This window comes from Grampus griseus (genome assembly GCF_964374135.1).
Source record: "Grampus griseus genome assembly, chromosome: 13".
Classification (NCBI taxonomy): Eukaryota; Metazoa; Chordata; class Mammalia; order Artiodactyla; family Delphinidae; genus Grampus; species Grampus griseus.
In genome coordinates, this window is record NC_139007.1 from 29,195,271 (window position 1) to 29,339,449 (window position 144,179).

General features: G+C 35.9%; 1 pseudogene across 1 annotated transcript; it reads left to right on the top strand.

Annotated features, from left to right (window-relative positions):
* The first annotated feature begins 71,673 nt into the window (after positions 1 to 71,673).
* Positions 71,674 to 72,567, top strand: LOC309831944 (peptidyl-prolyl cis-trans isomerase E-like; annotated as a pseudogene). Its single transcript has one exon. The product of its transcript is annotated as a peptidyl-prolyl cis-trans isomerase E-like (transcript).
* Positions 72,568 to 144,179: the final 71,612 nt, after the last annotated feature.

The window sequence follows — 144,179 nt, forward strand, 5'->3', positions numbered from 1 at the left end:
CCTGGGATAAATCCTACTTGATCATGGTGTATGATCCTTTTAATGTGTTGTTGGATTCTGTTTGCTAGTATTTTACTGAGGATTTTTGCATCTATATTCATCAGTGATATTGGTCTGTAATTTTCTTTTTTTGTAGCATCTCTGTCTGGTTTTGGTATCAGGGTGATAGTGGCCTTTTAGAATGAGTTTCGGAGTGTTCCTTCCTCTGCAATTTTTGGAAGAGTTTGAGAAGGATGGGTGTTAGCTGTTCTCTAAATGTTTGATAGAATTCACCTGTGAAGCCATCTGGTCCTGGACTTTTGTTTGTTGGAAGATTTTAAATCACAGTTTCAATTTCATTACTTGTGATTGGTCTGTTCATATTTTCTGTATCTTCCTGGTTCAGTATTGGAAGGTTATACCTTTCTAAGAATTTGTCCATTTCTTCCAGATTGTCCACTTTATTGGCATAGAGTTGCTTGTAGTAGTCTCTTACAATGCTTTGTATTTCTGCAGTGTATATTGTAACTTCTCCTTTTCCATTTCTAATTTTATTAATTTGTGTCTTTTCCCTATTTTTTTGATGAATCTCGCTAAAGGTTTATCAATCTTGTTTACCTTCTTAAAGGACCAGCTTTTAGTTTTATTGATCTTTGCTATTGTTTTGTTTCTATTTCATTTATTTCTGCTCTGATCTTTATGTTTTCTTTCCTTTTACTAACTTTGGGCTTTTTTTGTTCCTTTTTCTCTAGTTCCTTTAGGTGTAGGGTTAAATTGTTTATTTGAGATTTTTCTTGTTTCTTAAGGTAGGATTGTATTGCTATAAACTTCCCTCTTAGAACTGCTTTTGCTGCATCCCATAGGTTTTGGGTCATCGTGTTTTCGTTGTCATTTGTCTCTAGGTATTTTTTGATTTCCTCTTTGATTTCTTTAGTGATCTCTTGGTTATTTAGTAGCCTATTGTTTAGCCTCCATATGTTTGGTTTTTTTTCCCTGTAATTTATTTCTAATCTCATAGCGTTATGGTCGGAAAAGATGCTTGATATGATTTCAATTTTCTTAAATTTACCAAGGTTTGATTTGTGACCCAGGATGTGATTTATGCTGGAGAATATTGTGTGTGCACTTGAGAAGAAAGTTTAATCTGCTTTTTTCTGATGGAATGTCCTATAAATATCTACTAAATCTATCTGGCCTGTTGTGTCATTTAAAGCTTGTATTTCTTTCTGAATTTTCTGTCCACATGATCTGTCCATTGGTGTAAGTGAGGTGATAAAGTCCCCTACTCTTATTGTATTACTGTCAATTTCCCCTTTTATGGCTGTTAGCATTTGCCTTATGCATTGAGGTGCTCCTGTGTTGAGTGCATATATATTTATAATTGTTATATCTTCTTCTTGGATTGTTCCCTTGATCATTATGTAATGTCTTTCCTTGTCTCTTGTAACATTCTTTATTTTAAACTCTATTTTATCTGATATGAGTATTGCTACTCCAGTTTTCTTTTGATTTTCGTTTGCATGGAATATCTTTTTCCATCCCCTCACTTTCAGTTTGTATGTGTACCTAGGTCTTAGTGGGTGTCTTGTAGGCAGCATATATACAGGTGTTGTTTTTGTATCCATTCAGCCAGTATATGTCTTTTGGTTGGAGCATTTAATGCATTCACATTTAAGGTAGTTATCAATATGTATGTTCCTATTACCATTTTATTAATTGTTTGGGGTTTGTTTTTTAGGTCCTTTTCTTCTCTTGTGTTTCCCACTTAGAGAAGTTCCTTTAGAATTTGCTGTAGAGCTGGTTTGGTGATGCTGAATTCTCTTAGCTTTTGCTTGTCTGCCAAGCTTTTGATTTCTCCATCGAATCTGAATGAGATCCTTGCTGGGTAGAGTATTCTTGGTTGTAGCTTCTTCCCTTTCATCACTTTAGATATATTGTACCACTCCCTTCTGGCTTGCAGAGTTTAAGGGAGTACCCTTGTGTATTATTTGTCATTTTTCTCTTGTTGCTTTTAATAATTTTTCTTTGTCTTTAATTTTGCCAATTTGATTACTATCTGTCTCAGCATGTTTCTCCTTGGGTTTATCCTGCCTGGAACTTTCTGCACTTCCTGGACTTGGGTGACTATTTCCTTTCCCTTGTTAGGGAAATTTTTGACTATAATCTCTTCAGATATTTTCTCGGGTCCTTTCTCTCTCTCTTCTCCTTCTGGGACCCCTATAATGCGAACATTGGGGCATTTAATGTTGTCCCAGAGGTCTCTTAGGCTGTCTTCATTTCTTTTCATTCTTTTTTCTTTATTCGGTTCCATGGCAGTGATTTCCACCATTCTGTCTTCCAGGTCACTTACCCATTCTTCTGCCTAAGTTATTCTGCTATTGGTTCCTTCTAGTGTATATTTCATTTCAGTTATTGTATTGTTCATCTCTGTTTGTTTGTTCTTTAATTCTTCTAGGCCATTGTTAAACATTTCTTGCAGCTTCTCAATCCTTGCCTCCATTCTTTTTTCGAGGTCCTGGATTATCTTCACTATGATTATTCTGAATTCTTTTTCTGGAAGTTTGCCTGTCCCACTTCATTTAGTTGTTTTTCTGGGGTTTTATCTTGTTCCTTCATCTGGGACATAGTCCTCTGCCTTTTCATTTTGTCTATCTGTCTGTGATTGTGGCTTTCGTTCTGCAGGTTGCAGGATTGTTGTTCTTGCTTCTGCTTTCTGCCCTTGGGTGGATGAGGCTATCTAAGAGGCTTGTGCAAGCTTCCTGATGGGAGGGACTGGTGGTGGGTAGAGCTCCTGTTGCTCTGGTGGGCAGAGCTCAGTAAAAGTTTAATATGCTTGTCTGCCGATGGGTGGGGCTGTGTTCCCTCCCTGTTGGTTCTTTGGCCTGAGGCAACCCAGCACTGCAGCCTACAGGCTCTTTGGCGGGGCTAATGATGGACTCTGGGAGGCCTCATACCAATGAGTACTTCCCAGAACTTCTGCTGCCAGTGTCCTTTTCCCCTCCGCAGTGAGCCACAGCCGCCCCTCCGCCTCTGCAGGAGACCCTCTGACACTAGCAGGTAGGTCTGATTCAGTCTCCTATGGGGTCACTGCTCCTTCCCCCTGGGTCCTGGTGTGCACACTATTTTGTGTGTGCCCTCCAAGCGTGGAGTTTCTGTGTCCCCCCAGTCCTGTTGAAGTCCTGCAGTCAAGTCTCACTGGCCTTCAAAGTCCAGTTCTCTGGGGATTCCTCATCCTGTTGCCAGACCCCCAGCTTGGGAAGCCTCCCGTGGGGCTCAGAACCTTCACTCCAGTGGGTGGACTTCTGCGGTAGAATTGTTCTCCTGTTTGTGTTTCGCCCACCCAGCAGTTATGGGATTTGATTTCATCATTTGATTTTATCGTCTCATTGCAGCTTCTCCTTTGTCTTTGGATGTGGGGTATCTTTTTTGGTGACTTCCAGTGTCTTCCTGTCGATGATTGTTCAGCAGTTAGTTATGATTCCAGTGCTCTTGCAAGAGGGAGTTAGCGCACGTCCTTCTACTCCACCATCTTGAACCAATCACACTTTGTGTTTTCTATCTATTAGATTATAGCTGTTCTAATAGGTGAATAGTGGTATCTAACTGAGGTTTTAACTTGAGTTTCCCTGATGAAAGTCAATATTGATGAGCATATTTTTACACATTTATTAACCATTCACTTATCTTCATTGAAATGTCTTTTTAAATAGTTTGCTCATTTTTGAATTGAGTTGTTTGTTATTATTGAATTCTAAGCATTTTATATATTCTAGATAAAAATCCTTTACAGAAATATGATCTGAGAGTACTTTCTTCAAGTTTGTGACTTGTCTTTTTTATTGTATTAATGGTGTGTTTTGAATGTGAAAAAGTTTTAATTTTAAGGTAGTCCAGTTTATCAACTTTTTCTTTTATGGATTGTGCTTTTATTGTCATGCCTAAGAACTCTTTGCCTGATTTAATGCACAAAGATTTTATTATATGCTTTCTTCTAAAGAGTTTATAGCATTAGATCTTATTGTTTAGGGTTATAATCCATTTTGAGATCATTTACGTATATTATGAGGTAAGAGTCTAAGTTGATTTTTGACATATGAATATTCCATTACCATATGTTGAAAAAACTTTTGCTATTGTAATGTCTTGGCATTTTTATTGAGAATCATTTGATCACGAATATATAATTACTTATGGATTCTCAATTCTATTCCGCTGACCTAAATGTCTGTTTTTATACCGATATCATATTGTCTTAATGATTGTAGCTTTGTGGTGTGTTTTGAAATCAGATAATGTAAGTCTGATTTTGTAAAAAAAAAACTTTTTTGTCTATTCCTGGTCCTTCTCATTTCTGCATAAATTTAGGGATTAGCTTGTAAATCTACAAAATAGATTACTTGAATTTCAATAGCAGTTGGGTTGAATCTATAGATCATTTTGAGGAGAATTGTCATTTTAACAATATTGCTTTCTAATTTATGAATGTGGAATATCTCCCTATTTATTTATTCTTCAATTTCTCCAAGCAGTGTTTTGTAGTTTGTTTGTTTCATATAATAGACTTTTTAAAAAGAGCAGTTTTAGGTTCATGGCAAAATTGAGAAGAAGGTAGACATACCTCCCTGTCCCCACACATGAATAGCATCTTATGCTCTAAACAACTCCCCGCAGAGTGGTGCATTTGTTGTAATTGATGAACCTACATCGATACATCATTATCACCCACAGTTCATGGTTTACATTTAGGGCTTACTCTTGGTGTTATATATTCTATGCTTTGAACAAATATACAATGACATGTATCCACCATTACAGTATCATATGGAATATTTTCACTGTCCTAAAAATCCTCTATGCTCTGCCTGTTCATCCCTCCCTTTCCTCTAATCCCTGGCAACCACTGATCTTTCTACTGTCTCCATATTTTTTTCAGAATGTCAGGTAGTTGGAGTCATATAGTATGTAGCCATTTTATATTGGTTTCTTTCATTAGCAATATGCATTGAAAGTTCTTCCTTGTCTTTTCAGGGCTTCATAGTTCATTTATTTTCAGCACTGAATAAAATTCCATTGTCTGGATGTACTACAGTTTATTTATCCATTCACCTACTGAAGGACCTCTTGGTCACTTCTAAGGTTAGGCACTTAGAAATAAAACTTCTGTAAACATCTGTGTGCAAGTTTTTTAGTGGACATACATTTTCAGATCCTTCAGGTAAATACCAGGGAGTGCGATTGCTGGATTGTATGGTAAGAGTATATTTAGTTTTTTAAAAAACCACCAAATTGTCTTCCAAAGTGGCTGAACCATTTTCCCTTCCCACCAGCAATGAATGAGGGTTCCTGTTGCTCTACAATCCCACCAGCACTTGGTGTTGTTAGTGTTCTGCATTTTGGCTATTCTAAAGGTGTGTAGTTATAGCTCGTTGTTGTTTTAATTTGCATTTCCCTGATGATGTATAATGTAGAGCATCTTTTTGTATGCTTATTTGCCATCTGTATGTCTTCTTTGGTGAGGTATCTGTTAAAAAGTCTTTGGCCCAGTTTTTGAGTTTTTTGCTTTCTTATTGTTGAGCTTTAAGAATTCTTTGTATATTTGGATAATAATCTTTTATCAAATATACCTTTTGCAAATATTTTCTCTCAGTCACAGAGCAGACACTTTTAATTTGAACGAAGTCCAGCTTATGAATTCTTTCTTTTGTGGATTGTGCATTTGGTGTTGTATCTAAAAAGTCCCCAACCTAAGGTCTTCTAGATTTTCTCCTATGTTATCTTTTAGGCATTTAATAGTTTCGTGTTTTACATTTAGTCTATGATCTATTTTGGTTTAATTTTTGTGTATTTTGAAGGTTTTATTGTCTGTCTAGACTTTTTTTCCCCTATGGATGTCCAAGTGTTCCAGCCACATTTGTTGAAAAGACTGCCTTTGCTCTGTTGAACTGCCTTTACTCTCTTGTCAAAGATCAGTTGACTATATTTATATGTGAAGGATTGGTATTGTTTCTTCATTAAATATGTTAGAATTAATCAGTGAAGCTGTTTTTTACTTTTTTAAATAAATAAGATTTTATTAAACTCTTGTTTACCTCCCAGTAATGGCTTCACATTAAATTTAGAATAAATTAGAAATAAATAGAAAGGAATTTCCAATTCCTTACCATGGTCTATAAGGACCAATGTATAGGGACACTGTCTACATCTGACTTCACCATATAACACTTTCTTACTTGCATACTATGCTATATACAACATAGGTCTTTTTATGAATCTTAAGCACTCTAGTATTAGGGGCTTTTCACTTGAAGTTCCTTCTATTGCTATTTCTTTCTCATCAGTTATATCTTAGCTCAAATGTAATTGTCTCATAGCATTCTCAGTCCAATCACCTTCATTGCTACTCCAGTGACTCTCTACCCTCTTATTTTTTCCCAGAACTGTTTACTATTTGAAATTCTTATTTATTTATTTGTATGTCTAGATTTATTTTTTGTCTCTTCTCCCTTAAACATATGCTCTGTAAAGACAGCTACCTGGCCGTTCTCATTCATTTCTATCTCCCTTGACTTAGCACAGTGTCTGCCACTTAGTCAAACCTCAATCATTATTTGTGAAATAAATGAATAAAATGATTATCTCAGGGTCTTGCTTGAATTTTAGAAAGAATTAGATAGTATGCTCTTTTTTGATTACCCTTAATTAAAACCTTTAAAAATAGATAAAAACAATTTGATAAGCAGAAATCATTAGAGATCCATTTTCTTTGGTAAATAGCATTAACAAAAATGCAGTTTCAGTGTTTTCAACATTCTATTGCTCATATGAGGAATAAGAAATCATAGAATTGGTTGGGATCTTCAGATTCAATCCCTTCTTCCCCAAAATGAAACTAATTGAACATATATTTCCCTGTGTTCATTTTAAAGATCTCAAGAGATAAATATTCCATAAAACAATCTTGTGGTGTTAGTAACCGTAAGCACCTTGAAGCTAACGTTTTCTTTCTTATATTTTTCACTTGTTTAAATATATCAGCCTCTAATGGAAGATACAAGGCAATTCTCATCTTTCTAATGAAAAGATTCCCCTGAAGTTTCGGCTGACTTAAAATTTTAAACTTCTAGGAATATAGATGAAATTGTGTTATATACTTATAAAATTTTATTTAGAAATTTAATTTCTATTTTTCCATGAAAATAATAGTTAATAAATGTTGCTTTTTTTCCATTCTCACATGTCATGGAATTATTGTACTCAGATTTATTTATCTTGGTGAACTCAGTAATCTACCACTTCAGTGTCTTTATCAAAACTTCAACCTATTTTTTGAGTCATCTAATGCCACTTTCCATCTAATAGATTTCCAAAGTACATAATCTTACTTTAAAAGTAGTTTGAGATACAGCAGTTTTGCAATCAGCATATGGTAGTCTCTAAAATTCTATTCAAGCTACTAGTAATTATTTATATGACATTATAAAAGTTCTTATTTCTACTCACTTTATTTACTATATGTTTGTTAATACACTCCCCTTTGTATATGTGAGTGTTGCTTTTGTTTTGATAACGTAATCTTTAAAAAGCTTGTTTCCATAGCCATACATCTGTTAAAATTAGGAGATCCCACTCCAGGTATAATTACTGAATCTGTATTTAATGTTTTGTATCTTTTTATTGTTTTTATTTGTTTAATCAGTCCCATGAATCGACATATTTAAGCATCCCAAATTAGCATAGATTATAAGCTAATGCATCTTTTTCAAATAACACTTGGTTGTTTAAATAAACAATAAGAGTGCCCTTTTATGTCAAATATTCTGAAAGCCCTCAACTATAGTGTAACTTTCTTTTTCTTTTAAGGGATCATTTAGGTGAGAAATCATGTTTTGAATTTTGCCAGATAAGGATTATAAAGAATTTTTTCTTGTCCTCTATTTTTCAAACTTGCAGCAATAGAAGTTTTTTCTCCCCTCAGTTTAGTGCAAATTTTTCTCTCCTATCTACTTTTGAAATTTGTACATAAATAATCATTTTATTTTACCTGATTGCTTATTTTTCTGTTAACCATCACCATAAAGAAAGATTCCTAATTGGTTGTACGTTTTTGGAGTGAATTTGAACACTATGTGCTTTGCGAGAATGTAAGGTCTGTGAGTGTTGATTTATTTTTTAAAAATGAATAAGAGCAGGTCAGTGACTCATTGTTTTAACAATAAAGTATGTATTTGACCTATTATGATTAGTTTTGCATTTTTAGATGTGTAACTCAAATTTTAGTTAAACAGAAAATTTTAATAACTTTATAATTATAAAATATTATTGTTAACAAATCTTTAAGATACATAGGTCATATGTAATGCCCGTATCAAAAGTTATAGTATAGTGGTTAAAATATGACTTTGGAGCAAGATTGCCTGGGTTTAAATCCTGATTCTTCTCTTACAAGCCACGCAATTTTTGAGAAAGTCTTGTGTGTCCCAATATCCTCACATATAAAATGAGGGTGATGAAATAGTACTTACTTTATAGAATTATTGTAAGGATTAGATAAGTAATTTGACAGACACTTAGAAAATGTCTGCTGCATAGCAAGCATTATGTGTTTGCTATTGTTATTATAATCAATAATAGCAGTAAAATGTCCAGCAGCAGAACTTAGTCTTAACACCAACCTATCAAATTGTGGTTCATTTTTACCTATCAAACTGCTTTAATTCAAAATATATTTAACTACTATTTGTTAACTATCTTTAGGTGAGAAATGCTTTCCTGCCAATTAGATGTTTATCATTCATTGACAGCTCTGTTTGACAGAAATCAAATTAACTACAAATAAGACTAAATGTGATAGGAAGGAAGCCAGTGTTTATTGATCATGTGCTTAGCATTGTGATAAGAATTCCTTAATCTCTTTTTATTTAATTCCATACTCTTCTGAATAGGCATTACAATTCTAACTAAGTTATCCAACTAAGCTTTAGCTAGTTTAGAGTGGTGCTTCTCAGACCTGAATGTGCTGATGAGTTACCTGGGGACCTTGCTCAAGTGCAGATTCTGAATCAGTAGGTTTGTGGTTGGCCTGAGGGTCTGCATTTCTAACAAACTCTTAGGTTTTGCCAGTACTGCTTATCTCAGACTACACTCTGAGCAGCAGCGGCTTAGATCATAAAGAAACATCCCATGCAATGTTTAATAATATGCATCTGAAGGTTAAGCTAGTTTAGAGCATGATGTGACCATTGCTTGGAATCTGTACTGATTATTCATTGCTGCCTCCTGCATTTAACTTTGTGTGCTGAGTTTAATTCATGGTGGACTGATTATCTTTACTGCCTTATAGGAGATTTGTGGCCATATTGATGGTAGCTAGATTTGAACCTGTGTATACTCATGTATGTTCTTTAGAAAGCCTTGTTCCTGGTGTCTCAAGGAATCCATTTTCAGGGGTTGTTGTGAAATCTTTCTTTTGACCTAGTGTACACACAGTTTCAACGTTCTAAGTGGTGAATTAAATATTTGATATTTGAAAAAAATCATCTTTGACGTTAAATTTTAGGAGCTCCCTTCCTCCCCCCAAACCAATCAAGTAGAACAATTAGAATACAGTGGTAGATTTAGATGTAATTGAAGATAGTCTAGTGCTCTGGCAATTTCAAAGATATTTTTAAATGCCTATTCCAGGATGTTTATTTTCTGCCATTCTCCTTCCCTCCCCCTCCATCCTCAGCTACACTTCTGTGGTGGTCTTCTATAGTAGAGGAAGGGAAAACAAACTGGAGTGAGGAAGGATATAAAGGACCAGTACTTAAAAGAACATTTTTAAATTCTAGGCATATTTTTAATGGAAAATTTTATTGAGATAATTGTAGGTTCACATGCAGTTGTAAGAAATAACACATCGAGATCCATTTACATTGGGGAAATAAATGAAGATCACCCAAATGGGAACAGATAGAGGCTATTCAATCCAAGCTTGCTATAGCAAGGAGCCAGCCACCATCACTTGCATTCAGTAGAGATTCAAAGGCAGGCAGGGGAGTAGGGAAGCTTTATAGTGGAAAAAAGGGAAGGCCTCAGATGTGTTCTGACTAGAGGTTGTTGGCATGAGGAAACTGGATGTTGGCTAACTAGAAATGAGCCATCTTGGATGATTGGTTTGGAGAGCATATCTGACTTTCTCTAGTTGATCCTGAGTTGAAAGGGTGGCAGGAAATAGGGGAACTGGCAGTTACTGAATGAATCCTGACTGTTCTGGGCCAATTGCTGCAGAGGTTTGGCTTCCCAAGACAGTTGCTCCAGAGTTTATGAATCAGAGTACTATCATCTTGTATGGTCTTGCCATTATCTCCTTGTATATGCAGACCCTCAACAGTGTTAACATTTTTGCCAAACTATAGTATAATAGCACAACCAGGATATTGACACTGTTGCAATCTACTGATCTTATTCAGATTTCTCCAGTTTTATTTGTGTGTGTGTGTGTGTGTGTGTGTGTGTGTGTGTACATTTAGTTCTACACAATATTATCATGTGTGTAAGTTAATGTATCTACCACCACAGAAAAGATACCGAACAGGACAGTTTCATTACCACAAGGATCTCTTGTGTTGCCCTTTTATAATGACACCAGCTTCTTTCTCATCTCTAATCCCTTGCAACCACTTATCGGTTCTTTGTTTGTAAAATTCTGTCATTTCAGAAATGTTATATAATATAAATGGAATTATACAGTATGTGACCTTTTGGGATTGCTTTTTTTCAGTCAGCTTAATCCTCTGGAGATTCCTTGTTTTCTTTTAAAACCATTTTAGTTACTCATATAATACATGAATAAATTCTTATGAAACATTAAAATAGTAAAAATAAGTTTAAATATTTCTTTAACTAAAAACACTCTCAAGTCTAGGCTCCCCCTTGAGATAATTATTTATTTAGTCATTCTCTTATTGAGGTCATATATGTATATATATCCCTTTCCCCCCCCCCCCAAAATTTCTGGTACTATAAAAAAGCTACAGTGGACATCCTTGTACATGCCGCCTTGTTTTCATCTGCCAATTTTTCTCTGTGTTTGACACCTAAAAGTGGGATTGTTGGGTAATAGCAAATGTACCCAAGTTTGAGTAGATATAGCCAAATTTTCCTTTAAATTTGATGTACCCATTTATATGCCTACTAGTGGTACCCCAAAATGACTATTCCCTCAGATTATCCAATGTCTAATAGATTTAGAACTTCAATTTTTTTTTTGGACAATCTTATGAGTGAAGAATGTATCTCATTTTTGTTTTAATTTATATTTCCCTGGTTACCAATGAGGATAAGTATCTTTTAAAAAACATTTATTGTAGTTATTTGCACTATTTTTAATTCCTGTTTTGTGGTGTTCTCTTCATGTTCTTGTTTCATTTTTATATTAGGTTAGTTTTGTTTTTCTTCTTGATTTAGAAGAGTGTTTAAAAACAATTTATTCTGGATATAATCCACTGTTTGTTGTTTACACACACAGTTGCATTCTATAGCTAATTTCTTAACATTGCATATGTTAACTGTTTGACATTTTAAATTTGGTGTTCACTTTATCACTTTATCTCTTTTTGTGTCTTTTTAAGGAAGGTTTTCCTACCTCTCATTTATAAACCTTCTGTTTTCTCAAAGTTTTGTGTTTCATAAGCTTTGGGGTAGGTTTTCCCATATTCATGTTCTAGTTCAAGCATACTCTGGTTAGGGTGTCTTCTTAGCTATGGTGTCTTCTTGATCTTTTCAGCTGAAGTATCTGTCTTGGTTTTGACCACTTCTAAGAGGTTACATATATTCATTGTCAAGATGAGCAAGTTACCTTATATTCCATGCCAGTCTCATTTCTGATTCACGTGGACAGCTCTGCCTTCAGAAAAGCCTGGTAACATTGAAAGTACATACAATTCCAAATACAGAATTTTAAACATATAGGATATGTGAATAGTAAATTTTTGAGTAAGGTAAACTCCCAAACATCCATATAAATTTTAATTCCTCTCAAGACAGATCAACAAATCCAAATATGATGATTCTACATATAGATGATTTTGAGCTATCCCCTTAAAACCAACTTGCTATCTATTTTCTGTAGAAATGAAAGATTTCATGACTTTTACAGTAAATGTTACATAAAGAAAAATTTACCCCATGGTTCTTGGCCAAATATGTGGGGTCAGATGGAAAATTTTTAGCAGATCCCCAGAGTTTAGTAGTATGAAAGTTTTAGTTTACTAATAAGAGTTTAAATTTATTTAAATTTCAAATAGATTGTGTTACTTGAAGAGATAGGATAATGGCAAAAAGGAATATAATAATCTTGAGATTTTTAAATATTGGTTTTGGAAACACTTCACACTGAAATCATTCAATATAATAATTAGTTGATCCAGTTTTTCTTCCTAATGTATTTATTATTCTTTTTTAAATTTAATTTTATTTATTTTTTATACAGCAGGTCCTTATTAGTTATCCATTTTATACATATTAGTGTATATATGTCAATCCCAGTCTCCCAATTCATCCCACCCCCACCCCCACCCTCTTACCACTTTCCCCCCTTGGTGTTTGTTCTCTACATCTGTGTCTCTATTTATGCCCTGCAAACCGGTTCATCTGTACCATTTTTCTAGGTTCCACATATATGCGTTAATGTACGATACTTGTTTTTCTCTTTCTGACTTACTTCACTCTGTATGGCAGTCTCTAGATCCATCCATGTCTCTACAAATGACCCAATTTCATTCCTTTTTATGGCTGAGTAATATTCCATTGTATATATGTACCACATCTTCCTCATCTATTTGTCTGTCGATGGGCATTTAGGTCACTTCCGTGGCCAGACTATTGTAAACAGTGCTGCATTGAACATTGGGGTGCATGTGTCTTTTTGAATTATGGTTTTCTCTGGGTATATGCCCAGTAGTGGGATTGCTGGGTCATATGGTAATTCTATTTTTAGTTTTTTAAGGAACCTCCATACTGTTCTCCATAGTGGCTGTATCAATTTACATCCCCCCAACAGTGCAAGAGGGTTCCCTTTTCTCCACAGCCTCTCCAGCATTTGTTGTTTGGAGATTTTCTGATGATGCCCATTCTAACTGGTGTGAGGTGATAACTCACTGTAGTTTTGATTTGCATTTCTCTAATAATTAGTGATGTTGAGCAGCTTTTCATGTGCTTCTTGGCCATCTGTATGTCTTCTTTGGAGAAATGTCTATTTAGGTCTTCTGTCCATTCTTTGATTGGGTTGTTTCTTTTTTTAATGTTGAGCTGCATGAGCTGTTTATATATTTTGGAGATGAATCCTTTTTCCGTTGATTCGTTTGCAAATATTTTCTCCCATGATGAGTGTTGTCTTTTCGTCTTGTTTATGGTTTCCTTTGCTGTGCAAAAGCTTTTAAGTTTCATTAGGTCCCGTTTGTTTATTTTTGTTTTTATTTCCATTACTCTAGGAGGTGGATCAGAAAAGATCTTGCTGTGATTTATGTCAAAGAGTGTTCTTCCTATGTTTTCCTCTAAGAGTTTTATAGCGCCCAGTCTTTAAGGAACGGGGGGAGCAGCTGAGAAGAGTGAAACAAAGAAGAAAGGAATGACAAGCTAGGGGTGTGTTATTAAGCTGACTTTCACTGTGAGTATTTAGGGCTCCATTCTGCTAGAGAATCTGGAGGAGCCCTGTAGAACATACATCAGAATTATACATCTAAAGGATAAAAAAGGGGAGCATTTATCCCTTTTTTTCCATCTCCCATTGCTCAAGAGTTGCTTGAGCAATGCAGGTGTTAATTCCTGCATTTCCAAGTTTAGTTGAATAGATGCCAACATGGGGTCACAGCAGAGAAGTTTGATTGCAGAAAGCAAGAGAACAGGCTGGCTTCATGTGTATTGATCTGTCAGTGTTCTGTGCAGCCACTGGGGCCAATACCTTGAAGGTCCTAATGCTTTGTTTAATGCTGTGCTCTCACTGTTTTGAAATTCGTAATTACTTCTGAACAAGAGACCTCATGTTTTCATTTTCTGCTGGGCTTTGCGGATTATCTAGCCAGTCTTGCTAGAGCACACAGTAGCCCTGAAGTGAGGGGCTGCAGGGTCATACCTGAAGGCAGCTGGCTGCCACAGCAAAAGTTGGAGAAAAAAGTTAGCTAGGAGGATGTGAAGTGAGGCCTAAGAGGTATCCAATACATATTTTATGTAGTGTATCTATATCTAAGTGTCTGTATTGCTACTCATGGTGTATTAAGCAGTGATGATCCAGCAAAGACTGCAGAGGGAAGTACAAAGCTTGTTCTTCCAAATCTATCCAGGGTATGTAAGCTTGGGGCCTCTCTGCTTAGAGCAGTCCCTGAGGGCAACTCTGCAGGCTAGATTCAGTCCTGATGACCACAGTGTGCTGCTCATTCCAATTAAATACAAAAATGAGGTCACAAGGTTTTTGAATAAGCTGTCATTCCCCTGTACCTCCCAGTTTTGACTTGCAGGGCTTATCTCAACATCTGCTTGAGAGAGTCCACCAATGTGGGGAAGCCTGTTCAGACTGGTAGGCTGGAAAGAACACTTTTCTTTGCCTGTTTTCTCTCCTCCAATGTGGTGATTGCTGCTTCAGCCCTGGGCTTTGAGGAAAGAAGGGAAGTGCATCAACAGGAAGTGATTTAAGCTGTTTCCCAGTAAATATGTCCTTCCTATAACATATTCCTCCTACCTCATGCACATTATAAGGGACCTAAAGGAAAAGGTGAAAAGGGGTCTCTGTGTGGGCGTATAATCTGAAGGGCTCTGTCTTCTATCCTATAATATTTTTACTGGGCAAACAATTTTGTGAGCTTTTAAATATCCAGGAACTGGAAGTGTTTTGATTGGTTCTAAGGTAAATTTTTAGTTTCTTAGAATCCATGGAAGAAAAGACTAGAAGGAACGAAGCAAAAGGAAAATATTTTCTTTTCTTTTTAAGTGAGAATTGCCCCACAAGTTAGAGATATGTCAAATATTATTTCTGTTTTATGGTCAGGAAAACTAATGTAATGCAGAGAGGGGTACTAACTTCTTCTATTAGAACCATCTAGCAAGCTAAATATGAGCATGAACCCTGCTTGGTATTTTGCTCAATGAGTTGGCAACATTATTTTTAGAATCTCAATTTATACTGGAAATCTAAAGACAGTCATTATCACTTCCTTTTCTCCTCCATTTTTTTAAAGTGTGCAGTTATGAAGAAATGGGAATGACAAATGATAATTGTTTAGGCCTAAAGAACAATGGATACCAAAAATTTCTTTTTCAGTCAAAAGAGTGAAACATTTGGTCAGATTATGGAAATAGTTGTCATTGAAATGTTTGTTTTGTAAATGTCTCCAGTTGTTTACATGTATTCAGGTTAAAAGTAAATCACTGTGAAGAGAAAGGTCAAAGGATTTAATAAGATTTTGTTCATGTTAATAGGTACAAACCATGTGTTTAGATACATACAGAGGGTGCAAATACAAATGTTTCTATGTGTGCAGACATATAAATAAAAATTGGAATGATTCAAGTTTATGGATATGAGAGGTTATTATTTTTTTGTTTTTGTTGTTTCTTCTCCAAAGAGGCTACACTCAGCTGAACACTGGATTTTTCTTTGTGTCACCACTGTAAATTAACTTATTGTGATGATTTCCAAGAAAACTGATGACAAATTATTTTTGAAAAATGTGGATACATTCATCATCATCAGCTGTGATCAGCTGCAGTGAAGATGTCCTTTGAAAATGAAGTGTTCTAAATTAAGATGCTTAAAAAGTACAAATAACAAAACCCAAGTGAGCAAAACACCCAGCCTTTCAAAGTTGGTATGTGAATGTGTCCATTTTTAATGAGGAAAATGAGGTCAGCATCAGTTGGGGACTTTCAGAAGAACACAGTGTACTGTACCAATTAGTGACTTCTCAGGAGGCCACAGTGACACAGTTCTTCATCCTGCTGCCAGGTGGCGCTGTGCGGCAGTAGGTGCAGTAGGTGCAAGGCATGAAACGTTTGCTCCTGACCTGACTATTTAATTGTGCTGCTGACCCTGGTAACTGATTCTATTAGAAGTGTGAAAATAAACTTATTTTACAAATGTCTAAATTATCTCTATATAAGTATCCTTAAACAAGTCTTATTCTTCACTTTTGGTGAGAAGCTTCTGTGCTTAGAGAATGCATCTTAAGACTGGATAAAAGTCTCATGGTTTCCAGAACGCACTAACCTCTTTCATTATAACTGGTGCCTCATGCTTTGAATATAAATAAAGCAGTATTAAAAATAAAACTCGGGCTTCCCTGGTGGCGCAGTGGTTGAGAGTCCGCCTGCCGATGCAGGGGACGAGGGTTCGTGCCACGGCCCGGGAGGATCCCACATGCCGTGGAGCGGCTGGGCCCGTGAGCCATGGCCGCCGGGCTTGCGCGTCCGGAGCCTGTGCTCTGAGGCGGGAGGGGCCACAGCGATGAGAGGCCCGCGTACCGCAAATAAATAAATAAATAAATAAAAAGTAAAACTCTTTTGTTGCCAGTAGAGTGCTTTTTACTTTGGAATAGTCAGAATAGAAGGAATTTGAAGGTGATGAATAGAGGAAGTATCATAGCATTAGTTTAACATATGGTAAGCACATACTTAAAATCATTTTTTGAAAAGAAGAACTTCCTATAGCACTTTTTTTTTTCTTTAGAGTGAGTATACTTTTTGCCCATTTCCCCCCCTCAAGGACAATTATCATCATTCTTAAAATGGTCAAATTTCTGGTTACTTTTTTTTTAAATTTTGAGTTTTTTATTTTTTTTCACTTTCAGCATGATGTAATTTGGTGCTTTTTTCTTTGTTATTATAATGACCTGACTTCAAAATCACTCTTAGATTAATTTTCAGACAGGAAGTCTCCAAAACTAGTGCAGGTGGCATACGTCAGGTCCAAAATCATTTTAAATGTTGGACTTTTACAATTGCGAATTTAAATCTCCAAATTGTGTAAATGTATAAGGTAAATGTGTTCTTCAAATATGAAACACCTATCAGAAATATGAGTCAGTGTTAGTGTTTAGATTTTTCAAGAGATAGCATCTAAAACATGTGATCATTTTGCAATCTCTGGATAAAGGACAGTTGTTTTGGTTGTCAGCCTTTTCGTCTCTTCATGTTGGGCATCTAGGTACTACAGAGATTAACAAAACAGTTTAATTTTTGGATGTATCTTGATTGTACTGATATTTATGAAGCTCTATAGTTTATGAAGGAAATTCCAAAGGGGGGCATATTTAGTGGTAATTATTAAATTTTCCATGTAAAACTTATTATGACAGTATAAAGAAATCAGAGAAGTGTAAATCCCAAATTGTGAATTAGTTTTGTAGTGTTTGCAAAGGGAAATGTTTTTGTTGAATGTTAATTGAAAGGATCATATTTCTTAGGGTAGTTCTTACTGAAAATTCACACTATACCAGCAGTAAAATCAAATAGAGGTTGGACAAGAGCCGTGGCTTCAAGGAGATTTTAGTTCAGTGAATGACAGAAAATTCTAATTCAAGAGGAATGCACAGAAATAAAGGATGCTTATTGCAGTTATTGAAAACAGTATAAATATATTAGAATAGAAGAGGAGTTCAATAAAGTACTGACAAATCCCTATGATATACCAGTTAAAATATATGTTTTCAAGAATATATAATGTTATGGACATATGTTCACCATTTATAATTGGGAATAAGTGTAGAATATAACCTAATTTTATATGAAATAATTGTAAAATATGTATTTAAAATATTTTAAAGAATTTCTACCAAATATTAAAAACAATGATTTCTGGATAGTGGGATTATGAATAATTTTTTTCTCTTTCTGTACTCTGAAAAGTTTCTTCAATACTTGTACTATTTTTATAACATGAAAAAATGCATTTTACTTTAAAACAGAAACTTACATATAGATCATATAATAGTATTAATTTAGGTTAAAAAGTATTTACATAAACAGTTTATTATCAGTATATTTTACGAAATGAATGAAAAATCAGGTTCTTTCCAATATTACTGATTATTATCTCCCCATTGCTCCCAAACCCAGGGCTAAATTTTTCATGGTGCAATATCTAACTCATTCTATTTCTTTTTTTTTTTAAATTAATTAATTAATTTTTGGCTACATTGGGCCTTCGTTGTGGTGCGCGGGCTTCTCATTGCGGTGGCTTCTCTTGTTGTGGAGCATAGGCTCTAGGCACACGGGCTTCAGTAGTTGTGGTACGTGGGCTCAGTAGTTGTGGCTTGTGGGCTTTAGAGCGCAGGCTTAGTAGTTGTGGCGCATGGGCTTAGTTGCTCCACAGCATGTGGGACCTTCCTGGACCAGGGCTGGAACCCATGTCCCCCACGTTGGTAGGCGGGTTCTTAACCACTGCGCCACCAGGGAAGCCCTAACTCATTCTAGTTTCTATAATCAGACTTTTAAAAAACTCTTTAGTTGTAATAAACTTGATTGTTTTGAAAAATAAATACCTTGTACCTAGTCTTAGATGAAAGCTTAATTTTGTCTTCATCATAAGCACTGCTTTATAATATATAGGTGAAGAAGAGAAGATAGGCATGAATAAATGTGGCTAAAGAAATCCCATTACACAGTGGCTTCTAGGCTTGGTTTTGTGACTGATTGATGTCATTTACTGAGCTCTTATTGTGTGTCAGGCATTGTGATAATAGCATTTTAAATACTTTATCTTGATTCATATAAAACACTCATGTGCTCAGTATTATTATTTCCATTTTACAGACAAGTAACTGAGGCTCAGAAAGCTAATGGTTTATCCAAAGTCACACAACTAGTTAACTGCAAAGGTGGATCTGAAATTATCTCTTTTAAATTTAAAATCTATTCTCTCCTGTCTAAATGTAAATCAATTCGTTATTTGACCATACAGACAAATTACTTTCTGGGATTCAGTTATTTTCTCATCTTTAAATTGCAGGACTTCTGCAAGATTGGAGGGGGCTCAAAGTTTTCCTGATAAAGAGCTACTTTTAATATTTCCAAAATCTTATTTTGTATTTGGGACCAAACAAGAAAGGGTCCAAGATGCTTAGGGTGGAAACAGCTTGGAAATTGAAGAGATGTACCTTGTAAATTGCTGGTAGATGGGAATTGACTGTGTCTGGGACTTCTCGGTTCTCCAAGGGACTATATAACAATAATAGTTTGTGATTCTAAATGTAAATTTTTCTGGCCAAATTATATGCTAATTAGCCTTATAATTAAAAGATATGTGTAAGGTCAGTTTTTTTTTTTAATATTTATTTATTTATTTATGGCTCCCTTGGGTCTTTGTTGCTGTGTGAGGGCTTTCTCTAGTTGCCATGAGCGGGGGCTACTCTTCGTTGTGGTGCGCAGGCTTCTCATTGTGGTGGCTTCTCTTGTTGCGGAGCATGGGCTCTAGGCACACAGGCTTCAGTAGTTGTGGCACGTGGGCTCAGTATTTGTGGCTCGCGGGCTCTAGAGCGCAGGCTCAGTAGTTGTGGCTCGCGGGCTTAGGTGCTCCGCGGCATGTGGGATCTTACCGGACCAGGGCTCGAACCGGTGTCCCCTGCCAGGCAGATTCTTAACTACTGTGCCACCAGGGAAGCCCCTGTAAGGTCAGTTTTAAAGGAAGTCTATAAATAGGATATAGCAGTAGTGTGAAAGATTTTGTTGCAGCTGGGTAAGGGCAGAATGGCTTATTTGTTACAAAAAGACCAATAACAATGAAAGGAAACAGTTGTCAGGTTAGAAAACAATTCATCGCAGTGAAATACAGAAATGCAATGAAAGGAGAAATAGTAGAATCTCATGATGAGAGCATGGACTTTATATTTGAAAATATTTTGCTGAGAGCACTCTGTTACCAGATACGGATGAAGTGAGTGACCTCACAGGGCTTTTCTAATTTCTGTGATTCCATAACAGAGCCCTCTGAAGACACCTTGCTTATGACACTTCTGGATTTACATTTTACCACCTAATGAACTGCTGAATGATTTTGGTTGGAACAGTTTCCCTGTTATTGCACGAGTCATCTCATTATTGAATGGAACAACCCCTGTGTGCTCCACAAAGCTCAAAACTGGAACTTGACTGTAATGATTTTCTAAGTTCATTCCATAATCAGTGGTGCTTCATATTCATATCCATAAATATTAAAGTTCTTGGTGATTCCACATGTGACCAATATTATATGCCATTGAAATTATGCAATTTATTTTTGTAATATACAAAAAATGACAAGAATGATATAGAAACCATAGAGTGCAGATTTCCTTTTTATTAGTACTTTCCCTCCCCCCACCTCAATCTCAATACAGCACCCAGTTTAGGACAAAGACAAAATGAAAGTGTATCTTGAATATGCATCACAGGTTCCAAAAATGAAAAGAAATTGGATTTGGATAGCACTTACTCAATAGACAGATATGATACATGGTAAGAAGGTGCACTGTCTGCCCTGTGATAGATTAAACTACTTTGTAGGAAAATTACTGTGAGCCAGTCACCACCACCACCGTGGCTAAATCTTTAATAAAATTCTCTTCCATATTCAGGAGTGAGGTATAAAGTACACAATAAGCAGAGTGAAGTAGAGTGCCATTTATCAAACAGCGTCCAGGTCTGTAATCTTCTGTTTTATCCTTTCTTTGTACTTTATTTGTCTTTATTGTTGCAAGGAGGGATATTTACCCAGAGCAGTGGGAATGAAGCCCTGATAAACTTCCTCTTTTCCCTCTTTCCCTCTCTCTTATTCCTTCTTGTCAGTCTTGTCAGTATAATTTGTTTATTTCCTTCTTGGTGGTCTTTTGCTTGTTTGGCATTCTTTTCTCTCTTCCCTTTTTCTGCCTTTCTCTGCAGTGTGCATTCAGGCTATGGGAAAGGACACCAAAACTACAGAGAAATGCAATGGAAATGCTAACAGCTACCATGAAGGATCATCCAGGATGTATTCGGTAATGACTTTGAATGACTTTTGGCAAGATACCAGTCTTAGAATGTTGTAGCCTGCCCCTGGGTGGCAGTGCACAGCCAGTCCTGATGCCAACAAAAGAATTTTCAGAGTAAAGATTTTATATGTGTGTGTTTATGTATGATATATATAGGATATATGTGTTCATGTGTGTGTATGTTACACATGATATTTATGTGTATGATTTATGTGTGTATGACATATGTGTGTATATACTAAATAGGTATATGTGTCTACATGTGATGTGTATATGTGTGTATATGATACATATGTGTGTGTATATGTATGTACATTAGTGTATATATATATGCTACGTGTTTATCCATCTTCCCTCAAAGTAACAAATTTAAAAGTGACTTTCTCTTTGAAAGACACAAACTCTCAATCTAATTTATCCCATGTTTCTTAGGTACAGTAATGATAATATTGCTAAAAATAACTTGTGTCTTTTAAAAAATCTTATGCTAATATGGTTCTGGATATCCTAACCATGTGATGATATCTGAATTGTCTTTAAAATCATGCAGCTGTGAGTACAGATGCAGTGGAAGAGTTCAAAGGATAGTGTGAGTGTGGATGGAGGTGCTTTGTGGCCCTTAGTCTGCACAATGCCAGTCTATGTGGTAGTCTTGGGGGTAAATTATTTTTAGTACTATTATAACCTTTTTTATTGTTTGAATAGCAGTTTTATGACAAAACATTTATATTCAGACTGCCTTTGTTCTTGACTGAAAGAAAGCAATCATGGAGAGTGATAAGGCAACAATGGTAATGATAACTGCATTTATAAAGACGTACAGAATTTAAATCAGTGTAAAATAGACTGACAGTACTTCTCTGCCTGAACCTGGAGCAGAGATGGGCATGGCAGAGATGTCTTTGCTATTTAGGGACAGATGACTGTGTGTGTGTGTGTGTGTGTGTGTGTGTGTGTTCCTTTGTCATTGTTTCTTCCTTTTAGTTAAATGTACTTGGTAAATAGATATAGGGGTAGCAATAGCAAACACAGAAATAGTCTATGTTCAGATTGACTATTATCATAATTTTGTCAGAGCATGATACAATGCAACTGCACTTCTGAATAAACTTTTCAACTCAAGTATTAGTTCTTAGAAAAATTGTGATTATTTGCTTCTATCTAACATTCATCTATTTCTCTGTCTCATGAGAATCTACCTCTCATGAAATATTGATAATTCACTCTGTAAAAGAGAGGAGTATGGGGAGGGACCCCATATCTCAAAACAAAATTCAGCAGCAAGAGGTCATTCTGTCTACTCGATACCAGTGTTTTCCATACGTGTTTACAGTTTCTTCAATTTTCCTTGTTCCTAATGTTCCAACCATAAGCAAAAGCTAAGCTTCTTCTGGCCCAGTTACATTCCTTTTTTATTTTTAAATATTTTGTAGCATTAAAATAATGGATGTAACAATAAAAAGGGTTGACATTGTGCAATTGCCTTGTGCTGTACATAAAACTAAAACTATACAATGTGGGATAGAAATAGTATCTTCTCTTCACAGGGTATCCCTAAGGTCTCTTAAAATCAGCCGTACATTGCCGAAGTCTATTATTCTGTCTTCCTTTGCCCCTTCTCTTCTTCAGCAAAGTTAATAACTTCTACATGAAAGGAAAAATCAATTTATTTATGTCCCACCTTGATTCAGAAAGAAATTAACGTGGCTTACAAAGATACATAACATAAATTTAAAACTAAGTGAGGGAAATGAAGCCAAGGAAAAACCAGAGAAGGGAAGGACAGTACATGGAGTGTAACTGTGGCACTGAATGCACACTGTGAAGCCCTATGAACTGGCTAGATATGGGCCGCACATTTAGTCCTCAGCTTTCTAACAACCAACACAAAGATGGAAACAATTAATTCCAAGATGCCCAGAGCCAGAATCAAGAGAATAAACTGAGTCTTTAGGAGATTATTCCAGTTGCATAGTGTACCTGCAACTATTCCAGGTACCCAGGCTCAAGGGGAGTTTATCTCCTGGATCTTCACAGACAGAACATTGTATAATTCAGGGAAATATGTCCCTTAACCATAGCCTATGGTCAACACACACATTAGTGTGATGAAAACTAGTTATATGCTGTGTAGCATTTTGGTAAAGCAAGTCAGTGGAAGCAATTCCAAGGTTGTTTGTTCATTCAGTAGTCATCCTGTGTCATTTGGCACTGTAGCAAATGGAAAATGGTTGTGAGCAAGACATATATCCCTTGTCCTCATCAAACTTAGAATCTTTCCCCGACAATTGTCACTGAAAAATTAGTTATATATGTGTGATGAGAAGCCCTGCATGTGGTCAGTAGAAGGTTCAGGTTATGTCTGGTGGTCTAACCTAATCCAGGGATAGATTGTTACAAAGACTAAAGAAATACTGGGACTCCAAAAAATTTGGGCAGCTCTGTAAAAATGACATTTCTATGAATCCAGCTTTTAATTTGTGACAAGTAGTTGTGGGTTCAAGATTGTACTTCCTGATAAGAGTCTGAAAAGTGCTTTTATTCTGTGTTGCCAGTTTAGAGCAAAGCCATGTCTCAGGGATCGTTTGACCTCTGACTAGAAAGACAGTACAAATTGAATTTCATATTTAGCCATATTCTATTTGCTCATAAGGAGGAAAAGAGACAGAAATGTTTATATATGCATTTTGGCTGCTTAATTCTTCCATTTTGAGTCCCTTTTCTTTTGCAATGTGCGTAGCATTTTCTCCAAGCTTTATTTTTTGAGTATGACTCACCTGCTAACCTGTGTCTTCAGAATTTTTAAACACAGTTTCTATCAACAGTCACTTTTAACAGCATGTTTCATAAAATAAATTGCTTAGAAGGCATAGCTATATACCAGGAAAATGCATGCATCTATTTGGAAAATAGCATTTTATGACATAGAGGAAATAGTTTATTTTTTCATTAATAATATAATTGGACTGTAAATGCTCCTGTTGTGTTCTGTTTAGCTTGTTATTAATAGTATTCAGCATAGTTTCAATTTAAAACTGGGAGATACAACATTTCAGGCAATCTATCTTTTCGATTCTGTGTGTCTCTAAGAATGGCCTTGTTTTTCCAGATCCATAACTAGTTCCCTTCAGATGATTTGTTTGTTCCCCTTTTGGAACTGTTTGTGAAAACAGTGGGGAGGGAGGAGAAAGATGTCTAGTAAAAGGATTATGAATCCAAATTGTGATAAAATGATGGGGGAAAAAAATACCTAGCAGATTCTGGCTTCTTGGTAAGGTAGAAAGAATATCTAGACATTGGTAACCATTTTTGGATAATCAGGTACACAACTTATCAGGAAGACAATCGTCATTTAGTATGAGTCCCTTTACCAGCATGGAAGGGATCTGGCAACTTCACCCAGAAAAGCAGCCCCCAAGTCTATTTTGATTAGCAGCCTTCTTTTCCTGCCTTACCTAAACACACAGGCCCTGCAGCCACATTAAGCGTCCCCCTTCTTTTTGCTATTTTCTCCTATCTTCTTTGCTCTAAAGTAATGGAATAAAGAAGTTATGTATTATATATGTGTATATAATATATATTGATTTGAGTTTAGAGAGATTTAGAGGAGTGATGTGTGGGATAACAGCACTTATCTCCTATACACTGCCATATTAGAGGAACCAGGATTTTCTTCTTTAAAGTGGATATGTCTATAAGAAATGGGGATAGGAGATAGGAAACAGTTCCATATCTTTTCTGGATAATCCAGGAATCTCATGACCTTTAGAATATTCCTAGAAAAAGTTCTTCATGCTGCTCTCCATCTCCACCTCACCAAGTCCAACCAACCACAGCTTAAACTGTATGAGAAACACAGGGAATATGTCCGCCTTTCCTCCCTCTCAAAGAAATATAAGCCACAGAAATATTAACATTCTTTTTTCCACCTTACAGACTGATTCTGGGAGAGCCAACTAATTTGGCTCTGCTTGCCCCTTGAAAAAAAAGATACTTTTGCCTTGGGCCATTCTAGTTAATGTTTATTGTTAAATTTATGTCTTTCTTGGGGCTTAAAAACAGTGGAATAAAAGTGCATCCAAGTTTTTTTGAAAGGCATTTAGACTAGAGATGGGCATGAAGAATATTAAGCAAAAATATAAAGCTCACACTGTTGTTTTTCAACATCTATTGGATGTAGCTGCTATCAATTTTCCATGGTCCTTTGGTTTCTTAGCTTTCATAAAACTATTGTGTACAATGGGCAAATGGACTCCACAGCTACCTGAAGCTTATATCAACTCTTAAAAATGAAAAATGGCCCTACTCTATGGCATAATGTAGTTTCTTTGAACATTAGGGATTCTTGTCTAAACATGTACAATTAGTTATACTGCAGAACTAAATAGATTTTCTTCTAGTGGCAGGTTCCTTTCAGGTACATAATGACAGAAAAATAGATTTGTTCCTTCAGATCCTTTTGTTTCCTCTATAGCTCTCTTGGCAAAAGCTCTTTTGCACAATGGAATGCGTTCCTACTAGACTCCATTGAGGAAGACTTAAGTGTTAACCATATTAGGACACTGAGAAATGATAAACTTAAGTTAGGCATAAAAAAAGAAAAATCAAATGAGAAATAAAAAGAAAGGAAAAGGAACTAAGAAAGTAGTAAGGAGAGAAGGAAGAAAAAGAAGAAATTGCTCCCAATCTATTGTATGTCCAAAAAGATAAATTTCTCCAAGGACATAACATTTCAGTTTTTGAGAAGGGAGATGATCTTAGAAATATTGAAAGATTTGTCTTTCAGGTAAGAAATGCTGCCTTACCATGTGGGATTTAGTAATTTTTTATTCAAAATAAGACGTTCACAGAATAAGAAATGATTATGAACAACATTGCTCTAAGGAAGAAAAGCTGTCTATTTTTTTGAGAAGTAGCAGTAGTTGTTACTTTTTAGACATCCTTTTCTTCCTTAAAGAATATAGTTGTGCAGATGTGGTAGATAAGTTGCATGGATAAGTGTTGAGTGCAAGAATTTCTTCTTACCGCTTTTTTTTTTTTTTTAAAGATGATAGAAGTTTCATTTGGTAGCCAGAAAATGCTACATTGAAAAGTTTAATCCCAATAGTTTTGCAAGATTAATTTGTCCACTGCCTGTAATTCACTGGCAACGCTAATTCTGGGTTGCTGTGTGGTAGGGATTGATAATGACAGTACTCTGCTGTGGCTCTCAAAAAAGTCACACTACTCAGCAAAGATTTTACACAGTAAACTGTTCACCTTTTTCCTAAGTAAGATGTTTAGGGAGAGGTACTAATGGTTATGAGATGATAGGTAAAATTTTGGTAATATACACTCACTGATATTTAACTCAAACAGAATTCTAATCATAGAATCTTAGAACTGGCAATATTCTTAAAGGTCATTGACTCTCACCCCTATATTGTAGGGATGAGCAAATGAGGCTTAAAGTGGAATTTCCAAGACTCCAAGTTATTGGAAGACCAAATAGTAGAAATCATGTCTTAAATATTAAACTTTGCTCCCTTTTCTTTCTGGGTTTTGGGCTCTTTAGTGATATGTTCCCCCTCTCGCCCCACTTATATATTACTTTATTGGGTTTAGGTTGAGTAAATACATAAAGGTCATAATTCCCTTATACACGAAATTATTCTCTGACCACTTCTATGATTAACTTTTTGAGTATTTGTCTAATGTATAATGTTTTCTCAGGAGGCAATTCCTAAAAATGAACTTTTGTTTATTTTTGCATATTTAAGGTTACAGAATTGTAGAGATGAAAATGAATCTCTAATATATCACTCAGTTCAACTCTCTTATTTTATAAATGAGGAATCTGAGGCCCAGAGAGATTTCATCTCTTGAACCAGGTTCACAGCCAGCTAATGACCGAGTAGAGACTAAAATGCCAGGTCTCAGAACTCAGTCCATTGCCCCTTCTGCATTACATTCATTCCACTACTTACATTTTATAAAAAAATAATTATGAAATATTTCAAACATGAAGAAAGATATGAAGAAGAGAGAAAAGAGAATAATATAACTAATACCCATTAATCCTACATTATGGGTCTTTAAAATCATAATGTTTTGCTTTATTTGCTTCAGACTATTTTGTCTCTTCACTTTAAAGAGTAAAGCAGGGCTTCCCTGGTGGCGCAGTGGTTGGGAGTCCGCCTGCTGATGCGGGGGACACAGGTTCGTGCCCCGGTCCGGGAGGATCCCGCATGCCGCGGAGCGGCTGGGCCCGTGAGCCATGGCCGCTGAGCCTGCACGTCTGGAGCCTGTGCTCCGCAACGGGAGAGGCCACAGCAGTGAGAGGCCCGCGTGCCGCAATTAAAAAAAAAAAAAAAAAAAAAGAGTAAAGCAGATACTATTTAGTCCTCTGTATATCCCTCCCCCTCTCTCCTCCTTCTAATTTTCTTTTTACCTGCAATTTTACAACTTTTGTTCAGAAAAATTTCAAACATGGAAAAGTTGAAAGAATCTTATGGTGATCACCATATAACTGCCATCTAGATGCGACTATTGACATTTTACTATCACTTTATCCGACATATATCCATCTAGCTATTCCTACATTCTTCATTTATTTTGATCCTTTCAAATGAAGGTACAGACATCAGTACATTTTCCCCTAAACACCTACCATGCATATCATTAACTAGTGTACAATACTTGTTTACATTTTTTCTTTTGGTGTAAAGTTTACATAGAATGAAAAGCGCAATTCTTAAGTGTACTTTCATTGTGTTTTGACAATTGCATCTATCTGTGTAACCAACCATCCCCATGGTTATGCTTTAGAACACTATCATCACCCTGGAAAATTCCCTCATGTCCTTTCTTAGTCAGTCTCTGCCCCAAGCAACTTTGAAAAAGATACCATTCTGATATTTTCCACCACAGATTAGTTTTACCTGTTCTAGAATGGAATATAAATGGAGTCACACAGTATGTCCTGTTTTGTGTAAAACTTTTTACTCAGCATAATGCTTTTGGGATGTATCGATACTGTTGGGTATATCAATAGTAGTCCCTGTTTATTGCCAAGTAGTATTCCATTGTATGGATGAATCTTGGTTTGTTTATACACTCCCCTTTTTACAGAATATAGGCTTTCTATTTTGTGTCTATTATAAATAAAGCTGCTATGGTGGCCACTCCAGCCTTGTTGTACTTACTGTTTCAATGATATATCTTTTGTTATCCGTTTAATTTTAAGCTATCAGTGTCTTAATATCTAAAATACATCTCATATAGAAAGCATAGACTTGTGTCTTGCTTTTAAACAAATCCATCCTGACAATCTCTGCTGTCTAATTGGAATTATTAATCTGCTTACCTTTAATATAATTCATCATGTCTTTGGATTTAGGTTGTTAAAAAATTTGTTTTCTGTTTCTCCTCTGATTTTCATTCCTCTGTTCCTCTCTTGCTGTCTTATTTTGGACTCTAGAAATGTTTTTAGAATTCCATTTATATATGTGTGTATATACGCACACACATATATTTTTAATGGTACTATAGGGATTACAATATACATCATTAATTTTTCACAGTTTAATTAGGGTTAATACTGTATTACTTTAAGTAAAATGTAGAAATTTTGCAACTGTGTAAACTCATTTACTACTTTCCATTTTATATGTATACGTAAAATGTGTGTAATTGTTTTGCCTTATACTATTCAATTTCTAAAGCAGGAAAAATTTGATGCAAATCATTTTTGAAAACTCAATTTTGTTTAAAGAAAGTGGAGACTAAGAAGACATGGGCGAAATGATATAAATAAAATAAAAAGTAAAACTATGAAGTAGCATAAAATTTTTAAACCTATAATAATAAAAAGATAAGAAAATATTTAGTCAAAAATTGTGGAAAAATTATGAATGAAATCAGAGACAAAAACATTTTTAAGTTTATAAGCTTAATTCTAATATGTTTTAAAAATGCAAAAAATACATGACAATCTTTTTTGACTAACTGATTTGTTGAAAAGATAATCAGATAGCAAAAGAATGTTTTCAGAATCTGCATCAAGCTTCTTGTTTTCTAGCAAGGACTGAAACCAGGAGGAAAATCAAGCTAGCTATGCAGTTATTTGGCCAATGGTTTTGTAGCTTTGTAGTCAGACAGGAGCACAGAAAGGTCTTTGTCCTTTGGGAACTCTGAGACTGATGATGGCTATTCTATGACCAGCTCAGTTAGTAAAACTAAAATTAACTGGGCAGTAGTACTTTAGTTATGTTGGTAGGGAAACAGCAGTGGGTTCAGCCACTTTATTCAACTCTTCTTGTGAAGTCAGAAGTTGACTGGCCTTGTGTGGAAAAATCAATAAGGCATTTATAAACCTTCATGAAAGAAAAGATTTTTGAAAGGGGAATATGTTGGTTACATGGAGAGATGACCCTGTGTGAAGGTGGGAAGGGTTGGAGTAAGCGGATTAAGCAGCAGTGACTACAGGGAACACACGCCAGTATTTTTGATTTATGTTAGCGTTCATGTAGTGAGCACTATCTTGAGAATAGCAGTGCTTTAAAAACCCTATTGACGAAGCCCTGCACACACATGGTGGCGTCGGGAAGTTGCTGGATTGTACTGTGCTGAAGGATTCTGTTTGGGGGTAGCTGGTGATCCTTTTTTCTTAAGGGATGCCTGGTCTAGTCTTTATAGTTTGGGTGGATTGTATTTTGGTTCAAACTTTCTGCTCACACATAAGGTGATCAGTGACTTTTTCTGTTTAAAATTACTGCTCAGCCAAATTCATTGATGTCTAAGTTCTAGATTTTGAGTGTTTAGCCCTCTTCCTCTCTCCTTCCTCACTGCTCTCACTTCCACATGATTATTTAGGGTGAGTATATTTGTCATGGACATATTAGGTTATCAAAAATATGACAAGCCTCATTTTATCTTTGTTTAAAATTTGGTTAATATTTTAACTAATCTGCATTTGTACAACACTTTTATACCCTGAAAATTTGATTTTCTTAATCCCAATGAAATAAATTATTATTGGCTTCAGAAATATGATACAGTATAAAGGAACATAGGTGTACAGCTGTTTCATGAACGCATGCCGTTCTACTGAAGAATGTTTAGAATTATAGGAATTGAGTATATTTTCTCAAAGTACAAACATGTTGGTATGAGACACTGTGCAAGTGGATGGGCCTTTAGGCTAAATCTGCCCCTCAAAGCTTTCTTGTTGTATCTTAAATGATTTTCACTACCAAAGCTGCTTTTTAATTTGTAAATGTGAAATGGGCTGGATCAAAGTCTTAGAAGATTCAAGGAATCTAATCCAATTTGATGTAGAACAAAACACAATTTAAAATCTAAATAATTCCCAAACTTAAGAAGCTGCTTTCTGATGTACTTTCTTTTCTAATCATCACAAAGTGAGACTCCTGCTGTAATTCTCTGTTCCCAAGATAGGCATCTCTTCTATGCATCTCTTTGGCAACCTTAAAAAAATTACCCTTACACTGGTTCATTTGATTTAGTGGTCTGGAAATTTGAAAATGAGGTTGTCTGTTAAAAGTGATCCCATGCAGTGTCTTTGGCAGCATGGGGTGTTCTGGAGCAGGGAGCAACAATGGCAGGAAGCCCCCTCAAAGAGCAGTGGTGCTGACATGATTGGGCAGAGCAGCAAAGGCTGATTTCCTTTCACTGAAGCTCTCCTGCCCCAGGCGTCTCCCTCTGACTGTCACCCCATTAATGCACAGCAATTGCTAGGCAGTCTTCAAGTCATCACCTTCTGAAAAACAACAGATGGGTTAACTGGATTGAGGTCACTCAGTGAGTCAGGAGCAGAGCTGGGGTTAAGTCCTCAGTCTCTTCATACCCAACCTGGTACACTACCAAATATATAGGCTGTGGCTCCATCAGCATTTCTAATGTTTGGGGAACAAGCTCATTAAAACAGCTCTAAACTGATTAAATAAGGTTTATAACCTGTTTCTTTCCCTTTCCTCCTTCCTTTCCTTCTTTCCTCCCTCCTTCCCTTTCTCCTTTCCTCTCTCCCTTTTTAAATTTCTTTTTAAAAAGAGCCTGAATTTATCATGTACCACTTACTGTTCAAATGTGCAAGGATCCGCCTTAATTATACTGCGTACCTTTCTGTGTAGCCTCCTTATTATGATAATCTTCCCACATCTCATCACATTTTATGTAAAATCTGAAATTAAAATGTTACAAGGTTTACCCTGAGTTTTAGGCAAGGAGAAAAAAATTTTTTTTCTTAAATGACTATTCTGATTCCATATGAGTTGCCACATATAAATGGCAGCTACTTGTTGATTATTTGTGGAGGAGAAGGGAAATCACATTTAATTGATATTTGCACACAAGAAACGAAGTTACCGTATGTGACAAGTTCAAGCTATAGAATTTACAACCAAGGTTTTACCCAAAGGCTCTTGAAAGATAGCAGAGTTAGCCACAGCGTTTAAATACCTCCTTCTGACCAATTGCCAAAATGAATCAAGGGCATGGGGGGGCGGGGTCAGACAGAGAGAGAGAGAGAGAGAGAGAGAGAGAAAGACATTAAAAAAATGGAATTAATTTTATAAACAATTTGGAAAGATGGATAATGGACTTGATTGTGAATGACAGCCTTTCAAAACAGCGGTTTTAGTCTTTTTTTAAAAAAATTGTTTGTTTCTGGATCTGGACTTGATAACGTTTAGCAATGTTACAAGCATTCTCCCCAGAAACATGCATATGTGCTCATTATATACAATTTTTAATACAATTTTAGGTAGTTCTTGAACTCCCTTAAAGCTCATTCAAAACCATAGGTTAAGAACTCTTATACTTAATAAGAATACTTAGAAAAAAATCTAGAATAAAAATTTAAAAATGAAATATTTTTAAATAATATTGAACTTAAACCAAGGATTTTTAGCTAGACCATAGACCTCTGACTCACTTTCTCATATATCACCTTACTAGTCATTAAAGCTACCAACTCTCACTTTTGAATCCCCAATCCTCTTATGCTGTTGCTTTGTACAACAGTGCTCTTAATTAATTAGTATCATCATAGAATTAAGCAGTGAAAGGAATTGTGAGAAATCATTTTGAGTTTATAATGTAACCCTTGGCCGTTAGATTAGGACAAATTTAAATCATTCTAAAAAATGAAATTACTATTAAAAATTTCCAAAGAAAATTCTACACCTATACTCAATAATGTCAATAGTTGGGCTTCCCTCGTGGCACAGTGGTTGAGAGTCCGCCTGCCGATGCAGGGGACACGGGTTCGTGCCGCGGTCCGGGAAGATCCCACATGCCGCGGAGCAGCTGAGTCCGTGAGCCAAGGCCGCTGAGCCTGCGCGTCTGGAGCCTGTGCTCCGCAACGGGAGAGGCCACAACAGTGAGAGGCCCACATACCGCAAAAAAAAAAAAAAAAAAAGTCAATACTTAATACTTTCCTGTAAGATAAAGAAATTTTTCTTTATATCTGACCTAAATTCTTCATACTTCAGATTAGTTATTTTCTTATCATCACTGGGAATTGAACACAGGTGGTCAACAACTTCTGTGTAATACTGCTCAGAGAGGCACCTTATTTTTTTAATCAGCTAAAATATGTAGATAATAGATTGTTTTGATTGTATATTTAGTCTTGATCAGTTCCTGAAAGATTTTGCTGTGATTTAAACTCTTTGAATTTCAGCTTATGAACCAGAGTTTCTTTGGAACAAGCAAAACATGTTAAAATAGCAATTACTCTCGTAATTGCAAATAGCTGAAAGCTCCTGGATTTTTGATGCTTTTATTCTAGGTTTGATTTTCAATGTTTTTGATTGCTTCCCTCAAATTTCTTTGCATTTTCTTGTAGTTTTGTTTTTTTAAACCATGTTGATAGTTTTAAGCTCATCAGGAAAAAAAATGGAAAAGTCAGTTGGTGGATGAAATAGGAAGGAAGCAAAAGAGATTTTCCAATCTCTTAAGATGCCGTATCCTTTTGAAAGAACTCCGTTCAGATAAGAGTATTTTCCTGATCACTTTATATTTATTTTCAATTAATATGTTAATTAAACTTGCTTGTGGATTCTTCCAGACTCAACCTCAGTTATAGTTAAAGGAGCTGAGCTTTCACCAATGAAAGGAATCAATTTGGTTTTTGCTCCCCACCCTACCTCTTTCCTCTCTAAAAATGGCTGAAAGAAGTTTTTCATATTTGATATTCTTGTTACTAAGCCACTGATCCTATCAAGTGTTCAAATACAAAATATTCCTCAGTGGAAACTGTGTTCTCAGTGTGTCCGAAGGTTATTCAGGGTGGCATATGCTCTGTTCAAAGGGTTTCTCTCCATCCTTTTCTGTTTCCTAATCATGACCTTATATATTTGAATTCATGTCCTTAAGTACAACTCCTTTTCCTTGAGACAGTGTGGTTGTTTTTTTGTTTGTTTGTTTTGTTTTGTTTTTTTGCGTTACGCGGGCCTCTCACTGTTGTGGCCTCTCCCGTTGCGGAGCACAGGCTCCGGACGCGCAGGCTCAGCGGCCATGGCTCACGGGCCCAGCCGCTCCGCGGCATGCGGGATCCTCCCGGACCGGGGCACGAACCCGCGTCCCCTGCATCGGCAGGCGGACTCTCAACCACTGCGCCTCCAGGGAAGCCCGACAGTGTGTTTTTAATTCAAGAAGATTTTAAAATTGCTTTAGCAAGATCTTAATTAAAAAGGGAATTCTCTAAATCATTTCTGTGAATTTCTCTTCTCATAATTTATTTTAACATTTATTTTTTGTTGTTGTTTGTTTTTTTTTATTTTAACACTTCATAGGCAGTGATGACACAAGACCACAGTCTCACAAACACACATGATACACATAATGCAACAGTATTAGAAATCAATAGTGTGTGTTTTATTGTATACTCTACCTGAAATATACAATAGGGTGACTTACATAAATCATTTATTCCCAGTCATGATTGATGACCTCATAACTCACGAGTGATGGGGCAAAGCAGAGCCCCAAATGAGTTATGAAATGCCATCAATAACAAGTGGAAACAAATGATTTATCCAGTGTCATAGCCCATTGTATGTTCAGTTTATGCAACAGCATTTAATGATAGAAACACCCAAAATGGGTGCATCTTGTATTTTACCTGTCATGTATGCATATACCCTTCCTATACTATTTTACACTAGGTTAGTGCTTATTGGCCATTAAGAAAATGATCAAGGTTGAAATTGGAATGTGGATTGATAGAGAAGATATGATATTTATATATATAAATCTTTTCGGAATCTCTTTCCTCTTGACTAGGTTTTCCCCCTTATTTTCTTTTTAAAAATATATATCCCTTTTCTAGCAAGGAAAACATTGAAAACAATCTGCAGCTATGAATTCAACTTATTTCTTTTTCAGTTGACATTCTCGGAGAGAAAAAAAGCATGATTTTTAAAAGTTAAAGGATGTTATATGATTTTAACACTAATTTTTTTCCCATGTGATTTTTTTCTGAGTATACAGTTTAGAAGTTTCATATTCCCATATTCAAATGTAGTAAGAATCTGTCTGTTAAACTATTTTTATTTTGTAAACTTATCCTACGCATTCTATGTATATTTGGAAATCCTGCATGTTTCATATAGAAATCTATTGCAACGTTAAAGAGCATTTATATTTTCATTGCAAATTTAGAGATTTGTTTCACTGAGGTTAGAGATATTAGTGGTTGCCAGAAGACTATATTTAAGGCTAATTTTATGAGGTTCCCATTCCAGACTCAAAAATGACATTAACTTTTAGGAAAAAGTGACATTTAAAGAGAGTGTTAGGTTTGTTCTTTTGAACTGAATTAAAAATCTGTGTCTTATGGCACTCTCCTTCAATACTTATTATTCTGATTCACTAAGAACTCCCAAATCTTGTTAGATAGCAGATTATCAAGTGAATTGAATGAACCATAATATGGGTAGTGTGCTGTGCTGTTTACTGTGCAAAGTTCAGCAAATCTAGCTTCTACTTGAAATGAACAATTAGACAAAAGGTAAAGAGGCAATTAGGCATAAAGATATCTTCGTGGGTCTTAGCAGTTACAGAAAATGCATACAGTTTGAGGCCATTTTATGAAAGCAAATGTGTGTCAAACTCTATAACTCCCTTTCGATTCCTTTGGAATATATATCTAAAATATAATATTACAAATCTGCCTACTTTTTCAAATATCCACTGTCATCATTTAGTCTAAGCAAATATCTTTTCTCCCCTGAACCATCTACAATGGACACTTCCAAATTTGATTCTGCATTTCTTCTTGTCTCCTATCAACATATTTTGCATATATGTAGTAGCCCTGAGTGAGCTTCTGAAAAGTGAGCATTCCCTGCTATAGCTCTTCAGTGTCTATGAAGTACATTTAGAATAAATCTAAAGCCCTCTATCTGGATTTCTAGCTAGTTCCTGTATAACCTGGTCCCTGTATAACTCTCCAGCCTCATCCTGATCCACTTTCCCTTTCACTTTAGTCACATATCCTTTTTTTCATTTCCACAAAGAGTCTGGCTGTGCTTCTGCTTTGGGGTCTTTTCCTGTTCTATTTCTTCTGATTGGAATTTGTCCCTCTGCCTAGCTATTGCCTGTTCATTATTCAGGTGTCTCCTAAAGTGTCTTTCTCAGAGAAGTCTTCCCTGAATCTTCATCTAAATTAGGCCCCCATTATAGTCTCTCATTCTGCTTTTCCTTCACAATGACTATCACAATTTTAATTATATATTTATCTCTGTGATTATTTGTTCAATACATGTCCCCCTATGTAGGCTTTCAGCTCTGTAAAGGAGGGCATGTATGTCTTATTCATTGCTTCTTCACAGTGTCTAGCACAGTGCCTGGCACCTAATAAACCCTTAATAAACATTTTTTAAAAGAAGTTAAGGTTGAAACTGACACAGTAGAAAAAGTTACTAACTTCTTTTGAGTAATTTCTCATTCATTGATCACCTACCACATGAAGTCTGTAAAACCTAGTAGTGTAGAGATTTACTAAAGGATTTTTACCCTTGGAAAACGGATACAACATATGACCACCCAAAACCAGTTCAAGTATTTATTGAATATATATGAGTAGAGGAGAGGCAGAGCTAATCCTGGAAGCTTACTTGATATTGGTGAGTTTGAGCCTTAATTTAAAAATGTGAGGAAAAGAGTAGTGAGAGGGAACAGAATGAACATTGTTATTTCCTGTGTTGGACCATGCATACAATTATGAAGGCACAAATTATGAGAAAGTTTATACTTTGCTATGGACTGAATTGTGTGTTTTTAAAATTCATATGTTGGAGTCTTAAGCCCCAATGTGGTGATATTTGGAGATGGGGGCCTTTGAGAGATGATTAGGTTTAGACGAAGTCATCGGAGTGGTGTCCTCATGATGGGATTGCTATTAAAAGAAGGGACTACAGAGAGCTTGCTCTCTCTCTCTCTCCACACTCATACAGCGAGAAAGGGCCATGTGAACACACACCAAGAAAGTAGCTGTCTACAAGTCAGGAAGAGAACACTCATTAGAGCGCAACCATGCTGGCACCCTGATCTCACACTTCCAGCCTTTAGAACTGTGAGAAAATACATTTCTGTTGCTTAAGGAATACCCAGTCTAGGTATTTTGTTATGAAGCCAAACTGGCTAAGACACATGTCTTACCTGAGGATCTGCTTTTCTGGAACATTTATTGAACTGAAAAATCTAAAACTAAAATGCAGCTGAGAGGCTATAAAAATGAGAGTGATTACTTATCAGCAGTGTACCTTAGTAGAACTCTTCAATGGCATGAGCATAAGACGATGGTATAGATACCTCCTAGAGATTTTACTTGCTATATACTGAAAGTGGTTGATACTAATAATTATGATGCAATCTTAGACTCTATCAATAGGAGTATACTACTTGAAATCAAGGAGATAAAATGCCTTTATTTGAACCAGGTAGCCTTCAACTAGAGTTATGACTTTGTTCAGGGAAACATATTAATAATCCAGAGCATTGATTTGTATCAGAATTTAGTGGGAGAAAATTAAAAATTTTAATTGCCAAGTCTACCCCAGAATTATTGGATCATGATATATGTGGGTGGGACCTAGAATTCGTGTCTAAGAAAACAAACTCTGAGACTTAGGGAAACATTGAACCATAGCGTATTCAAGAACACTTGGGATGGTAAGAAGGCACAAAATTCTATCTTAGCAGTAAGGTTTAAAGGTTTTGGAGATGTTTAGTCTGGAAAGGATAAAACATTATAGTTGTTCAATATTTGAAATCTCCAAGGATAGAAGAATAATATGACTTGATGTCTGTCATTCAGAGGGCAAAACTTGGATCAATGTGTAGAAAATTCAGGTAGTGTGATTTAGCCTCAACATGAAGCTTTAGTGATTTCTAGTGTTGTTCAAAGAATGAGTTACACTGGTAATTGCTGAGATCTCTCTTACTGGAGATATTTAAGTAAAAGCTGGGTAACCTCTAAGGGAAGGGCATGTGTAAAACTTCCCAATACATTCTTCCTTCCCAAAGGTAGAAGTAGTAGAGTAGATATCAGAGTTTGCAGTCATGTGAATGACAGAATATATTTTTAAAAAACATCTCCTCTGTATCTAGCATATATGACATAATTAAATACATGCATGTTCTACCTCTCTTGGTCCTAAAAATTTCTACAATTTATTACTCCTTTGTTTCAAGGGTTTGAAGGTCTCTGATCAAATGAAGATGTCTTGTGGGAAGGTAACAGTGTAAGCGATTTTTATTTGCCATCTTCAGTGGAGATTGCTGAGGGAATATTATACAGAAAAATTAATTTGTGAAGGTAGTGAATGGAAATGGATGAATAAAGAACATGAGCTCTGTCCAACCAGTGAAGGTCTGCGAAAATGGGGTTCCAACTTTCTAGAGGGTGGGGAGTTGGATTAGGGCACTGAACACCTCAGAGAAGTATCTTGTGGGAAAGGGATGAAAAAAACACTCAAAGCTAAATTCATAGGCCTCATTATCTTGCTTAGAGCAATTTCTGATCCTTGCTTTATTCATACTCAGTTATTAGGGAACCCTTTTTCTTTTGCATGTCTCTTGCCCAAACCTCTGATTGGAATTTTTCTAATTCTGTTACATTTCATAATACAATCCTGTTGGTGATGGAATTAGGTGATTCCCTTTTAGATTAGATCGGGAATTACTGGTGTCCCCACCTGCAACAGGATGTTTGTGGAACAGCATCCAAATCTGGGTTTCCCAGGTACCACCCATTGAGCCTGTCATATATTATAGGAGTTTGAGATTGGGTAGCTGTCCCTGGGATGCAGCAATTTGTGGTAACTGTCTCTTTCTTGTGGTTGGGCAACTTTTCATGATGACAGCATGTCAGAGAGAAGAGTATTCTTTCTTTCCAGGTGCAGAGAGACACCTGAATCCCAAGCCTATGTACAAAGTTGCTAGTCAAAGCAAAGAACTGCCATTCTTTGTTTTCATCTCTATACTGGCCATCCGGGCTGCCCAGGTGTAATCTTTGTCCTTTAAAGTCATACCTTAGCTTTAATTTTGCTCTGATTTCACCCAAATATGGATGTTTGGAGGATGAGAGGAAAAAGAAAAAGAAAATACAACTAAATGCTCCATGTTATCTTGTATGTGGCTCTGGGGACTTCTTTTTGTACATTAAAATGAAGTAGTGATTTATTTATTTATGATTGATTTCTTGCCTGATTCTAACTTGTAATTAAGATAAATTACAAAAATAATACAACAAAAACTAAAAATTGGGACCAGGTGAAATATAAATCATATGGAATAATGATTCAAAATCCTGGTCATAAACCAGAATCATCTTTTGTTTTCTTTTTATTAAAGAAAGGTATGGCTAAACCCTACCCCAGATCTTTTACTAGAATCTTTGGAATCTGAGCCAGGGTCATGTGTAGTTTTAGAAAGTAGATTTGATGCATAGCCAGAATTGAGAACAGATTTCTTAGGTCAGGTATTCAGCTAGGTGGTTCTATCTCAGGGTCTCTCATGCAGCCGGGAAATCAGCAGTCTGCTTCCATGATGGCTCACTCACATGGCTGTTGGCAGGAGGCCTTGGTTCCTTGTCACTTGAGCCTCACCATAGGCTGTTTGAGTTTTCTTGTAACATGGGGGCTGGCTCCCTCAGAACACATGATACAAGAGAAGGAAGAAGGCAGGAGCCACAATGTCTTTTGTAACCTAGTCTTGGAAGTGACGTTCTACTGGTCAAACAGACTAACCCTGATACAATATGGGAGGATGCTGTACAAGGCTGTGAATATAAGGAGGCAGAGGTAATTGGGGACCGCCTTGAAGGGTGGTTACCACACCTACCATGACTCAGCTGTCACTCCATGAATCAGGGAACAATTATTGGGATTTTGCCAACTGTCAAGAATGTCTATTCCTACTGTCTACTCAGGAACTGGAAAATAACTACAGAGTGAGTTTGCAGACATACTGAACTGAATGACAGGTGGACTTGAGCGAAAACTTCATTTATCACATGACTACCATGAGCCTCTACTCTGATTAGTGGATCACAGTGAGTCCCCCAAGAATTAATTTTAGCTCAGAGCCCATGTTGAAAATCTTCAAAAGGTCTGAGTATTTCTCTTTGCTCAATGTATGGTCACTGTAGTAAATGGCTGCTGTTACTTTGGGGAAAACTGGGAGGTGATACATTGTAGGTTCTTCCACATCAGTACCTGGCCTTCTAAGTGAGAGTTTGTGGTTTTCTATTAGGGTGACTCAAGTCAGGCCTTTGTTCACCATACCTAGAGGTTTTCATTTTACAGATCAAGTAACTGTTCATTTATTTTAGTTATAAGGACCCTGTGGTTAATTAGTTATTGTCAAAGTTCATTCTGATGGTCCCTCTAGCTCTCCTACCTATTATGGTAACTGTATTCTCTTTGCCTCTTGTAGTTAATTCTCTGCCACCCTCGGATCTTATTATATCCACTGAAACTAAAGGACTCAATGGCAACATGTTCCACCTCCTCTCTGCCTTCAGAGGACAGTTATGACAGTTTTTTCTGAGGATATTGGTGTTTCTTTGACAATTCATTTGTAAATATCTTTGTGAAGGTAGTGTGCTTTGGCCTGGGAGAAACTGGAAGTAGTCACATGTGATACATTCCTTCCAACTTAAAAAATAAAATTCTTGCATTCCCCCTTCCATCTACCAAGACTTTTCCAGCATCTCCATCAAATTATTTTAGGTCACGAATGAGTTTAGATTTCAGATAAGTAACTGATGGCAGTTTGGCATTTGACTTAGGTCTGGAAGAAAATAGGGTGTGGCATGGGCAATACTGCCATCCCTTTACAAGTTAGCAGGCTCAAGTGAGGTCAGTACCAGTTCTTCATGCAAGGTGGAACCCTATTGACTCAATAGGTTAGTAGTATTTGGGGATTGCTGTGTAATCAATGGTACTCGAAAGATCCTAATTGTCACCTTTCTCAATTTTTACCAAATTCTCAAGGTTCTACTCTTTTCTAAGCAAGTTTCTGATTGTCACATAAGAAATATAAGACTTTGTTGTAATTTAGCAACTAAAGAATCTTCTTTTGATTTTTAGCTAGTCAATCCTGTGACAGTAGAAATAAGAGATTTTTTTAAGGTAGACAGGGAACTCCCTGTTTTCTGCTTATGGCTTAAACAAAGACTTTATGTTAGAGTCTGCTATTTTTCTTGTTATAAGTCTTCCATGCAGTTATAAGCAACTGATCTACCTGACCATCCTTGCATTCTTATGCTCATCATACTCTGTTTCAGAAACTGCTACTTATTTTATTACAGTTGTACCTTTGATAGGTACTTCATTCCAAGTGATCATAGGTGGTAACTGAAGTATCTGTTTTACTACTGGATACCATGATTTACTAATATTCAATCCTTTTTTGGCAGGCAGGTTCTTACTTCTTTTAAGCAACTCAGATGTTTATCTTTGAGTGTTTTATCTACAATTACTTCTGATAGCTATCTGTATTAGTCAAGGATCAGTTGCTAATATCAGAAACCACTTTAGCTATTTTAAGCAAAAAGAAATTAAATATAAGGTATTAGGTGCTTAAAAATGTTGGAATTCTGGGAGGATTTAAACTAGGCCGGGCCTCTAGGGAGACTCCCAGAATGATGTTGCAGAACAGTTCTGCCAAAGAAATTGCAAACTCAGCTAACTCAGCCTTTCCTCAGGAGGTTGGGAAATCAAGTATTTATCACCAGAACTGTAAACTCCAGAGCCACATTACAGCTACTAGATCTGACCCAGAAATATTTGTTGCCTTGTGCATTAAGCCTATGTTCCACTTAAATAAGTACTGAATTCAAGAGTCATACATCTAATTGGTAAAACCTAAACTGCATCTGGAATTCTAGATTTGAGGGAATGCAGAAAATGAGAGCTCTCTAGCCTTTATAATACAAAATTGATTTAAAGTATTTATCATAGTTCTTGGAAATTCATGGTAAAATATCGAAGAATGTTAGTTATTTTTTTATTACCGAGAAAGTATATCATATGTTATCTGAGTGCACTGTACTGTTTAGGGTAGACTTTCATTTTGTGTTCTCCTTATTCATGGTCCTCTTGGCAGAGAATGATTGTTATGCACATGGACTTTATTACCAATTGCCCTGTTAGTAGGTGTCTTGAGATTTTTGCACGTAGTGTACTCACCATACTGAAACTCTCATGTAGCTTCCAATGGTGAATAGTTGAACAAGAATTTGAGTGCTTATTTCATGGGTTCTTATAACAAATTGAACAATTCTTGTGCCTCATCCATTTGTTAAACCTATATTAGTATTCTGAAGATAATTTGAAGACTGGAAAAATATAGTGAATAAGAAAAATGCATTGTGCTTTGAAGTCTCCAGAAGAGGATGCTTATAATATATTCAGAGTATCCTTAGTTTGATATTTGTCTCTGGTCAGTCACAACTTTGTAATTCTTGCTTGGTCTCATAAAGATTGCCTTGTTTATTATTAACGTATATGAAAGAATAAACAGTGACAGGATTCAGAGATACTTAGGTAAGTAATAATGAAAGTTCATATATTGATTGTAAACGCTAAATCCAAACCATAATTCTTATATAGTGGACTACATATTGACAAAGCTGTACAGATGTGAAAGACAAAGTAGTTCTAAAAATGTTGACATTTCATAGACAGTTAGGGCTGGAAGGGATCTTAAAGATCATCTAGTTTAACCTTCTCATTTTATACCTGGGGAGACTGAGAAACAGAGCTGTAGATAATAGTACAGAGTCATAAAGTTTGTTAATTTTCAGGCCCCAAATACAAATCAGTCTGCTTTGAAGTTCAGTCCAGTCCAGGGCTCTAGCTACTATAAAATACCTTTTCCTTTTAATATTCTTAGTATTCATTACCTAGCTACTCTTGATCCGTGTTTCTTTCAAAGTACAAAGGAAATCAAAATGTTTAAATTAGTTTCAGTGTTAAAATCCATTCATGTAGTAAAACATTTCTGATCTTTTTTTCTGCTTTTTAAATGAAGATTTTGAAGACGGCTTGCAAATGTTGTTTGCAGAACAGTTTGCTCTCCAATAGTGATATATCATCACTTTCTTTTCTAGAGAAGTTTTCTTTATTGCCCAACAACTGGTTTTCATATTCAGTGGAGTGGAGCAGCGGTAGCATCCGGTGATTAATTAGTTCGAAAAGTGTTAGTTCCCCAAGGGTAGCCTGTTAGATACTTTCCAGGTCATTTTAAAAAGAAATCTATTGCTCAAGTTTACAGGTGGTGGCACACTGAATTTAGATTCGCTATAAGGCACACAATGAATTTGCCACTTCTGCAAGTCTCATTGCTAACCCTCTGTTACAGTAATCCTGAGCAACAATCCAAGTTTACGTTTGACAACAGAGATATGAGCACTTGCCTCTTTGATTCTATATTACATGAAATATTCTTGGCACTTTCTTTTTAGATTCTTGTTATAGCCTGCACCATTTGGTCTTAAAATGGTTTAGCTTAACGTCCCTGGGGAATTAATTTCTTCTGAATCCTGAATAATTTTGTTAAATTAATTGGGTGAAATCTGTAAATGGTTGGCTTTAGTCCTGTGTAGGACTGTGGACATCAGTAGATCAAGTCACCTTTCAATTTAATCCCTGAAGTTGTTCTCAACAGTGTTGGTATTGGATTATATAATAAAGTATACATTGTCCTTTAAAATATTATTATGCTGTTTTTCATCTTTGAAAGTTACTACTTGATCTTGGTACTGAAATGGTAGCTTAAACACATCCAGTGAAGCTAAGAGATTCTTGGCAGAAACGCTGATAGGGAACGTTTTATGTGAATGTAGTCAGAGCCTAGGTGAAGGTATTATCTGATACAATTCATAACATATTTGGCCTTTTCTAGGTTTTAGAGCCATTAAAACCTGAGGGCAAAATTTTGCTTGCCTCGATATAGGAGGAGCAAATCTTGGGCCTCATTTTTTTTTTTTTAATTTTTTTAAACATCTTTATTGGGGTATAATTGCTTTACAATGGTGTGTTAGTTTCTGCTTTATAACAAAGTGAATCAGTTATACATATACATATGTTCCCATATGTCTTCCCTCTTGCGTGTCCCTCCCTCCCACCCCTCCAGGCTGTCACAAAGCACCGAGCCAATATCCCTGTGCCATGCGGCTGCTTCCCACTAGCTATCTACCTTACTAAGTTTGTTAGTGTGTATATGTCCATGACTCTCTCTCGCCCTGTCACAGCTCACCCTTCCCCCTCCCCATATCCTCAAGTCCATTCTCCAGTAGGTCTGCGTCTTTATTCCTGTCTTACCCCTAGATTCTTCATGACTTTTTTTTTTCTTAAATTCCATATATATGTGTTAGCATACGGTATTTGTCTTTTTCTTTCTGACTTACTTCACTCTGTATGACAGACTCTAGGTCTATCCACCTCATTACAAAGAGCTCAATTTCGTTTCTTTTTATGGCTGAGTAATATTCCATTGTATATATGTGCCACATCTTCTTTATCCATTCATCCGATGATGGGCACTTAGGTTGTTTCCATCTCCGGGCTATTGTAAAAGGAGCTGCAATGAACATTTCGGTACATGACTCTTTTTGAATTTTGGTTTTCTCAGGGTATATGCCCAGTAGTGGGATTGCTGGGTAATATGGTAGTTCTATTTGTAGTTTTTTAAGGAACCTCCATACTGTTCTCCATAGTGGCTGAACCAATTCACATTCCCACCAGCAGTGCAAGAGTGTTCCCTTTTCTCCACACCCTCTCCAGCATTCATTGTTTCTAGATTTTTTGATGATGGCCATTCTGACTGGTGTGAGATGATATCTCATTGTAGTTTTGATTTGCATTTCTCTAATGATTAATGATGTTGAGCATTCTTTCATGTGTTTGTTGGCAGTCTCTATATCTTCTTTGGAGAAATGTCTGTTTAGGTCTTCTGCCCATTTTTGGATTGGGTTGTTTGTTTTTTTGTTATTGAGCTGCATGAGCTGCTTGTAAATTTTGGAGATTAATCCTTTGTCAGTTGCTTCATTTGCAAATATTTTCTCCCATTCTGAGGGTTGTCTTTTGGTCTTGTTGATGGTTTCCTTTGCTGTGCAAAATCTTTGAAGATTCATTAGGTCCCATTTGTTTATTTTTGTTTTTATTTCCAGTACTCTAGGAGGTGGGTCAGAAAGGATCTTGCTGTGATTTATGTCATAGAGTGTTTTGCCTATGTTTTCCTCTAAGAGTTTGATAGTTTCTGGCCTTACATTTAGGTCTTTAATCCATTTTGAGCTTATTTTTGTGTATGGTGTTAGGGAGTGATCTAATCTCATACTTTTACATGTACCTGTCCAGTTTTCCCAGCACCACTTATTGAAGAGGCTGTCCTTTCTCCACTGTACATTCCTGCCACCTTTATCAAAGATAAGGTGTCCATATGTGCGTGGGTTTATCTCTGGGCTTTCTATCCTGTTCCATTGATCTATCTTTCTGTTTTTGTGCCAATACCATATTGTCTTGATTACTGTAGCTTTGTAGTATAGTCTGAAGTCAGGGAGCCTGATTCCTCCAGCTCCTTTTTTCGTTCTCAAGATTGCTTTGGCTATTCGGGGTCTTTTGTGTTTCCATACAAATTGCGAAAATTTTTGTTCTAGTTCTGTGAAAGATGCCAAGGGTAGTTTGATAGGGATTGCATTGAATCTGTAGATTGGTTTGGGTAGTATAGTCATTTTCACAATGTTGATTTTTCCAATCCAAGAACATGGTATATCTCTGAATCTATTTGTGTCACCTTTAATTTCTTTCATCAGTGTCTTATAATTTTCTGCATACAGGTCTTTTGTCTCCTTAGGTAGGTTTATTCCTAGATATTTTATTCTTTTTGTTGCAATGGTAAATGGGAGTGTTTTCTTGATTTCACTTTCAGATTTTTCATCATTAGTATATAGGAATACCAGAGTTTTCTGTGCATTAATTTTGTATCCTGCTACTTTACCAAATTCATTGATTAGCTCTAGTAGTTTTCTGGTAGCATCTTTAGGATTCTCTATGTATAGGATCATGTCATCTGCAAATAGTGACAGCTTTACTTCTTCTTTTCCGATTTGGATTCCTTTTATTTCCTTTTCTTCTCTGACTGCTGTGGCTAAAACTTCCAAAACTATGTTGAATAAGAGTGGTGAGAGTGGGCAACCTTGTCTTGTTCCTGATCTTAGTGGAAATGCTTTCAGTTTTTCACCATTGAGGATGATGTTTGCTGTGGGCTTGTCATATATAGCCTTTATTATGTTGAGGAAAGTTCCCTCTATGCCTACTTTCTGCAGGGTTTTTATCATAAATGGGTGTTGAATTTTGTCAAAAGCTTTCTCTGCAACTATTGAGATGATCATATGGTTTTTCTCCTTCAATTTGTTAATATGGTTTATCACATTGATAGATTTGCGTATATTGAAGAATCCTTGCATTCCTGGAATAAACCCCACTTGATCATGGTGTATGATCCTTTTAATGTGCTGTTGGATTCTGTTTGCTAGTATTTTGTTGAGGATTTTTGCATCTATGTTCATCAGTGATATTGGCCTATAGTTTTCTTTCTTTGTGACATTCTTGTCTGGTTTTGGTATCAAGGTGATGGTGACCTCGTAGAAGGAATTTGGGAGTGTTCCTCCCTCTGCTATATTTTGGAAGAGTTTGAGAAGGATAGGTGTTAGCTCTTCTCTAAATGTTTGATAGAATTCTCCTGTGAAGCCATCTGGTCCTGGGCTTTTGTTTGTTGGAAGATTTTTAATCACAGTTTCAATTTCAGTGCTTGTGATTGGTCTGTTCATATTTTCTATTTCTTCCTGATTCAGTCTTGGCAGGTTGTGCATTTCTAAGAATTTGTCCATTTCTTCCAGGTTGTCCATTTTATTGGCATAGAGTTGCTTGTAGTAATCTCTCATGATCTTTTTTATTTCTGTAGTGTCAGTTGTTACTTCTCCTTTTTCATTTCTAATTCTATTGATTTGAGTCTTCTCCCTTTTTTTCTTGATGAGTCTGGCTAGTGGTTTATCTATTTTGTTTATCTTCTCAAAGAACCAGCTTTTAGTTTTATTGATCTTTGCTATTGTTTCCTTCATTTCTTTTTCATTTATTTCTGATCTGATTTTTATGATTTCTTTCCTTCTGCTAGCTTTGGGGTTTTTTTGTTCTTCTTTCTCTAATTGCTTGAGGTGCAAGGTTAGGTTATTTATTCGAGATGTTTCCTGCTTCTTAAGGTGGGCTTGTATTGCTATAAACTTCCCCCTTAGAACTGCTTTTGCTGCATCCCATAGGTTTTGGGTCGTTGTGTCTCCATTGTCATTTGTTTCTAGGTATTTTTTTATTTCTTCTGATTTCTTCAGTGATCACTTCATTATTAAGTAGTGTATTATTTAGCCTCCATGTGTTTGTATTTTTTACAGATCTTTTCCTGTAATTGATATCTAGTCTCATGGCGTTGTGGTCAGAAAAGATAATTGATACAATTTCAATTTTCTTAAATTTACCAAGGCTTGATTTGTGACCCAAGATATGATCTATCCTGGAGAATGTTCCATGAGCACTTGAGAAAAATGTGTATTCTGTTGTTTTTGGATGGAGTGTCCTATAAACATCAATTAAGTCCATCTTGTTTAATGTATCATTTAAAGCTTGTGTTTCCTTATTGATTTTCATTTTGGATGATCTGTCCATGGGTAAAAGTGGGATGTTAAAGTCCCCTACTATGAATGTGTTACTGTAGATTTCCCCTTTTATGGCTGTTAGTATTTGCCTTATGTATTGAGGTGCTCCTATGTTGGGTGCATAAATATTTACAATTGTTATATCTTCTTCTTGGATTGATCCCTTGATCATTATGTAGTGTTGGGCCTCATTTTTAAGGTATACTATTATAGGTACTGAGAACCCTACTTTCCAGGGTACAGTAGTTGAAACAACACATTTTCCTTAACCATCTGCCATATGCCTAATGTGCAGGGTGCTCCAGGGAACAAGAGAAGCAGAAATGGGCAAGGCCATAGTGGCCTGCCAGGGAAAAGCAAATACTGGACCTTCTTAATTTAACCTCTTATTAACCATTTTTCCTTAGCTATAGGAAGAGTGACTTTGAAGTGCTGAACTGTAAGATACACTTCAAACAAATATGATTGCTAATATTCTGGTTCTCAAAGGGCTCAGAAAGTGGCTATCAGCGAACGCAAAGTGAGACCTTTATCATTTTTTCCTTTTTGTTACTATCTAAAAGAGATATCATGGGCAGAATGTCACTTTTTTTTTTTTTTTTGTGGTACGCGGGCCTCTCACTGTTGTGGCCTCTCCCATTGCAGAGCACAGGCTCCGGACGCGCAGGCTCAGCGGCCATGACTCATGGGCCTAGCCGCTGTGCGGCATGTGGGATCTTCCCAGACCGGGGCACGAACCCGTGTCTCCTGCATTGGCAGGGGGACTCTCAACCACTGTGCCACCAGGGAAGCCCCAGAATGTCACTTTTAATCCTTTCCTGTGTCTCTTATGCATTTAGTGAGCTTCTTTAATTACAATCTTGAAAGTGTCAAGAAAAGATTGGCAATATTAATTTTTAAATGTATTACTGTTTCTAAATGTTTGAGAACTTTTTTTTCCCCTCCTCCTTGGAAAACAAAGGCAATGGCTCAGTGCTTTAATTTGGGTTTATTTTTCCATTTTAACTCTGGTTAATTGTTGTAAATATAGTGCAAATTAATAAAAATCCACTTTTGTACTAAAAAATGAACAGAAAGTCTGTTGAAAAGATTCTTATTTTCAAGTCTAGACATCAGTGATCTTGATAATTAATGCCTGAATTTCCAGGTTGAGAAAGTTTACAAAACTTATCCAAAAAATACGATTTTTTCCCCTCATTACTCACAGTCATAATTATCACCATAGGTTATTTGAAAAATCATCAAGCTGTACTCAGCTCTGTGCTGTGAACTTAAACTGCTTATTTACTGACTTGTATATTAATTCTGCCTTTTTCGCCCAGAAGAAAACTGTCTTATGCCATAGAATTAACTACCCTATAACCCACAATGAAGTGGAATATTTTATTAGTTAACTTCTCCATCGTTTCTCTTCCCTGTCTTTCGGTGGGCAGTTTTCACCAGAAGGTGGAGCAAACTCTTCCAATATTTGACAGGTATTCAGTTCTCAGGTGAAGGCTGTTGCTGTCCCTTCCTCCCATTCCTCACAGCCTCGCTCAGAGGATTTCAGTTAGAACCTCTAATTCACTAAGACCATTAAAATATGCAGGAGAACGATGTTTTTTGTTTGTTTATTTGTTTGTTTCTTTTTGGTGGTGTTGTTTTGTCCTCAGAGTAGCCAAAAAAACTAGCTCTAGAAACTTCAAGGTTTATCCTGGCTCCTAAGTGGCCAGGGCACCATGACAGATACTTAACTGCACGTGGCTAAGGTTTGTTCTCTTAAAGTGGTACCTATTGCCAGGTTAAATGGCAAAGAAGTTGCTTCTGAGTCCAAGAGGGTGCTCTTGTGGTGGCTGGTGGATGATATTATCTTTTCAACCATTGTGAAGGGGGTCAAGGAATTTCTCTTGCGACTCCACATCTAGTTCTTTGAAAAGGTATTACATTCTCTGAGAAGTTAATTGATAAACATGGTAAATTTGGTGAATTGGCTGCTTGCAAGTGGATCTTCAGGTGAATTGCCACAGAAAATTTGTTTCAGATGAGTTAGTTTTTGGCATATTAATATAGAGCCAGGCTAAGCCATGATGTTTGCTAACTTCTTGCCCGAATACCACAATAAACTTGTCTTTTGGCTTCCATTTGTCACGCTCTCCTACCATTTCACTCTCTCTCTTATAGCCAGAGTGACATTTCTAAAAACACCAATCAGCAGTGCTGTTCTTCTCCTCTTAAACCCTGTAGTCACCCCTCATTGATTTCAGGATGGTTCCACCTGTTCCAGCACCACCTCCAGCCCCACCCCACCCCGACCCTCTCAGATCCCTAGGCACCTGCCCCTACACCACGCCCCATTCCCATGCTCCAGCACTTCATTCCTTCCAAATCCCGCCTTTCTTAGGGCTTACACGTGTTGCCCTATGTTGCAGCCATTTGCTCAGAAATCTCCCCACCTTTTCCCCTAACTCCTTTTAACCGTCTTGATCTCAGGTGAAATGTCACTTTTCCTGGGAGGTCTTCTAACTCCTATTCTAGTTTAAGCCTCCTGATGAGATGTCTTTTTTGTACTTTTAGCTTTTTTCATCACTTGCATCAGTACTATAATAAAATTATTCAAATAATTGGTCTCTGTCTTCCCCACTAAAATGCAAGCTTCAGGAGGATGGGGATCAACAGCTGTCTTGTTCAGTGCTATCCAGTAGCATTTCTTCAATAATGGAAACATTCTATTTTGCATTGTTCAGTATGGTAGCCATGAACCACATGTGGCTATTGAGCACTTGTAATATGGTTAATATGACTGAGGACATGAAGTTTTAGTTTTATTTGATTCTAATTAATTAAAATTTAAATTTAAATAGCTATGTATGGTTAGTGGCTTTGAACAGCATAGGTCCCACTCACCAGTGTATCTCAAGCTCTTAGCATAGCACCTAACATAGTAGGTGTTCAATTAATATTTGTTAAATTAACAATTTACTGGGGTTTGTATTATTAATCTTATTTTTGGATAATAAAATTGAAGGACAGAGAGAATGTGACTATCACTCACAAGCAGGTACATACATACATTCATTCATGCTTTATCTAATGCCTACTTCCAAATGAGATTTGATTCTGTGGTTAGGTTAACTCTATCATTCACCAAGATTCTGTTTAATTATAAATTCCTGTGTGCAATGATCTGTTATTTGATTTACATTTTTAAACCTCAAATTTCTAAGTCTCAATTTCCTCATCTGTCAAATGGGGAACATGATAATAACTATCCTTTCATATTAAAAATCTAAATGAGGTAATGTATATAAAACTTTTTCCCCATGGTTCTGGATACAAAGGGATTGTTCAATAAATGTTACTTGCAATTATTCTTAATTATTATTTCTTAAAGCCACTTCCACCTCCCCATGAGAGAGAGAGTTGCTTCCTCTGTTTTGGGCTAATATCACTTTTTAGACTCCCATATGAAAGCATGCATATATTTTATAACTATTTTGCTTTCCTCCTTCTTTAACTAAACTATCACCTTGTTGATAACAGGGATTTTATATTCCTGTTTCCATTCCTACTCCCTTGTATAGCACCTGGCTCAAAGCAAACACTGAGAAAATGTTTATCAAGTGAATGAAGTATAGAAAATTAGGGCCAAAGCTCCAGACTTCCTGACCCTTGAGCATGCGCTCATTTTACTTAACAATATTATCTCTTACTTCTCCGGGGGGGGGGGGGAGGGGGCAGAAGATTCTTTTGATGTACTAAAGACACAGACTTATAATGTGTGAATTTACGAGTGTTTTACAAAATATATAGAATGTTTATAATGTTGAGTGTGCATGTACTAGCTTTATAATAAGAAAATAATTTAAATTACACAAAATTTGTATGACAACCAAATGGCATTCTCATGGCTTTTAACCTGTGAGTGTGCCCACTTCTTTGTCTGACTTTGATATCAGGATAGAAATGCTCCTAAGGATTAATTCTTTGTGATTAAAAACCTGTCCTTAGTGTCAAGGAAAGTTCCCTTGTTGAAATATATGTCCTACTAATACAATGAGGTGAAACAAGAATAGGCAAAAAACTATTTCTCAAATCTTGGGAAGTTTTCTGTAGGGCATGACAACATGAATCGTGCATAATACCTAGTATGTATAATTCAGTGTTTATGTATTTTGCATTTTGCCTATGAACTCTAAGTACTTCACGTATATTAAAACAGTTCCAGTTTCTTTATAATTCTAGAAACCAAAGATTAGAGACAACTTTGTTTTGAATAGACAGAAACTCTGTTGTTCTGGGAGAATGACAAATGTCAGGTCATGTAGATTTTGAGTGAAACTTGAACTAGAATTCAAGTTTCTTCTTACTCTTGGTCTGGTACCAGATTATATTTTTCAGCATATAAACAGTAATATCTGGTATAATTATGTAAAAGCTATTTGTATTTGAAAACTCAAATCTATAGTTGTCAAATAGCAGGGGATATATTTATAGCTAAGGAAGTTAGTATGATGGCTGCGGTGTTAGTACATGTATGATTTCATAGTTTTATTTATTTATTGTTACAAAAGGGATATAAATTAATTTCATGCTCTATTTCTCAAATAGTTTTGAACTCTGTGAGCAAATGCCATCATGCCAGCCAAGTAGTAGTCCTCCAAATTTAACACTGGTAAACATGAAATGTTCATAACTTAGATATTCAAGTCATATAACAATAGATTTTTTTTTCTGAGAAGTTCCCTGGATTTAAGTTTCTCTTCAGTATTTAATAGGTTGCTCACAAGCTATGTTGTATAGCCAAAGCTAATGTAATATTGTAAGTTAACTATACTTCAATAAAAAAAAAACCTATTTTTTATAGGTTTATAGGCTCATGAAGACTTGCCCAAGAAAACTAGTATATTTCTCTTCTGTTACTTGGCATCCAAAATGTGAAAAAGAGAACTAAGGGTACGTGCTAAAGCCCATGTGCGGAAATGTTCTTAGACTATGCTGTACTTAGGTGAATTTGAAACAGTGCACTCCAAGTTTCCTAAGTGAGAGTATTAAAAATATGCACTATTATTTAGTTAAAACATTGTAAAAACTAAACTATTATTTTTTTAAGTAGAGAAAACTTTATTATAATTTAATGAGTTTGAACTCATTTAAAACACAGAAATTAGAAAATTTAATTTCTGCCAATTTACAGATGGGCAAGTCTATTTGTAAATGATCTCATCCCTAACAAACAATTAGCTTAATGGATATTAATGTGTGTGTGACTTTCAAAATAAAATCTGAAAACCAACCACAGTGATTTCACATTTGAGCGCTTTTAGCAGTACAGTGCATTTCCTAATTGTTTATTTCAATGTTGTATTCAGAGGGAACATAACTTCTTCCTTTGTGTATGATACATTTTTCAAGTGTCCATGCATTTGTATAGCAAGAATTAGAAAGGTGCTTTGAAGCTATAGGTTTATTTACAAACTAACATTGTATAACAGTAATGAAAATACTATGTTTAAATCACATGTTATAATGTCTTGTTATGAAGGCAGTGCCTAAAGCTACAATAAAGGCCAGGTAACTGACAGATATCCTTAAAACTTGGACATAAATAAATTAGAAAACAGTTTCTTATAAGTATACTCAAAGTTTGGCAGTTGTAGAGACAATTTGAGTTGTAAGACAGGAGATCGAGCATGGCATCAGAAAGAAATATCTATAGAGAGCCAAGATATGCAGGTTCCTGTCCTAGTCAATAAACTAGGTGACCTAGGGGAAATCATTGCCCTCTTTGGGGCTTTACTTTCTCATTTGTCAGATAAAAGATTCTGACTACTTGAATACTCAGTTTTTTGGGTTTTTTTTTAATCCTAAGTATTAAAACCCTAAGAGTAGAAAAGAAAGAACACAATTCTAAGTGTAAGAGTCATAGGAACTAGAGTGCATATGACATTTCCTTATTATTTTTATTCATAAAGAAGTTTAATCCTTTTTACTTATAGGCAAATTGGGCTTTAGTGTCAAATCTAAAGCTATCCTATTTCTCTTTCATAAAATTCTCTCCTTCTTTGGAGCCATGTATTGGGCTATACTGAGCACGGTATTGAAGTAGAAGGTGTAACCCTTCTCTATCCTCACCTAATATAGGTTAATAACAGCTAGACTGATGTATTGGGGTTACCTTCCTGGACATGATGCCATACTTGACTAGGGTGAACATACAATTTATCATCCAAATTGGCACACTTTTGAGATTGAAAAGGACAACTATTAACAATTATATTTTGACAGCCACTCTTAACCAGAATTATGAGGGAAGCATATAAGGGCTGCAAAGGGGATGATTTTAATGTGTTCTATATAGCTTTGCATGCTCTTCTTTACTTATTCTCCACCCTTCTTGAGGCAGAGAGAGAAAAGATTTAGGTTTGAATGAAGGTAACATTTTGATTCAAATAGGTAAATTGCAGGGTTTGCTTTTCATATGTAAAACAGCATGAATTACCAAATAAGAGGGCTCAAATTTAGCCAGAAATTCTGAAAAAGACAATTATACAAAATCCAACAAACCCACTGAAATATGCAGTTCAGTACCTCATCTTGCTTACTTCTCCATGAAGGTCAAAAGTACCTCCTACTGTGATATGTCGGCAATCTCTGAAAGATTGATTAAATTTCTATATAATATGGAATTGCTGAATCCAGTGAACCATAACTTATGTAATTTGTATTATACTTTATCAGTCACCTTTTAAAACTGTTTATGAAACTTTCCCTTGTAGACAGTGGAAACCTGAGAAATACTTTCTTTATAGTAACTTTAGCAGTTTGTTTGACTTAATTATTAAGTCAAACAATGTTAGAGGGTGGATTTCTTAAAGGGATTTGAATGTAAAAATTTACTTAATTTTTGTATTTAAATTTTAGAATGGAAAAATCTGAGGATAAAGATGATGGGTTTTATATTGCATGGGAAAGAATGGGAAAAATAATCTTCATGTATGGTGAAAGAGTGGCTAAAGAGATATTTGAGAACTTCCCTTGCTAACTCTTAATTCAAAAGGTAAGGTATGGGTGTAAGTTATAGAAGCGTGTCTAATCTTGGAAAGTTCTATAGTATGCTGAGTTCTGCTTAAATAGGCCCTATTCTTTCAACAGGGAAGTTGATAAAACCAGAGATTAGGAGTTCAGAGGCAAAATAATATATTCCATTCCCAGGTATATGGAGAATTTCCTCTTTCTCCTTCTCTGTTCCCCACCCCTATCACCCCCCTCTCACTTTCTAATTCTTGACTCATTTAAAAACTTGACACGTGGAAGTGCTCATGAACGATATGCTCTCCAAGTAAGTCTAGAAGATAGACCATCCTGCATGTCCAGTGAAAGATCCTGGAAAGATTAGGATGATCTCTGTGTCCTTGAATAAGAGTTCATGTCAGAGCTCCTTGAAAGCTATAGAGCTGCTACTGGAGACCGCTGGGACAGAAATCTGCAGTAAAGGAGATACCCCCTGAGAACATCAGGGGGGTATACAAACAACACTCTGATCACTGGAAATAAAATCTGTACTCCTTAACATGGTCTGCAAAGTCCTGTTTCATCTATACCATTCTCCTTTCCAGCCCCATTTCTATCATATTTCCCCCTTATTTATTACCCTAAATGTCTTTATATCTCTATATGTTTGCCATGCTCCCTTTAGCCCCAAGCCTTTTAAAGACTCTAAATCAAAATCCTCTACATCTGATGCCTCCCATCTCCAGCTGTCTTCTCCTGGTTAAATTCTACTTATTTCTAAGATCTTAGTTCAAACATTCGTTCCCCAGGAACTCCTTCTCTGACTTGGTCAACTCCATGTGCTATATTGTATTAGTGTTCTACTGCTACAAAACAAATCACCACAAATTTAGTTATTTAAAGTAACACAAGTTTATTTTCTCACAGTTTTCTTATGTTAGGAGTGTGCACATGATTTAGTTGGATCTTTTGCTCCTGTGCGACAAGACTGCAATCAAGAGATTGGCTGGGCTGCTGTTCTTATTTGAGACCCAGGATCCTCTTCTAGGCTCACTGGTTGTTGGTAGAATTCATTCCCTTGAATGTATGACTGAGGTTCCTTTTTTGTTAGCTCTTGGCCAGGGACTGCTCTAAGATCCCAGAAGATGTCTGCAGTTCTCTGGCACATGACTCTCATAGGGAGTTTGTAACATGCCTTTCTTTCTTCCAGGCCAACAGGAATACATCTTTCTGATGCTTCACCTTCATTTAAAGACTCCTCTGATTAGGTCAGGCCCACTCAGAAACACCTAGATAATCTTTTTGGTGAACTCAAAGTTGATTAGTAACCTTAACATAGGAGTGGTATCCCTTTATATTTACACATTCTGCCCATAATCTGCTCAAAGGAAGGGGATTATATAGAGCATATGCTCGAGGGGATGAGAGTCTTGGGAACCATTTTAGAATCCTGCCTACCTCAATAGTCCCTCATGCCATATGTCTCCTCTGTTTTATCACAAAACACTTTCAATTGTACATTTATTTCTGTGATTCTTTGATTAACATCAGTCCTTTCCACCAGCATGTAAGCTTCATTAGAACAGGGAATACTGTTTTCGGGGAGGTTCTCTTTCCTCATATTGTATTCTTGGATGTTAGCACATTGTTCAACATAGTGTAGATGCTCAATGAATGTTTAAATAATTGAGTGACTTCTATTAATTGAATAAATGAAGGACTGAATGAAAGTTCTACTGTGATTATCTGGCACTAGGTGGTCATTCTTAGATCTACTCATTACCTAATGCCTATGCACTGAAAGATGGCATCTATTTAATAAGATATTAGGTCTCTAATCTGAGGTTACTAGATGGACTGACTTTAAAGAAGAAATAGCTCCTTATGTCCCAGGCCTGAGAGAAGTCTATTTATCTTGCAGGCTTTCCTGGCATTATGTATAGAGATTTCCTTTCAGAATAACTTTCAGAACCTGAGCTTTTATCAGCCCTCTTACCAAGGAACTAAAGTAAACTTACACCTTCCAGCCAGGCTACGTCAATTGGAAGGGTAGGTTGAGCCCTTGGTAGACTCAGGTTTTTATAAAACCAGGAGGATTCCAGTGAGAGAAGTATAAAAGCACACAGGGAATATGTGTGGTGTGTGTGTGTGTGTGTGTGTGTGTGTGTGTGTGTGTGTGTGAATTTTGTGTTTATGAAACTACGTGTTGCTGGCTATAGGGGGAGTGTAAGAGGTCTCCAGTGATAGAGGCCTGCTTCCTCTTGCCCTTAATTCCCTGTAAATGCAGTAGCTCAGTCAACGTGTCCCAGGTATCTTATGAGACTGTAGAATTATAGCCATAAATTCTGAGAAGTCACAACAAAACTCTGATATTCCTCACACGTAGAGGTGGGGGAAGGTTATGTCTCTTTAAAGGGAGGTAGCAGATCATGTGTTTAGTCTTGAGTGATAAATTTTTTCCTTGGTGTCTGTATTTGTCAGGGTTCTCTAGAGAAACAGGATCTATAGAATGAAAAAAATATACATATATACATACATATATCTATTTCTTTCACACAACTATATATTTTATATATAATATATGAAAATATATATAAAGAGATTTATTTTAAAGAATTGGCTCATGTAATTAAGGAGGTTTGATGAGTCCAAACTCTGATGAGGGAGGCCGGCAGGCTGGACACTTAGGAAAAAGTTGCTGTTTGAGTCCATAGGCAATCTGCTGTACAACCAGGAGGAGCTAAAGTTCCAGATGAAGTCTGAAAACAGTTTGCTGAAGAATTCCCTCTTGATCTGGAGAGATTAGCTTTTTGTTCTATTTAGGCCTTAACTGATTGGATGAGGTCCGCTCACCATGGAAGGCAATTGGCTTTATTTAAAGTCTATGGATTTAATTGTAAATCTCATACAAAAACACTCTCACAGAAACATCAAGAATAATGTTTGACAAAACAGCCAACTTGACATACAAAATTAACCATCACAGTGTTCCTATAATTCAGTCTTATATTTACCATTGATATTTCATATTTGTGAGACTCATATATTATTTATTCAGTCTAGAAATTCTGTTCCTCAAAGGACTTGGGGACAAAGTTAGAGATTAAAAAAAAAAATCCTTCATCTCTTAGAACATTTTTTTCTTGACAAATAATACACTGGAAAAACTAGTTCTATAATATACCCTAATATGGAGAAGATAACATAAGACTGACAAAAGATTAATCTATTCATAATCCCATGTTTGGCTAATGGGGGTCACAGAGCCCTAGGCTTTCAACTTTGACATAATATACTTTTTTTAGACCACTACTCACATAAAATTCTGAAATTTTTGTGGTCTTGAAAAGATGTATACCTCTTGATAGCCACAAATAAACCAGGGCCTGAATAATGAAATAGCATGTAATCTCAGGTAACCTGCTAATGTTAATCTTTATTTTAAACCTTACGTTACTTGATATACCTTGTCAATAGCTCATGACTATTATTGTCATACACCTGCCTATGAATATGACACTTTTAATACCATATCAAGGGACCCACATTGTCTCTTGGGATGTCTGTACAAAATGATCTGTCATATAAGAATTCCCTGGATTGGGGCTGAGTTTATATTATGGTCCTGACAATCTTTTCTTCTGACTCAAGAAGGCAAGATTCACAAAGTATCCACACATCATCGTTGGAATGCCAGAAAACTAAAACTCTTCTCAGTGCCTATGTCTTGTACAGAATTAGGCACATAGTACCTACTAAATATATTCATATATAAATGAACGAATGAATTATATTTGTACTTTTAGCTATCTTGGAATCTGGTTCAGTTGGCAATTGGATAGGCTAGATTAGGTGATATAAGAAGAAAATAGAATCACTGGTATAGGACAAGCCATGTGGGATGGTCCCAGAAATAGGCAATGAGAGGCAGTGGGACATAAGAATATCTTGCAGTCAGCAAGTTGCAGCAGGCAGGGGCTATAGGAGGCTACCTGTTCCTATGATTGAGAATTATTAGCATTAGGAGCAGTCAGATGACAGTTGGGGAAGCAACAGTAGTTGGTAGCTAGCCTGGAAAAAGAAAGTGAGAATTTAACTATGGCAGTGGGAGTTCAAGAGTAAGTGTCCAGCTCCTGGAAAAGTAAAGAGATAACATTAGGACCTAGTCCTAGAGGAGTTTACTAGTCATAGATAGTAATAGATACTCAGGCATGGGGTGAGGAAGAAGTGGATGGGTGGAGTTGGGGTAGTGAGACACAACCCTAGGCATTAGAATTGGACCTTGGGTCACAAAATAATTCTGGAGGTGAATTACTAGAAATGGGGCCTGAAACACAGCAAAACCAATGGTAAACTGACTTAGTGCTGAGTTGCTAGCCCAACTTTCTACAACTTCTAATTTGGAAGAGCCTGAGACCTAAATGCTGAATTGGAGTTACCTCTACCAGTGGCATTAGAGAGACTTCAACTGTGGCAGTGGATTTTAGCTGTGGCCAGGCACACTCTATTCAGCTAGTCAGAAGACACTATCCCGCCATCTTGGAAGCATTCTGAGGTGCCCAGGGAAAATGGGCTATTTTCCTCCTGTAAGAAGGATAAAGTGCACAGCAGAAAGGCCAGGGCCCAAGGGCTGCACAGACTGGGTGAGACATGCCGTTACAGAGATGAAAATCTAAGGTTGACAAGAGACTTCAGTCACCCTGGTTCAGAGCCACAGAGGAAATGCTTCCATGGAACTTTTCAGGTTCCTTTTTGACCTCTTAGCCCTTGGACCTGCCAGGATTTCTTGCCCACCCACCTAGTTTGACTTAACTTTCTCATGCTTCTGTAGTATGCCTTGTGCTCCGACCACCTAGTTAGAAGCTCTGTCTTTTTGCCAGTAAATGATAAATGGCTTCTGTAATTTGGAGAAGATAATTATGGTGAGGAAGGTGAATTTTTCAGAGCTTTAAATTTGAATAAATTCAAGCCTGTGAAAAAGTTGGAAGAAGAAAACAACAAACAGACTTACACCCTTCATCTAGACTCACTAATTATTAATATTTTGCCATACTTACTATTTATGTTTACTTATATGTGTGCATATGTATATATACATGAACAATTTGCAAGCTATTAGATTTTCCACCCCTAAATGCTACAGCCTTTGTCTTGTGAACATACATTCTCCTACCTGACTATGGTACTATTATTATGTCCAAGGAATTTTATATTGATGCAATAAAATTATCTAATATATATATTCAAGTTTCCCAGTTGCCTCAATAATGTCCTTTATAGATGATTTTTATTGTGACTTTTTAAATATCCAATTTTGTGAGGCAACTCCCAATTTTAGAAATAAAATTAGGAACATAAGATTTCTAGGGTACCTTGGGAAAAACGTGTAGGGTGGATATGTTTGTTCAGTCTTCTCAAAAAAGTAATTGTTTCATCTTTCCACTGATGGGAAATCACAAGTATCAATCAAGAATGTGTCAGCAGGTTCGGATACATAGTAATGGCTTTTACTTAATGGAGTTAGAGTGAATTTTCACCTTTAGTTAAAAGTAAGTCTTTGTGTATTGGATGCTAGCTTTCATATTTAAATTGCATTCATACTTGATCTTCTGGCCAAAGCAGCAGGAGACCAGTTAAAAAAAATCTGTTGCTCTTAATTTAAAGGCAGCGATTAAAGGAGAGTCAGAGCTTTGAAACTGTTGTGAGTATTCTACTCGAGAAAATAAACACTAATTGAAAGGACTAATCAAAAGCTCATCATCCTGAAGGGCACTTGGATGATTCACAAGTGGGCAGCTTAGGTAGACAAGGTGGTCTTATGAGGACCTCGTCATTCTAAGTACTGGGGGACCTTAAGCTATGCATTAGATGAGTCCCCATGATGAGTGACTGCATATGATGAGAAAATATATCTGCCATTAACTTCCTTCATAATTTTGCAGATAGTTTATAGAAATAATTCATCTTTAATCAGTAATAGAAAACTTATATATTGTAACATTTCCTTCAAGAAAATCTTTCTTTTGCCAATCTGCAGTATATGTGCATTTAATTCTATCACACAATTTCTACAAATATTTGGGCAAATAAGTAATGGTTTCCAATAAAGTGGTGCTCTTTGAAAACAGATAAGTAATTAAACACTGTCCTCTTTATTGCACTCACATAGGAGTTTTTCCTTCTCTAGTAGAGATGCCTTCATGGCTTAAACCATTACCCCAGGGGCCTAACAAAAATTCAGAGATGAAAAAGCCATTTGAAGATTTTTTTTTTCAGATAATTCTAGATGATTCAGACAATTTCCTAAGCAGCAAAACTTTCTGTAAATGGAATTTTCCCCTTACCAGACTATAAATCAATACTTGTTGGCTCTAATGATGAATTGGTGATAAAGGAATTCTAACAACTGTTATCTGATGAGAAGATCGCTGTTGGGTTGATAGTGGGGAATGGGGGTTTACTGATTATCTGGGAAGCTTGTTTCTGAGATTGCTGCCATCAATGGAATTTTGTTGGTCATTACCAATGCACGTGTGCAAAACCAGGTAAATTGAGCAAGACTGGAATGCATTTGAGCTATATAGTCCAAACAGTATGATATGGATGTTTTAAAAGTATGAAAAAATTCATAATCAGTGTGCATATAAATGTTGCAAAATTTGGTGGCAGGAAGAATTCAGTTTCCTTCACTGAGTGCTAAATCATTCATTTATAGCTGCTTCCATGTTGCCTTCTGTTTTGGCACTCACATTTGCCTTTTCACTATTATCATATTCAATTCAATATGAGGATACAACTTTGTTACTTTTGTCAAATTTGAAAATAAGTAGGCCATTATAATTTACAAAAGGTGTTGCTACACTCTGATCCTTAATAGGAAAGGAGTCCAAAGAGTGGGGATTCATCTTCAAATCTCATTACGGTAAACTTTACTCAAATTCTTTCATTTTATCAAAATTTTGTTGTTTTGTTTTTTGGTTTTTTTGGCTACACCACTGGGCTTGTGGGATCTTAGTTCCCAACCAGGGATTGAACCCAGGCCCTAGGCAGTGAGAGCTCGTAGTCCTAACCACTGGACTGCTAGGGAATTCCCTCATTTTATCAAATTCTTTATAATGAGTTCTAAGCTGGGTATGGAATTGTCGCCATTATATATCTTGTGGAAATATATCTCATAAGGTTTTCTGACCAAGAACCATTATTTCCAGTTTCCGTATCTATCAGGATATCTAACTATCTAACTCTCTACCACTAGTACATGATGTTTGTTCTATGCCCTCCTGTCCCCATGACTCCCAACGAGCACATTGCAAAGCAGTGGAATTGATTAAAGGATGTAGTGTTGGGACACCAACATTATTTAAACAGAGCTTTAGAAAAGCCCTTCCAAGATTGCCATGACATTATTATAAACTCATCTATTAAACTGGACTATATGAAGCTGCTATTTTGTGGATAAAAAAGAATACTTTATTATCCAATTGACACACTTTTGAGAGAGAAAGGAGGAACTATTAATAATTAAGATAGGTATAACTGATACTGTCCAGGCAAAGCAGAATATATGGTCACCCAGTAATAACAGTACCTACTCTTCAGGGTTCTTGTGAAGTTTCAATGACAAAATGTATGTAAAACAGCTGTCATGTGGGAAACATTAAATAAGTGGTATCTGTTTATATTGGTATTTTTTATACTTTCTACTTTGGCCAACAAAGCAATGAAATCATAGTGACTTGTTTATTCTCTTTTTCTTTTACTAGCTGATGCTACCTCTAGCAATGAGAGGAAAAAGAACTTTATTTAGTTATTTCTACCATAGTGATTCTCCACCAAAATAAGGGAAATCTGTTTTAAAATTTAAAAAATACCAGATACCCGATCCTGCCTTCTCCACACACCCATCTCCCTAGCTTGATAGTTACTTCCACCAGAAGCTGCTTATACTGAGTGGACTATGTCACAGCTCTTAGGCTTACTGGGGCAGAAAAAAATTGAGAATAACTAATTTATTTGATTAATAATTTCTTGAAAGCAGTGATTTTTCTATTACTTATTCCCTGTGCTTACCATAGTAGCCAGCACATAGTAGGAACTACTACTATCAATATCAACATCAATATAATATAATATCAATAAACATTTGTTCAATTAATGAAAGTATGAGTAAATGGATCTTAGCAGCTAAAAATCAACACTATGAGGCAGTGGCCTGTAGTATTACTGTGCAACCAATGCCCCACTGTGATAGGGAACTTTCCTAAGCTCCAGCTAGAACTTGTAGGGTCGTAGGATCAAGGAATTCAGGGATTTCTTAGCTGCAGTTGGTGCCAAGTCTGGAACTGTTGGCTACTTAGATTAATTTTCTGATTTAATCAATTGTAAAAGAAAAAAAATTCTATAAGATAATCTGCCAATTATCTCAATAAGGCTTTCTACTACATATCCAGCAAATTTGATACACGGAAGTGTCATGTGCAGGTTTAAGTGCTGCCATGTGATATCGACATTGTTTATTAGTATTCAGCATCTTTGTTGGAGTATTACTGAGAATTGTATACAGATATATTTGTTTTATATATGAGAATGGGAAACAGTAATTGTGTGTATCATTTCCAAGTACAGCATTCTAAAGGCCTCGTATTAACCCAGTCATCCTGGCACTTGCTGTCACTTTATAGCTGGACTTGGGACACTGTGCAGGTACACTTGTCTTTTTCTCTCTATCATCCTTCATGTTGTTTAAGTGCAGGTTAGTTAAAATGGACTTCGCAGGTAACCTCTATTAATAGGATTAACGATTTTAATACCAGAGAAAATGTGTGTCGCATCATTTGCAACCTTTTCCCCCTTTAGGGATTGCGTGTTGTTTTAGTCCATGCAGATCAGTGCACAGCTGGTACTATTGCTTTTATTTCTGAGTTTCTCTTCTAAACCCTAGAGTCAGCAGCCCCATGCCTGGGGATGGAGAAAGAGTTGATAGAAAGCATCACCCTAAAACTGTTCAGACCTGGGGGCCCCTTCTTCACCCCACCAAATTTGGTTCCTTCCCAATGGATAAACCACCTATCATGTGTGAGGGTCTAAGTTGCTACCGTTGAAGCAGGGAGGTTGGTAAAAGCCTATGCCTGTGTGCTGGGTGGGGATTAGAGCAGGGTGCTCAAAACATTCATGGGTGGGCACCTATGGCACCTGGATCTCAGAACTACATGGCAGGGAGGATATAGAAAAGATAAGTGTTAGGCCTCACTCTTTCCTGAGCTCTAGCCGAATCAGAGACTAATAGGATATTGGTAACTGCCTCCCTGAGCCAAAGAAACAAGAAAGGCTCTTTGTGTTCATGGTTCTTTCTTTCCCTCACTGTCATGTGTAAAACCTACCCAACTTGTTAGTTCTTAGAAGAAAGAGAGACTGGAAATTCACCTTTTTAGATTTATCAAATAAATTATGATGGATATTAATTAACATAAAAAAATTTCTCCAACTTCAGCTTCTTGTACTAAGAAACTGAGTTAACAAAATCAATTTAAATATTTCTATTTAAAAATTTTGACATTCATGTTTATGCTATGAAAATGGTGTAGCACAGGAAAACATAGTCAAGATGTCATAAGCATATCAATAGGAAGGTTTACATGGGATGAATGAAAACCAACAGTACTATGGAACTGATAAAATTTAGCAACACTTAAGGTCAGTTAGTGAATCTGTGCTCAGTGAATGCTCTTATGAGGGAATGGGTGGGTATCATAGATGACTGATCAAGATTTGTGCATTTTCTTCTGGCGTGGACCATCTTTTCCCAAGTGCCGAGGAATCAGTGCTGTCTTCGTAGAGTTGGAATAATATGGTGCACTCATTTTACACTGAAAAATTTTTGCTTAGGCAGAAATAGTAATAGTATAACATATCACCGAATTAATCATCCACAGTAGTTTATATTGTTAAAGACAGTTCAGTGTACAAGCCACCAGAGTTATAGAAAAGCCAATACTGCATATTGTATACTGTTATTAATCCCTCTGTTTGACTTCGGGACCAAAGCAAAGAAATACCTCTAAGGCCATGTGGATTCTAATTTCTGCTTCAGTTCCCTACATCCTTTGACACTAGCCATTTTACTTCTCTCCATTTCATTGTGCACTTCTATAAGATTAGGAAGCAATATTAGATAATTGCAAAGCAAACATAAACGATTGCATTCATGTTAAATCATCTTTTAGAAGTGTGTGAACAAGATTAATACTAATTTAAACATTTGATCAATAAAAAACGATGAATGCTATTTTCTATTGTTTTGTGCATTGTTACAAGTAAAGGGCAATTACATGCCAAGAATAGTAGAAAAAAATATGACTGTGTTAGACATATTCCTGGTTTGAGCAGTGAGATTTCTTATTAAGGAAAGATATTAGAATGCTTTATGAAGTTTATGAACTTGTAATTTGCTCCTGTAATTAGATGAGACTCTGTCAGACCCATCCTTCTACAATTTCATAATTGAGGGGCTTCTGCCTGCAATAGAGTGTTGAATCAGATATACATATGCTTAATGTACTAACTGTTTTAAAGATTGGCCATGGCTTATGCAAAATGAGAACAATCCTTAGAACATTTTAAAGGCTTCCTGCCACAAATTGCTTTTGCAATTTTCATTTCATTTTTAACTACAAAGTTAAGGCATCTTTAGTTATTTTTATTTTAAATTGCTCCTGCTGTTGTTCTCCTCGTAGGAAGTAGCCACTATTCTTTTTCCTTTCTCCTGGCCATTGTAATCTTTCTTACATGAATAAAAACAAAGTGGTTTATTTTAAAAAAGAGTTTTTAAATCCTCCCTTGCAGTTGTGGGGAAAATGACTTACCATTATCAAATTGAAAAAGGGATAATGTGGTGCAGTGACAAGTGAGTTTTATCAATGAGTGTTTTCCTTGGTGTTCTGGTTTTCCAGAAACTTTTTCTGCTGCATCCTTTAACATCTGTGCTGCAAAAGTTGATTCTGAAAACAAAGTAGATGTGGAAAGTCAGGTGATTGATCAGGCAAAAATTAAAAGTGGGAACCGGTGGCATAATCTCTTATTTTTTGGCCACAGGAGTCCTGATACAAATTAATTGTTTCTGTGATTCTTAGACCTTCATCAATCAGATGTAAATTATACCATGCATGATTGGCTGCCTTTCCACTTTCGAGTTTCCCATAGAGAGCTGTTGGCCGCCAACTGCTACAGAGGCACAGTGGAGCAGCATCCTGTCCTTGGCCGCTCTGGGACAACAAACAGAGCAATGGAGCTGACTTGCAACCACAATACCATGCCTGAGGATGCAGCCTGCACCCCTCCAGATTAATTTTTGTTTAGGGCACCAGAGACATTTTTTCATACCAGGTATAATGTTGTCAAACCTTGTGTGGCCAAGGTTTGATCTTTAAACATGGTTTCAGATCAATTTAAGAAGGATGCTAGAGCACAGAGCACCTAGCAGACAGCAAGATTGAACGTGAAATTAATCTCAAGATTGATTAGGGAAAAACAGTATAGATGCCCTCAGAACCAGGTTTCCTAAGATACTTTATGCACCTTTAGAGGCAGCAGTAATAATAATAGCTGAAACTTAATTAAAGTAGCATAAAAGACCTCAGCAAGGAGACCTTGTGACCACATTTGTAGCTGAGTACTGAATTTAGCCTCAAGAAATATGAGATCTACTTTTCATCTCACAGCAATTTACCATTTCAAAAAACTCGTATTAAGGAGGTGATTAGAAGCTGCAGAGTTGCCTTACTCCATATGTAAAGAAAGAAGGGTTTGAAAATGTAGAAGGGCACCTTTTCAAAGAAACATCACAATTAAAATTTAAACATATATTGGGAAATGAGAAAATTGGAATGACCTGGTTACATGAAATGTAGATTTTTCATCTTAAAGCATTCATTCAGATCTTCTTAGACTTGTCTTCACTGTAAATTATTTGTGTTTCAAATTATACACACACACACACACACACACACACACACACACACATATATATATATATATATATATATATATATATATATATATATATATATATATATATACCAAATGGTATTTGAAGAAGAAAGTGAATTAGCCCTCAGGGGCCCTTGGAATCAAGGACTAAGATTTCCTGGATTCAGATCTTGGCTTGGCCCCCGTGTGACTTTGACAAATTACTTAACCTCTTCAGTCTTTGGTTTGTTTATCTATAAAATGGACATAATAATAGTTTATATCTCAGTAGACTGTGCAGAATAAACGAGGTAATTTATTTCTAACAGTGCCTGATGCTTAGTAAATGTCAAATGCATGTTATCATTATTATTATTTTATATGTATTATCTCTACCTCATTTAAACCATTAAAAAAGTAAAAATTTCCCTTCTAAGAAATCATTTATTAATTGAAACATGAATACTTTCTTAGATAGGAATACCTTGTAGGTTTCTAGGAACACAATAACTATAAAATACAATTTCTGCTTCTGTAACTTATATCCAATTGCTATCGAGGGGTTCCTCTCTGATCATATTTTCAACTCTCATTTATGGTTAATAATGTTTATTTCACAGTGTTGGAGAATTATAGAAATAAATATTTGAATGAGATGACATTTGTGAAAGTAGTGAATGTTGGTTCACAGTAGGTTCTAAATAAATATTAGCCTTTTAGATACACAGCTGCCTTCTGTATAGGGAAGGGAACCAATGTTTAATGTTCCAAACAAAAAAACCCTATCTTTTACCATACCACTGAAGCTTGATATACTCCCATAAACCATACGAGAATTTCTTTTTTAAAAAATTTTTTTTTGCGGTATGTGGGCCTCTCACTGTTGTGGCCTCTCCCGTTGCAGAGCACAGGCTCCGGACGCGCAGGCTCAACGACCATGGCTCACAGGCCTAGCCGCTCTGTGGCATGTGGGATCTTCCAGGACCGGGGCACGAACCCATGTCCCCTGCATTGGCAGGCGGACTCTCAAACACTGTGCCACCAGGGAAGCCCAAGAATTTCTTTTTTAAACTTTTCTTTTTTGACCATGACCATTCTCTCCCAAGCACTTTGTGGTCACTACTTGAAGATGCCTGAGTGGTGGTATCCACTATGGTCTCTTACTGGGACCTTACAATGTGTCATTGGAGACAAGTGGACTCTGAGAAAGGCAGTAGAGTATGTAAAATGCCTCCTGGGTGCATAGGAAATCTTGCTATTATTGGCTGGTTGTTGGGAAGCAAGCACTCATGTTGAGAAATCTCACTTGGCAAGGTACTGCAGGTGGCTTCTTAGAGCTGATGGCAGCCTCCAACTGACAGCCAACAAGAAAATCAAACTCTCAGTACTACAACTGCAGGGAACTGAATGCTGCCCCAAACCATGTAATCAGGGAAGGAGATTCTTCTCCAGACTAGTTTTCAGATGAGAACACAGGCTTGGCCAACATCCTGTGAGACTGAACAGAGGACTCGGTTAAGCCATTCCCAGACTGTAGACCCCCAGAAATTGTGAGATAATAAATGTGGTTTTTTAAAAAGCCAATAAGTTTGTGGTAATTTGTCATATAGCAATAGATAAGCAATACAGATTTTTTTCTCATTTAATCTTAAGGCAGAGACTTTGCTTCAAAGGAAAGTGGCTTTTAATTTAGCATGAAAGATTTATTAGATTGAAAATTTCCAAGGTATACCAGGCACATATACAACTATAGAAAACACACCTGCTTCAGTATCTATACCTAAAAAGATGAGTTTGAATCCTCACTCTGCCACTATTTGGTAGATATATTCTCTCTGAGCCTCAATTTCACTGCCTATAAAATGGTAAAAATACCGTCTATTTTTTTAGGATTATTCTAAGGATGGCCTGAGTTAGCCAACAAAAAATGTTTAGCATAGTACAAAGTTAATATCAGATGCTCAGTAAATGATGACTGTTTTATTAATAGTATATGGAGACTATCCTGTATTCTTAGGTTTTGTAGAATGCCAGTACATATGGGGAATCAAGGGGTAGATGTGAAAGCAGTAGCCACTGAATACATTCTTACAGTTTTTTGATCATGAAGACTTTTTGCTTTATGATGAAGAGATTTGATCCATTGATGTTTAATATAATGAGACACCATGTGATTATTTAAAAGATTGGTTTTTAAATAAAACCACGAAGAGGGTATTATCTGTTAAGGAAACTTTACTGTGTGAAAATCAAAGTCATGGATTATCAATAGAAGAAAAAAAGACAAAATGGTTAATACCTATTTACAATATTCATCAAAAACTTAACTTTTTTTTTTTTTGAAGGACTCATCTGCTCTTTCCCTTCTATACCAGACACTTCTTCAGATCAACAGAGAAACTGTTACAAGAAATTCTGACTCTTTTTCTTTCACAAATAATGCAGCAAAACTTTTGTACATTGTACTTTTGAGATGCCAAGATATTTGGTTTTCACTTTATTGCTGAAATAAGCATTTTATACGTCTTTAAATGGCTTTTTCTTTAGATTGCAATATAACTAATTAAAGGTCTTTTCTTTTAGGAACTAAGATAAAAAATATGTTAATCATAGCAGCCAATAAAATATCTATTCAGTTACTTATTCATTTACTCATCAACACTGTTGAGTATCTTCCTCCTGCCACATACTGTCCCAGGTACTAGGAATGTGGTGGTAAAATACTCTAAACCATAACTTGTACCAATGTCACAGAATTTAAGCATTTTGATATCAATGGTAGTGCAGGCAAGATGAAGGGCGTTTGATTGGCTTACAAAAAGCACTAAGATGTGACATGAAGCCATCTTGTTGTTGGCTTCATTTTATATATTTCCTGAAAGTCAAAGCCGTGCAGGGTAGCATAGTAAAATATAAACAAATGGTAGCATACAAATAAATACATACACACATATTTAATTGAGAGTAACAACTAGATTTTATTAATCAAGATTTTGCTGTAAAACCTGTTGGTTCTTTCCCATTTCCAAATAGTTGCGAAGCAAATAAATGTTAGCCATCCATGCATGATGTCATGATAATCAGTCTTTAAGTTCTGCTTGTTTTTGGTCCTTAGGCATATGAACCTATTTAATTTTCAGAGTTAAGGTTACAAGAAAGGTGTACATTTTATGTAAATATACATAAAATGTACATTTACTGCATATTGGTATGTAAGTATATATGAGTGGAAACAGAGATGCATCACACATATTTCTACAGAGCAGATGGCCGCAGGGGTAATTGGATTCAAAAGGACTGAAGGACTTTATAATAGGTTGTATATTCTCAAAATTATCTACTGCCCTTTCCAACTGGCCCCTCCCTGCTAGAGAATTATACTTTTCTATCCCATTGATGTCAGGCTTAGCATGAGATTGGCTTTGGTCAATGTATTGTGTTGAAAATGATGTGAATCACTTCCTTCCTAACGAAAGCTTTAAGAGCCATTTTGCAGCTGTGTATTACTCTTTTCCCTCTAAGTGAGACCACATGTTTCAATTAGCAGTTGTTCCTTCAATGTGGGTTCTTCAATGAAGAAGATATTGAGCAGAGCTGTAGCCAACCCACAAATGATAATGTGAGCAAAAATAAACATTTGTTGTTTTAAGTTATTGAAATTTGGGCTTTTTTTGTTACTTCAGCATAATTTAGTCTAAGCTAGAGTTTACAGACAACTACAATAGCTGAAATTGAATAGTTTCTGTGGGCCAAGAACAATATCTGTTAATTTCAAATTTGTCTCACATGATCTTCACAATAATTCCATGGGGTAGAAATGATCATATTCCCATTAACAACTGAGAAAACTGCAGCTCATCAAATTAGCTCAGGGCTGACTAATAAGATATATGGAATATGAATAAGAGTAAGTCTGGCTAATTTCTAAGTTTCACCCACAGAGTCCTGTCTCATGGAACTTTAGAATTAGATATCATACAGTGCAATATGTTCATTTTACAAAAGAGTCATCTCAGGTCCTCAGTTGTCTACTACCTAGATATAAAGCTGAAACTTAAACCATTAATCTCTATGAGCTAGAAATCAAACCTATAATCTCTCAGTCTAGTACTCCTGTGTGTGTATGTATCTACATATACATACGTAAAATTATACCTTTGTAAATATGGAATATAGGGTACATATATATTTATATGTCTTTTTGATATTAGAATGATAAACCTTTAGATTAAGAATTAATTCATAACATGTATTTTTACCAATATGATAGTGTAGTACCTAAATAAACAATGAAAATATTTTTGAGTTATTATTTTATATCCTATAGATATAGAATAATTTTGATTTATATTTTGTGGACTCTTGGTTATGATATAGTGTCACCTACTATGATTTTCCTTTTACTTGGAGTATAAAAATATAAATAGGATTATCCTATTTCTTAAGAAGACTTGAAATTTGATATTTTATTTCTTGCTTACTTTGTCATTATAATAGGACATTTGCTCTTTTTTCATCCAGTTAAAAACATGATTACATCGTATTTAGAGAAATAGTTTAGCTTTATTAAATGAAATATATAAATCCAGTTTTTCTATGTTAGAAATCAACTTAAAAAGAAAAGTTAAAAAATTCCATTTATAAAATCTTGCATTAGTAAACCATGTAAATATATAAATGTGCCATAAAGCCTATTAATAGGCATTTTGTTTACATATTTTTATCTCAATTATCTATGCCCACAGGACTCATTCAATCAATTTTTCACTAAGTAGTTTTCAAAATATAATTACTCTTATGGGTAGGACTATGAACAGCAGTGTCATTTACACTATAGTTCACTAATTGCACTTCGAAGCCATTATAATGAATTATACCAGTACATTCTTCAAGAAGATCAGTTAATGCTAATCATTTGTATCACATATATCACTTAGAAGAGATTCATCCATAAAAGTCTTTCCTTTATAGCCTCATTTCTTTTTAATTCTCTTGTAATGCAAGTTATAGCTGTAAATATATACAGCATGTGTTTTCTTAACCTGCTGATCTGTGGACTTTGATTCTAAGTACTGAAATCTAGAGACAAATAATATTTTATGGTAGGAGCAAAATTATTTACTTTGAGATCCTATGTAATAATTATTCTTACATAATTAAATAATTGCTATTTATAGTGATCTGTATTTGGATCAAATTTTAAGAGCTTAAATAAAATTTCATTTCCCCTAAATTTTTTTTTATCATCCTCTTCAGTGTTCCCCGACTATATTTTTACATTTTTCCTATGTTCAAGAAAGCTGGTATTTAATGTGTCTCTTAGTTAAAAATAAGTGACAAGAAGTTTTTTGTTTTTAAACCTACATATAATGGAAAGATTTTACAAATAATGAAGGCATACACTAGATTATAAGCATGCTGTTTTATCATAAAATAATTATAAAATAATTTTGTAGACCCACTATCACGACAGAAGATGACATAAATACATTGACAAAACTGTCAAAAACCTCCTTTAAAATATTACTCCTTGGTGAGAGCAAGATGGCCACTACCAAGCGAGTGTTGCGGACTTGCAGAGGAGGTGGATGACAAAGTTCTTCATGCTGCTTTTATCCCTTTTGGAGACAGCACAGATATCCAGATTCCCCTGGATTAGGAAACAGAAAAGCACCGAGGATTTGCTTTTGTTGCATTTGAGTTGGCAGAGGATGCTGCAGCAGCTGTAGACAACATGAATGAACCTGAGCTGTTTATATGGACAATTCGTGTCAATTTGGCAAAACCCATAAGGATTAAGGAAGGCTCTTCCAGACCAGTTTGGTCCGAGGATGGCTGGTTGAAGAAGTTTTCTGGGAAGACTCTTGAGGAGAATAAAGAAGAAGGGACAGAGCCTCCCAAAGTGGAAACCCAGGAGGGAGAGCCCGCTGTAAAAAAAGCCCAGTCAAACCCTCAGGTGTACATGGACATCAAGACTGAGAACAAGCCAGCAGGCTGAATCCAGATGCTCCTGGGTTCAGGCGTCGTTCCCATGACAGCAGAGAATTTCCACTGCCCGTGCACCCACGAGAAGGGCTTTGGATTCAAGGGCAGCAGCTTCCACCATATCATCCCCCAGTTCATGTGCCAGGGCTGCGATTTCACCAACCACAAGGGCACTGGGGCAAGTCCACCTACGGGAGGAAGTTTGACGATGAAAACTTTATTCTCAAACACACGGGACCAGGCCTGCTCTCCATGGCCAACTCAGGCCCAAACACCAACGGTTCCCAGTTCTTCCTGACATGTGACAAGATGGATTGGCTGGACGGCAAGCACGTGGTATTTGGGGAGGTCACGGAAGGCCTGGACGTCTTGTGGCCGATTGAGGCCCAGGGCAGCAAGGACGGGGAATCCAAGCAGAAAGTCATCATCTCCGACTGTGGGGAGTACATGTGAGAGGGCAGCTGTCAGCCCAGGGAACCAGCACTCAAGGTGTCCCATTTGCAGCAAGCAGGGCTTTGTGTCCTGGCCCTTCCTCGGGGTCAGCATGGGGCAGCTCCTCTGCAGGCATGGCCTGGGCCTCCTCTGGCTCTTCCCCAAGTGTGGCCATGGGCCCGGGTGCCGCCCTCCCCACCGTGGACGGCCGTGCGTGGCCTTTCCAGGCCAGGGCCTCTCCTGGGTCCACCAATGTGACTCCTAGACGTTTTCCTTGGTAAAATAAATTATAGTTTTTGTAAAAAAAGAAAATATATACTACTCCTTTCTAAAATTTACCTATTAAGTGGTGTTTCTGTAACTGTTATGGAAATTGAGAAAGATTCTTGTGGGAATTCTTTTTGTTATTGTCACATATATTATATGAAAAGGTAAGTATAATCTGAACACTGCAGAAGCTGATTCATTATGAAGTATTGATTTTCTATTCAAAACAATATTTTTTACAAATAATATAATTTCCTCTTAAGGAAAGAAAATTTATGTTGTCTGTTGTCATAATTTGAATTTCTGACCTCATCTTGTAAAATCAGGAGTAGAAGATAAAAAAAAGATGGCTTTGGTGAGACTTTATGAGAGAGAGTGAAAGCTGACAATAATATATGGCTGATACTGTATAAAGTTCAGATTCCATACAAGATCGTATTTAATCCTCCGCCAAATAATGCTACTGTCCCCATTTTGTATATAGTGAAACAGGCTCAGAGAAGCAACTTGCCCATTATTACACAGTTGTAAGAGATAGCAGTGGGCTTTAAAACCATTAGCCCTACACCAGAATTGTAATCTCTGTGTTATACTGAATTTTGGTGATGTGGCTATAGCAGGTTATAGTACAAAGCCTACTTGCAAAACTCCATTTTGCTGTATGGAGTTTTACCAATATACAAACTCATGTGTTTGTGTTTGCCTGATATTTGTTACACTTATACAGAGGGAATGGACCAACTTTATTGACTCTTATAAACACCCAGAACTAAGAAAATATTTAGCAGTGCTGTCTCTAAATATCTCATCATTTTAAGAAAAATGAACACCTTAAAGTGTTACTTTCCAGTTGGTATGCTTAATCATACAGTGAAATCTCACTTTAAAATATATCAAATGTGGATTTAAACCAGATTAGTTTCCCCCAAATACCTTATCCTAGTTAAAGCCCAGGAGTAGAACTTCTGTCTCCCAATGCCAGCATTGTATTTCATTCCTTTGCATTTCTGTTGCTACTACCTTATTTTTTAAAAAAATATTGGGATTTAGGATATATGTTGGGTTGTTTTGTTTTAGTTTTGTTAGAAATTCAGAGAAAGAACTATTTTATTCAGCATTCAAATGGAATGCTGGGCATAGAAGTCAGGATTTCAATTTCCAAAAATACAGTGACAGGCAATAGGTTTACCCTTTCATCTTAACCTAAAAATTGGACAAAATACATGAAACAATGGTTTTCAAATTTTGGACAACAGGCAGCACAGGATAATGATTTTTTTTTTTTTTTTTTTTTGGCTGCATTGGGTCTTCATTGCTGTGCCTGGGCTTTCTCTAGTTGTGGAGAGCGGGGGCTACTCTTCGTTGCAGTGCAGGGGCTTCTCATTACGGTGGCTTCTCTTGTTGTGGAGCATGGGCTCTAGGCACGTAGACTTCAGTAGTTGTGGCACGCAGGTTCAGTAGTTGTGGCTCGCAGGCTCTAGAGTCTCAGTAGTTGTGGCTCACGGACTTAGTTGCTCCATGGCATGTGGGATCTTCCCGGACCAGGGCTCGAACCCATGTCCCCTGCATTGGCAGGTGGATTCTTAACCACTGTGGCACCAGGGAAGCTCCAGGTTAATGATTCTTGAGAGAAGGGAAACATTGAAGAGAACCCTGTGATTTTCCTAGCTTATTGATTGGAGGCCATTTTCAGGATGCAGACCAGGTAAGGTCAATCCAAACAGAACCTGCTTGTCTTGCTGAGTTGAGGAGACAGCTCAGCAAGAGTTGGGGAGCCCAAGACAGCCAGAAATAGTTGGGCAAAATACAACAGAGGAGGAAATGTACTGAGAGATCCCCCTCAGTCTTTGGTGGGTACTGATCTATGCAGGTAGGTAAGAATAGTACCTGAAACCAGAGAAGGAACCACTAGGAAGGAGCAGGCAGAACAATCTTGAGAGCTCACATAAGTCTGGGAACAGTTTTGCATCTCTTACAGCCTGAATGGAAAGAACCCTAACATGTGAGGCGTTGAGTAGAGTCCTCACAATGGTATTGCCTTAATAGTGGATCCAAATTGGCCCTAAACTAATGGCTTCCCAGAACCCATACTAAACAAAGCTGAAAAGCAAGACTCAAAGAATCAAACTGATTCTAAACAATTTAATTGTGTCCTAGAACAAAGCTCAACTATATTTAAAGGAATACAGTAAAATCGAGAGCCCAGAAAAGTAAAAAGTAACATGTCTCACTTCTAGTGGAAAATTATCAAGCATGCAAAGAAATAGGTAATGATGACCTATAACTGGGAGAAAATTAACCAACAGAAACAGACTGAGAAATGATAGAGATGGTAAAATTAGCAGACAAGGGTTTTAAAACAGTTATTATAAATAAAATCTATATGTTTAAAAAGGGAAAGAAAAGCATGAACATGACAAGTAGAGAAAAGGATGATATAAAAAAGACCCAAACTTCTAGATGAAAAATATAACATCTGAAATGAAAAACACTCTGGCAGGAATTAACAGTAGATTAGACACTAGAGAAGAAAGATCTATTGCTTGAAAACACAGCAATACAAGCCATCTAAAGTGAAACACAGAGAGGAAAAAGACTGAAAAAAAGAGCAGAATATTAATGACAAAAGGGGCAATGATACCATGTAGTCTAATATACATGTAATTGGACTCTCCAAAATAGATGATAGAGCTCAAAAATATTTGAAGGAATAATCATCAAAGATGTTATAAATATACTAAACTCACAGATCTAAGAAGCTTGATGAAGCCCAAATAGAAGAAATATGAAATGCATACAAGTAGTCATTGTAATAAGTTATAACCTCTTTATTCTTTTTTTTTTTTTTTGCGGTACGCGGGCCTCTCACTGTTGTGGCCTCTCCTGTTGCGCTCCGGACGCGCAGTCTCAGCGGCCATGGCTCACGGGCCCAGCCGCTCCGAGGCATGTGGGATCCTCCGGGACTGGGGCACGAACCTGTGTCCCCTGCATCAGCAGGCGGACTCGCAACCAGTGCACCACCAGGGAAGCCCATAACCTCTTTATTCTAAAGAATTATTTAGATTCTATTCCCATTCTGCAAGTGAGGAACCTGAAGTCCAGAATGTTGATTTGCCCACAGTCCACAGTTTGTCTCTCAGGTACTAGTGGTCAGAGGGTATCCCTTCTTATCCTGGGCTCATTCCTGTGAGGTTTTGCTGGATGCTGGATGATACCTACAGATTCCAGAGGTCAAGAATATGTAGCTCTACATAGTTTGAGGAATTTCCACATGTTTTATTATCTTTTGCACGGTGAACTGACACTGTGCATACAAGAGGCTGAGTGCTAATGAACAACTAGGAATTGGGGGATAAAATTATTTATAAGTAACATTTGACTTGGAGTCTATGTGGGGAAAATAATAGAATAAGTAGATGAGGAAGAAAACTAGGATTGTTGTTTATTATGCATGATAAAGAAGAAAGAGCAATTTGAGAGAAGTCAATTAATTGAGGAATAAGATTGAAAGCCACAAAGCGAATGATAACAACAATATACAAAGATAAACTAGTGAATCAAAATCTCTGTAACGAGGATCCACAAATAAAGGGATGATTGATTTAGGCAGCTGTTTTTGTAGAGGTGTGTTTTTTTTGCCCCCTTTTACTATTCAGTTTTCCAACATCTATCTAAACTGCATAGCATTATCACTTCTCTATTCTAATCTCTCTCTTACTGCTTAAAATTATCACTCTTTTATTTCAAAATGTGGCTTCTTATCCTTTGATCCACTAATTGACTTTATTACCCTCAAACCCTTCTTGCCTTCGTGTGCTGCCTGATTAAAAAAAAAAATCAACTCATTCCCAATTTTTCACACTCCTCCCTCCCATTTCTTCCCCTTTCCTCTGGATATTTAGAAGCTATAGAGTGCAAAGATTCTACCTCTAAGAGAAATTTCAGTTGTTTCAAACATTGGTCTCATGAGACCCCTTATTAAATGTTGACTATAAAACGTAACTTTTGGAACAAGGACATTATGCCATGAGCAGTTGAGATTTGGGGGGGATATAGGAATTCTACTTTTTTGTGTGTGAGTCAATATTCTAGAAACTTAAATAAAACCTCCAGTATTTTTCTTTTCCAATCACCTTATCACACCAGCTTTTCCTAGAATCAGGGGGATTTTAGAATGTGGAGTTCACAATGAGTATGTGTGTAAAACTCAGAGAACAGAAATTGCATCTTTATTTTCACTAATCTGTAATGATACTTAGCATTTCCTTTACTTATGAAATTTGGCAAAAAGCCACAGTGGTGTTTGTAGTACTTATGACTTTAGCCTTAATAGAAATCTTTGATATTTTCATATTATAATTATTATGGATAACTCAAAAATGATTTACCTTCATTACTATTTTAAATTAATGTTATTAGAATTGTTGCTAGATATTGTTATTTAATGAAGTAATAAAGAATGAAATTTTATCTTTTAATAGATAAGTTTATGGCATTCATAGTGATGATGGTTTCATGAGTGTATACTTATTTCCAAACACACTGAGTTGTATGCATTAAATATCTATAGCTTTTTGTATGTTAATCATATCTCAAAGCAGTTAAAAGACTTTTGATATCAAAATTTTAATATATTTGGTTTTCTATGTATGTATTTCCTTTCATGAATTTAAAAACACTATCTGAGAAGGGGGACATGGCACAAGACAAACTGAGTCTCTACTAGATACTCTAAAACTCCTGTACTAGATAATGGTGCAGTATGATTACAAAGAAAAGGCTGTTTTGGTTTACCTGAGGCACAAGTGCCTGAGGCTACAAGTAGTCAAGTGATTTTCTTCCAAGATGATTCCACTTAGTGCCTCCTGTAAAAGCATTTTCTCAGTTTAGTATTATTTTTTATTGGAGGAAGACTGCAAAACCAGCTTTCTGTCTATCATGATCTAAGGAGCAGAGAGAACTAGTTCAAGTGATAATATGTGCTGCCCAGGGAGAGGTGCTGAACTGTAGAGAACAGAGATCTGAATTGGGAGACAGAAACAGAAGATTCAAGTCTGGGCTCAGACCCTGGGTAGGATATCTTTCCTACAGTTAGTGTTATCCTTAGAATAAAAGAATTTTGTTTGGTAATATTTAAGATGCCTTTTCTTTCTTAAATCACGTGGCTCTTCTCAAGAATATTGCTGCTCTATAGTGCTTTCAAGCATTGAGAGAAACTCCTTTAAAGTCAGGATGAATCTGCTTGCATTAATCCATCCTGTCCTAGTCCTCCCATCCCTTGACCAATATACCTATGTAGGCTGTCACGTAGTCTCTGTGTGACTGTAGATAGGTGGCTTGATTTCATCTGTGCATCCAGTCTCCTCATTTGAAAATAATAATATTAATAATAATGACAATAATAATAACTTCTGAGAACAGTAAAGGTTAAATAACATATCACATGTCAAACAAACACCTAGAATGGGATCTGGCACACAAGAAGGTGTTTAATCAACCTTAGACTTCAATTCCTCTTGGAAGAGAGGAGAGAGAAATATCTCACCGAAGACCAAACCCCAATACTTTGAAACTTCCACATTGTTTCTTTGATATTGAGCTAACAGGCTTTAGTAAGTGGATTATGTGTATGTGAACATTTGTCCAGAGTGGAACCCAGGGAGTTCCTGCTTGGAGTCTGTCTCTTAGTGATTTATTAAAAATAATCATTAACTTCTCCTCCTCATCCTCCAGCCTCTCTTCTTTTTGTTCTTTTTCTTGAACTTCTTGGGTTAAAAATGCTGTTACTGTTTTTTTTACAATGTCTTAAATTTTAAAAAAATGATAGCTCCAGATGGCTGTCATTCATTATGATGAATAAATATGGCATGGTGATTGTCCCCCCAAAAACTCTATTTCTTTGGTGCCAGTAGAGTGAGTGTGTGTGTGTTATATTCATATACATACATATATATTATTCACATACACCTATATATATATGTGTGTATATATATATATATATATATAGAGAGAGAGAGAGAGAGAGAGAATATATATACACTAACTAAACTTTCTTCAGCTTGCAATCAATAATAAGATAAGTTCATTTTATCAGAATACACACTGAAACCATTCATGACAGTTGTTACCAAACTGAACTTGGTTCTGCTCACCTGACACGCAGAAAAGCCAATCTACTGACTGGGAGTTGTGGCAAAGGAATGTACAGAGTTTATTGCAGGGTACCAAGCAAGGAGAACAGGCAACTCATTCTCAAAAGATCTGAACTCTCCCAGGGCTTTCAGGGAAGGGATTTTAAAGACAGTGTGAGGGAGAGGGTCACAGGGTACATGAGCAGCTTGTGCATAATTCTCTCATTGGTTGATGGTGAGATAACAGGGTAAGGTTTTAGGAATTTCAATCATCAACCTTCTAGTTCCAACCAATCTGAGGTCTACATGCTGGTGGTCAGCATGCAGTCAACTTCCTCCTCCTGGTGGGGGTTTTAGTATCTGCAAAACAACTCAGGAATATGGCTCAGGATATTATCTATAGCCCTTGAGAAGGAAAAGTCCTTGACTTTGTTTTATGGCTAAACAATTATTATTTTGTCTTGCTTGACTGCTTTCTTCTATTTCTGCATTTTCTCACATCTGATTAAATTTGTTCTTTGGAACTCAGGGACAGCCTAGGAGGCTAAAGCTTTTCTACAAACAAAAGATGGCAGACATTGGCAGGGGGGGAGTCTATCCCTAGGAAGGCCTTGCAGGGTCCTACTTTGTTTCACAGCCTAAAAATGTAAAAATGCCTGCAGAGAATATGAGCATATTGAATTTCCTTACTTTACTGTTTCTCAGAGTATATCCTAACCAGATGATGTAATCTAATTGTATCAGCCTAGAAATATATAGAATTTTATTTTAACGTTAAAAAGGTCAGTACCTTTGGAACCTAAAATCTTTCCTGTTTTCTTTTCTCTGCTGGAAGCTCATCATCAAAGGATTACAAGATATCTTTAATAAAAAGTAGAATTTTATAAACTTAAATTTACTTATTCTTTTCCATATATAAAGTTCTTTTGATGAATACTCCCTAAATATATGGGAAAGCAATATGTACTTTATTGAATGATAAGTGAAATTTATAGTAATATACTTGATGTGGACATAGATTTCTTTTGAGGCAATTTTTTGAACTTTAACTGTTATTGAACATTATATCTTTTTATCACTTCCAAACTTATTCTAATATTTTATTGCTTTACTTCAACCTGAAAATGTTCAAGCTTTCGAATAGTATTCTACTAGCTGCAGAATGAAACCCTGTTATTTTCTGATTCAGCTTGGATTTTTAGAACTTTGTTATCAGATGCATTTTAATTAAAAATTTTAAATTACCCATTATATTCATGGCTCTGTGCCGACCATTTAAGAGAAGATTTTTTTCAAAAGGAATTCTTACTTTTATTCAGCTTCTAAGTTGAGAATATAAATTTACTCCAATAGAATAAATAACACAATTACAAAGTAGCACATCAATGAGTTTAAAACAAAGAAGTAAAAATATGTAATTGATGCTATTACGATTTGGGACCAAATGAGCTTTTTAGTAACGAGAAGGATTTCACTGAGAGTTATGAAGAATCTCCTTGGTTTTTGTTTTGTTTTTTGTTTGAATAGGGAATAAAAAAGCCTCAGAAGAGGAGCAACATGCTGCTCAAGATCACTCAGTAGCTAATGCTAGACCTGAGAATATAACTCAAATATTTTGACTCCTAGTTTGGTATCAGATTTCCTGGGAGTCTGTGTGAACTGGACATATCTTTCGATGTTGGGTTAACCCATATAAGATTACTTGTAATATGATCATATGAAAGAGACTGGCCAAATCACATTTAGCTCTGAGAAGGAAGAAATTTGAAATTTCTTTAATATAGATAGGCTTATTTAGCAATTCTGTTACAGGAGGGATTCAACAATAATAATGCCACTATTATAATGCCATTTCTGTAATAATAGCACTTCTGTTATAAAACACCATTATTATAGAAATGCTATTATAAGAAAAGCTCTGTTATTTAGAATTGCTTATGCAATAAAAGTGCTAAAAAAGTCTTCTTACATTATAGAAAATTATTGCAAATTTTTCTTGCTTTGCAATGAAATTTTCATTCCAAATATTATTTGATTCTCCTGTAAAATGGCTCTCAAATTTTATTCTGATAACTCTGAGGTCTGGGCCAGATTGCTGTTTAGGACGGGAAATTGCTTGACAGCCAAAGTCGCTTGGTCAAATAAGTCCACTTCCTATTTGTCTGTTTCTATGAGATTAAGGGCATCTGACTTCTTTGCTTTTTCATTCTCAAATACTGTATTCTTTTATTGTCTTTCTAAAAATACTATGTGCCTACCTTTTTATAGAGGGTTCAGGTAGTTTTGTTTCACTAAAGTTAGATAGCTACACTCTTGCTTTTACCTTAATTCTGTTAAACTAAATAAAAACTGAGTGTAATTGATTACAGCAATAGTAATTTAAGGTTTAAATTATACCTCACTTATACTTTATAATAGGGTGAATTTTAATAACCTATATGTTGTAGATAGGTAAGTATGAACTGAGGGAAAGGCAAGTTTATAAATACAGAGATGCATTAAATATATATATATATATCTGTATCATCTCACACCGGTCAGAATGGCCATCATCAAAAAATCTACAAAAAATAAATGCTGGAGAAGGTGTGCAGAAAAGGGAACCCTCCTGCACTGTTGGTGGGAATGTAAATTGATACAGCCACTATGGAGAACAGTATGGAGGTTCCTTAGAAAACTAAAAATAGAACTACCATCGACCCAGCAATCCCACTACTGGGCATATACCCTGAGAAAACCATAATTCAAAAAGAGTCATGTACCACAATGTTCATTGCAGCTCTATTTACAATAGTCAGGACGTGGAAGTAACCTAAGTGTCCATCAACAGAGGAATGGATAAAGAAGATGTGGCACATATATACAATGGAATATTACTCAACCATAAAAAGAAACGAAATTGAGTTACTTGTAGTGAGGTGGATGGACCTAGAGTCTGTCATACAGAGTGAAGTAAGTCAGAAAGAGAAAAACAAACACCATATGCTAACACATATGTATGGAATCTAAAAAAAAAAAAAATTGTCATGAAGAACCTAGGGGCAAGATGGGAATAAAAACATAGACCTACTAGAGAATGGACTTGAGGATACGGGGAGGGGGAAGGGTAAGCTGGGACAAAGTGAGAGAGTGACATGGACATATATACACTACCAAATGTAAAATAGATAGCTAGTGGGAAGCAGCTGCATAGCACAGGGAGATCAGCTCGGTGCTTTGTGACCACCTAGAGGGGTGGGATAGGGAGGGTGGGAGGGAGACACAAGAGGGAGGAGATATGGGGATATATGTATATGTATAACTGATTCACTTTGTTATAAAGCAGAAACTAACACACCATTGTAAAGCAATTATACTGCAATAAAGATGTTAATATATATATATATATATATATCTTAGTGGAGTATTGAAACAATATGTGATTGTTTAGGTTAGGGCTGTTGCTTTTTAGAAAATTATTTATAGGACTTAGTAAAGACAAGCTAGAGTTTTCTTACAATCAACACTATATCACATAAAATCATGGGTTTGCAGGTTTTAAGGAATCTTAATGATTATGCCAGTGGTTTCCATATACTTTTAAATATCAGAAAATACATTTTAAAAATGAAATTTTATTTAGAATCCCCAGCATCCAAACAGATAATTGACATTTTACTAGCCTAAAGTATCATCTATGTTTATGTTTACAATATTTTCTTATTATAAAATCAGTCAATGAGTCTAGTATGACCTGATGATCATACATTTGAAATTGGAGGGTATGTGTGCTGATTGCTCTCCTCTGGCTCCCTCAATGTATAATTTAGTTCTGTATTTTGACTTTGTTGCACAGTATCAGAATATCCTGAGACACACAGATAAGTAGTTGCAAATGATAATTTTCCTATAAAAGAGTGCCTTGAAATGTTTCATTCTCTTAAATTAACAGATAAAGAAGTTTGAAAGAGTAGAGGGAGAGAATTTTGGTTTCAAGATTGAATTAGTATCTATAACTCAAAACAGATCACAATTTTTACCCAGAGAATCAGCCCGTAGAACTTAAAATACACCCTAAAATTATCTCCTATTCTATGTTTTCAGGACACACTTTATTATATATTCTCTTGTTATTGTACAACGAACTTTTGTCTGTCAGAGAATGTGGGCTGTGTTGATACACCATGTCAGTTAGTGTCTAGCAATTAACTGAATGTGTGGCACACATGTGCTGGGTAAAACACCTGCCAGAATGGTACACAAATGGGATAACTGGTGGCACAGGAGAACACACTAGTATATGGATAATATTTATATTTAACACATTTCAGTGTGTTTTTGAAATTAAAGTTGTGAAAATAGATGAATAAGTATTTCCAAGATTAAATATGGGGACTTCCCTGGTGGCTCAGTGTTTAAGAATCCTCCTGCCAATGCGAGGGACACAGGTTCGAGCCCTGGTCCGGGAAGATCCCACATGCCACGGAGCAGCTAAGCCTGTGTGCCACAACTACTGAGCCTAAGCTCTAGAGCTGTGCAGGTGCCACAGCTACTGAAGCCCACATGCCTAGAGCCTGTGCTCCACAGCAACAGAAGCCACCGCAGGGAGAAGCCACCACACCGCAATGAAGAGTAGCCCCCGCTCGCCGCAACTAGAGAAAGCGTGCACGCAGCAACGAAGACCCAACCGAGCCATAAATAAATAAATTTATTAAACAAAATGATTAAATTTGAATCACATGTATGAGGATATACTTAAAACACTAAGTTCTTCAGAAAAGTATCTCTAAATCATTAGCCAAATCCAATGATCCATTCAATTTTTTTTCACTAAGTAGTTATCCAGTACCCACGTTAGTATTCCTGTGTCCTAGGGCATTCTATTTTGTCCCTTGGCAACTCTGACCATGAAAAAAATCCGTTTTTACAGTGAGCTGAATCACGTTTTCCTGAGACCTCTACCATATTTCAAGTTCTGTTCCTTGGGATCACACTGAACAAATCTGCATTTTGTCCTTATGATAATTCTTCAGATATTAGAGGATGATTCTTAAATCTTATTTGATTTTCTCTATCTGAATGCCTAATATCCTTAGTTCCTTTAATTATTCTTCAAATAACTTGGTTTGGTTGCCCTTCCTTGTTTCCTTTCTTCCAAATGAATTCCATAGCTTATATGCCCTCTAAGAAATGATACTTAGGCCTGAATACAGACCTGGATGTTGTTTGACTTCATAGGGATTTTGTGATTATTACCCTACTCTCTCTGTATATAAAAAAAATTAAAGTTTCATTGAACTAACAAGATTCCATTAATTATGCTATTTACTCCATTTGATATTATTGCCAAACATTTTTTTAACATCTTTATGGGAGTATAATTGCTTTGCGATGTTGTGTTAGTTTTGGTTGTATAACAAAGTGAATCAGCTGTATGTATACATATATCCCCATATCCTCTCCCTCTTGCATCTCCCTCCCACCCTCCCTATCCCACCCCTCTAGGTGGTCACAAAGCACCGAGCTGATCTCCCTGTGCTATGCAGCTGCTTCCCACTAGCTGTTTTACATTTGGTAGTGTATATATGTGAATGCTACTCTCTCACTTCGTCCCAGCTTACCCTTCCCCCTCAACCCCGTATCCTCAAGTCCATTCTCTACATCTGTGTCCTTACTCCTGTCCTGCCCCCAGGTTCATCAGAACCACTTTTTTTTTTTTTTTTTTTTTAGATTCCATATATATGTGTTAGCATATGGTGTTTGTTTTTCTCTTTCTGACTTCACTCTGTATGACAGACTCTAGGTCCATGCACCTCATTTCAAATAACTCAATTTCGTTTCTTTTGATGGCTGAGTAATATTCCATTGTATATATCTGCCACATCTTCTTTATCCATTCATCTGTTGATGGACACTTAGGTTGCTTCCTGGATATTGTAAATAGTGTTGCAGTGAACATTGTGGTACATGACTCTTTTTGACTTATGGTTTTCTCAGGGTATATGTCCAGTAGTGGGATTGCTGGGTCATATGGTAGTTCTATTTTTAGTTTTTTGAGGAACGTCCATACTATTCTCCATAGTGGCTGTATCAATTTACATTCCCACCAACAGTGCAAGAGGGTTCCCTTTTCTCCACACCCTTTCCAGCATTTACTGTTTGTAGATTATTTTTGATTATGGCCATTCTGACTGGTGTGACGAGATACCTCATTGTAGTTTTGATTTGCATTTCTTTAATGATTAGTGATGGTGAGCATCCTTTCATGTGTTTGCTGGCAATCTGTATATCTTAAATATGTATATTTTGGTGTTGTCATGATATTTCCTGCATTTGTTTTTAGGAAATAGAATAGAAGATTTTAAATGTAATTCATATAAATATAACTTAAACTCATCTCATTCTACCCTATAATTTTTATTTTTGGTTCTGTCATCCATTATATTTCTTTATACAGCCTTGTGATCTGAAAATGTGATAAAAATTATCTATGTTTATTTAAGTAAGGGATAAAGAAGAATTTTTAAAGTCACTAAGGAGAACTCTTTAAGTATCACTATTTTTAAAGTTAGGTGCATTGTGTCTATCACATTTCTAAAATATTCCAGTTTAGTAACTTTATTATTAGTGTTAAAAATTATACTTAATTCATGTTATTTATCTAACATACTTACAATCTATAATTTCATTCTGGAGTTTTAATTGAGATTGATGTTAAATTTACCAGTCTGTTTGATTGTGGATATCTCTGAACCTTTTTTTTTTTTTTTCCGTGTTGGACTATTGCATCGCTTTTAGTTTTTTGACACTAAAGAAGTTAAAAAAAAAAAAAAATGGTGGGTGGTGAATTTTGGTGGTTCTATTATCCACCAACTATTATCCACCAACACAACTTAGAAAGTAGAATTTGCCTTAGTGAATTGACGAAAATCCAAGTTCTGTTGTTCAAATTTGAGCATGCTGTGAATGGATCTGTTTCTCAGGGATGAACTTTCACTAACCAAGCTCATTGTAGACAGATGTACAAATAACACTGTCATCCTATCAACTTATAATGAGACACAACTCTCATGGAAGAGTGAAGTATCCTGAATATAGATTTACATAACATTGAAATTTTACTCAGAGGGTTAACTTGGTAGGCATGAAATTGAATCTAGTATTTAATGGAAGGAGGCAGTAGCAGCAATTTCCTCAAGTTAGATACCTTAGGTTAGGAATGAATAGTTCAAGTCTGTGAGCCAGAACATACTTTTGCTTCTCTTCTAGTCCCAAATTCTGGTTATTCTTGTTTCAGACATACCAATCTGTTTCATATTTACAAGTCTTTCTTTCAGTATATTAATTCATTCAGTCAAGCCTTGTTGTCTGAGAGCCTCTCCTTTACTTAAGATGACTTTTGTATCTCTGATTCATTCTGACATATGTCAGCTTTACAATTCTAAAGGAAATCTTACTTTTCTTATTTCCAAGTGGAAGAAACATCAAACATCTATATAAATTGGTTCCTGACTTCTGAATCTGGCATAGGTGGAATTTTGTCATCTGATACTTTTGTGTGTGTGTGTGTGTGTGTGTGTGTGTGTTTGACCTGTAAATACTTTTTAAATTTAAAGGCAACATTTACATTAGAAGTCTGGATTTTTGACTACTTTTGAAAAGTTTTATTTTTCAATTTTAAGACCTGCCAAGTAAAGCCCAAATTCCCTCCCAACAAGTGACTGTAGCAGAGTACTGCCGCCACTGTGGACAGAGCCTGTGCTCCCAAATTCACTAGTTCCCTACTAGCTACCTCACTCATTTATACTACTTGAATGCCCTCTAGAGGCATTTGAGTTTGAGAAACTTGAATACTGTCTTTAGCACCATTTTCTCCCTCACTCCTCCCCAAGAACACCCTCCAGCTTTCAACCATTTCCTTAAATATTGCCAGCTGTGGTCCAGGAATCTCACTTGTAAGCTCTGTTAGTACCCTCATATGTAATATGTCAGGTTAAGGACATTGGGACTGATTGGGGATAGCTAGATATGTTTTTACAGTCTCTTTAATCATGTTTTTTTCCTTTCCATTTTCTATTCAGTAATAATATATCTTGATTATAACAATATCAAGCAGTCTGTCGATTTCTCGTTTAATCATCACTTAAGTCATTGTTCCATAACAATAGTGAAATGTTTATCTGAATGTAAACATTTGCTATTGTAAGTAATTATGAATAATCATTTGGCACGATATTCTGTGTAAACCTGTTAATAATAAAAAATATATAATATTGCTTTATATTGCATAAGAAAAATGTGAGGAGAAATATGACAGTATTGCTAGAAATCTAATGCCACAGGTAAATAAACAAAAGCTAGATTAAAAAACCACTTCCTCTTACCAAAGCAGAAAACGGAATGAAATAAACAGAACAGGTCTACCTAAGAGTGTTTTGCTGTGATTTTGCAAATATAGAGAAACCAATAATGGAGAGATGCATTATGGTTTAGTAGAAAGATGGGCTTGATTCTCAGTGAGTTTATTTCAAATGCTGACTGGTTTAGCCATGAGGGCTTGGGCAAGACTCTTCTGAATTGAGCTTAGTTTCCTCAACTATAGAAATAAAATTAAGAAAAGAAGAGTTTTTTTCTCTTTTTAAATCTCCTGTCTTCAGCAGCTTTTGGGGTTCTGGAGAAAATGGAGCATGAGTGCATTCAGCTTTGTAATCTCTGTGTATCCCATAGGTGTTTGTCCTTAAATTTTTTAAGGCACCCTTCTTAATAGTTATCTTTATTTATTATGGATTTACTTGTACATTTAAGATAGCTCCTTTTGTTGGTTTATTGTTGATAATACATGTAATGAATTCTCAAAATAACTTGTTGTTTGTACAATATAAAAAATTATAAGCCCAGAGATATAGGTACTTAATATTTTGTTTCAGTTTTCATCAATTTAGTGCTAGGAAGTTGAGGAAGTAAAGGTTTTCAATAGTATTTGGTCCTGAAACACTTAATGTGCAGAATGTTATGTTACACCCTAGTGGAGAAATTCTGTTGAATAATGTTAAATATGATAGACTTTTATTGGAGACTTAAACATAGAATGGTTAAATGCAGAAAAATATTACACTCAAGAATATTGAAGAGTTGTGGTATTTTTTCAGTAATGTAATTTTGCTGATTTGCTTCACAAAGACTGTAACTGTGTAGTTGCCTGTGAGTGGACTTACTTTGAGCATTATAGAAAATGTGTTGGCTTTCTTATCTGCTGGTGACTTACCCTGCCTATAGCCCCCAGCCCCTAAAATACCTTGTAATTTCCTCCTAAAGCTATAGAATAACTTTTTATTTTGAAAATACAAGGTAGTTTTGGCCATATAAACCTGGGTTCAAAACCTGAATGTAGTACTTATTAACTCTCAATTATTGGATAAATTATATAAAACTCATGGCCTTAGTTTCATCATCTGTAAAATAAGGAAAATAATATTTACTCTAGAGAATGTTGTGAGAATTACATGAAGTTATAAATATTGACACAGAATATTCTGTGAATGTTAGTTTTTTTCTTCCTCTCTCCTTGCCTCCCTTCCTTCCTTCCTCCCCTCCTTCCTTCCTTCCTTCCTTCCTTCCTTCCTTCCTTCCTTCCTCCCTTTTATATCAGATGCACTTAATGCATATATCATATGTATTTCTATGATATAATATGCATTTAAAAGCTCAACCCAATATTTTGGGGGCACCTCCTCTGTGTTAAAGCACTTTGTTAGACACTGGGATTCAGAGATGAGGAAGAAAATAATGTTCCTGTTTTCAAAGTGGTAAAAACTGAAATATAAGTAAACCAACAAATACAATACAACGTGACATGTTCCATTTTTCGTAGGAAGTGCTATAGACACCCCGGTCAGCCTGGAAGATCAGGAAAACCAATCTGTAGGAGTATGCGCTTCAGCTGTCAGTTAACTCGGAGGAGGAATGGACCCAGGTAGATAAGGAAGGGAATCAGGCTGAGGCCTAAGAGGACCTGGCATGTTTAGGAACTTGCAGATAGATTGGTGAGGCTCTAACCCATGGGATGGGGAGGCCCATGAAGGGAGCAGCAAATGTAATAGTAGAAGGAGATGAGATAATAAGGGGCTTTGTGTGCCATATTTAGAAGTTACACTATCTTCTACCTGATCTTCTTCAGAATTATAATTTTGAATGGCTGCATAATATATACATAATTCATATGTTCTACTGCTTTTTTTCTCTCTAGAAAATAATCCTTATGGTTCTGGTTCTCAACTTTGGCTACACATTAGAATCACCTGTGGTGGGGCTTAAAGGAAATAAAGCCTCAGCCCACCCCTGGAGATTATGATTAAATTGATGTGATGGTTTGGTTGAGGGATATCTTTGAGTGACTGCTGCCTCAAGCAATTTCATATTTCTGTTTGGACAGTTCAACATTTGTTCTTGTTAGGGATTTCCTCATTCATTATTTCCTATATATTTGCTTTAGTTTATGATTTGCTTGAAGGATCTTCTCATAAAATCATCTCATATGTCCAACAAAATTAGGACCCAGAGCAATGACCATAAGATAGGAAGTCAAGACTAAAAGGGAAAAGCAAGGGTTTTGATGTACAAAAGTTGAAATATGGTAGGGTGGGTAAAATAATTCTTCATATAATTTCTGAAGAAACAAAGTTTTACTTATCATTTAGTCCTAGCTGATATTTCTCATCTAGGGACTACATTAGATGGTGAATGCTGTAGTGAACATCCACATGAATAAGTCTTTTCATGCTTTTTTGGTAGTATTTCTAGCAGAGTTACTGGGTGAAGAGCCTTATAACTCTAAAAAGTATTGATTTACATTGTCACCAGCAATGAAGGAACACCCACCAGAACCCTAGAAGTGAAGCAGCATGATAATTGTGAATTTTCCCAATGTCTCAGAGTTCTGGCTGGAAATAAAATACACAACAGACTAGTTACACAGGTTGGCTATCTTGGAGGTAAAAGAGAAGAGGAAAGAGATTGGAGAATTACTTTGGAGAGTGAGTTGTTTGTATGCTGTGGCATTTCCTCTCTTACTCCCCAGTGAGGAACAGACGGGATATTTCTCCATCTCAAGAGAAGATGGAGGAGCTTCAAGAGAACTGTTCAGAGAAAATGCTTTATGTTCCCTGATATTTAAGGGACACTGGGAATGGTTCCTAACCCATGCCTGAGAAGTTCAAAAGTGGCAGCTTGGGCCTGCGAATGGAGAGGAGCTAGCTGTATTATCCTTGGCAAAGATAGTTGAGTTTTTCAGTGGTCTGAGTGGGCTAGGGGAAGGGAACTCAACTGTATCATCTAGAAAGGGACTCTGTTCTGGGAGACTAGCTTTCAGGAAAAGCAAGTCTTCTGGCTGAGGGGAGACTTTCCTGTAGATAGAAAATGGGTAGTATGAAGAAGCCTCAGAAACTAGGGACTGAGGGAGGTTGTTTTAAAAGCCAATGGTAAGAAGTCTTCCTCTACAGAGAAGGAAACTAGAAGTTCCCTGAAATGTCCCAGGAGAAAACAAGCAAGCCCTGATGTCACACACAGCTCATTAGTCATAATACAGTGTCCCATTCCTATAATCCACCTTCCCCAGACACAACTCTACAGAGACCAAAATAGCAGCTAGAAAGGAGTTCTGAAGAGATAGAGTGAAGAAAAAGTAAAGAAGCTACTTATATTGCTTACTTTCTATAGAAATTTCTGAATCTAGGGCAGGCCCAAACAGAAGAATTTCATTAGTTGATGCTTTGGAGTTTTGATATTAGACCAGACTGAACTTTCACTTTGTGCAAGTGATTACAAGTAGCTTTCAGATCAGAGACAGTAGTGAGAAAGAGTAAGTTGGTTATTGCCTGCATATGACTAAAATCCAATACTCCTTCAATAAACTCAACCATTACATCTTGTGAACATTTTCTCCTACATGTGCTTTTTATTTGTATTACTATTTTTCATTGATTGGCAGTTTTACGTGATTGTGTATTAAAATCTGTTGATCTTTTCCTTCATTATTTCTTCTTTCCTTCAAAGCTGAAAAAAGTGATTCTTTCAAAGTTATTCTATTCTCTTTTTTTCTTATTTTCCAGCAATTGCTTTTAAAAAAAATTATTTAACTATTACATCTCCCTGTGTTTATTTTGGTATGTAGCAAAATGTTTATTAAATCAAGTTATCCCAGATTACTATCCATGTCTGAAAATTGGCAAAATGTGGGCCTAAATGATTTTTTACTCCTCAGATAGGAAATTGGAGACATCCTTAGAAGTTTATTTTGTTCTTGAGTCTGAGGCTGAAAATAGCAGAAGAAATGGTTTGTGGACGGTGGGAGTGAGCTTAGTGTACTCCAGGCATCATTTGGTACAATTGGTCACTTCCTCCTTTTAAAAGCTAGCCCTTCTCTTGCAAGAAGCCCAAGTGACTACTATCTTCATTTTGGTCTACCTCTTTTCCCATTCATTTGGCTGATTTTTCCATTTCTATCCTAACACTAAATGTGGGAATTCCCCTGAATTTGGTTTTGGATCTGCGTTCCTGTTCTATATTTTCTTCCCAGACAACTCAAGCACTAATAATTTAAAACATATATTGGGGGCACCTGGAATTGGAGGCAGGTGGTTTAAAAACGGGCTCTCGAACTTCCGGGAAGATGGCGGAAGAGTAAGACGCGGAGATCACCTTCCTCCCCACAGATACACCAGAAATACATCTACATGTGGAACAACTCCTACAGAACACCTACTGAACGCTGGCAGAAGACCTCAGACCTCGCAAAAGGCAAGAAACCCCCCACGTACCTGGGTAGGGCAAAAGAAAAAAGAATAAACAGAGACAAAAGGATAGGGACGGGACCTGCACCAGTGGGAGGGAGCTGTGAAGGAGGAAGGGTTTCCACACACTAGGAAGCCCTTTCGCGGGCGGAGACTGCAGGTGGCGGAGGGGGAAAGCTTCAGAGGAGCCACAGGGGTGCGGGGGGCAAAGCAGAGAGATTCCCGCACAGAGGATCGGTGCTGACAGGCACTCACCAGCCGGTCTTGTCTGCTCACCCGCCGGGGCGGGCGGGGCTGGGAGCTGAGGCTCGGGCTTCGGTTGGAGCGCAGGGAGAGGACTGGGGTTGGCGGCATGAACTCAGCCTGCAGGGGGTTAGTGCGCCACGGCTGGCCGGGAGGGAGTCCGGGGAAAAGTCTGGACCTGCCGAAGAGGCAAGAGACTTTTTCTTCCCTCTTTGTTTCCTGGGGCGCGAGGAGGGGGGATTAAGAACGCTGCTTAAAGGACCTCCAGACACGGGCGCGAGCCGCGGCTAAAAGCGCGGTCCCAGAGATGGGCAGGAGACGCTAAGGCTGCTGCTGCCGCCACCAAGAAGCCTGTGTGCGAGCACAGGTCACTATTCACATCCCCCTTCCGGGAGCCTGTGCAGCCCGCCACTGCCAGGGTCCCGGGATCCAGGGACAACTCCTCCGGGAGAACGCACGGCGCGCCTCAGGCTGGTGCAACGTCATGCCGGCCTCTGCCGCCGCAGGCTTGCCCCACACTCCGTGCCCCTCCCTCCCCCCGGCCTGAGTGAGCCAGAGCCCCCGAATCAGCGGCTCCTTTAACCCCGTCCTGTCTGAGCGAAGAACAGACGCCCTCCGGCGACCTACACGCAGAGGCGGGACCAAATCGAAAGCTGAGCCCCGGGAGCTGTGAGAACAAAGAAGAGAAGTCTCTCCCAGCAGCCTCAGAAGCAGCGGATTAAAGCTCCACAATCAACTTGATGTACCCTGCATCTGTGGAATACATGAATAGACAACGAATCATCCCAAATTAAGGAGCTGTGTGGATGAAAGGCTCTTGGTGCTGCAGCCAGGAGTCAGTGCTGTGCCTCTGAGGTGGGAGAGCCAACTTCAGGACACTGGTCCACAAAAGACCTCGCAACTCCACATAATATCAAACGGCGAAACTCTCCCAGAGATCTCCATTTCAACACCAGCACCCAGCTTCACTCAATGACCAGCAAGATACAGTGCTGGATATCCTATGCCAAAAAACTAGCAAGACAGGAACACAACCCCACCCGTTAGCATAGAGGCTGCCCAGAATCATAATAAGTCCACAGACACCCCAAAACACACCACCAGACGTGGACCTGCCCACCAGAAAGACAATATCCAGCCTCATCCACCAGAACACAGGCACTAGTCCTCTCCACCAGGAAGCCTACACAACCCACTGAACCAACCTTAGCCACTGGGGACAGACACCAAAAACAACAGGAACTACGAACCTGCAGCCTGCAAAATGGAGACCCCAAACACAGTAAGATAAGCAAAATGAGAAGACAGAAAAACACACAGCAGATGAAGGAGCAAGATAAAAACCCACCAGACCTAACAAATGAAGAGGAAATAGGCAGTCTACCTGAAAAAGAATTCAGAATAATGATAGTAAAGATGATCCAAAATCTTGGAAATAGAATAGACAAAATGCAAGAAACATTTAACAAGGACATAGAAGAAATAAAGATGAAACAAATAACAATGAACAACACAATAAATGAAATGAAAAATACTCTAGATGGGATCAGTAGCAGAATAACTGAGGCAGAAGAACGGATAAGTGACCTGGAAGATAAAATAGTGGAAATAACTACTGCAGAGCAGAATAAAGAAAAAAGAATGAAAAGAACTGAGGACAGTCTCAGAGACCTCTGGGACAATATTAAACGCACCAGCATTCGAATTACAGGGGTTTCAGAAGAAGAAGAGGAAAAGAAAGGGACTGAGAAAATATTTGAAGAGATTATAGTTGAAAACGTCCCTAATATGGGAAAGGAAATAGTTAATCAAGTCCAGGAAGCACAGAGAGTCCCATACAGGATAAATCCAAGGAGAAATACGCCAAGACACATATTAATCAAACTGTCAAAAATTAAATGCAAAGAAAACATATTAAAAGCAGCAAGGGAAAAACGACAAATAACACACAAGGGAATCCCCATAAGGTTAACAGCTGATCTTTCAGCAGAAACTCTGCAAGCCAGAAGGGACTGGCAGGACATATTTAAAGTGATGAAGGAGAAGAACCTGCAACCAAGATTACTCTACCCAGCAAGGATCTCATTCAGATTTGATGGAGAAATTAAAACCTTCTCTGGGCTCTAGATTCATATGCTCAGCTTTCCCTCATCGTGGGAGAAATGGCTAAAATCATCTAAGCAGTTGCTAACTCATCCTTGACTTTTTTCTTTACACTTTCCTCCTATATCAAATTTATTAACAAAGCAGCCAATCCCAAAGCCAAAATATATTTCTGTATGCTTTCTCTACATGTCTGTTTTTGCTGCTCTATTCCAAGTTGCTAACTGTTTTAGGCAATTAATAACATCCTAAAAAGACCCTTCTCCTTTTATGGTACTCTATCCTTTTTTCAAGGCATTTAACACAGTTGAAGTTATTTATTGGTTTCTTTGTATGTTAACTTTCCTTTTCACTACACTGTAAGCTTACTAGGCTGTTGACTGAAAAAAAACCATATCATAAGAGCTGTGAGTTCAGTTATATTTGGGGACTTACTGAGGACTATAGCCCAGGAGAAAGCCTCTCAGGTAGTGCTGATGAACTGCTCTGAAGAGGTGGCAGATGGGGGGAGGTCAGTATGTATATGATTTGGTGAAGGAGGTACGTGCAATCAGGCATATATCTCAGTAGAACGTTGCTGCTAGTCAAGAGGAGCAGATGTCTCCGTAAATGATTTTAGTGATTTTCTGGGTATGAGAAGATACGAGAATTGGGTTCGTAAAATTTTCTCCTGAAAATATCTAACTATCTGAAAGCCTGTTCTATCAGTTTTTCCTAGAGGACGGAGTGCTTCATTCCTGATCTCCACCCTGAACTCCTTTCAGGGTGTGTTATGGTCAACAGCTACAGTGGCTAAGGACCTAATCTTGTAGAGCTGGATGGCGAGTGACATATTTTAGTTTGTAAGGGAAGGAACCATATTTGACTTGTTCTTCATGCCTTCAGTGCTTAGCACATTACCTGGCACATATTAAGCTCCTTATAAAGAGAAGACAATTCATTAAAAAGCATGCTATATTGAATTTACTTTCCCTTTTCATACATTTTTACAATTTTACTGTGGATAAAGTTCTTAAACTCTTTGGGACAGGTTTTTAAAAACCTGTCTATGGAAAGGTTGTATTAGATAATCCAAAGGGTCTTGTATAAAATTCTTTGCTTTTGTTATTTCCTAATTACCTGATCAAGTACTTGATTTAGTAACTAAAAAACTTATTTTGTCAGTTTTATTATTTTATTGATTATGTATTTGTATGTTTCCATACTCAAGGTATGGAAATCCACTTACATTATATGATCTAATTCATTATTGATAGCCTTCATTTCCTACACACTAGCGTTTTGTAGGCCTATTTTATTCTCTACGCTACAATATTTGTCTTCCTTTTCTTCTCGCTGCTAGTTTTCAGCTGTTTCCTACCACTGTTCCTACTGCACACCATCTGTTGATTTGCACCAACAACAATCTCTGTTGAAAAATCTCCCAAGGATCGCTGACTTCAACTTCTTTTCCTTCTTATTGCTATAAGCTGTTGAACTTTGCAACTAATGCTATGTGTGATAATGGTTGTAATCCTGTTTTTCTCTACCTCCTTCTCTTTGCTGTTTCTTCCTTTAAGTGGTATATTTTGAAATAATATTTCTTATGACTTACAGTGTCTTAAAAAATTCACTTTTAATAAAATCATCATACAGTGATTATGATTGATTTCATAAATTTGTCATTCATTCCATAATATTTATTGTTCATCTATGCATTAGGCAATGATGTTAAATAGATATTTGCTATTCATATTGGTATCAGATCATAGAGATATTATTTCAATTAATGTTTTTAACTTTCACCAATTTCATTCATTTTAAATCATTGGAATTAATTTATGGGACTGTAGTAATTTCTGTATTTAAATTTCAGTTTTCTTGTAGTTCTTTTGTTTTCCAACTCTGAGCACCAACCAACTGATCTATCCTTTTTGTACATATAGGTTTTCAGTTGATAATTCTTAGTTAGTAATACTTGCTGAGTCCTTACTATGTGTTCTACATTGAGTGATAAAATAATCATAGCTCTACTCTCATGGAAACCAATTTTGGAAGAAGACAATGTTCTAGTAAACAAATAAATATGTAATTACAAATTCTGCTAAATGCTTTGGAGAAAATAATGTGTATTGAGAGAGAATAACAAGGAAGAATTACTTTTGTTGATACAGCTCAATATATTCAAGTCAACCTCTTGCCTCAGTTATAGGCAAACATTTTTCTTGTCTGCTATATGTTTCCATCATGTGTTAACATGTGGTGCCTCAAACTTAACATCTTCTTCCTCTCCTCTTTCCCCTTTCCTTCCTCCTTATTCTTCACCTCCTCCTTCTCTTTCTTCTTCTTCTTCATATTGCTTACTGGATGTTTACTTTCTGCCATGAAATGTGGTGGGAACTTTATAAGTGTTAACTCTGTACATTTAAATTGCAGGGTAACTATTAATATTATTGTACACATTTTACTGATATGAGAATTGAATCTTTAAATAGGTGAAGTAACTTTTTTTGGTCACTCAGTAACGAATCTTCAAGCAGGGATTCTAACTCAGGTCTTCTGATTCCAAAGTTCATGTTCTTTATTGTGTGATGCCATCTTCCCAATATTGTGTGCCCATTCTGTGCTAAGAAGATTATATCCATTTCTTTGTGTAACTTATAACAACTCCATGAAGTAGATCTTATCTTCATTTTACATATGAGACTCAGACATATTAAATAACTGTCCCAGTGTCACATAGATTCATAGATAGGAAGAAACTGCAGTAGGATATGAGTCCAGATCCATCAGAATCTAAAGTCCATTCTCTCTGTGTTCACTATGTACCATCATTTCCTTCCATGACACGAGAGTGTGTTGTTCATTTTTTATCTTGCCTAATAAGACCTTGATGCTGTAGATGAAGTCTTTAGACTCTATGAGGTGTGCCCTCAGGAATTTGTCTATTAAATGAAAGATTCTACAGGTAGCTTATTTAATATTAATTAAAATTGTATAAAGTGTAACTATAATGATTTTATTCATTTTGGGGCTAATGAGTCACCCTGTCCTTGTTTTCAGGCTACAATGTTTCAAACAATTTGCTTCATCCAGATCTGTAACTCTGTAGATGCTGCCATTCTGTCAAGACAAACTTCAGCTTCCTCTATGAAATTACATTTAAATGAGAGATGATTTTCATGTCACATTTATTCATTAATCCATTCAGCAGATATTTGAGTGTATTAGGTGTCTGGCATAATACTAGGCACTATGAATACAACGGCAGGGAGAAGCTCACATGGATCTTGCCTTATGGACAACTTAGTAATAGACACAAAAACCAAATAGTAACACAGATAAATACAAAATTACAAACTAAGATAAATGTGATGCATTCAATGCTAAGAAAGCTTGCAGGAGTAGTGAATTTAGGGATATCTATCAGGAAGGTTTCCCTTTGAGCTAGGATAAGAAGGATTTTTAAACTCTTAGTAATGCCTGTAGTACCTGGGAAGGAGTGTAGACACGGTACATTACTAGAAAGTTGTACCATTAGTTCTTGCATATCCTTGGAATTCAGCAGATAGTATAAAACATATTTATTCATCTCATTAAGGCGCCTATCAGTCCACAAAGAGGCCTCCTATAAATGACATGTAAGAGATCTTTTCTCGCTTTCTCTCATACTTCTCATTTCCCTCAGAATGCCATTGAAAGTCTTCTATCCATTTGTCTTCTTGCTAGGGTCCCAGATCTGTCCTGTAGTTCCTGTATGCCTCTGGAGATGGCTTTATGGGAAAAAAGAGGAAATAATTCCAGGTAACTGGAGCGGAACAAATAATCCTCTTGAGTGTGAGAGACAGAGAACAGCACATTCAAGAAACCAGGGAGGGAAGTAAGGGATAGTTACTATGGCAGGATCACAGGGAAAGAGTGATTTGAAAAGAGATTGTAGAAAATGTAGAAGTCAGACAGAGACTTGAACTCAAAATTCAGCAAGTGCCTCAAGTGGAAAAGGATTAAAGAATGTTGGGCTGATTTCGCTGCATTTTCTCTTTCTCCAGGATCTTGGACCATTGAGTGTTGACTGCTTTGGTAGTCCCATACTACAGATTGTGTTTCTCCAGATCCCTGAGACTGAAGAAAGCTCTAGGGTATCAGGATATCGCTTTTTTTCTCTGCCTCTGTGGCCTGTGCTGCAAATCTGTAGATTCCTGAGGGAAAAAATGAGTGAAGTATGTTTGAATTAACCAAACACCCTCAAATTCTAGCTGCTCTAGTTGCTCTTTTATACCTTCAAAGTTTTTTTTAAATTTCTTTTTTCTTTATTGCTCCAAAGAAGCATTAATTAGACTGACATCTCGCTTCTCAACAGAAACACTAGAAGCCAGAAGCACAGGCCATAGTATCTTCCACCTTAACACCAAAACCTGATAAATACATTATTGTAATTGTAGTTTAATTCATTCATCCTAAAGAAAATATTAGTAAATATTATCCAGCAATATATAAAAAGGACAAGATATCAGGACTAAGTAGAGTTTATTCTAGAAATGCAAGGTTAATTTAACATTTGGAAGTTATTTAATTTAAAGAATTCACTACACTAAAAAAAGGAGAAAAAATCACATGACTAACTCAGTAAACAAAAACATGTGATATACGTAACACTCATAATATATACTCTAAGCAAACTTGGAGGAAAAGAGAACTTCCTTAATCTCATATAGGGTGTGTTAATAAATTATAGGAAAATCATACCTTAATGGTGAAATGTTAAAATACTTTTGTCTGAGATCGAGTGATTAAAAAAAATGCTTCTATGGGGCATCCCTGGTGGCGCAGTGGTTGAGAGTCCGCCTGCTGATGCAGGGGACGCGGGTTCGTGCCCTGGTCCGGGAGGGTCCTGCGTGCCGCGGGGCGGCTGGGCCCGTGAGCCATGGCCGCTGGGCCTGTGCGTCCGGAGCTTGTGCTCCACAGCGGGAGAGGCCACAGCAGTGAGAGGCCCGCGTACTGCAAAAAAAAAAAAAAAAAAAATGCTTCTATCATCACATCTATTCAATGTTGTAATATTTTATTTGTAATATTGAATGAAAAAGGAAAATAAGGAAAAAGGAAATAAAGTTTTAAAGGAATAAATAAAAGTTTCATGCTAAACGTTATGATTGGGCACATATCAGATAAAAGGTCTATGAAAATATTTTTAGGATTAATAGGCAAATTTTAAAAGGTTGCTGAATGTGTTATGATTGGGCACATATCAGATAAAAGGTCTATGAAAATATTTTTAGAATTAATAGGCAAATTTTAAAAGGTTGCTGAATATAAGATTAATATAAAAATCAGTCGTATTTCTATGTACCAGTAAAAACCAGGTAAAGTGCAACACATCTTTACAACAACATAAAATATTAAATGACCAGATACATATCTCACAGAAGATGTAGAAGACCTATGCAAAAAACTATAAAATATTATTGAGAGTTGCTAAAGAAGACCTAAATAAATGGAGGACTATAACAGAATTGAAAGAGTCAATATTGTAAAGATATTAATTCTCCCCAAATTTGTTTATGGACTCCGTGCAATTCAGTTCAAAATCCCAACAGGTTATCTGTGGGAACTTGAAAAGTGCATTCTAAAATCTACATGTAAATACAGTGTCAAAATAGACAAGGTAATCTTGATGAAGGAGAGCAAGGTAGAAAGACTTGCTCTACCAGATGTTATAATTTACTATCACGCTATAGGAATTAAGACTGTGTGACAAGAATAGACAAATGGACCAATGGAGCAGAACAGAAAACCCCAAAGCATATTTTTTTTTCACTATCTATTGCCATGTAACAAACCACCCCAAAACTTAGTGGCTTAAACAGCAACAACCATTTATTTTCTCTCATGATTCTGTGGACTCAGCAGGATGGTTCTTTTGCTCCATATGGTGTCAACTGGATCTGCAGTCTTCTGGAAGCTCAACAGAGATGGAATTTCCTAGATGGCTTATTCATATGTGTAGCAGTTGGTGCTGACTGCTGGCTGGGAGATTGTTAGGCCTGTTCATCACAGCACCTCAAGTCTCCTTCATTTAGCTCTCCACATGATTTGAACTTTTCACAAGATGACAGCTGGGTTCCAAAAAGGAGTGTTCTAAGCACGCAAAAGCAGTAACTACCAATATCTTTGAGATTCACTCTTATAATCCACACAGCATCACTTTTGCAACATTCTAACCGTCAAAGCAGGTTATAGGGTCAGCCCAGATTCAAAGGGGGGGCATATATTCTGCCTCTCAATGGGAGAAGTAACAACAAATTTGTAGTCATCGTTACCACACAGAGCCATGCTTATGTGGATACTTTACTAATGTGAATGTGGCACTGTGGGGAAAGATTTGTCTTTTCAATAAGTGATACAGGAAGAATTGGATACTAATATAGAAAAAAAGTAAAACTTGATCCTATATCACACCATAATTAAAAATAAATTCCAGTAGGACTGTACACTTAAATGTCAAGACAAAAACTAATACTTAAACAATGATATCAAAGAATATCATCATGCACTTGGGATAGGGAATTTTTTTTGAGCTGCACAAGAATGCATTAATCATAGAGGAAAATATTATTAAATTGGACTACATTTTAGCAGTTGCCACTAGTGCCCTACATCACATTCCCTTGACCCATCTCTAATTTCAGCTGTAGCTAGTGACTCACCTCCCTGGCAGTGTTTCATAGTTTTTATTTCATGGCCTTTTGCAGCACCAAGGAATCTCTTAGCCAGTGTGCAAACACAGCCCGGGAGTATGGAATTAATGCCCTAAACACAATCCTCAAACAATAAGGCAAGAGCTGGGATAAATGCTTCAGTCTCCTGTCCTTCAGATAGATAATTCTGGAAGGCATTCTGTACAATTATCAGGAGGTTCTGGCATTACATTACATATGTAATGTAGATTTTAAAAACATGATCAGAAAAAATATCTACTCTATATGGTCATTTATATAAAAACTAAATTATAGTGTTTAGTGATGAGTAGATGGTGATGAAGGCATAAAATAAAAGATGGTGCTCAGTTTTAGAGAAGAGCAGGAGGGGTGTGATTGGGAGCCGGCATATAGGGGATTTCTGAGGTGCTGGCAATATATTTTTGTAAACTAAATGTCAAGGCAAATAATTATGGAACATTCCAAACATAAACAAAGGCAGAGAAAACAATTGGATAAACTTATGTATACTTACTACCTAGTTTCAAAATTACCAGTTTATGAACTATCTTATGTCACCTCTACTACCCTATTACCCCCTACCTTCAATATGGATCACTTTGGGCCAAATCCCATACATCATATTTCAATGTGTAAATATTTTTACATATTGGTAAGAGAAAAGGTACTAAAAACATATTCGCGATACCATTATCACACCAAGAAACTTAACAGTTTTTTCACATCATCAGTTATCCAATCAGTATTTAAATTTTCCTGATATTCTCAAATTTTTAGACAGTTGGTTTGTTCAAATCAGTAGTCTCAGAATTACCCACGTCTTTTGTTTGGTCGTTATGCCTCTTGATGGTGAGACTGGACATTCTAGATTGTCCAAAGAGTCCTATTTCAATAGCATCCCTTTTCACTGAAATATCCGGGTTTGGGTGAAAAAGTATATAGTCACTCTACAATTGAGTCCTTTTCATCTTTAAGTGCCCAGTCCCTCTCTTTTCCCTTTCTTACTTTTTTGTTTTAGTTGTTGGAAGAAACTGAGTCATTTGCCCTATAGTGTTTTCTATAGTCTTGATATTTGCTAAATACATCTCCCTGGTGTTGTTCAATATGTTCCTCTGTCCCCTGTATTTCCATAAACCTGGAAGTTAGAACTAGAAGCTTGATTTGTTTTAAGTTCCATGAGGGGAGAGGGAGAGAATAGTTCATGGGTGATTCTGTTTACTTCTGGTAGAAAAAATATAGCATCCACTTGTCGCTCTTTCAGTAAGGTTAGCAGTCATTGAAGTTTGTTGACTAGATGTATTATTTCAAAAGGAATTTTCCAAATGGTGATATTAAGATTCTGTTTCTTGATCTAGGAGTTACTTTATGGGGCTTTGCTTTATAATAATTTGTTCAGCCATTTATGGACTTTTCTATATATATGTGTTATCTTTCATGAAAATAATTTTAAAAATATGTGTAACTACATACATGTACAGCTATGGGGGGATCGACAGATGAAATCAGTGAGATATTTATTAAATTGTAATTATGAAATTAATATGTTTTGCATATTAAACAGAAATTAATTACAAAAGTAAATTTCCTCAATAGCCTGAGTATTAAAGATAAAATTTAAATAATAATGATAAATTATATATTATTCCAATGTGGCCAGTTGTTTCAGAGAATGTCTAAACTTGCTGTCTGTGTTGGACTGATATAGGAAATGTGGTAAAAGTGGAATGTGATGATGGTGAACAGAAAGAAGGCTGGATGTGGTTTCATGAGGGTTGAACCAGTTCTTGAGAAGAGACACATATCTTTTAAATAACATCTATTAATAAAGATTACAGTGTTTAATGAATAATTAAGAGATACATCATCTTAAAAATAACTTTCTTGGGCTTTTGGACATCAAAGAATCATAAATGTTTATTCAATTTGATGATTACAGAGTGATTTATGTGTTCATTACTCTACATTCCAATTGATTCTAGATACCATCTCCCAGGATAGATTGAGCAAAGTGATGCAGCTAGATTTAAAAATATACAAAAGTAATAAAGTCCCTCCCAGCTTGTTGATAGCAGTGGAAAACTGAGAATCTTTTCTATTTGCTAGTGAGAGTGAAATTATGAGTCTACAACTTTCTTGCTAAGGCGGGATTATTATCATAAAGCAAATTTCTGTAAAATTACATTTTGAATCATATTTCCCAGGGATTCTAGGCCACTGAATTTAATTACTTCTAGGATGTGAAAAAGAAAAAAAATTAACCTCACTGGCTCCTGGGAAAATATGCCATTGTTTTCTGTGTTGCTCTGATTTGTATTTAGTTTATATTGTTTACTAGCAGCCAACAAACTCCAGAAGCGTCCTGTATATTGACTGATATTTACTGGGGGTCTTGCAACTTGTTTACAATCTTCTTTCAGCCATCATACTGATGACCCATCTATTTCCCCAGTCTCACTGTACTTTGGTTTCCATTACTCCAGTGATCTTTTTTATTGGCGGCAATAGAGCATGGAAGTTGAAAGATTGAATTCTGAATACAGACTGAGTTAAATCACTTCTAGCTATGTGACCTTAGGCTAGTTTCCTAATCTCTTTATGTCTTATTTCTGTCACCCATAGAATGAGAATTATAGTATGTCCCATCTCTCTGTTGTAAAGATGAATACATGTAACACCTTTGACACATAAGTCCACAGCAAATCGTAATTATCTCCAAGGTGCTTCAGCAGCTTATTTACTTAGGCCCATAAGTGGCTCTACCATTCAGATCTTGAACCATAAAAATATCTACTCTGGTTATAACATTCTTGCTTTCTAAATGTTATTTCTCTCATTCCCTCATGTGCAAATGCCCTTTTACTCCAGTTCCTTGATCTATCCTTACATCCTAATTTTAGTGGTTTCCGAATTTCTGAACTTCATGGGCCAGAAAAAAGTTGGGAGGCCAATATAGGATTATCAATTTATTGCTAAGTAAGGATGTTAAAATAACCAACACCATCATAAATTGAAATTATGAAATTGTTTGTATAATTTTAAAAATATTTGTCTTTCTTTAGGAACTATGTATTCTCATAAGGTAGAGACTCATCAAGTATCTACCTTGGTCACTCTGATTATGCAGGATTTAGTGCGTAGCTTGTGATGCTAGATTCAACAAGTAAAGATTTTTTAGAATGAATAAATAAAAGACCTTTATTATTTAATGAAAGATATTTTAGCAGAAACTGAAAGTTGGAATTAGTAAACCAAATATGTATATGATAAATACTTAATGCCCAAAATAGCAGCATTAAAATGATGTGTTTTTATTTTGTTGTTACAAATTGTCAACTTGTTGATTTGTATTCAGTAGTGAAATGCAAAATGATGCTTACATTTCCAACCTCTTCTGATACTTTGTTCTTTAAACTGCAGTTAGTACTAACATTCTAGGTTCAGAGAAGTGTGTTGATGAAACTCTGAGCTACACATTTAAGGTGATTTCTCTTAGTTCAGAAAATTTTGGCCAGGGTCTTGTTGGGTCAGGTCAATATCTCAGACAGGCTACTAATTTGAAGCCCACTTAAATATTTGTTTGACAACTATATAGTAGGATTTTGCAGGGACTTAGTTTCTCTTATTAAATTTTGAATGCCCCTTGATTTATTATCTTTGTTAGTTATTTTGATGTACTCTTCTTTGAGTTTCCTCAAAATAAAACTCCACTTACACGTGAATTGTATGTTGCATACAATTGTATGATAATGATATTGCTTATATGTGGAATCTTAAAAAAATGGTACAAATGAACTTATTTACAAAACATAAATAGAGTCACAGATGTAGAAAACAAACTTATGGTTACCAGCGGGGGAAAGCCAGGTTGGGGGGTGGAGGGGGAGGGATAAATTAGGATATTGGGATCGACATATACACACCACTGTGCATAAAATAGATAACTAATAAGGACCTAATGTGTAGCACAGGGAACTCTACTCAACACTCTTGTAATGACCTACATGGGAAAAGAATCTAAAAAAGAGTGGATATATGTACATGTATAACTGATACACTTTGCTGTACACCTGAAACTAAATCGACTATTCTCTAATAAAAATTTTAAAAAAAGAAAGAAAATCAAATCAAATTCCTCTTCTCATCCTCATAGTCACTGTGATCCGTTCTCCCTGGTGTTCTCCAGCCTTCCTGGACTCTGCCTCCAGTAAAATCATATTTGATTATTTCTGAAAGTCTTTCTTTTTTTCCACTTTATCTTTCCTAATCCAGAGAAGATGAAGGGGTGCAAGTTGACTCTCTTAAGTCTATTAAATAGATGTAGTTTTAAAATAAAAAAATCCTGGAGTGGGCATTCCAAACAAGTGTCTCAGAGTTTCAGGGGAAATATAGAGGATGGTGTAGAGAAGTAAGAGAAGTTGTAAAGTCCCACATGATCACCAGCTTATTAGAGTTCCTGTTGGCTCAAAGAACAACATTGCAGCCATTAATCTAGTAAATATTTACTGAGTGTCTATTTTGTGCAGGAATTCTGTGAGGTGTTGGTGTTAAACTGTGGAGGAACTGGCAGAGGGTGACAGTAGGATAAGCAGACAATCCCTTAATTCAAATCCTGCCAATTATATTTATATTACTACCATTGTGATTCTGAGCAAATAATTACTCTGAGCTATAAATTTTTCATCTGTAAAATGGAACCTCGTTTCCAAGGTTGTTAGGATTCAGTATTCACATCAATGCTTGACACATAGTAGTTATTCTATTGAGCATTAATACCCACTTTCCGTCACCTCTAGTCTCCATACCCTTTTCATAGCTAGTTAAGATAAAAGGAAAACAGTAATTTTAAAGTGTATGGTAAATCAATAAACTATTCAACAAGTTCATATTGATTACCTTCCATGTCAAGAACTATGTTGGATAGCAAGGAAATTGTCATAGTCTGTTTGGGCTGCTATAACAAAAATACCATAGACTGGGTAGCTTATAAACAACAGAAATTTATTTCTCATAGTTCTAGAGGTCCAAGGTCAAGATACCAGCAGATTTGGTGTCAAATGACAGCTCACTTCCTGGATCATAGATAGCCATCCTTTTGCTGTGTTCTCACTTGGTGGAAGGGGGAAGGGAGCTCTTTGGGGTCCTGTTTATAAAGGCAGTAATCCCATTTATGAGTGTTCTACTTTCATGACCTAATCACCTCCCCAAAGCCCTACCTCCTAATAAACATCACATTTGGGGTTAAGTTCTCAATATATGAATTTTAGGGGGACATAAACATTCAACCCATAAAAGGGATACAAACAGGAATAAAATACGGTCTCTGTGGGAGGCACTTACAGCATAGAGCCATGGATTCTCAGGATCGAGAAGAGTATTAAATGTTATCTTGTCTTGCAGACAAGACCTGAAATGACTAAGCAATCATATGCTACAGTAGATTATCAGGTGCTTAAGAGATGTAAAGTACACAATAACCCCAAGAGGAACCTTGGATGGCCAACATGATGCTCCACATTGGGTAGTGTTACTTTGTCCAGTTAACTGTAATTCGCATTGTCAGCATGTTGCCAGCGGCTCGATGTCCTTGTGCAAAAACACGTTTAACAAATTTCACAGTTATTGATGAATATCTTAGAATGCCAATTTATTAGGGTAAATGAACAATTTACTGTTATGTGTACTGAAATACTCATCTACCCGTGAATACCCCTTTCTATGGGCATATCTATATAGGAATCCAAATTAAGATCAGAGGTAGATAAGGCAGCAAGGAATTAACACATGAAAATTTGATGATCTCAAGAAATGTAAACTAAGGTAGCTTGAGATACTTTTTTTTTTTCTCATAACAGGGATACCCTTACTAATGCATGATAATGCTTATGTGGTAGGAAAATATAGGGTAATATAAGGAGAAATGGCTAGTGTTAGAGATAATGGGAAATAAAATTGTATTTATAAGGTGATAACTTTCTGGTAGGAGGTTAATTATGCAACCGTTATAAAAGTAAAGAAGGCCTATTTTTAAAAGTTTTTTGTCTGAAATAATAGGACATTTTTAGGAATGTTCTTTCTGTACCTGTTCCTGAAGATTTCTTACATTTTATTTCTACCAATGGCCCAGGAAGATATCTCAGAATTAGAGGTAAAGTTATACATAACTGTAGAATGTACATTTTTCTTTTTCCCCCAAATCGACTTTAATTTTCTAACAATTCTCTGAGCATTCGAAAAACGTAAAGAGTGAATTCCACATGGTTGTTTAATATATTTATTTGGTTATCTACTTAATGCATGACAACACACAAGTAGGCTTGTGGGGGGTAAAGGTACATAATACAGCCTTGGCTTCAAGCAGCTTGAAATCTTATTGCAAAGACAAAAATAAAAGTTTGAAACAAATACTATATTAAATAGTAATAAGTCACTTACTAAGAGTGGATTCAATAAATATTTATAAGTATCTACTCTGGGCACAGTTCTGGGCTGGATGTTGGAAATTCCAAAGACGGGGATTATTGCCTTTGTGGTATTCACAGGGGAATCCAATAAGTGACATATAGTTGCCTCACTTGAATGGAGTAAGTATAGATGCCAGGGGGTGCAGAGAGGAAGCAATAAAAGGATGTGGAGGTTACATGGAGAAGATTTACTATAAAGATGATTTGAGAGTTGGGTCTGGCAGGACATAAATTGTTAAAAAACAACAACAACATTGTAGGATGGTCCAGTAATTGAGACAAAGAGTAGAGGTAGGATTGATAGTGATGTGATGGTGATGGGGGTGGTGGAGGATTGCATATGTTATGAGTTTAGAAAAGAACAATTCTGTACCTCAAAGAAAGAGTGTCAGCTTTCAACTTTCTTTTCCTTTGACAAATGAGTTATGTCTTCTTTCTACTCTCATTTCTTTTGTATCTTAATTCCTTACAGACCAGCATAGCATGATGTTGGTTATTAAGTTTTAAGAATTTGGTTGCTAAACTATTTTGAAGTGACCAAGGACTAAAGAGGTCACTCTTTGTTCCTGGTCCGTGATGAAAAAGTACAGAAATTTTTACGCCATATAGTCATTCAGGGAGCTGGAAGCTTCTTCTGCTGTAATGCTGCTATCTTCAGCATGTAGGTACAAGCTCACCTTGCTGTCTCACAGGCAGTGAATAGAAAAAAAGAGGGTAGTATCTTGTGCAGCCAGCTTTAGGGGCCACGGTTTGAAGTGGTATATAATATTTCCATCCACATTCCATTGGCCTTGACTCAGTTACATGACCCCTTCTAACTGCAAGGAGGGCTGAGAAATGAAGACTTCCTTTGTGTTATTCACAGAATACCTGAGCAATAAGAATAATCTAGAGCTTAAGTGGGATTCGGAGGCATGGTTTTCTGTGTCCAAGGATGTTATCAAGGATTTTGGAAGCAGCTGATCAGCCAAAGATAGTCACTATTTTCTTTTTTCCTACTCTGGGTTAGAATTAAAGCAAATTTGGATGGCAGTAGTATAGTGGGTATATGAGATCCAAGATCCAGGATTACTAGTAGAGATGGAAGGTATGATGTATTCTATACCTCAGTGTAGCTACATGAAAATATTGGAATTGTTGATATTGTTAGCTTTGTAGGTATCACTGTATTCTGGAGCCTAGTGGGTCAACAAGAAATTCTCAGCACTTCCTTCATCATTCTATGCTTCTTCATCTTTGCTTTTTTGGCATACATACATACTCTTAAAGATGTATGCATTAAGTCCTATTAGACATCCAGGAAGGCATTTTATCTCTCCCATTCACTTCTGTTTCTCCAGTGCCTGGCTGTGGGTGCAGTTAATATGTGTTGAAGTCTAAAGGAATGAATTTATGTTTATGTGAGATGTCAAATATGTCTTTAAAAGTAGTTAACATTCATCTATTTCAATTCTGTGAGTTTATTTTCCATTTTAGCTCTGAGGTCTATTAAAAGAGCATAGGTTTTTCTTATTTATTATTTTTTCATAGAGCTCAAGTGTACAGTGTAACCATATAATGTAAATGGATGTTTACTCAGTAATGATAATTCTTCATTTGCAGGTACTATGCCTCCAGCAAGAAACTTTAAATAAATATTACCTGTTTTAGCCTTGTACTCACTTGCTGCAGAGTCAAATATACGATGCATTTCTTTTATAATTGTCTTTACCTCAGGTGCAAGGCATAAACTTAACTACTGATTCGCTATATTTTCAGGCTGTTTAATATTACTTTTCTTTCACTGAATCATCACTGAATAAAATGAGGACATTATAATAAAAGTGTGTGTGTGTGTGTGTGTGTGTGTGTGTGTGTGTGTAACATTGGTGTTGTACTGGTGGATTTTCAGTAGCTTTTAATCTAAATTAAACACAGAATATTCCTTAGGGTCAGTATTCTTTTTTTCTAAGTGGTATCTATAATTTTCTTCTTGTGTGTAAATGAACAATAGCAGAAAAGTGATTACGCATTGGTTTTATAGCTCAATAAATTATCCTTAGTGTGTAGGAGATTTACTGTGCCTTAATCAATGAATAATTATTCCTTTCTGATATCGGTAAGATCCCATAAAAAGGGGTACACACATAGCCTGGTTCCATTTGAGGCTGCAAACAAAACAGTAAAATTATTAAACCCAGTTTAATTGCCTTTTGTAGCTATGTTGAGAGGAGTATCTATACAGTACATATATATGATCATCTCTTATAGCAGGGAAAGGAGCAGGGAACAAAACATGACTCCTGTTTAAAATGAATAAATTGTGTTTTGAACACAGTGGAAACAAGAACATAGATCTTTGGAAAATGGGCTCATTACATATGTCTTGATTAGCAGATTAAGGAAGTTCATTAGGAAATGACACATGATTGATTTATTTCATGGACCCCAATTTTTTTTTACATCATTATTGGAGCATAATTACTTTACAATGTTGTGTTAGTTTCTGCTGTATAAAAAAGTGAATTGGCTATATGTATACATATATCCTCATATCTCCTCCCTCTTGAGCCTCCCTCCCACCCTCCCTATCCCACACCTCTAGGTGGATACAAAGCACCCAACTGATCTCCCTGTGCTATGCGGCTGCTTCCCACTAGCTATCTGTTTTACATTTGGTAGTGCATATATGTCCATGCCACTCTCTCGCTTTGTCACAGCTTACCCTTCCCCCTCCCCATATCCTCAAGTCCATTCTCTACATCTACGTCTTTATTCCTGTGTTGCCCCTAGGTTCATGAGAACCATTTTTTTTTCTTTTTAGATTCCATATATATGTGTATTCCGTATTTATGTGTTAGCATACGGTTTTTCTCTTTCTGACTTACTTCACTCTGTATGACATCCTCTAGGTCCACCCACCTCAAAACAAATAACTCAATTTTGTTTCTTTTCATGGCTGAGTAATATTCCATTGTATATATGTGCCACATCTTCTTTATCCATTCATCTGTCGATGGACACTTAGGTTCCTTCCATGTCCTATCTATTATAAATAGTGCTGCAATGAACATTGTGGTACATGTCTCTTTTTGAATTATGATTTTCTCAGGGTATATGCCCGGTAGTGGGATTGCTGGGTCATATGGGAGTTCTATTTTTAGTTTTTTAAGGAACCTCCATACCATACTCCATAGTGACTGTATGAATTTACATTCCCACCAACAGTGCAAGAGGGTTCCCTTTTCTCCATACCCTCTCCAGCATTTATTTGTAGATTTTTTCATGATGACCATTCTGAGTGGTGTGAAGTGATGCCTCATAGTGGTATTGATTTACATTTCTCTAATGTTGAATAACGTTGAGCATCCTTTCATGTGTTTGTTGGCACTCTGTATATCTTCTTTGGAGAAATGTCTATGTAGGTCTTCCACCCATTTTTGGATTGGGTTGTTTGTTTTTTTGATATGGAGCTGCATGAGCTGCTTGTAAATTTTGGAGATTAATCCTTTGTCAGTTGCTTCATTTGCAATTATTTTTTTTCCATTCTGAGGGTTGTTTTTTTGCCTTGTTTATGGTTTCCTTTGCTGTGGAAAAGCTTTTAGGTTTCATTAGGTCCCATTTGTTTATTTTTGTCTTTATTTCCATTACTCCAGGAAGTGGGTCAAAAAATATCTTGCTATGACTTATGTCATAGAGTGTTCTGCCTATGTTTTCCTCTAAGAGTTTTATAGTGTCTGGACTTAGATTTAAGTCTTTAATCCATTTTGAGTTTATTTTTGTGTATGGTGTTAGGGAGTGTTTTAATTTCATTTTTTTACATGTAGCTGTCCAATTTTTGCAGCACCACTTGTTGAAGAGGCTGTCTTTTCTCCATTGTATATTCTTGCCTCCTTTATCAAAGATAAGGTGACCATATGTGTGTGGGTTTATCTCTGTGCTTTCTATCCTGTTCCATTGGTCTATATTTCTGTTTTTTGTGCCAGTACCATACTGTGTTGATTACTGTAGCTTTCTAGTATTGCCTGAAGTCCAGGAGCGTGATTCCTCTAACTCCGTTTTTCTTTCTCGAGATTGCTTTGGCTATTCGGGGTCTTTTGTGTTTCCATACAAATTGTGAAACTTTTTGTTCTAGTTCTGTGAAAAGTGCCATTGGTAGTTTGATAGGGATTGCACTGATCTGTAGATTTCTTTGGGTAGTATAGTTATTTTTACAATGTTGATTCTTCCAGTACAAGAACATGGTATATCTCTCCATCTACTTGTATCGTCTTTGATTTCTTTCATCAGTGTCTTATAGTTTTCTGCACACAGTTATTTTTTCTCCTTAGGTAGGTTTATTCCTAGGTATTTTATTCTTTTTGTTACAGTGGTACATGGGAGTGCTTCTGTAATTTCTCTTTCAGATTTTTCATTGTTAGTGTATAGGAATGCCAGAGATTTCTGTTCATTAATTTTGTATCCTGCTATTTTACCAAATTCATTGATTAGCTCTAGTAGTTTTCTGGTAGCATCTTTAGGATTCTCTATGTATAGCATCATGTCATGTGCAAACAGTGACAGTTTTACTTCTTTTCTGATTTGGATTCCTTTTATTTCTTTTTCGTCTCTGCTTGCCATGGCTACAACTTCCAAAACTATGTTGAATAATAGTGGTGAAAGTGGACACCCTTGTCTTGTTCCTGATCTTAGAAGAAATGGTTTCAGTTTTTCACCATTGAGAAAGATGTTAGCTGTGGGGCTTGTCATATATTGCCTTTATTATGTTGAGGTAGGTTCCCTCTATGCCCACTTTCTGGAGAGTTTTTATCATAAATGGGTGTTGAATTTTGTTGAAAACTTTTCTGCATCTATTGAGATGATAATACGGTTTTTATTCTTCAGCTTGTTAATATGGTATATCACATTGATTGATTTGTCTATATTGAAGAATCCTTGCATTCCTGGGATAAATCCCACTTGATCATGGTGTAGGATCCTTTTAATGTGCTGTTGGATTCTGTTTGCTAGTATTTTGTTGAGGATTTTTGCATCTATGTTCATTAGTGATATTGGCCTGTACTTTTCTTTTTTTGTGACATCTTTGTCTGGTTTTGGTATCAGGGTGATGATGAACTTGTAGAATGAGTTTGGGAGTGTTCCTCTCTCTGCTATAATTTGGAAGAGTTTGAGAAGGATAGGTGTTAACTCTTCTCTAAATGTTTGATAGAATTCACCTGTGAAGCCATCTGGTCTTGGGGGGGACTTTTGTTTGTTGGAAGATTTTTAATCACAGTTTCAATTTCAGTGCTTGTGATTGGTCTGTTCATATTTTCTATTTCTTCCTCATTCAGCCTTGGAAGATTGTACTTTTCTAAGAATTTTTCCATTTCTTCCAGGTTGCATGGACCCGAATTTTAAAAAGCTATTAGCTCTTCTTAGATCTTAAATTTAAAATGAATACACCTCTTTTTGCCTCTTATTTTTAACCAGTGGCCACATTTGTAGACTGCAGTATAGTGGAAAGAATACAGGATTTATGGTCATATAGCATGGGTTCAAAATACTGGTCTAGTCCTCTGTGTAGTCTGTGATATTTGGCAAGTTATCACTTACTATACGACTTACACACACACACACACACACACACACACACTCACACACTCACTCACTCACTCTCTCTCTCTCTCTCACAGTGTCCTTCTCTTCCTGCAACAGTTGAGAGAGAGGCATAAATAGATTTTTCTCTTATAATAAGCTACTTGGTTAGATAAAAACAGCCACCGAAAAGGAGCTCCAAGGAGTCTTCCACTGGGGTCCAAGCACGGTGATACTTGATGACTTGTGGGAAGATGGCTAAAAACTGACTGCTGGTGTCTGTAGAATTGTGGCTTCTGGGAGTTGAGGAAGTTAGTTCTTGTTTTACATTCTTGGGAAAGAGAGTTGACCCCCATATTTGACCTATCCCCACTTTTATTTTTAAATATACAGTGAGATGGAAGTTTCAGCATTATAAAAAGCAGAGAGAAGTCAAATATATTTTTTATTGTCCTTTCCTTCTCAGATAAGGCATTGTTATTCAGAGTTCAAATGTGATCTGCATAACATTTAGTCTTGCTAAGGTTGGTTGCAGGCATAGGCACAGAGGAGTTTTACATCAACCTACAGCCAAGTCCTATGGTCACTACTAGACAGATGCTTCCAAGGGAGGGTATTTCCTCTTGAAGAAGACATGAGGGCAACAGACTTTTCATCTCATTAAGGCACAAAGGGATGTTTCCTGTATCATTTTCCTAGGCTGCTGTAACAAATTACCACAAACTTGGTGACACAAAACAATGGAAATTTATTATCTCACAGTTCTGGAAGACAGAAGTCCAAAATTAAGGCATCAGCTGGCACGGCTGTGCTCCCTCCAAAAGCTCTGGGGAAGAATTCTTCCTTGACTCTTCTGGCTTCTGGTGGCTCCAGGCATTCCTTGACATCTTTGGCTTATGACCACATACCTCCAATCTCTGTCTCCATCACCACATTGCTTTCTCTTTCATATGTCTTTTCTTCTTCAGTATAATAAGGATACTAATTGGATCCTGTCACTGGATTCAGGGCCCACCCTGGTAATCCAGGATAATCTCATCTCAAGATCCTAATTTAATCACATTTACTAAGATCCTTCTTCCAAATAAGGCAACATTCACAAGTTCTAGAAATTTGGACATGGCCATAACTTTTTGGGGACTACCATTCAACCTTATATAGTTTCTCTATTCTCTAAGACAAATATTAAAACAGCAAACAAGTGTGATTCCTGGATAAATAGAGACTTCCTGTAGGAATTTAGCAAACATGGCATGCTCTCTACTTTTGCTGTCATGGTTATAAGGACACACCAACATTACTATGTCATTTAAGAACAGTGGATGACGGTCGCAAATTTTATTTCATTTTTTTCCCAAAAGAAAGGGGAAGAGGATCATTAACCATATAGTGAGTGCAAAGGGGGAGGGGCCTTCAAGCTCACAAAGATCAAAGAGACTTCCAGAATATCTCTTTAGAAGTTTATTCTGACTTGGTCAAAGGGGAGAGAGTGGGTTCTACTCAGGAGGTCTATGAAGATATCCTAGGAGACTTGTGGATTTAACAATTCCCTTTTCTAGCCAGAAATGGGTTATTTCTCTAGAACTCCTGGTTATCTGCAATGTTACTCACACCTCCCCTTTGAATCTTACTAGGAATTTTTGTCAAGCAGCAGGTTAAAGAAGAGAGGGGCAGTGAAAAGAGAGATTCCACACGTCCACTAAGCAGTCGTTGGTGTATGTGTCTATGTATGTCTGTTTTCATTGTTACAATTTTTAAGAACTTTTCATTAGCTTAAAAAGGGTATTGATTAACTTGTCTTGGAGCTACCTGACTTTGGATCCATATGAAGACATGGTGAGAAATGTTGAAAATTACTGCTTTTAAAATTGGGCAGGACTCAATATTATCTGTTAAAGTAAATAAATTAAGTAGAGTATAAATGAGATATGTTAGTGTAGAGGAAAGATGTGATAGTATGCTTGTATTCTTAAATATTACTTACACAATCCGCCATCCTCCATGCACGTTTATACATTATTTCTGTTTTCAGAAGTTGATTTATTTATTGAGAAAACAATACAGCTCTTTGTGCAGTCAACTCCAGTTATAATTATATAATTTCAGATCCAAAAGTTATCCTCTATTCTCTTCCCATTTTGATTTTTCTCCCTGTTCATTGGCTTAAATAAGCTTGTTTAGAGATATTATTTCTTATCTGCCAGAAAATGTAGACAGTATTCTAAAATAGCACATGAATAAGTGATGAATATTATGGATAATTTAGGTTCAGACAGAGAGACTGACAAGTGCAGAGGAATTCTGTTGACCCAAGGTGACTCAGTTAAAAAGTTTTTAACTTTGACCTTTGGCAAAACCTTAGGCTGATAGGAGCAGCTTCAGGTAATTTACTTAGAACTCCCAACATATTTACTTCTCTCTATATCCCCTCAATTAATCTCTCTTGTACTCAGGAAGCATACTTATTTGCTTTGACTGTGACATGACTTCAGTTAGCTAGACCTATAGCAGTCTGAGGACTGAGAACTATTCTAGATGTTTTTGTGAGTCATTTAAACAAGTTGTGGTGAAATTCACATAACATAAAAATAACCATTTAAAACTGTATAGTTCAGTGGCAATCCACAATATTGTGTAACTATCACCTATATCTTATTCCCGAACTTTTTCATTACCTCAGAAGGAAACACTGTTCCCATTAAACAGCTGGGACCCATTCCCCTATTGCCCAGGAATCACTAATCCACTTTCTGTCAATGGATTTACCTATTCTGGATATTTCTTATAAATAGAATCATACAAAATGTGACCTTCTGTATCTGGCTTCTTTCACTTTGCATAATTTTAAGGTTTATCCACATTGTCACATTATCAGTAGTTCATTCTAAAATGTTTATGGCTGAATAATGTTTCATTTTATGCATATGCCATATTTTGTTTACCCATTCTTCAGCTGATTGACATTTGGTTTGTTTCCGCCTTTTGGCTACTGTGAGTAGTGCTACTATCAACATTTATTTATATGCATGTGTTGTGTTGTATGTGTTTACCAGCTTTATGATTTGAAGATATTTTCTCCTATTCTGTAGGTTGCCTTTTCACTTTTGTGTTGGTGTTATTCTATGCACAAAAGTTTTTAATTTTGATGAAGTCCAACTTATCTATTTTTTATTTTGTTGCTTGTGTTTTTGGTATAATATCTAGGAATCTATTACCAAATACAAGGTCATGAACATTTACCCCAATATTTCTTCTAAGAGTTTTAGTGTTTTAGCTCTTACATTCAGGTGTTTGATTCATTTTGAGTTTTACATATGGTGTTAAATAAGGGTTTAAATTCATTCTTTTGCATTTGGATACAATTTACCCAACAACATTTGTTGAAAAGTCCTCTCCCAACCCCACTGAATGGTCTTGGCACCCTTGTCAAAAAATAATTAACCATAGTTTATTTCTGAACTGTAGATTCTATTTCATTGATCTTTGTGTCTATCCTTATGCTGGTACCACATTTTTTTTGATTACTATAGCTTTGGAGTAAGTTTTGAAGTCGGGAAGTGTGAGTCCTTCAACTTTGTTTTTCTTTTTCTAGATTGGTTTGGCTATTCATGGTCAATTTATTTCTATATGAATTTTAGGACAAGCTTTTTCATTTTTTCAAAAAATGTCATTGGGATTTATATAGAGATTTCATTGACTCTGTGGATTGCTTTATGTGGTATTGCTATCTTAACAATATTAAGTCTTCAAATCCATGAACATGGGATATTTTTCAATTTATTTAAGTCTTTAACTTCTTTCAACAATGTTTTGTAATTTTTAGTGTAAAACTTGCACCTCATTGGTTAACTTGATTCCTAATTATTTCAGTTTTGGATGCTATTGTGAATAAAATAATTTTCTTAATTTCATTTTCACATTGTTAATTGCTAGTATATAGAATTGTAACTGATTTTTGTGTGTTGATCTTTACAGTGAACTATTGCTGAATGTGTTTATTAGTTCTAATAGACTTTTTGTAGATTATTTAGGATTTTCTGTATGTAGGATCATGCCATCTGTGAGCAAAAATAATTTTGCTCCTTCCTTTCAAATTTGGACACCATTTTTTTTTCCTTGCCAAATTACTATGACTAAAGCTTCTAGTACAGCGTTGGTTAGAAAAGGTGAAAGTGGACATTCTAATCTTGTTCTTGATCTTAGATGGAAAACTTTGAATCTTTCATCATTGAGTATAATTTTGACTGTGTGTTTCTCAAAAATGTCCTTTATCTTGTTTATTTACCATCAAATTTTCTTCTATTCCTTGTTTGTTGAATACATTTATTATTAAAGGGTATTGGGTTTTATAAAACCCTTTTCCTGCATCAATTGACTTGATCATGTGCTTTGGTTTCCTTTATTCTATTAATGTGATGTATTAACATTGGCTGATTTTTGTTTGCTGAACTCTTTGCTCATCATTTTAAATCCTCAACACTTATTCCAACCATGGCTATCGCTATCATTTGCATTCAGGCTTTGATTTACTTCATGTAGATTAAAATTAATAATGCCTTACCACACATGGCATAAGACCACCTGTGGGAACTTGTTTGACATTCATGTATGAACAACTTGGAATTGCATTGGAGGTGACAGCATTGAGTGATCCTTGATCTCTGGGGAATGGGAACTTTGGATGGATGCTTCTCCTTTTCTTCCCTTGTAGACATGGTTCTGAAGTCAGTTTCATAAGGCTTCTCAGAAAGTCTTGCTAAATTAAACAATCAGTTGCTAATAATGGCACTGACTTGATAATATATCTTTTTATTTATTTTTTCTCCTATTTTCACTTCCCTTATCCCTTAATCATACTTCCTGGAATTGCATTCAAATAAATTACTCACTCATTGGCATTTTCTTTGATTCTGATTTGAAGGAAACCCAGGCCAAGACAGAACTAAAGAGTCTACTATACCTGTCTAGTGACAATGCATGAGGAAGAGGAAACTGACAGGACATAGTGCAGCTCCTAACACTTGGTCTTGCCGCTTTCACCCGATGTTACATACTGCTGTGCAACTGTTTTGTTTTCGTTTCTGGGGACTCTGCTACTGACTTTTGATGTTGGTTTTGAGTTTTGAGGTAATTTCTGAGCTTGTTGAAAGTTCTTTGCCTTACAATTAAAGCTTTCTACTTTCCCCTTTTGGCTATGGGGCAATCTCCTACAGTAACTGCTTTCATTAATTAAAAAGAGTAGAATACCTGCACAGGGGGTAAGAATGGTTCTTAAGAATGTGTGAATTTTGAGTGAATGGAGACTAATAAAGTAATAAATCTCACATTTCTAAACACTATGTGTCGGGTACTGTGCTAAGTTTAATCTTAAAATCCCCATCATGAAATAGATACTAGTGTTAGTCTCATTTTACCTTTAAAAACCAGACTCCAACTCAACTGATACCAACTCTTCAAAGCTGGTCTTCTTAACTATTATGTTATATGGTCTTATGATATTCTTTCTGTGAATGAATTAAAGTTCTAGTTATAAAATTCATGAACTGTTTGAATAAATTTTCATAAAAAGCCAATACGCTGTCTGAAATTCTGTCCCTCTTGAAATGAAAACTGAGACTAATATAAACAATAACAGAGTTAAGTTTTTGATACAGAAAAACTGGTTTCAGAATACAATGCTATTTTTGATGAAATCTTGGAACATAACAAAGCTTAACAAAAAATGGACTTGACTCCCTTGATGGTACACTCAGAGTTTAAAAATCTCAGAGTTGCTCCTGATTCTGCACAGACAGAATCTGGAGATACTAATTTTTTGTCATTTGGCTTCTAGATGTCCTTGGAGTGTGCACCCCTGTGGAATCCAGTTCATCTCCAATCTGTCAGAAAGCATCAGAGGTGGTTTTGAGTCCTTATGTCCTAAGCCTGTGAACAAAATGTGTGAGTACACTGAAATAATGAGGTCAATTTTACTGTTGTCAAGAGTCTTCTAAAATGATTTTATAATGGTTGTATTTGAATGAATTTACCCTGTAGTTTCAGGTTGAGGAGGGAGGAGCAATGTTTGGTTAAGTTTAGAAAATATCTTCATTGGAATTGTCTTATGTGTGCAGGTTCATTCTTTGCCCTAGAAAGGCTTTGATGGACGTGAATGAATTAAATCTGAGAGATTTAACTCAGTAAGAAGCAAAGATAATTTTTCAATATAGTTATCAGATAGCTTAAAAATTACCAAATGATAGACCATACATATATTTATTCACAAATGAAATTTTCCCAGTGCAGTCTAGCATCCTTTTCATTTAGGTTTTAAGAAGATAATATATTAAGGGTCCCTTCTCTGCCCCTGAGGCAGGTTACTATCATCTCAAGAGAAACCCAAAACTTTGAAGGATTCACTAGTTAAGCTAGTGGTTACAACCACAATTTAAAACTTTTAATGACTCAGGAAATTAATTTTGGAACTGTTGTATATATCTGTGCTATATGAACATTGTTCAAATGATTATTTTTATTTTCGAGGTAAGTTAGTTTGGGGAGACAAAATGATTATTCCTGTTGGAGAGAATATTAGGTTTTATGTTTTTTTATTTCTAGAGATTCAGATGATGACTTCAGATGTAGGTTTGTGAATTTTGAGACAGTTGAACCAGTTGAGTTTTCATTGCCTTGAGATGAGCATTTGCTTTGTTTGTTGGAAACTGGAGGGGGCTGAATAATAAGCTAGTCAAATTTATTTAATTTGGGTAAATAGTACAATTTGACTAATTCCATGTAAACTTAAAAAGATTATGTTTGAAAATAAGGGGTCGCTTCTTGTTTTTACTGAGTAAATTTATTTCACTTCTTAGCTGGACACTGAGCCTATTGTGCATTCCTGGCCTACTATGTAATTTTTTGTCTTTCTCCTCCTTTGATTTACCCAAAGCAGAAGACCAGTTTCCCACAACAGCCAGGCTTCTTGATGAATTTGAGTTCATGAGCTAGTATGTCTGAAGGGCTTTGGGAAGATTTGAGTTGAGGCTAGATTGAGGTGAAGAAGAAAGAGTTTTGTTTTATACTTGTAGACTCTTCCTGTAGGAATGAAAATGTAATCAAGTACTCTTAGGTAAAGAACAATCACTAAATAGCTAAGCTGAGGAAGTTTCCCATGAAATCTTGTTCAATTTATATGGCTTATATTTTATTACACATACCAGTTAGAGATTGTTGCGGGGAATAGGTAGCCATTCAAATTAGCCCAAGTTGAAGTTTTATTATAAGATTTCTAGGGCATCTCACGGGGCCTAGCAGTTACAGCAAGAATTTTAATTTCTAGCCAGTTTTAATTTTAGGAGAAAGGTTAAACATGATAGCTCATTCTCCTATTTTGCTCCACAATTTTTAAGAGAGAGGCACATTTATTTCAGTAATTAGAATCAGGTACAAATGACACCTTTAACAGGCAACAATCCTTTCTCCATACTCTAGCTATCACTGAAGAGGTATGTCAGTGTATTTCAGGAGCTTTCAAATAAATCAATTAGCAAAACTTTGTCAGTGGAATTGATTTAAAATTTTTATTTTCTTAGCGTTTCCTGCAACCATGCTTTAAATATTTAAAAGTGATGGAATTTTCTTTCAGATCAGTCATTGAACACATTAAGTCACTTTTTTCAATCTCCAAAATCTTCTCACTTTGATAATTTGTGTGTTTATTCCTCAGCCATCACCCTTTTCCATTTTAATACATCAGATATATTGAGTTTACTTTCTGTAAGCATTCCCTGTTTTGATAGGCACATCTGTGTTAAGTGAATCAGTTTCCTTGTCAGTCCTTTCAGACATTATTTTTTCTTGCAGAAATCCATCCTAGAGCCCTCACCATTATCCTGGGACATTCTTTTTATTTTTTCCTGGCTCCTTCTTTTCTGATTCTCTTTCTTGGTTTACTGCCAACTTTTCAATGAAGTTCATTTTCCAGAAGATTCCTGAAGAGAATACATAGGAGGTAAATGTTTGTGGCCTTGAATATACTAGAATTTCTTATTCTATAAATATACTTTATTTCTACTTATATTCTTTAAGTACATTGGCTAGATACTGAATTTTAGATTGGAAATAATTTCCCCTCTAAACATTCAAGTACTCCTATCTTTTAGTTTTCCTATTTCTGTCCAGAAACCTGACCCCATCCAGATTCCGTAGTCTATGTTTCGGTTTCTCTCTTTCATGCTAGAAGATTTCTCCATATGTTAGGTTATCCTTGACTATCTCCTATATTTGAGAATAAGGGGCCTCATAATTACTTGGAAAACCATTATTACAGGGATGTTTTAATTGGTGAGGTTTATTACAGTAAGGTGGCAACATGGCTTTTTAATTGAGAGACCCTAAATCTCATACATGTACATGTTTTCTCTGGGCCTTTCAGTTTCTCTAAAGAAGACTTCTCCAATTTCATGCTTGGAGGGTAAAAACCTAGAGGTCTATGTTCTGGGAAGTAAACCAGAAAATGACTTTCAGGTCTTACCATTCAGTACAGGGATTTGCCTTTCATCCTCTGTTACTCAACAGAACATGTCTTCTGCTGTACAAACTTCTACAGAGTGCAAACTTTAGATCTTCTGTTGGGGTCAGGGAGAGGATCTACCATCTAATTTTTTTTAAAGTGAACTTTCAACTAATTCTCTTATATTACTAATATATCCTTTCCTCATTGTATTAACATCTCACCTTCAGAGATACCTGGTATTTTCATATCCTAAGACTTTCTGGGCTTTTGAGGTAAAATTGGCAGCTTCCTATTGGCTTCTTTCAATTCAGGTTGAGGTTTCAGCTTTATCTGGTTTGCTAAGCAGTTACCATTCATCCACCTATCTTCCAACATTTCAGAAATGTTTTTGATATTGCTTATATAGTATCTTCTCTCCTTTTCTTTTCATCCTTATGGATTTATAAGTTTAAAATTCACTCACTGTCAGTTTAATGTGGTTTTGCAAGGGTGAGGAGTAAATAAATATGTGCATCCACTGTCATGCGTAATCAGAAGTTCATGAAATATCTTAAAGCAGTATATGCAAAAGATAGTGATACCTCCATGGTGTGACATTAATACTATGTAGAATATTATCAATTTATCATTACAATATCTGCAAGTAAAAGAGGGCATAAATACTCTAAAAGCATAAAGGCCTGCCCTTCCTAGCTCTCATGCTGTTTTCTCAGTAGAAGAGCTAATTCACCTGAAACCTTTACAGAGCCTCCTGCCTAAGTTTTCCAGTTGTACTTCACAGATCCTTCTGTTGTAATACTTGCTACATTTTCCTCTATCTGTTTATTTATCTTTTTCTCACTAAGCTTCAGTTTCTTGATAGCAAATATTAAACCTTATTCATCTTTGTACTCCCTGGGCTTAGCACAGTGCTTAGCATGTAGTAGGTACTCCATACATGTTTACTGAAAAATGATGAATAAATATATTAATAATTTACCTGCATCTCCAAGGAACTCTTAACATCTCATATCTAAAGTAATTACTCTCCAGTTTTTTCCTCTTCTCTGCTTCCTATCTCTCCCATTCCTAACAAGCAAAATATACTTTTACTCATTACTTGAACTAAGTATAGCTATATTTCATATATTTCTATTGCTTACTTAATTTTTACAATTTAACTATTGTAAAAGGCTATTTAATCATTTGAGGTGTTTTACTTTCAAAAAAATTTTCTCCAGAATGAAGCAACATAGTTTTTTATTTGTTGGTCATTTACAGACATTTATCCAAATATTTTTGCCACTTGGGATAATGATGGATGGTATAAGGTGGTGGCCAGGCTTAGACACAATTGTTAATTTAATTCAAGGGTTATTTACTGCTCATGTGTTATCTCCAGGAAATTTTACTTAACACTGTTTGGAAATCAAAATGAATAAGAAAAAAAAATCCTGCCATTAAGAAGCTTACATTAGTATATATATATATATGATGGACTATAACTCAGCCATAAAAAAGAATGAAATAATCTCATTTGCAGCAACATGGATGGACGTAGAGATTATCATACTAAGTAAGTCAGACAGAGAAAGACAAATATCATATGATATCACTTACATGTGGAATCTAAAAAATGATACAAATTAACTTATTTACAAAACAGAAATAGACTCACATAGAATATAAACTTATGGTTACTAAAGGGGAAAGGGGGGGAGGGATGAATTGGGAATTTAGGATTAACAGATATACACTACTATATATAAAATAGACAACAAGGACCTACTGTATAGCACAGGGAACTATTTTCAATATCTTGTAATAATATATAATGGAAAAGAATCTGAAGAAGAATATATATGTATATATGTATATCTGAATCACTTTGCTGTATACTTGAAACACTATAAATCAACTATACTTCAATAAAAATCTTATAATAAGTGAAAAAATATAGAATGATGTCCTTTAAAAAGGTAAAAAATAGTGAATGCTATGAAATTCAAAATATGCAGAGCCCACAAATATACGGAATTATGAAGGGTGTTTTTTGGGGAAGTAGCTTTTAAAATGTTCTTTAAAGAATGGCAGAAGTGATAGAATCAAATGGAAAGGGATGAGAAAGTAGAGTAAGAGGCAGAGAAAACAATAACTAGATGTGTTTGGAAATAGGAAGTAAGCAGTTTATTTGGCTAGAGAGTAGAGTAGAGGATACATAAGGATATATGGAAGGAAGAACTAGAAAATGGAGGATGAGCCATTTTGCAGAGGACTTTCAATGTCAGGCTAAGGTATTTTACTCAGTGGAGTAGCCAATGGGGAGACACTGAAGGTTTTAAGCTAGGGAATAGAATTATTTGAATTATGATATAAAAATATTAGTGAGGCAGATGTAATATCAGAAGAGAAGTGGGAAAAGGAGAGACCCATCTCCAGGGTATTCTTGTAGGCTGGGAAGAAAAAATGAGCTTCTGAAAAAAGAATAAGAATAGAACACAATTTTTATATGTTAATTACTATTTATGTTACTATTCAGTTGTTTACTTATCCATTTTCTGTCCCCTCCCACTAGAATGTAACATCCTTAAGAACAAGAATCTTGTCTGTTCCCTCGAGCCCTGATCACCAATGTCTGAGGCAGTGCCTGCAATATCGTAGTTGCTCAGGAAATGCTTCTTGAAGGAATTAAAGAGACATACAAAGAAAAAAGAGAAAAAAAAATCCAATAGGTCAGTCTCAGGTGCATGAATTAAGTGAAATAAATTTAAATAGGCCAGTAATCCCAATTAATGAAAATAGAGTGAACTCTGCAATTAAAAGACAAAAATGGTCAAATCCGATTTTAAAAATCCCAGTTGTACGCTAACTAAAGATTCATACTTAAAACGTAAAGACACAGCAAAGACTAAAGTAAAAGTATTTATCCCAGATAAATACTAACCAAAAGAAATCTGCTATAACTATATCATTTTTATACAAAGTATATGTAAATTAATATAAAGTTAAGTGGAATATTAAAATGTATATGTTTATATATTTAGAAATTATATATAACTAATATTATTTTAAAAATATAAAGCATAAATGGACAGAATTACATGGAAGGTTGACAAACCCACAATCCAAAAAGATTTTAACATACTTCTATAAGTAACTGACACAAGCTTCATCTAATGGGTCTATATAGTACTTACATAGAAGTTTCTTTTTAAGCACTAATGGAATATTTAGACTGAGTGGGAAAAATCATATAATTACACACTGGAAAAATAGCATTAAGCTAAAGAACAAAGAGCAAAGATGGAAAAGAAAATTGCTGACACACAGAGAGCATGAGGGATGAGAATGGACACTGAGGATGAGAATGGGGAGAGACAGATGTATAGGGGCCTGGCTGAGGAGAGACTGCATGGGATGGAAGGTTTCAAGTTGGGGAGTTAGCACAATCAAACTGTTAGGAAGATCATTTTGATGAGAATGTAGAGGAGTGGAGAGTGGAATGTAGAATGAGGAGTGAGTAGGAGAGCTGGGATAAAGGAGACTAGATGGGAGACCATTACAGCAGTGCAGGCATAAGACAATGAGGTCCTGAATTAAGGCAGTATCAGCAGAAATTGAGGGGAAGATGCAGCTTTGGTCAATGTTATGGAAATATAATTGTCAGTACAAGTGACTTACTGAGGGGGAAAAAAATATTGGGTTGGCCAAAAAGTTCGTTTGGGTTTTTCCATAAGATGTTATGGAAAAACCCAAACGAACTTTTTGGCCAACCCAATATCACTATGGCTCCAAGTTTCTGAGATGGGTGGACGGTAGCATTAACAAAGACAGGATTTATAACAGGAGGACAGGTTTAAAGGGGATATACTTGTGATACTTGAGGTTTAGAATACATTTTTTTTTAGAATACATTTTTATTTAAAATTAATTTTGTAATTTTGAAGTGCCTGTGGAAGTACAACCATGGAAAATTTCATACTCTCCTATTGAGTTTTTTCCTCATGTAACCAGGTAATATGACATCTCTGAATTATGAGTGTAAAGATCACTTGAGACACCTTTGTCTGGAATTGACAGACCTGAGCTTAAGTCCTGGCTTTGCCATTGTTGTGTGACCTTGTTTGTATCTTATGTGCTAGGTGTGTGATTCCGTCTTTCAGTTAACTAACTGCTTAGATAACTTTCTAGATGGGGTAGATTTCTCAATCTGTACCTTAAAACCATCATCTCTAAAAGACCATCCCATTTTAGCTGTCCTCAAATATGCATGATCTGAACTAGCGAATATATTACCTATATTGGATTCAGTGCAGTTCCATCAGTATTTGACAGACTGAATGACATGTTTCAAAATTTCTGCTTCATATTTTGTTCTTTTCCTATTTCTAAGAACTAATTTTTGAAAAGTCAAAAACTTGACAATAATCATAGTGTTGATAATGATGATGATGATAAAAGCTTCTTGTAGCTTAAGTTAAGCATTTTAAATGTAATTCTTACAATGACATCATTTTGCCATATTTTATATTTGAGAAATTGAAGGTCTGAGAACTTAAGTAAGTTTTTAGAGGTCACATAGCAAATAAAAGGTGAGGCTGGAATATAATTCCACATCCCTGATTTCAATGTTTGCATTCCTAATAATTATGTAAAGTGCTATGGGACCTTTGACTTGGATTTGATTAATCAAAAAATGTTATTTATAAAGTATCTTCCTGTATTGAGAATATGTCTGCTGCCTTAGGTTTCTCACACAACATAGTGTATTTCTTATAAATCGTGCAATAATTTTGGAGCTCATGGAGAGAAAGGTGTTGTGTCTATTGTAGGAGATAAAAATGGTCAGCACAAATTTGTTTGCAATATTTATCCTCTTTCATAAATATGTTTTCTTTGTCTTTTCATCAACACAGTCCTTAAAAAGATTTAGTAATTATGGCTTTTTATAGTTTTCCTTTTATTTATTATTTTTAAAGTGGTAAACTGTGGCATTATAGTATGCCTTGTAAGTTTCTCACTAGGAGATAGAACAAATTATATGTTAATTCTCAGAACTGAAACAAACTGACTTCAGTGATGACTGTTTTAAAGTGTTCAATCACATATTGTCCTTAGAAAAGGTCAACAATGACTATATATTTTCTAAGGTGCTTGAAGAATTTGATGACTTATAATTACCACTAAATGATAGGTTATCTAATAATGACCTTAGTGGATGTCATAGCTGTGTTGGGCTCTGTGCCAAACGAGGATTGGCTTCTGAGAATCAATTGCACATTGTTGATTTTGTTAAATTAAAAATCATCTACAAATTGTCCTCAGCCCTTGCCATGTTCTGGGAAAGGCTCCAAAAGTTCTGTCAGATCATATGGTGTATTTTTGCTTAATATTAATATTAGTAGCAACAATAATAAGAGTTTACACTAGCTATGTACCATGTGCCAGGAATTGTGCTAAGTGGTTTGCGTGTTCTACTTAGTCCGCAAACAGCATTTGGTGCTAGATACAGTTATCCCTATTTTACAAATGAGGACCATGAGGCTCAGAGAAGTTAAATAACTTGCCCAAGGTCACCCAGACAATATATACCAGAGCCGAGATTTGATCACATATTCTGCTAAAATGTGTTCAAAGACTCTGTGAGTGGAATTTGCACAGTTTCAGAGAGCATTGGTGGCACACTGAATGCCCATTTGTTTCTGTGGCCTGACCTGACACCTGAGTCATCATTCATGACAGCTTGATGCATACTTTCTGATTCCAAGTGTCAGCTGAGAGTGGCTGATGCAGTGGTCCCATAGCACTCACATTTGTTGGAAAATTCCATGTTGATCTTTATATATATATATATATATATATATACACATATATATGTATACATATATATGTGTGTGTGTGTGTGTATATACACACACACACACACACACACACATATATATATATACATATATATATATACATATATATATATATATATATATATATAAAACAGTTGCTTAAGCTTCTGAAGTTGGCTTTTTTGGTCATGGTACATAATTTGAGTGCTGGGGAGTCAGCATGCCTGAGGTGTGAAGATGATGATGTACTTCCTGTAGGCATGAAGGCACTCAGACACAAAGCATGGGCGACAGAAACAACTGTCATTTGTTGTTCTTCCTACTCAGGCTTTTAAAAAAGAATCTAAGGTCAGTTAACTGGGAAGCTTAGCCTCTCTTAGCTGTCTTTCTTTGCATAGGCTTTTATTTAGCCTTTTAAATCATTTTTCTCTTCTCTCCCTCCCCACCCCCTATCCGTTTTGAACACGTTCTTGGATTTCTCATGCTGGGCCTAAGGAGCAGACTGCTTATATTCAGGAATGATTTGGAGGGGATAAAGTGTGCAAGATTTTGAATTCTTGCCATAAGTCCCTGGCAGACAGCCAGGCAGCCTCAGAGGAATAAGGCTAATGAAGGGAGGGTAAAGCAGATCCGAGAGTGCGGCTGGTAATGCAGTATTCATTTAATTGGGAGCAGGTACCGGTGCAAACTTCTCCATTTTAATTGGAAAAAGGGAAGGGGATTGTTAAGGAAGAAGGAAAAAAAGAATGCATAAAGTTTTCAAGCCAAGGAGCCAAAGGCAGCCCTGTCTATGCCAGAGAAAGAACTCAATTTAGGGCAATTTGCTCTGCAAGCTGGGCTGCAGCCTCCTCTGGGAATAGGGATGAGGAAGAAAATGAAACCAAAAGAGAACTTGATAAAATCACCTAGCACAGACATTCTCAGTAGAATAGGTTTTACTGAGTTAAATCTGCCCCAATCAATATGATTCTTTTCATATAAGTTACAAATAAAAAGCCACAAGATTACAATAAAAATCGAGACTCGAGTGCTGCTGATGTTGCACCTGGGAGTCTTAAGAACTTATTATGGAATATATGTTTTCGCAACTCTCATGTTTGTTTTTCTTTTCACCCTGGTCATGCGAATCAACTCTTTGCTTTCCCTTCCCATCTATCCAGTTTAATATATTGTTTTAAAAAACATCGGAGGCAACTCTCTCTGCTTAATTTCTCTTGCACTGGAGGTTGGGGTTTGGTGGTTTCGTTTTGTCTTGAAATGTGTTGAATTGAACATGGGGCTGATTTCTCATGCTAATGATAAACAAAGAGATTTCTTCCCATTGTACATTTTTATGACATAAGGATTTGTAACGTTAATATAGTAGTAAAACAATAAAAGAGAGGTCAGTCTTCATATAAGAGGAAACAATGCTTTTTGATGCATACGAGACTATTAAAATAAAACACTCTGTAAATTTATGTTTAATAACTATCAGTTCTTAATAATCTTTGACTGCGTTGTATAAATAGTAGTTTTAGGCAGCTGATGGTTTTAATGTGATGACTTTAATTTTGATCCTTAGTGAATAAGGAGGCGAAAGACCAAACAAAACATTTTGGTCTTTCTGCTAGTGCGGTTGACTAATCAATGAAGAACTTGGAGAGAAGAGTCTCTATTTTAGTACATAAAAGTACATTTTAAAGATAAATATAAAGAGCTTATTTAGAGCTTAAGTTTGCTGGCGGTTTTTTGTTATTAAATTTCTTTAAGGTGATTCACAGTAGGGAATAAAAAGAAGATCATGGTGCCTCGTTTAGATTCCACCTTATATGTAGTCAGACATATATTTAGTGTTGGCAAACCTGATGAAAGAAGAGGTGACTATGAACATTTTATCTCTGATAATTTTGCTTGTTCATTGGAAAATTTTTTACTGTCAAATTCTAGCAGACTGTGGCCTGCTTATTTGACTTTAGCTCAATTACTAGAAATTTAATATTAGAAATGATTTTCTGGACAGAGGAAATAGGGTAACATCTCAAAATGTGGTGCAGTTGTCACCTCAAATATTCCATCGTGTTTTTCTCTCAATACTATACTGAATAAATGAATTCAACCTATGTACCAAAAATATTTATATAGGACCTCTCAGTCCTAAGCACTGTGGAAGATACAAAGATAAAAATAACACAGACCCTGACATCAAGAAACTTATTTTCTAAATGGAAAGGGCAGACTAAAATAAAATACAAAAAGGTTAAATACAAAATCATACAACAGAAGAAAAGATGTTCCCAAACAACAGATAATTAATGAAGTCTCAATCAAAAATTTTTTCAGTTTGCAATGTATGATATTTGGCACAATTTGTGACATATTTTTGAAGAAGCAGTAGATCCAGGTGGTTTGTGGAAGTCTGTGGTGGGTTTATAGGACTGATGGTAGTTGACCTGGTTTGTACTTAGAAGAACCAGAGAGGGAGTGAGAGGCTATACCAAGTTTATGAAATGATATACTTTGATTAAAGGTAAGGGGCTGGAAGGAAGGAGAGAGTAGCAAACATATTTGGGGAACACACTGATTGTAACAAAGATTCTTAGAGAAAGTTAATGGGAATTAGTTGAAGCCACATTTTTTATGGTTGTGATTAGAATGCTTTCTTTACCTTGTAGTACAGAAATGTCTAAAGATTTTTATTTTTTTAAGATAAAAGGATTCTTTGGGAAAGACTGATCCAGTGGCAGCATGTGGTAAAATTAATGGGACGGGGGCCTCACATGTGCTCACAATCCCATTTTTTTCCCCACATGACCTAATATTCTTTCTGTTCCGTGTTATTCTCCATTCACAGTCTCCACCCACAATGCTGCTTCACAGAGCTGCACCTGCTGATTGGGCTGGCAGTGGCCCTCCTATCTTCCCTGGGTATGGTTGCCCACAAAGCTGCCGGCTCTTAGAGTGCCATAGAAGTGCAGAGTGTGGGGGAAACACCAAAGAGAAAGGCTTTTTCCCCAACTCAGAAGTCCACTTGTGTCAATAGTTACACGAAGACTCTCATGAAGACATTGCAGCATCTTCTGTCTTTTAAGCCCTCTGAGAATCACAGTAAATCTCATAAGACAGTTCTATCACCTCCTCACCGTTAGCTGTGGAACCACAGATACTCATACCTGGATGGGTCAGTCAGGGAGTAGATGCCATCTTCTTCATTATTCTTGTCTCCCCTGACTTGATAGCTTCAGGCTCCAAATACAATTTTCTCTTCTTTCTCAATTATAAAACAAACGTCCACACAGATCAATGGTTACAAACAGGGACTGGTATGTACTTGATATGAGTAGGTGGGTGAAGGAGTCTCCTCTACAGCTCAGCCACTCAAGATACTCTGTTTGGTTCTATAGTCTACTATTTATGTGGTATGTTTTAGCCTCTAAAAAAATAATTAATTAGAGGATTTGCCTTCTCATGCCCACTGTTCTTTTTCTATACCTTTTCCCACTGGAACATATTTAAAAGAGAAGCAAATGATTACAATATTTTTGAAGGTGGAAGAGGCTTTTCAGCTGCTGCTCTTTTCTGTAGGATAATCCACTATTAGCACCTTTTTGTTATATTTAGGGTAAAGAGACTGGGGATCTTTCTGCCATGACATTTCTCAAAATATGCTACCTCAAAATAGATTACCACCTGTTTCATTCATGTATAAAATGACTCTATTCTGACAACTTGGGCATATTTATGTAAAAAAGGGGAACCACAAGAGGTAAATTTATAAGAGGTAAAATTACTTTCAGGTATATTTATATATTTGGAATGATAACAATATTTTATAATGTTTTAATTTCAATAGTACCAGTGTCACAGCTGAATAGCTATTGGAAAAATGCATTAATTAAAAACCTGTTTGTGGATCAATTATAGATGAGAATTTCTTATTAGCTTACATATGGCCTTGTGCCATTTTGAGAGCTGTCATTTTATACAAATTTTAATTGAAGATGTATCTCTACTAGGGAGTACACACTCATGAAATTCAATGTATCCTCTCTTGCAAATAGCACTGATGCCTATATTAATATAGAAAGAAACAAGTTCAAGTGTCAAAAACATGTTACACCATTGATTGTATTAGACAATACCAGATTCAGATTCAACTACCATTTATGGAACCCCTGTTTGGCCAGACATTATGCTATTATATGGTATCTATTATTTAACTTATACTTCTTCAGAGCCAGGAATGAACTAGATGTTCATATTTACATTTTACAGGTAAGAAATAGGAAGTCTGTGTAAGTTAGATGGTGACTCCATGTCTAGTGAGTAATAGGAGTGGGACTTGAAGCCAGGGTTCCCTGATGCCAATGTGCAAGTTAATTAGGATTTTTCTATCATTAAATTTATGACCCCAGCCCAACTTCTCTTTACTCCAAAATATACAATACACTTCTGGAATTAACAGAAGAGTGAACGTTCTTGTGAATTATTACACATATTTGGTCGATGAGGAAAACTGAGAAAATTGTATTCCTACTTATGATAGGAATATTTCTTTAAAATAGGAGGAGCAATGTGCTGAACAAATGGCACATGCTTCCTTTTTCATTATTGTTTAGGTGCTAAGAGACTTAAATGTATTATGATGCCTTCGATAGTCGATAGTCTTAGTTTTGTACAACTTAAGATAATTTCTGAATTATTCCATTAATGCTTTGTTAGTTTATTGATACTGCTTTTAAAAAAATTTCCCAAGTTTTTATTTTGAAAAATTTGAAGCCCATGGATAAACTAAAAAAATACTATAATGAGCACTCATGTGCTCTTTATCTAGATTCACTAATTGTTAACCAGTTTACCATATTTGCCATTTCTCTCTCTGTCTCTTTCTCAGATATATGGATATACATTTGCTGAATCATTCAAAAATTAGTTGCAGATATCATGATAATTCACCCCTAAATACTTCAACATATATCTCCTCAAAACAAGGGCATTTTTCTTCATTATCTTAAGGCTGTTCTTAGATTCAAAATAATATAAAATTGATGTGAGACTATTACCTGATATTGGCCCATATTAAAAATTTCCCAATTATCCAATTAATATCCCTTACAGTTGCTTTATTTTTCAACTCATGATTTAGTCAAGGATCATTCAATACACTTAGTTGTCTTGTCTTAATTTCTTTTAATCTAAAACAGTCCCTTTCTTATTTTTCATTGCTCTGAGGCTTTTGAAAAGTTCAGACTAGTTGTTTTGTATAATATCTTATACAAGATATTATACTACTGCTATTTTATTGGAGTCAAGTTAAACATTTTGTCAAGAATACTACACAGGTGATCTTGTGTCCTCAGTGTATTACATCGGGAGGCACATAATGTTGACTTGTTCCATTATTGGTGATAACTAACTTTAATTATTTGGTTAAGGTGACATCTCTGAGATTCTTCCATTGTAAAGGTATTCTTTTCTCTTGCAATTAATAGATAACTGTGGGTGATACTTTAAGATTGTATGAATATCCTGTACTCAACAAAATTTCATTCAATATTTTTATTATTCATGATGATCTTTGCTTGAATCACTTATTACATTAGTGCTTGCAAAATGATGATTTTCTATTTATATAATTCATTTTACATTTATTAATAGACCTCATTTAAGGAAGAACTTTCTCCTCCTTCCCACCTCTTTTGTTTTACATCCTTGCTTTCTAGCTCCGCAAGATACTGCAAGCTTGCTTTAAACTCTCCATGTCCCAAACCTGGAAACAACCATCTCTCCAAGGATCCCTGGTTCCTTTTAGTAGGGAATTGTATTTAGAAACCAAGATTGGGGATTGTGGTGTGCATATTTTTTCTATGTGCTTTCAGGGGATACACTAGAAAAAAAAATATATGTGTGTACATATGTGTATATGTATATGTATATATCTTAGTCTGATAGCTACATTGCAGGCTTCTTCACACTTCCCCTAGTCCATGTTTGAATCTTACTTTTCCCACAGTGAGAATCCTGACTCCCAAGAACATTGATATATTGCATTTACTCATTTAGTGTATCCTACAGTATCCACAAAATATTTTCAGAATTATTACACTAATACCAGTACCAACAGCAACCTTGCTAAGCAAACTTAAAGTTTTTTTTTTAATTATTTTCTTTTTGTCTTTAAAATGTATTCTACTAGAGGTTTATAGTCATAATACTGTGTTCAAGAGTTACTTAAATTATTTGTGTGTGTGTGCATGCACACATACATGTTATAAATCTGATATACAGTTAAATTAATTTGTTTTTAGTTGTATTAAATGTTAGTGTTTTTGTATTTTTGATTAAATTTAATTTTTGATTATGTAAAGAATTTATATGGCTATACATTAAATATTGTAGATATAAATAATACATAGTATATTGAATACTTAAATAAATATATAATATATATACTAATTAAATACTATATATGTATATATAGTATGTGTATTTATTAAAGTATACAAATTTAAAGCATATATTTATTAATATATATCAATATATTTTAAAAATTAGATTTAATAAATACAAATTATATTAATATATTATTTAATTATATATAATATATAATAATATACACTATGTATTTATATAAAGTAATTAAATACTATATATATATGCTATTTTTTTTTCTGTGAAGTATATATTATCTGTAGCTCATTTTTTAGTATCTTTTTGGAATATCCTTTATCTATATAAATGTTGCAAATATTTTCCTACATTTTGTCATTTTCTTTTGATTTTGTTAACGGGTTTTTTTCCCGTGTAAAGGTTATTTTAAAATATTTTATGTAATTGAATTTATCTTGTAATGTATCTGGATTATCCCACACATTCTGGGACCCAGGACAGAATGAATAATTTGAAAGGAGCCTGGGTCAGACCCATCTACTTATCTTGGAGAGCCTCTCAGAGAGGCAGGGGGCAGCTGGAGCTCACCCTGGGGACACAGACACTGTTGGCAGCCATTTCTGGCAGCTAATTCTACTCAGAGGGGCACTGGTGCTGGCATGCATTTCGATCCTCCCTCTAGCATATGAGTGCAAGGACCTGGCCCTGCCCACCAGTCTGTCAGCACCAGTACTGGGACACCTCAGGCCAAGCAACTAACTAGGCAGGGACAGAGCCCCATCCACTAGCAGGTTGGCTGCCTTAAGACCTCCCTTGACCTCCCTGAGCCCACAGCCACCCTAGGGCCTGGTCCTGCACACCAGAGGGTTCAAAACTTGGCCCTACAAACCAGTGTGCTGGCACAAGGCCCAGGACCCAAAGAGCACTGTAGACAGAGACCTCAGGAACAAGCTCCATGCATCAGTGGGCTGGCACTAGCCTTGGGACCAGCCTCACCAATCAGTGGGGCACGCATCAGTCCCAGGACTCATGGCCCCAGCCCTACCCAACACCAAGCCAACACACCAATTCCAGAATCCCTAGGACTCTGCAGCCAGAGACCCTGGGACCCAGCTTTGACTGGCAACAAGCTGGTGCTAGCCCTGGAACCCACTGGGCCTAGGCCCTGCCCACCAATGGGGTGATATTAGCTCCAGGAACCCTGGGCCCAGGAGCTAGAAACCCCAGAACCCAGTTCCACTTACCAGCACTAGCCCCAGAACCTGGCCTCACCTAGCAGTGGGCAGGCACCAGCCCTGAGATCACCTGAGCCCTAACCCCACCCACCAAAATTAGATACTAGCTCCAGGAACTGCACCTTGCCATGTCAGGACCTAGCCCACTCACCAGAAGACTGGCACCAACCCTGGAACTCATTGGTCCCCAGATCTGCCTACTAGCAGGCCAACACCAGCTCTGGGACACCTTGGGCCCCTCAGCCAGCCACCCCAGATCTGATCCCACCCATCACCAGGACAAAACCAGCTTTGGGACACCACAGACCTCACCACAGTCAGCTGTGTCAGGAACTGGCCCCGCCCACTAGATCCAGGACCTCTGGCCCCACAACTACATGCCCCAGAACCCAGCTCCACCCACCAGTGGGTCAGCACTAGCCCCAGAACCCTTCATTGCTTAGTAGCCAACCAACTTGTGAGCTGGCCCCATCCACCAGCATCTATCTGGCAGCTTCCACACAAGGCAGGGCTTGGCAACAAATTGGACTGTGTCCAGTCATGCCTATCAGGTACCCATAGTAGTCAACCCACCACAACAGAGAGATGCACACAGCCACATAGAGGGCACTGCTAAAGCATATAGCTCTGGTGACCAGAGATGAGTGTGCTGCTGGGATGCACAGGGTGTTTCCTAAAGTCCCTTTCTCCAATGTTGGCAAATGTAATCAACCTACCAAATATGTGGAAATGAAAACAGCAAATTAAGCAAAGTGAAGCAAGAGAGGAATATGTTCCAAACAAAGGAAGATAAGATAAAACCCCAGAAGAAGAACTAAATGAAGTAGAGATAAGTAATCTACCCAATAAAGAGTTCAAGGTAATAATCATAGAGATCTAAAGAGTTCTAAATGATCAAAGAGTTCTAAAAACTTGAGAGAAGATTGGATGAACAGAGTGAGAAGCTAAATGTTTTTAACAAAAAAAGAAAATATAAATACAACCAGAGATGAAGAATACAGTAACTGAAATAAAAAAAAAATACACTAGAAGGAATCAACAGTAGATTAGATGATACAGAGGAACAAATCAGCAAACTGAAGGACAAAATCGTGGAAATCACTGAATGTGAACAGAAAAAAGTAAAAAAAAAAAAAAAAAAAAAGAAATAAGGACAATGTCAAGTGTACTAACATTCACATTATAGGGGTCCCAGAAGGAGAAAAGAGAGAATGCGGCAGAGAACACATTTGAAGATATAACAGCTGAAAACTTCCCTAACTTAGGACAGGAAACAGACATCCAGGTCCAGGAAGCACAGAGAATCCCAAACTATCAATCCAACAAGTACCATACCAAGACACATTGTAATTAAAGTGGCAAAAATTAAAGGTAAAGAGAGAATATTAAAAGCAGCGAGGGGAAAGCAACAAGTTACATGCAAGTGAACTCCCATAAGACTATCAGCTGATTTTTCAGCAGAAACTCTGCTGTCCAGAAGGGAATGGCACAATATATTAAAAGTGATGAAAGGGAAAAACCTACAACAAAGAATACTCTACCTGGCAAGGCTCTCATTCAGATTTAATGGAGAGATCAAAAGTTTTACAGACAAGCAAAAGTTAAAAGAGTTCAGCACCCCTAAACCAGCTTTACAATAAATGTTAAAGGGACTTCTCTAAGTAAAAAGGAAAGGCCAAATCTAGAAATACGAAAATTACAAAAGGAAAAATTTCATTGGTAAAGGCAAATACATAGTAAAGGTAGTAAATGAACCATGTATAAAGCCAGTAGGAAGGTTAAAGACTAAAGTAGTAAAATCATCTATATCCACAATAAGCAGTTAAGGGATACACAAAGAGATGTAAAACATGATGTCAAAAACAGTAAATGTGGTGAGTGTAAAAATTCAGTGTTGTTAAAATGCGTTTGAACTTAAGAGATCAGCAACTTAAAATAATCATATATATATAAACCTCATGGTAATCACAAATCAAAAATTTATAATAGATACACATACAAAAAAGAGAAAGGAATCCAAACATAATACTAAAGGTAGTCTTCAAATCACAAGGGAAGAGAGCAAAAGAATAAGACAGGAACAGAAAAGAACTACAAAAATAACCAGAAAACAATTAACAAAATAGCAATAAGTACATACCTATAAATAATTACTTTAAATGTAAATGGACTAGAGCTTCCCTGGTGGCGCAGTGGTTGAGAGTCCGCCTGCCGATGCAGGGGACACGGGTTCGTGCCCCGGTCCGGGAAGATCCCACATGCCGCGGAGCGGCTAGGCCCGTGAGCCATGGCTGCTGAGCCTGCGCATCCGGAGCCTGTGCTCTGCAACGGGAGAGGCCACAACAGTGAGAGGCCCACGTACCGCAAAAAAAAAAAAAAAAAAGTAAATGGACTAAATGCTTCAATCAAAAGACATAGACTGGCTTAATGGATATAAAAATAAGACCTATATATGTATATTCTGCCTGCAAGAGACTTCATAACCTATATGGGAAAAAGAATCTGAAAAAGAATAGATATATGTATAACTGAATCACTTTGCTGTACATCTGAAACTTACACAACATTGTAAATCAACTGTACTCCAACATAAAATAAAAATTAATAATAAATAAATAAATAGAAGTTTTAAAAAAAGGGAGACTCACTTTAGATCTAAAGACACGCAGACTGAGAAGACGGTAAAAGGTATTCCGTGCAACTGGAAATCAAAAGAAAGCTAGAGTCACAATTCTTATATCAGACAAAACATTTTAAAACAGACTAACAAGAGACAAAGAAGGACATTACATTAATGATCAAAGGATCAGTTGAAAAATATATAACAGTTGTAAATATGTATGCACCTAACACAGGAGCACCTAAATATGTGAAGCAAACATTAACAGAGATAAAGGGAGAAACTGACAGTAACACAATAATAGTAGCAGACTTTAACACCCCACTTACATCAATGGACAGACAGATCAGCCAGCCAGAAAATCAATAGGGAAACACTGGCCCTAAATTACACTTTAGACCAGATGAAATTAACAGAAATACATGGAATATTCCATCTAAAAGCAGCAGAATACACATTTTTTCACATTGTCCAGGATAGATCACAAAAAAGGCCACAAAATAAGTCTCAGTAAATTTAAGAGGATTGAAGTCATAGCAAATATCTTTTCTGACCACAATTGTGTGAGCCTAGAAATCAACTGCAAGAAAAAAACCTGCAAAAACTCACAAACACGTGGAGGCTAAACAATATACTATTAAACAACCAATGGATCACTGAAGAAATCAAGAAGAAATTTTAAAAAAACCCTGAAGACAAGTGAAAACATTATAGTTTCTTATCTGATTTAATTAATACCTCAAACACAAGGTTATAACTGGAGATAGTGAAATTTTTTGTCTTGTTCCTGAATGTAGATAGAGGAAATATCTTTAGTGTTTCCTATTGATTCAATTATGTTAGATATTGGTTTAAGTATATATATCTCTATCCATCTGGTAAATATCAATTTGGTAAATTGTGTTTTCCTGGGGAATTACCCACTTCATCTAGATTTTCAAGTTTATTTGCATAGAGTTGTGCAAAGCAGCAACTTACGATTTTTTAGTTTACTCTATTTCAATGGTTGTTTTCTCCTCTGTAGTTTATTATTTTGTGTATACATGCTTCCTTGCTTCTATGAGTAGATTAGCTAGTGATTTCTCTATTGTTCAAGTTTTATTACAAATACAAACATTTCTACAATTATTTTGTTAATTTTAACATCTGCTTTTATTATTTTGTTCCTTTTACTTTATTTACTTTACTTTTTGCGCTTTTCTAGCTATTTGAATTAGAAATTTATCTTACATATTTTATCTGATTAGCAATTTCATTTAATTCCATAAATTCTGATGTGTAGTATCTAAAATATCATTTTATAAAATTCTCCTTTCACTCAAAAATTAATAGAGTTCTAAAATTCAAGTTCAAATGGAATTTTTAATTATTTTTATGGTTTTTAAATTTATGGCATTGTGATCAAATTTGCAACATTTCCTCCTTATAGAACTTATTGAGACTCCTGTAATGGTCTAATATATGTTCAATTTTCACGAATGTTCCATGTATGCTTTAGAGTAATATAAGTATTTATATTTTGAGGTGTAAATTGAGTATGTATCTATCTACCATCTTGATTGTGCTGGTTAGCTTTTTAATTTTCTTATTTTTTTCTACACTTATATGATAGGGAATGGGGGTTAAAATTGTTTTTTAAAATAATGTGTTCCTTTATATTCCTACTAGCATCATATGTAGTTCTGCTTTCTGAAGTTGGTCAATGTGTTGTTTGTTGCATAGAAATTTATAATATATCCTAATCGTAAATTTTGATCTTTACAAAGTTGTCATTAAAAAAATCTCATTTAATACTTTCTGGTCTAGTTTGTGCATAGTTTGTTATCAGTGTCTCAACCACTGCTTTCTATTTTTTCCAATTGGCTGGTATACTCTTTTCCATCCCTTTATTTTTAGCTACTGTGAATCACTTTGTTTTAGATATGTCTCTTGTAAACAGATTAAAGTTGAGTTTTATTTTGTAATTTTGTTATCCAACCTGGAAATCTTTTTTTGAAAATAGATGTATTAAGATCATTCACACTTACTGATATGATATCATTTACCTTAAGTGTCAATTTTTGTTACATATATAGTTAAGAAAAAGAATGATTTATATTATATTTATTTCATATCTGTATTATATATATTTTGCCTCCTACCTTGATTTTTTTCCGCTTTAAATGCCACATTCTTTTACTCCCTCCTATTTTGCATTTAGTGATTAAAAGTTCATATGTTTTCCCTTTTCCTTCTCTCATTTGTTTAGTTATGCATTTATGTTTGAACACAGAGCATTTACATTCTTATATATTTGTCCACAGGTTTTGCTTTATTTTGTTTTTAATCTTAGATCTGCAATTAAATATATTCAATTCTTATTATCAGTTATTCTGTGAGACTTTTGAAGATATCCTCACGTTGGTTGAGGATATCTCCTCTAGTAGATTCCTGAATTTGGGCTTCTGGGCAGAGTATCCCCTGAGATCTTGGATGCTTAAAATTGTTTATATATAGACTTTATATTTGAAGGATACCTTCTTGGATATGTAAATCTAAAGCTCATACTTTAGTCCTCCAAGTTTCTTGAAAATATTGCTTTGCTGTTTGTTGTCTTGCTTTGTATTTTGCTGTGAGAATTTTTATTCCAAATTTATGTTCTTTGCTTGATTTTTTTTTTGTCTAAAGATGTAGAAGAATTGTGTTTTTTAACCTTTAAATTCTTTTAGTTTATTAGTAGATGTAGTTATCCTTCTGGGCCAATTTTCCTAAGTATATGATAGGCCCTTTCAATATACAGGTTCATGTCTTCTTTTATTTCTGGAAACTTTTATTAGATTATAGTTTTAAATACTAGTGTAATTCTTTTGGTTGTTTTTTTCTTCATGGACTCCAACTATATGTGTATTGCATATTTTCTTCCCATTTTCTATATCTCACTTGCTTAACCTTTTTAACTCTTCATTTCATTTTTATTCTCTTGGTTATTTTTACTCCTTTCCTAAATAGCCCTTATTACTTTTTTTTTTTTTAACTTTAGTCATGTTTTAATTTAACCTTTACTTGTGTCTTTTTCTTCTGTTCTTTCCTGAGGTTGCTTAACTCTTATTTCACATCTTTATTTTTTTCACATTTCTAAGTCTTAAAATTTCTGATTTTATGAAGGTTATTTTTAATATCTGAAAATGCTTTTAAAGCTTTTGTTTCTGATCAGAGTGTTGGGTTATACTTTTTCTCTGGTTCATGATTGTTTTGGGGAGAAATTTAATAAGCTAAAATGTTTTTATTCTCATTTTCTAGTTTGCTTTTGTAATTGATGGATGCTTCTGACATTTACTATTGATTTTTAAAATTCTTATGCTTCACTTTTTCAGTAATAACATGTGCATTTAAACATGGGTAGTGAATGTGAGTAGCTTGCTAGATTTATTGGCTCATGTGTGCTCTCTTCTGTTAATATAATGTAGTATAATTTATTTAATAGATTGTAGTTTCAGGGAAGTTGTATGTCTTTGATTTTGCAGTTTTCTTTTATTTCTTTTGTAGAAGTTAGACTCTTAATTTCTACCACTTGTTTCTCTCTTTCTGTCACCACCAAACCTCTAAGCAACACCTTCCCTTCTCATGAGTAGCATCTGTGATCATATGCATTTTCAAGCCACTTCCTTTTGACTCTCCAACAGCCAGTCCTCAGATCTACCTACTGGCAGACCTATTGTCAATATTTGCTTATTCATGTAAGATTCTTTTTCTGGAGATGAGTTGACCTCAGGTGCACCAAGATAGACACCCTGCTTCCCTCCCAACTTCCATGAAATCTCCAAGAAACCCCTACACAGGTATGAGCTTCACTCTTAGTTCTGCTTGTCTCATGTCTTCCTTTTAACATGTTATGTGAAGACTTTTAATTCTCTTCCAGCTATACTGTAGCATGGATTATTAATGGATATAATTACTCTCCTTGCTGATCTGTCTGTCTCTCTCGGATGAATGGAGAGCTTCAGGTTTAGGTGTCTGTCTTTTCCTATAGAAACCCAGAAACCTCTCCTCTGATATTTTTAAAGTAGATTAAAATTTAGAAATAAAATGTAAATTTTAGATGTGGGAAATTTGTTTTATTGGTATCATATTGACTGTGGAAGCTAGCATTCTGCATTACAAAAGCCATAAGTCAATTGATCTGAAAATACTACCAGTTCATAAACTAAAAGTTTTTTCCAGGTCATGCATTATTTAAGTTTTTTTTTTTTCTTTTAACTCTTTATTCCTAGTTGTTTATTACTCATAGTCTTGCAAAGCAGTATTTTATTATGTGTGTCCTGGAGAGAAACTACTTGAGTTTACAGCCTGATTCCACCACTTGCAAGCTATATGATTGCAAAATTTACTTAATTCCTCTATGTTCTGGTTTCCTTCTGGATAAATTGGGGATAACAGTAGTGTTTATGCATGGGATTATTAATACATGCAACTTAAAACACTTGGCATATAATGTTTCATTATTCTGAAACAGTTTTTTTTTTTTTTTTTTTGGTTAATAGGTCAAAAGACATAAGAATTAATCTGCAAACAATATATTTCTTGGGAAAATGTGACAATATATTTCTTGGGAAAATGTGACAAAAAAAAATTACTGATTTTATTAGTTTTTGAAGAGCAAGTGATCTCTACTATATACAGATAAGTTAGCAACAAGAGTTACTGTTCTGGAGTTATTAGTACAGAATATGTGAGTTCTTTCACAATTCTGATTCTTTCAATAACAGATCTTATTAAACATTCAGCTTTTGGAGTTAAGTGAAATATATATATATAATTTTATTATTAGTTATATTAAAATTATTCAACATGTAAGTACTTCCATTTTTAATTGGGTATATTTTTCTTTTCTTACCATCATCAATGCAAATAACTAGACAAGACTTCATAACTTTAGAGTATTTTGTGTGTTGGGAGAGTTTGGTTAGGTGTTTCTCTGATTTTTTTAAACAACTTCAAATAGTAGATTATTCTAAAAGCAACTTATTGTGATGTTATGATCATGTGAACACATGTTTTCTTTGAAATGGAACATTTAAAATCTGAATCTGAATAAAAGGAATCTCAGTCCTTTAAATCATGGCTGATAACTGTGGATACTGTTGATGCCCTACTAGATCTCTTCCAACCCTTTTACTAGGTCTGTTTGCATTTGCTTCTTCTAGTGTCAGAGGGGCCTACCTATCTAGGGTTACTTTAATTTATTCTTTCAGCCTAGCTATCACCTAACTTTGGGATAGTATGAGTTTGAACCATAGACCCTTATGTGAACAGACCTAAGACTACACATTCCCAGGGAGATTATTTATTTTTTTACTCTAGAACTCTGTTTCCTTGGATCAGTTTTTCCCCAAAGTTAGTACTGTTTGAATTTAAGTTCACTCTTTTGTGATTTCAGTTTATTCTTTATTTTTCTTTGTATCTAAGGATTTTCTCTAATTATTTATGAGCTTATTAACATATTGTAGAGTGTGTTTGTTGTAATATGTTCAGCATGTGAGTGTTCTGTAGTAATTGAGTTTTACAGAATATTATTGAAGTATTACTCTTTCAGGTTTTTAATTCTAATTTTTCATTTCTTGGTCTTTTGGAGTGTGTCCTCAAGAATGTTTTTTAGTAGTACATAGATTTTTTCTTATTCTGAGAGTAGTTGTCAGATGCTTTGACACATAAAATATAAGTTGGTGCGAGACTGAATTGTTGGATTACTACATTTTCATCTTAAAAATCTGCTATTGTTCCCAGTTCCTTCTGGCACCTAATGTTATAAAGGAGAAGTCTGAGGCCAGCTTGATTGTTTGTTCCATTGTAGTTAGTTCTTTGCTGTTTTTGTCTGATGTCTTACAAGGTTTTTAACATTATTATAATCAAAACTTATTATGAAAATGTGCATTGATCATTATCACCCTAAACCCTGTTCTAAGAAACACATTTTTGGGGAAAGGTCTTATTAGGACATCATGAGAAATAAAAAGGGTTCTTTTATTTAATTCATTGGGAAATTCTTCTTTCAGCTCAAAAGGTGTGTGCTTTGGTAGAGTAACAACATATTTCCCAGTTTTCTTTTTATATAGTGCCTGGGTCCCTGAGTCAGGAGAGTCACAAAAGAAAAAAAAAGAATTTCACATTTTTTTCCCCACTTAGTACCAGTTCATAAAGTGTAGCTTCGGCATTCTTTAATGTGGTCTTAGTGTCAGCTTTCATTTTAGTTTGTTTTTAGCTTATTTTTTCTATGTTCACATGTGTGTTTTAATCATACTTTAGTGAGGCTGCTTTAGGAGCTGCTGGTCAGAAAAAAATTTGAATCATAGTCCATTTTCATTTTAATTATAAGCAACTTGTTATTAAGATGATGTTTCAATTTTCAATTGTATAAGACAGCTATCTGCGTATACACTACATAATAACTAAATATTTTAAACTCATGTGTCCTTGTCACAATTTGCGCTTACTATCTTCATCACTGACCTTTTCTAAATTATTCATTTTGTCATTTTAATTTAAAAATATGGTGTTCCACCAATAATCAGAATCCTGATTGAATAAAAGCATTTTTATATTATAAAAAAAATCTGAAATGGTCAGAACTAGGATGAAAATTCTAATTGTAAATTTTTCACTATTTTTTGGTCAGTGTTGTGTGCCTATTTTTAATGGAATAATTGGTAGAGACATATCTGTTTGTAATATGCGGTTGAACAGTGCCATACATTGAAATTTAGTATGATACCCATAAAAAACTTTTTAAATTTTATTTGCTCTTAAAAGTAGATACTAATAAAGTATCAAGTTAATTATGCATTAAAAATTAATCAAAGGCCAAAATTTCCCCTTAAACAATAAACTTTCATTTCA